General features: G+C 43.4%; 1 protein-coding gene across 1 annotated transcript; it reads right to left on the reverse strand.

Annotated features, from left to right (window-relative positions):
* Positions 1 to 3,321: 3,321 nt before the first annotated feature.
* On the reverse strand, positions 3,322 to 113,189 carry LOC142760435 (galactose-3-O-sulfotransferase 2-like). The gene is made up of 2 exons (XM_075863625.1): positions 113,010 to 113,189; positions 3,322 to 4,158 (listed from the first exon to the last, which is right to left on the reverse strand). The coding sequence occupies exons 1-2, from the start codon at positions 113,187 to 113,189 to the stop codon at positions 3,322 to 3,324; spliced, it is 1,017 nt and encodes a 338-aa protein (XP_075719740.1).
* Positions 113,190 to 131,464: the final 18,275 nt, after the last annotated feature.

A 131,464-nucleotide genomic window follows, 5' to 3' on the forward strand; every position in this document is an offset into this window, starting at 1 on the left:
CAAACGGCCAGCACAGTGGCGCCCACTACATGCCGGGAGGCTGCAGCGCCTTGTGCACCCGCACTTTTCGCACACCCCGAAGGCCAGCCCTGTGTCCATATGCCATAAAAGCGCTTATGGAAAGGGGTTATCTGGGATTAGAAAATAGGTCTGTGTTTTTTTTTCCAGAAACAGCGCCATTCTTGTCAAAAGTATGTGTCTGTTCCTACAGTTATTTATTTATTTATTTTATTTACATAGATGATGGCATTTTAATGTCTAGTTGCAACGGGAATTTTTGCAAAAGTGAGAACCAGGAGTGCAGCCATATTGGTTGTCACTTTGAAATACATTTCATAAAAACTGATAATAGAAATGTCACTTTGTTACTGCTTGAACATGATGACAAAATGTGTATTAAAAGGGAAAAATATAGCGCGGAACCTTAGTGGGTTTGGATTAACAGAGGTAAAAGCAGAACTGCTCACCTGGTCAGGATGTGCTGAAAAGGCACAACTCTGTGAATAAGTGAATAGGCTGAAATGATAAAAGCTGCTGCCTTCACTAAGACCTGATGAAGGCTCCGGTTCGGAGCTGAAACGCGTTGTCAGTTATTTCCCAATAAATTCCGCTATCTTTACCTGGATGTTCTTTGTGATGTTTAGCAGTGTTACAATCGCCCTGTTTTTTTCTTCCTATTGTTTGCACATGATGACAAAATGACGATTGTATGATTCTAATCAGCTAGTCCAAAAGTGACAACCAATATGGCTGCAATTCCTGGTCTGGCTGGCAGGAAACTGACATTGTCTTTAGGTAAACATAAAAAACATACTAAATTCTTAACAAATTTTGGCTACCGCTGTAACCTCTGGTATACTACTTAATGAGCATCTCTACATTTCAGTTTCCTCTCTAATATATTAAGATCTCAGATCATGTCGTTTGTCTTGTACTTGTCTCTGTCTTTGATATTATATTGATATAAATGGAAACCAACTAGGCTTATCACATTTCTCACAGAAAAATACGGCCACGTTTACAAGCTCAAAGGGTGTGTGGTTTTGGTGGCATGGACTGTCAAGTCCCCCTGACCGACTGTCTATTAGATCTATCTGCTTGTCCCCGGTGTGAAGCTGGCCATACACACGAACATTAAAAATCATATGACATATTGTGCATTTGCCACTAATAACTTTTTTTGACCAAATAAAGCAGATTTGCACCAGTTGGAACCTGCTGTTTTTTGTTCCTTAGATGTAAAGATTATCTTTGCATCTATGGTCAACTTGTGTCACAAAGGAGTCAGACAGATCTAATAGACAGTGAATCAGGGGGACTGGAGAGTCAAAGCCGCTGACTGTAGTGTAATAAAATAGCCTGCAGTCCTTATCATGATGTCCTGCTGCTGGCATTGCCTGGGCTGGACTGATCGCATGGCTTAGTCTATATTCTTCTAAGGAGAAGCAGTCCAATGCCACTTGCACAGTAGGTGGAGATGGTAGGTTCTCCATCTCTGATTTTGATATGTTGGCAGGTTGCGGCTGTAAACTTAATACTCGCTGGGCCCCGTTAATATAAGGTCCTTTTATAAGATCTTGTGCACTACGCATTTTTTATTTTACTAAACTTAACTGTGGTTAGAATTTCACAAAAAAAAAACAAGAAAAAAACAATCTTATAAAAAAAAACACAACAGTTATTATATATTGTCAAAATTATTCCCAGTTCACTATTTGTATTTTGCTGAAGTTTTCTAATAGCTCATGCACCAGACCATATCTTGAGGATCCCTCTCACATGGCTCCCAAATACAGTGATAATGCATTTCAATGCGGATGCATTTTACCATATTTTCATGTGGCAGTATATGCAGATTTTCTGTGCAGACTGCATACAAAAATGCATCATGCTCCAAAGGATGCTGCATCTTGAACCATATTATCCCCTGATAGTATTTTTTTTTTAATTGTTACTAGGTAGAAAAGGTGCAAGATACAACACTGAGGCCTGATTCACATCACATTTGTGCCCTACATTTATCATGTACGTCGAGATATCTCAGGTTGATATACCTTTTTTTTGTAGGATGAAAAAAAAGTAGTAGACTACGATATTTCATCCTGAAGGATCCCGCTAATAAAACGCATATGTTTTTTTAAGATGGGAGCCTATGTGTTACAGATGTATGGCACCCATCAGAGTTATACATTAAACATATATCTCGTGTGGATTCCCCGAGGCCTGAGTCCCCGGGAAGAAGCTCTGTCACCACATTATAAGTGCCCTATCTTCTACATAATGTGATCGGTGCTGTAATGTAGATAACAGCAGTGTTTTTTATTTAGAAAAATGCTAAATTTTGACCAAGTTATGACCTATTTTAGCTTTATGCTAATGACTTTCTTAATGCCCAACTGGGCGTTTTTTAGCTTTTGACCAAGTGGGCATTGTAAAGAGAAGTGGATGACGCTGACCAATCAGCGTCATACACTTCTCCCCATTCATGTACTCAGCACATAGTGATCTTGCGCGATCATGGTGTGCCGTCACTTACTCACACATTAACTTTACCGAAGTCTCTTGAGAGTGAATAGACATCGCTTCCAGCCAGGACGCAATGTCTGTTCACAATCCCGACACTTTGGTAATGTTTGCGTGTCACTTACTCACACAGCACATCGAGATCATGCTGTGCTGTCATTAACAGCGTGATTTTGTGAGATCACGCTTGCTGTCATTAAATCCCACACAAACATTATTGAAGTATGGGATTGTGAATAGACATCGCTATCTTGCTGGAAGCAATGTCTATTCACTCTCAAGACACTTCAGTAAAGTTAATGTGTGAGTGACAGAACATCGTGATCTCGCAAGATCACAATGTTTGAATACATGAATGGAGAGAAGTGTATGACGCTGATTGAACAGTGACATCAGGGGCTTCCCCGGGCACAGCGCTTTAAGCAGCGCTGTGCCCGGGGAGTTCAGGAAACGTATCACACTATGCCTATACAGTGGGATACATTGCTACTTTCCGTCGAAGTTATACATCGGGACTCCTCCCGACGTATGCCTTCGACTGAAAAGTTAAAACATAATGTGAGTCCGGCCTACATTTAGAACACTCTTGCCTGCAGTACACCTCCATATTGTCAGCGCATTACATAGTACATGGTCCTGTGCATGAGGCAAGAACTGGGAATGCATCAAATAAGAAAAAAGAGGAGAAATGTTAAGGTATCTACTGTTTCTACACACAGAAATTAAAGCAAATCGTAGCAGATGCTGTATAAGGCAGTAGTATGTTTCCGGTTTATGTTTGCAACATTTTGTTCCAGCTTAGATCAAGGAGCCCTTTGTCCTGATTTTTGTCCTTTTATATGAATCTTCGGGCTGATTATTGTTTTTTTGCTGATTTTGCTTGTTAGACAGTAGTGATGAATACTGAAGTTCTGGGATGACAAGGCGGTGACAGCGCAGCCTCTCAGCCTTTTGAAGTCCTGGCTTCAGGTCATAACTGAGAATTCTAGATATTCCAGCCTGAAATGGTCTCAGGAAATTGTCTTTAATTTTTATTGGGTCAATTTGACCTTGTAGACAGATTTCAGATAGGGTAGACCTCCTCCTCTGGAGTTCCTGCACCTCACTTTGCATTCTGTCTCGCCCAAATTTGTCTACCTTTTCCCATAAGGAATTGTTAAAATAAATATATAGCTGCCAGTAAAGCTGATTCAAAGTTCTGATTTTCTCTTGAGTCTCCTCAGTGAGGACTTTCCGGCTGGTGTAATTTCTGAAGTTTAGTGGAAAAGACAAGACATCATCAAAACCCCAGCAAAGGGCATCATTCAAAAGGATTAATGACTCATCAAAGTACTCTGTGATCAGGACCAAGTTGAACATGGTTTCTATAGCTTTCCGGGCCAGCTTGAAATGTTTGGGACTTTCACGCTCACTTTGTTCAAGGCCAAGATCAAAGGCCATGAGGTTTTTGCCATAACTGTGGTTTATATTTGTTTGTTTATAATATTTGTAAGAATTTTTCAAGTAATCTTCTAAGCTGTAAGCATTGACAAAGACGTCTAAGTTCTTATAATAAGAAAATGATGATTCCATGAGAGACACAGGATTCCTCATTATGGTAAAATAAAATGTGTCATTGGGCATTACTTTTTCTACCTGTAAAGAATTTTAAAAACACATTAGTGAGTCTGAAGTGAGAACTCGGAGAACCCCTTCAAGACATATGGCTTAAATTTTTGTTGGTCAAAACCAAAAATTGTTAAAGAAGGTACTCTGGAAAATTATTGGTTTGCACATATGCTAACTCGCTAGCAATATTGTAGAAATAGCATCTGTTTCTTCCCAGCTCAGTTGCATATATACATTTTGAACCCTTTCATTATGAACAGCTGTGTCATCTGATCTTAGTCTGACCACTAATATAGACCATGCTCTTATATGTAAACAGGTCATCAGTTTCTTCCGTGAGGCTGACTTCTTGTGAACTACAGAATTACATAAGAATCTATTAAATCCCTCCTGGCAGCTCTGAGATACCTCCCCTTCCCACCCAGCCCCACACTCTTTGTTCCTCTGTATGTCCCCCATGCAAATGGTGCTGCTGAAGACATTATTTATGCCCTATTTAAGGGACCAGGAGTGCAATGATATAATAGGTAAGTCCATACAATGGTTAGCTGCACAGTTAAAAAAACAACAACTCCCCTGCTTTACATTAACTGTTATACTATATGTTTCTGCTTTGTGTAGAATTTCCAGTATATTTCTATGAGATGCAGCTTTACACTACTCTCCCCTGTCTCCCGCTTGTAAAAGCTGACAGAGATAAATCTATCACAATCAGGAGGCAGGGAAGGCTGAAGCTGCATCACGTAGAACACACTGACTGCAGAGAGAGTTAAGGGACAGCAGTTCTACAGTATGTCCCTAATCTATCACAAGTAGAAGGCAGAGGAGATAGGCTGAAGCTGCATCTCATAGGATACACGGACTGCAGTGTGGGAACAGTTCTATATTACTAATCTATCACTTGCTGCACTTAGATAGGACACAGAGCAGAGCAAGTGCAGTGTGATGAGACTCCACCCCCACTGCCTCTACAAAGCCAGAGGCATGATGAGAAATGCATGGCAAAAAAAATAACCTAAGTCTAATCAAACATCTATAATAGCTACATTAAATTTGTAAGTTAGAATAAAGCCAACCTGAAGGAATACATTTCTGTATAGAGTTATTGTATATGTTAAATCAACAAATGGTCACAACAGGTGAGGTGTCTATTACAGTGCAAGCCACAGTAAGCCCATTCTGCCTCTCTACCTTAGCATGGCCTGTTTTGCCCTGGCTTCTAATTTCCAGATCACAATGATTTCAATCTTAGTTCATAAGGGTACATTGTAGATGTGCAAGGAAAATGCATGATTCTATATATTAATATAATTAAATTCCTAGTTCTAAGAAATACATATTTGTAACTTAGTTCATATGTCAGGATACACATAAATTCAGAGTGAGCGCACCTCTGTGAGCTTAAAGCGCATGTGATGACACATTATATCATAATTTGGCCATATTTTCATTAAAAAGTCTTCCACAAAGTAAGCCTTGAAATAATTGGGATAAAAGAACTGTGTATAATTATAAGATGAAAAACAAACAAGGATGTGACCCCTGGTAGCTGGCGGGCACAATACATATATACACAAAAGGAGCTGCCTGCAACAGCCAAACCCAATTTCCCAACTACCACTGACAAGGAGAATAATACTCTTTAATAGCTACGTATAGCTGGACTAACCACAATTATGATTAAAATTATCACCAACCTAGATCGGACATACAAGTATGTAACCTGATTGAACAGGCATGTATATGTGTAACATAGAGATGTGTCGTCCCTAACCAGTTAAATTGTTTAACAAATAGTGGTTAGCAATAAGTCCGATCAACGGCAGTGTCTAAAACATTAACAGCCCCCCCGACATGTTTCGCTAACAAGTAGCGTCTTCAGGGGCACACGGGGCTAATGGCGGCGCGGGGTAAATTAGATCCTGATATAGACACACACAATGACGTGTCTGAAGGTGTGTACGGCCGGATGGCCAATGGCATTGAGGGAGACAAGGACGTCTCTCAGCTGTGTTCAACCGACCAATGAACAACAGTGTAAGGTACCTCAATCAGAGACAGGTTGCGACGCATGCGCACAAGGATGAAAAAATGACTTGGTGTATTTAGACCAGCCGGGACCGCGACTTACCTAGTAAGTTGCTTGCGCCTGCGCAGATGTGACAGACAGGGACTTAGTGCCAGAGGCTCGCTCTAACTAGCGATGCCTACTGTCATATATACTAGTGCCAATTGCCAACTATGTCATGCAAGCGGCATTCAATGAGTATGAATCCAGCAATAGTAAGGGCACACAAAGCAACTATATAAGAGGGACCTGCAGTCTATTAAGACATGCACAAAGTAATTAAGCCAGCGTCAATATAGACTGACTAGATCAAATAAGGGGAGGAGGAAGGTTAAGGGGAACTACAGACATCCCTCCTCATATAACCTTAACGTGCTCCCTGACAGGTAATTACCATATCGATGTTTACGTCACGGTCCGGGTTCTTAAACCCGATGCTGTGTCACAATAAAAGAAGGGAAGAGAAAAGTCATCCTTCTCAAATAGAGAATGTCTCCAAAATCCCTATTTTTGGGATATGCCATATTTACAAGAATCAGTACAGGATCAATGAACATATACACACTATGTCAGTGATAGCCAAACGCCTCCATTATGTGGTCGAAATCCTAATAGTTGTCACTACGTAGATCATTCTAACCATTTGATCAGAATGATTCTCACTTTGTTAGATTATTTTATTTTTTTTATATTATTTGTATCATTTGGAAAAGTCCTCCACATCACTGTGAAGACCATTATGGCAAAGAGGTAATGGTGGACTATGAGTATTTCCTATAAATATATACGTAATTCCACAGAGGTCCATAAATATGGACAATAATAACATCGGGAAAAATTCTCGATGCTCAACTGTAGAGCTAAAGAAACGCACTGAAGGTAAAACCCTCATTAAGACCTAAAGGAGACATGGTATTAAGTCGGTGAATCCACCTCGCTTCCTCTTGCAGAAGTTTACGGTCCAAATTGCCCGCTCTGGGTCCCATTTTAACCTGGGCAATGCCCCAAAATTTAAGCAGCTTGGAGTTACCTCCGTGAAATTTTACAATGTGTCTAGAAAGAGCGGTATCCTCATTACAGGTCACCGCACTTATATGTCTAGACACACGTCTTCTCAATTCCTGAATGGTTTTACCCACATATAGCTTAGGACAGGGACACTTGGCAACATAAATCACTCCCTTGCTTTGACAATTCATAAATTGTTCAATTCTATATAGCCTACCATCGACAGGATTATAAAAGTTTTTTACAGTCGGCATTAAGGGGCAAAAGGAACATTTGCCGCAAGAGTGGAAGCCCTTCAGGGGTGACTTGAGCCATGTCGATGTGGTATTAGATTGTTTAGAATAATGGCTATGAACCAAAAATTCCCGTAGGTTCTTACCCCTACGGTAAGTGACACTAGGGTTGGCCATTATGGCATCTTTAAGATCAGGGTCAGCCATGAGAATAGCCCAGTGTCTCTTTAGAATTTGGACAACCTGAGGAGAACAGGCATCAAAGGTGCCAATACATCGAATGACCCCAGATGACTTATCCCTAGCAATTTCGCCAGCACTCGACAATAAATCCCTCCTCTCAGAAGCCCTTGCTCTAGCGTATGCCCTATGCAGCCATTTTTTAGGATAGCCACGTGCTGTAAACTTGTTGAAAAGACCATCGCATTCTGTTTGAAAGGCTAGGTCGCTCGAGCAATTGCGTCTAGCCCTCAAGTATTGGCCAATTGGTATGCCTCTCTTGAGGGCAGAGGGGTGATAGCTCTGCCAATGCAGAAGGCTATTGGTCGCAGTAGCCTTACGGAAAACATCCGTTTGGACACCGCCACCAGGATCCAACGATATCTCGAGATCAAGAAAATTTACAGTATGATCATGAATTTCATATGTAAATTTCATGCCAATATCATTGGCATTGAGCATAGACATGAAGTCACTAAAAGTGTTGACATCCCCATCCCAAAGGATGAGAATGTCATCAATATATCTCCCCCAAAAAGAAATATGTGAGGTGAAGGAGGAGAAATCATCAGAAAAAACTATAGTGTCTTCCCACCACCCTAAGAAAAGGTTCGCATAAGTGGGTGCACAGACCGTACCCATCGCCGTCCCCTTTATTTGGTGATAATATTTATGATCAAAAATAAAATAATTGTGAGTAAGTAAGAAACGTAAAAGTGACAAAACAAATTTATTGTGACTTTGGAATTGAGTGCCTTTAGTGTTTAAAAAGTGTTTTATAGCAGTGAGTCCTAATTCATGCTGAATGTTAGTGTAAAGCGACTCCACGTCTATGCTCGCTATCATTGTGGTTGAAGTAACATTGATCTCATGGATCCTGGTGACGGTGTCCTTGGTGTCCCTAAGGTAAGAGGACAGAGAAGAGACAAATGGTATCAACATTTCATTGACATAGTGGCTAATGCCCTGTGTCAGACTGTCATTACCCGATACTATGGGTCTACCAGGGAGAGGAGAAGTTGCCTTGTGCACCTTTGGCAGCGCATAAAAGGTTGCCAAAGTTGGAGTGGAATTATAAAGGTATTTAAATTCGTCGGTAGTGATAAGGTTCTCATTCTTAGCACCATTAAGGAGAGAGTATAATTCGGCAAGATACTTGACCGTAGGGTTCGAATCTAGAATGACATAGGTGGTATTATCATCAAGTAATCTATGGACCATGCGGACATAGTCAGCATGGCCCATAATTACAATATTACCCCCCTTATCTGAGGGTTTGAGGACTAGATTATCATCTTTACACAAAGTGTCCAATGCCTGTCTCTCATCATTAGTAAGATTACCGAAAATACAAGATTTCTTGGTCTTAAGTTTTTTAAGGTCATTGCACACCATCCTAACAAAAGTATCGATGTGGCTATACTGTGAGAATGGAGGTGTAAGCTTAGATTTAGGACGTAAGGTCGAAAGCGGTCCAACAACATCTGTCACACCGAATTCACTCTCATGGAGCAAACTTTCAAGATCCCTCAAGGTATTGCATTCTGTACGATCCTGAGAGGTTTTCTCAGATAAACTACCTTTGAAGTACTTATGTAGGGCCAATTTACGTGCAAAAAGGTTAATATCCTTAACCCATGTGAATTCATCGTAAGATGGAGTAGGAGTATATGACAGGCCCTTTTTAAGTAAACTTAGTTGGTGAGAGTCAAGCTGACATGAAGATAAATTTATTATTTGCATCTCATCGTCTCTTTCTGCCTGTGTAGTGAATTTCACGACTTCATTCCCCAGTTCAGGCTGGGTGGGCCTAAAAAAGGAAAAGCAGCTGGGGGACCAGTACATGATTTGTTTGCACTGTCCCCTCCATATATGCTTGGATTGGTACGAGAGGAATGAGGGGTAGACAGTATATTCACAGGGTTTATTAAAGATGAAGGAACTGGCATAGATGATGCAAAAGAGGAAATTGAGGTACTGGAGGGACATGTTGTAACACGGTTAGGAACGTTAGTTGTAAATTGTTTGGACACAGTCGGGGTTCTTTTAGAGAAACTTGGTCTGTTATTTTTTATCTTCCGTTTAGTACCAAGTCTTAGACTGTCAGCACTATTTCTAAGTTCCTCTGTGCCCGAAGTGTCTGACTCAGAAAAATCAGTAAAGTCAGTAAACACCGTATTCCGTTTGGGCTTGGAGTATGAGTTGGTTTTATAAGTATAAACCTGTCCAAGGTCAAAGTCTCTCCGATCACGAACGTATTTACGGTGTTTACGTTCCTTTATTTCTCCCTGTAGCTTTTCTATGTTCTTCTGTAACTTAATCTCAGAGATCCCAAATTCAGGGCATGAACTGAAAGCCTGTATGTCCACAATCTCCTTTTCAAGTTGTGCACTGACAGTACTATAGTTTTGTTTTTCAAACTCCAGTAGATACTGGAGCAAACGCATAGAGCTGTCAGTGAGGAGTTCCTCCCAGCCCTTAACAAAGGCTGTGTTATCTCTGTAGGAGTTCGGTGTGATGTTAATCCTCAAACCTCTATATATGATTTTTTGTTGCAAATAGGTTTCTAAACTCGCCACCTCCCAGCAGGATCTAATGTATTTCTGGTAGGTTTTTTGTAGGTCCCTGAATGCTGTTTGAACATCAAATTGTTGTAGGGGGATATTACCCACAGAGAAGACAATTGCCGCGTCTGCAGATAAGGTCTCCAGGTCTGGCTTTCTTGATAAAAAACCTGCCATACCAATTAAATTAGTAGCTAAATGAATAAACGTTCCTACTAGGAACAGGGTCAGACAGTAAGGGTAATTAACCCAGCAGTATTACAAACAAACAAGGATGTGACCCCTGGTAGCTGGCGGGCACAATACATATATACACAAAAGGAGCTGCCTGCAACAGCCAAACCCAATTTCCCAACTACCACTGACAAGGAGAATAATACTCTTTAATAGCTACGTATAGCTGGACTAACCACAATTATGATTAAAATTATCACCAACCTAGATCGGACATACAAGTATGTAACCTGATTGAACAGGCATGTATATGTGTAACATAGAGATGTGTCGTCCCTAACCAGTTAAATTGTTTAACAAATAGTGGTTAGCAATAAGTCCGATCAACGGCAGTGTCTAAAACATTAACAGCCCCCCCGACATGTTTCGCTAACAAGTAGCGTCTTCAGGGGCACACGGGGCTAATGGCGGCGCGGGGTAAATTAGATCCTGATATAGACACACACAATGACGTGTCTGAAGGTGTGTACGGCCGGATGGCCAATGGCATTGAGGGAGACAAGGACGTCTCTCAGCTGTGTTCAACCGACCAATGAACAACAGTGTAAGGTACCTCAATCAGAGACAGGTTGCGACGCATGCGCACAAGGATGAAAAAATGACTTGGTGTATTTAGACCAGCCGGGACCGCGACTTACCTAGTAAGTTGCTTGCGCCTGCGCAGATGTGACAGACAGGGACTTAGTGCCAGAGGCTCGCTCTAACTAGCGATGCCTACTGTCATATATACTAGTGCCAATTGCCAACTATGTCATGCAAGCGGCATTCAATGAGTATGAATCCAGCAATAGTAAGGGCACACAAAGCAACTATATAAGAGGGACCTGCAGTCTATTAAGACATGCACAAAGTAATTAAGCCAGCGTCAATATAGACTGACTAGATCAAATAAGGGGAGGAGGAAGGTTAAGGGGAACTACAGACATCCCTCCTCATATAACCTTAACGTGCTCCCTGACAGGTAATTACCATATCGATGTTTACGTCACGGTCCGGGTTCTTAAACCCGATGCTGTGTCACAATAAAAGAAGGGAAGAGAAAAGTCATCCTTCTCAAATAGAGAATGTCTCCAAAATCCCTATTTTTGGGATATGCCATATTTACAAGAATCAGTACAGGATCAATGAACATATACACACTATGTCAGTGATAGCCAAACGCCTCCATTATGTGGTCGAAATCCTAATAGTTGTCACTACGTAGATCATTCTAACCATTTGATCAGAATGATTCTCACTTTGTTAGATTATTTTATTTTTTTTATATTATTTGTATCATTTGGAAAAGTCCTCCACATCACTGTGAAGACCATTATGGCAAAGAGGTAATGGTGGACTATGAGTATTTCCTATAAATATATACGTAATTCCACAGAGGTCCATAAATATGGACAATAATAACATCGGGAAAAATTCTCGATGCTCAACTGTAGAGCTAAAGAAACGCACTGAAGGTAAAACCCTCATTAAGACCTAAAGGAGACATGGTATTAAGTCGGTGAATCCACCTCGCTTCCTCTTGCAGAAGTTTACGGTCCAAATTGCCCGCTCTGGGTCCCATTTTAACCTGGGCAATGCCCCAAAATTTAAGCAGCTTGGAGTTACCTCCGTGAAATTTTACAATGTGTCTAGAAAGAGCGGTATCCTCATTACAGGTCACCGCACTTATATGTCTAGACGATATCTCGATCTCGAGATATCGTTGGATCCTGGTGGCGGTGTCCAAACGGATGTTTTCCGTAAGGCTACTGCGACCAATAGCCTTCTGCATTGGCAGAGCTATCACCCCTCTGCCCTCAAGAGAGGCATACCAATTGGCCAATACTTGAGGGCTAGACGCAATTGCTCGAGCGACCTAGCCTTTCAAACAGAATGCGATGGTCTTTTCAACAAGTTTACAGCACGTGGCTATCCTAAAAAATGGCTGCATAGGGCATACGCTAGAGCAAGGGCTTCTGAGAGGAGGGATTTATTGTCGAGTGCTGGCGAAATTGCTAGGGATAAGTCATCTGGGGTCATTCGATGTATTGGCACCTTTGATGCCTGTTCTCCTCAGGTTGTCCAAATTCTAAAGAGACACTGGGCTATTCTCATGGCTGACCCTGATCTTAAAGATGCCATAATGGCCAACCCTAGTGTCACTTACCGTAGGGGTAAGAACCTACGGGAATTTTTGGTTCATAGCCATTATTCTAAACAATCTAATACCACATCGACATGGCTCAAGTCACCCCTGAAGGGCTTCCACTCTTGCGGCAAATGTTCCTTTTGCCCCTTAATGCCGACTGTAAAAAACTTTTATAATCCTGTCGATGGTAGGCTATATAGAATTGAACAATTTATGAATTGTCAAAGCAAGGGAGTGATTTATGTTGCCAAGTGTCCCTGTCCTAAGCTATATGTGGGTAAAACCATTCAGGAATTGAGAAGACGTGTGTCTAGACATATAAGTGCGGTGACCTGTAATGAGGATACCGCTCTTTCTAGACACATTGTAAAATTTCACGGAGGTAACTCCAAGCTGCTTAAATTTTGGGGCATTGCCCAGGTTAAAATGGGACCCAGAGCGGGCAATTTGGACCGTAAACTTCTGCAAGAGGAAGCGAGGTGGATTCACCGACTTAATACCATGTCTCCTTTAGGTCTTAATGAGGGTTTTACCTTCAGTGCGTTTCTTTAGCTCTACAGTTGAGCATCGAGAATTTTTCCCGATGTTATTATTGTCCATATTTATGGACCTCTGTGGAATTACGTATATATTTATAGGAAATACTCATAGTCCACCATTACCTCTTTGCCATAATGGTCTTCACAGTGATGTGGAGGACTTTTCCAAATGATACAATTAATATAAAAAAAATAAAATAATCTAACAAAGTGAGAATCATTCTGATCAAATGGTTAGAATGATCTATGTAGTGACAACTATTAGGATTTCGACCACATAATGGAGGCGTTTGGCTATCACTGACATAGTGTGTATATGTTCATTGATCCTGTACTGATTCTTGTAAATATGGCATATCCCAAAAATAGGGATTTTGGAGACATTCTCTATTTGAGAAGGATGACTTTTCTCTTCCCTTCTTTTATTGTGACACAGCATCGGGTTTAAGAACCCGGACCGTGACGTAAACATCGATATGGTAATTACCTGTCAGGGAGCACGTTAAGGTTATATGAGGAGGGATGTCTGTAGTTCCCCTTAACCTTCCTCCTCCCCTTATTTGATCTAGTCAGTCTATATTGACGCTGGCTTAATTACTTTGTGCATGTCTTAATAGACTGCAGGTCCCTCTTATATAGTTGCTTTGTGTGCCCTTACTATTGCTGGATTCATACTCATTGAATGCCGCTTGCATGACATAGTTGGCAATTGGCACTAGTATATATGACAGTAGGCATCGCTAGTTAGAGCGAGCCTCTGGCACTAAGTCCCTGTCTGTCACATCTGCGCAGGCGCAAGCAACTTACTAGGTAAGTCGCGGTCCCGGCTGGTCTAAATACACCAAGTCATTTTTTCATCCTTGTGCGCATGCGTCGCAACCTGTCTCTGATTGAGGTACCTTACACTGTTGTTCATTGGTCGGTTGAACACAGCTGAGAGACGTCCTTGTCTCCCTCAATGCCATTGGCCATCCGGCCGTACACACCTTCAGACACGTCATTGTGTGTGTCTATATCAGGATCTAATTTACCCCGCGCCGCCATTAGCCCCGTGTGCCCCTGAAGACGCTACTTGTTAGCGAAACATGTCGGGGGGGCTGTTAATGTTTTAGACACTGCCGTTGATCGGACTTATTGCTAACCACTATTTGTTAAACAATTTAACTGGTTAGGGACGACACATCTCTATGTTACACATATACATGCCTGTTCAATCAGGTTACATACTTGTATGTCCGATCTAGGTTGGTGATAATTGTAATCATAATTGTGGTTAGTCCAGCTATACGTAGCTATTAAAGAGTATTATTCTCCTTGTCAGTGGTAGTTGGGAAATTGGGTTTGGCTGTTGCAGGCAGCTCCTTTTGTGTATATAATTATAAGATGGTAGCGCAAACGTTAAGTTGCGCAATTCTCCGAACCGGAACAGAATATTCATGATGGTACTACTCGCCGTCTTATGGATTTTTAGGAAGAATATATGTGTGTGAGGCTGGCAAGATTTGGCCTCTATTATTTCCACTTTAGAGGAGCTGTAATGGCTGGGTAGGGAGACAGAGAGGTGAGCCCTAATCTACCCGCCACTCAGTCCCTGCCTACTTGCAACGGCCCGTCCTAAGCGACGGCGTACAAATGGGCGACGGTCCCTACGCTCACTAAGTGCACGACAGACAAACAGACAAGGGTACACAGAAGCTAAGGGAAATGGGGCTGTTGCCCATGGCAACCCCGTGAGCAACAAGTGTAGTGAACGATCCGTGTCAAACCAGGAGTGGACGAGGTACAAAACGCAGAGCAGGAGAATAGTGAACGAGCCGAGTCAAACCAGGAGTGGACGAGGTACAAAACGCAGAGCAGGAGAATAGTCAGTCAAGCCAGGGTCAATATGAAGCAGAAGACAAGTAGTAAGCAGCAGCAGAGCCAGGAAACAGACTGAAAGAATCACAGGCAAAGGAGGAGCAGGAAGTGAGGGTATAAATAGAAAGAGGGAGGGAGCTACCTCCGTCTGGCCAGGCTGTGATAGGCTCTCCCACTCCTCAGCCTCCCAGGCTGATTGGTGGAAGAAGGGGTCACTCTACCAGACTTAGGAGAAGGTGCAGAGTGAGTAACCACGGGCGTCGACACAGAAGCTGTGTCTGGCAGTTCCTTTACAGTAGCCCCCCTTTTATGAGGGGCCACTGGACCCTTTCTAGGTGGACCTGGCTTATAGGGGTACCGAAGATGGAACCTCCTGAGCAATATTGCAGAGTGAACATCCCGGGCGGGTACCCAAGTCCTCTCCTCAGGCCCGTATCCTCTCCAATGGACCAGGTACTGGAGAGAGCCTTGACCCATCCTGCTGTCCACAATTTTGGCCACCTCGAATTCTACCCCTTCAGGGGTGAGAACAGGGACCGGAGGTTTCCTCGAGGTAGCCAAGGACGGGGAGCAGCATTTCAGGAGGGAGGCATGAAAGACGTCGTGAATTCGAAAAGACGGGGGTAACTCCAGTCGGAAGGAGACAGGGTTAAGGACTTCAATGACCTTGTACGGCCCTATATACCTGGGAGCAAATTTTTTGGACGAGACTTTAAGGCGCAAATTTCTTGAAGACAGCCACACCAGATCCCCGACCGCAAACAAGGGGTTAGCAAAATGTCTTCTATCTGCCTGGGTCTTTTGTATGCTCTGGGACACCTCTAGGTTCTTCTGAACCTGGACCCAGACTGTGCACAGTTCCCGATGAACGACATCTACCTCAGGAATGTTGGAACCACCAGGTGAAACAGAGGAGAACCGTGGATTGAACCCAAAATTACAGAAAAAGGGGGAGACCCCTGACGAGTTACTGACCCGGTTATTTAGGGAAAATTCGGCGAGGGAAATGAAGGAGACCCAATCATATTGACAGTCAGAGATAAAACACCTTAAATATTGTTCTAGAGACTGATTAGTCCTCTCGGTTTGGCCATTAGTTTCAGGATGGAAGGCCGAGGAGAAGGACAGATCAATCTCCAACTTTTTACAGAAGGCTTTCCAAAACAATGAAATAAATTGTACCCCTCTGTCAGAAACAATATTGACAGGAACCCCATGGAGACGCAGGATGTGTTTGATAAACAAGGTAGCTAACGTCTTAGCATTGGGTAGTTTCTTGAGGGGCACAAAGTGGCACATCTTACTGAAGCGGTCCACTACCACCCATACCACCGACTTGCCTTGAGATGGAGGCAGATCGGTGATAAAATCCATGGAGATATGGGTCCAAGGTCTCTGGGGAATGGGCAAAGAACATAGTAAGCCCGCTGGTTGGGACCTGGGAGTCTTGGACCTAGCACAAATTTCACAAGCGGCGACGTAGGCCTTAACGTCTTTAGGCAACCCAGGCCAGCAATAGTCTCTGGCAATGAGGTGCTTGGTACCAAGGATGCCTGGATGGCCAGATAGTGCAGAGTCATGATTTTCCCTGAGTACCCTTAGCTGGAATTGCAGGGGAACAAACAGCTTGTTCTCAGGAAGGTTCCCGGGAGCTGAACCTTGATCAGCCGCAATTTCGGAGACTAAGTCAGAATCAACAGAGGAAAAACACAAGCAGGATCTTCCTCCGAAGGAGGGCTGGCCATGAAGCTACGCGACAGTGCATCAGCCTTAATATTTTTAGACCCAGCCCTATAGGTGACCAAAAAGTTGAATCTAGTAAAAAATAACGCCCATCGAGCTTGTCTCGGGTTTAGCCTCCGGGCAAATTCTAGGAAAACCAGATTCTTGTGGTCGGTAAGGACCGTAACCTGGTGCCTAGCCCCCTCCAGGAAGTGGCCCACTCTTCAAATGCCCATTTAATGGCTAAGAGTTCGCGGTTGCCAATGTCGTAGTTACTCTCAGTGGGTGAGAACTTCCTGTAGAAGTAGGCACAGGGACGGAGATGGGTGAGGGACCTGGTACCCTGGGACAAGACAGTACCCACTCCCACCTCGGAGGCGTCAACCTCCACGATAAATGGCTCCATTTGGTTAGGCTGAATCAGCACTGGGGCCGAGATAAAGCACTTCTTAAGGATCTCAAAAGACTGGACTGCCTCTGGAGGCCAATGGAGGAGATCAGCACCTTTGCGAGTGAGATCCGTAAGAGGCTTAGCGATGACCGAGAAGTTAGCAATAAATCTCCTGTAATAATTAGCAAACCCCAGGAAGCACTGTAACGCCTTCAGGGAGGCAGGCTGGACCCATTCCACCACAGCCTGAACCTTGGCAGGGTCCATGCGGAATTCATGAGGAGTGAGGTTTTGACCCAAAAATGGTATCTCCTGCACCCCAAACACACATTTTTCGGTTTTAGCAAACAGTTTGTTTTCCCGAAGGGCCTGGAGCACCTTCCTGACATGCTCAATGTGGGAGGACCAGTCCTTGGAAAACACTAGGATGTCATCAAGGTACACTACAAGAAATACCCCCAGGTAGTCTCTTAAAATCTCATTTATGAAATTCTGGAAGACTGCGGGAGCATTACACAACCCAAAGGGCATGACGAGGTATTCAAAATGACCTTTGGGCGTGTTAAACGCAGTATTCCACTCATCCCCCTCTTTGATGCGGATAAGGTTATAAGCCCCCCGTAGATCAAACTTAGAGAACCATTGGGCCCCCTGAACCTGATTGAAGAGATCTGGAATCAAAGGAAGGGGATACTGGTTCCTTACAGTGACCTTATTCAAGTTTCGGTAATCAATGCAAGGCCTAAGACCACATCCTTCTTCCCTACGAAGAAGAAGTCAGCACCTACCGGCGAAGTAGAGGGGCGAATGTAACCCTTGGCCAGGCATTCCTGGATATACTCTCTCATGGCTTCACATTCGGGACAAGAGAAATTAAATATCCTACCCTTAGGGATCTTAGCTCCTGGCACCCAATCGATTGCGCAATCATATTCTCTATGAGGAGGTAACGCTTCAGAGGCCTTTTTAGAAAAAACATCAGCGAAGTCCTGAATAAACTCAGGTAGAGTGTTCACCTCCTCAGGGAGAGAAATAAAATTAACAGAAAAACATGACGTCATGCATTCATTACCCCATTTGGTAAGATCCCCAGTATTCCAGTTAAACGTGGGATTATGCAACTGCAACCAGGGAAGGCCTAAAACCAAATCGGACGATAAACCCTGCATAACCAGTACAGAGCACTGCTCCAAATGCATGGAGCCAACAAGGGGTTCAAAAACCGGGGTATGCTGTGTAAAATAACCATTAGCAAGAGGAGTGGAGTCAATACCCACTACCGGGACAGGTTTAGGTAAATCAATCAATGGCATAGCTAGAGACATAGCAAATTCCACAGACATAATATTAGCAGAAGACCCTAAATCCACGAAGGCACTGCCGGTAGCAGACCTACCACCAAAAGAGACCTGAAAGGGAAGCAAGATCTTATTAGGTTTCATATTTACGGGAAATACCTGTGCGCCCAAGTGACCTCCCCGATGATCACTTAGGCGTGGAAGTTCTTCTGGCTGCTTATTATTACGCCTAGGACAGTTGTTCACTTGATGCTTGTGCTCCCCACAGTAGAAGCAGAGACCATTCTTCCTGCGGAAGTCACTACGTTGTTGGGGAGACATGGAGGCCCCGAGTTGCATTGGTTCATCCGAGTTTTCCGTGGAAGAACGAAGCAATGGAGCTTCGGGAGCCATCATGGGGGAGCCAGAGGAGAAGGCACAAAAACGTTTAAGTCGTCGTTCCCTGAGACGTCGGTCAAGTCGTACCGCTAAAGCCATAACCTGATCTAGAGAGTCAGAAGAAGGGTAGCTAACTAACAGGTCCTTCAGGGCGTTCGACAGACCCAATCTAAACTGGCACCTCAAGGCAGAGTCATTCCACCGAGAAGCTACACACCACTTCCTAAAGTCCGAACAGTACTCCTCAACGGGTCTCTTACCCTGACGTAAGGTCACCAGCTGACTCTTGGCAAAGGCAGTCTTGTCAGTCTCGTCATATATGAGCCCGAGAACAGAAAAAAAAAGGTCAACAGAGGAAAGTTCAGGGGCGTCGGGAGCCAAGGAGAAGGCCCATTCTTGGGGCCCGTCCTGGAGCCGGGACATAATTATACCTACTCGCTGGCTCTCGGAACCTAAGGAGTGGGGCTTTAGACGGAAATAGAGCCTACAACTCTCCCGAAAGGAGAAAAAAGTCTTCCGGTCCCCTGAGAACCGGTCAGGCAACTTGAGGTGGGGTTCAAGAGGGAGGTGGGGGGCACTACCAGGGTAGCATCTTGCTGGTTGCCGCTCTGAGCCAGGGCTTGGACCTGTGGGAGAGGCCCTGCATTTGCTGAGCCAGGGTCTCAAGGGGGTCCATAGTTGTGACAGGAACCAGGGTAGAAAAGGTATATGGCCAGTGATTATGTAATGGCGGGGTAGGGAGACAGACAAGTGAGCCCTAATCTACCCGCCACTCAGTCCCTGCCTACTTGCAACGGCCCGTCCTAAGCGATGGCGTACAACTGGGCGATGGTCCCTACGCTCACTAAGTGCACGACAGACAAACAGACAAGGGTACACAGAAGCTAAGGGAAATGGGGCTGTTGCCCACGTCAACCCCGTGAGCAACAAGAATAGTGAACGAGCCGAGTCAAACCAGGAGTGTACGAGGTACCAAACGCAGAGCAGGAGAGTAGTCAGTCAAGCCAGGGTCAATATGAAGCAGAAGACAAGTAGTAAGCAGCAGCAGCAGAGCTAGGAAACAGACTGAAAGAATCACAGGCAAAGGAGGAGCAGGAAGTGAGGGTATAAATAGAAGGAGGGCGGGAGCTAGCTCCGTCTGGCCAGGCTGTGATAGGCTCTCCCACTCCTCAGCCTCCCAGGCTGATTGGTGGAAGAAGGGGTCACTCGACCAGACTTAGGAGCAGGTGCAGAGTGAGTAACCACGGGCGTCATCACAGAAGCTGTGTCTGGCAGTTCCTTTACAGGAGCTCTTTTGACCCGTTTTCATTTGTTCACATGACCCCTCCACAAGCTTCTGTTTAACACTGACATTCTTCCTATCAGCCGAGTCAATGTCTGTATATGCATCAGGATTCTTAGGGTACCTGTAAATAAAAGGCATAGGTTTCATGAGGGGTTAGGAACACACTAGATATGTATATCCTACAGTAAAACCACAGAGTTTTAAAACATAAACTTATATATAGATGCTTAATAAAAACAAACTAATTTATTGATCTCCGTGAAAAGCATGGCACATAACCATAATATAATGTCAAATACATAATACCTGCACATTGAACTGTTAGCTAAACTCCCATTTCTACGTTTTTCAATAATTCGCCCAATCTGTAAGTAACGAATAGATGGAGAAATAGCTACATAGTTCAAAAAGTAGCAACTAATCTTGAGGAAAAGTAACTTTATGCCCAAGTGCTCCAACTCGTGTTTCGCCACAGCCTCGTCGCCATCTGACCCCTCTGGTCCAGAGAATCCATAAAGGCAGTAAACTGGGGTAGTGAAACAGTTACTGGTAACATCCATGGATGTCTAGGGCACTGAGGGGTTTAATGGTAACATTCCTGGTGGTCTAGGGCGAGAGAAGAGGTAAATGATAACATCTCTGGTGATCTAAGGCAGTAAAAGGGTTAATGGTAACATCCCTACTTGTTTAGGCATGCCTCGCAACTTTCAAGTATCGCAAAGAGGGACACATTTTTTTCCTTTTAATCCATTCCTCTAACCCTGCCCAATCCCCACCCTTAGACTCCTGGTTCAGCATGCACACAGTATCATGCTCCAATAGTGCCACCTCACAGTATAATGCCCCATAGAACCCCACACACAGTATAATGCCCCTATAGCTGCCCCCACACCGTATAATGCCCCCATAGATGCCCCCATACAATATAAAGCCAACACTGATGGCCCACAAAGTATAATGCCCACAAAAATTACCCCATACAGTATAATGTCCCATAGCTGCCCCATACAGTATCATGCTCCCATAGCTGCACCCATACAGTATAATGCCCCCATAGCTGCCCCATACAGTATAATGCCCACACAGATGCCCCATATAGTAATATATAATGCCAACACAGATGCCCCCATACAGTATAATGCCCCATAGCTGCCCCATACACTATAATGCCCACACAGATGCCCCCATAAAGTATAATGCCCACACAAATTCCCCCATACACTATAATGCCCCATAGCTGCCCCCATATAGTATAATGCCCCATAGCTGCCCCCATACAGCATAATGCTCCAATAACAGCCCCCACAGTTGCTCCATATAGTATAAATGGATTTAGATGGATATATGGGTGTAGTGTGATGTAGTCGGCGCATGCGCAGTAGAGTCGATTCGACCTATGAAAATTCAGGGCTGTACTGCACGTGTACGATTCAGAAGCCGAGGCGAGGGCGTGCTTAGGAGAATACGCGGCCAGGCGTGGTCACGGCTTCTACACTGCCTGGCCCTGTCAATCAAAGAAAGAAGAGTGGGACGGACTTGGGTCAGAAGGTAGAACTGTTTGGCACAATGGTGAAGCCCTCGTTGCTGAAAAAAGCTAATTTGCATATGAAGAATAAAGTTATAATCGCTGCAACAGAGCCACGCGTCTGAAAAATGAAAACAGCGTTATATTCAGGTGAGGTTACACTATATTACTGTGCTGCTGATTTGATAGGCCAATTTCTGGTCACAGACTCCCTTTAAAGTGGACATGAATTATGCTAGGTATGTACAACCAGGCGTTATTTGCTAGCCTACTACATATTCTCCATCAGCTATGCGCCTTGTTAGGTGATATGGTGCACGCCACTTTGCAAATTCCAATTGTCCCCCGGTATGTGGTGAAGGAGAGCCTCACGTTATTTGAGGACCGCCATAAATGGACTGCTCCATACCATAGGAACCCTAAAGCCTCATGCACACGACCGTGTTCGGTCTGAATTTATCGGCATGTTGGTCGCATTTCCCGAACCGAAAACAGTTCAGAGAGCTGGGCTCCTAGCATCATAAATATGTATGATGTGAGTCAATGCCTCCCCGCGAAATATACCCTGGTGTTCTAGCGCCACCACTTCGGATCTCCCCGCCGCTGTTTATTGACATAACTACAGAGATGACGTGCTTGCCAATCACTGGTTTCAGTGGATTTACGGCACATCATAGCTGCAGCAATGTTAATAAACAGTGGCGGGGAGGACCGGTGCGGTGGTGCTGGAACGCAGGTGGATCTGTGAGGTGAGTAATGCTTCTAGATTGCATCACTTCTTCCTTGACCACTTTTTTGAATAAGTCACAAAACCCCTTTAGGCCAGGATCACACACACACAGTTTTGATAAAGTTTTGTGGCAGTTTTTTTCTCATTTTTTTTTAGCCAAAGCCAGAAGTCGATCCAAAGGGAAGGAAAGGTATAAAGAAAAGACCGATGTATTTTTTTTGCTTCTGCATTCATTTCTGTATTGGGCTTAAAAAACTGAGACAAAAACTGCACCAAAACTGTGTGTGTGATCCTGGCCTTAAGATTTTTAAGTAATTTGTAACTGTAAGGGCATGGCCAGACGTGGCGGAATTGGTCTGGAATTCCGCAGTGGCCAGTCCACTGCGGAAATCCGCAGCGGACATTTTCTTCATTGGTTTCCACACCTTTTTAGTTGGGTTCGTGCACACGTGGCGGAAAACTCAGCTGCGGACCATAGGCTGCGGTGCGGAATTTGGTGTCCGCAGCATACACTGGCTGTTGCAGACGTGTAGAGGACTTGTTGCGGACTTATTGCAGAATTTCTCCATTGACTTCAATGGAGTTTCAAAATTCTGCAATGAAATCCGCAGATGTTATGTGTGTTGCATTGCGTATTGGTTTTACAAACAGGATATTTCTTCGTTCTGGCTGGACCTATGTGTTTCGAGGTCTATAGCCAAACTGAGGCCTCATGCACACTAATGTATTTTTTTCCTTCCATAAATACTGGCATAAATACGGGTCCTTGGTCACATGTATTCGACCCATATTGCACCAGTATTTACGGACCCGTGCCTGTAAATACGGGTCCGGTGTCACCAGTATTCCACCCGTATTTACGGGCACGTTTTCGCTGCAAAATTTCACTGCACTAATCGGCAGCCCCTTCTCTCTATCAGTGCAGGATAAAGAGAAGGGGCAGCCCTTTTCATAGTAAAAGTAAAAGAAATTCATACTTACCCGGCCGTTGTCTTGGTGACGCGTCCCTCTTTCAACATCCACCCCGACCTCCCTGGATGACGTGGCAGTCCATGTGACCGCTGGAGTCTGTGATTGGCCTGTGAGTGGCCTGTGATTGGCTGCAGCGGTCACATGGGCTAAAACATCATCCCGGGAGGTCGGACAGGGGGAAGAACCAGGGAGCTCTGGGTAATTATGAACTTCTATTTTTTTTACATGTTGATCTATATTGTGATCGGTAGTCACTGTCCAGGGTGCTGAAAGCGTTACTGCCGATCGTTTAACTCTTTCAGCACCCTGGACAGTGACTATCACCTGACGTTGCCTAGCAACGCTCCCGTAATTACGGGTGCACACACGTAGTCACCCATAATTACGGGAGCCTCATAGACTTCTATTGGCCTGCCCGTGCCGTAATTACGGCCAGTGATTACGGGCGTTTTACGTTCATGTGCATGGGGCCTTAGATGAAATGTTTTAAAAGACAGCAGGAAGTACTCTTCACCTGAATACGCAACGGCTAATCCGCATCAATTTACTGCACATTTTATGCTAAGCCGCAAAAGAATCTGCAACGCAATGTCTGCAGAAATACGCCACGTCTGGCCATGCCCTAACTGGGAGTTGCAAAGTTTGCTCTCCATGCGTTATCTCTAATTGTATCCTATTTGTTTCTTTTTTGAAAATGAAATAAAAAAACTACAAACAAATAAATAGTAAGACCTAAGGCACGGGTCAGGCAGCAGGGGTCTGAAAATCTGAAATTAAAGTTTTGTCTGATTTTAAACAACTTTTAAGTCGATTTTTATTTAAAATATATATACAGTGAAGGAAATAAGTATTTGATCCCTTGCTGATTTTGTAAGTTTGCCCACTGTCAAAGTCATGAACAGCCTAGAATTTTTAGGCTAGGTTAATTTTACGAGTGAGAGATAGATTATATATAAAAAAAAAAAAGAAAATCACATAGTCAAAATTATATATATTTATTTGCATTGTGCACAGAGAAATAAGTATTTGATCCCCTATCAACCATTAAGAGTTCAGCCTCCTCCAGACCAGTTACACGCTCCAAATCAACTTGGTGCCTGCAGTAAAGACAGCTGTGTTAAATGGTCACCTGTATAAAAGACTCCTGTCCACAGACTCAATTAATCAGTCTGACTCTAACCTCTACAACATGGGCAAGACCAAAGAGCTTTCTAAGGATGTCAGGGACAAGATCATAGACCTGCACAAGGCTGAAATGGGCTACAAAACCATAAGTAAGACGCTGGGTGAGAAGGAGACAACTGTTGGTGCAATAGTAAGAAAATGGAAGACATACAAAATGACTGTCAATCGACATAGATCTGGGGCTCCATGCAAAATCTCACCTCGTGGGGTATCCTTGATCCTGAGGAAGGTGAGAGCTCAGCTGAAAACTACACGGGGGGAACTTGTTAATGATCTCAAGGCAGCTGGGACCACACTCACCAAGAAAACCATTGGTAACACATTACGCCGTAATGGATTAAAATCCTGCAGTGCCCGCAAGGTCCCCCTGCTCAAGAAGGCACATGTACAGGCCCGTCTGAAGTTTGCAAATGAACATCTGGATGATTCTGAGAGTGATTGGGAGAAGGTGCTGTGGTCAGATGAGACTAAAATTGAGCTCTTTGGCATTAACTCAACTCGCCGTGTTTGGAGAAAGAGAAATGCTGCCTATGACCCAAAGAACACCATCCCCACTGTCAAGCATGGAGGTGGAAACATTATGTTTTGGGGGTGTTTCTCTGCTAAGGGCACAGGACTACCTACTTCACCGTATCAATGGGAGAATGGATGGAGCTATGTACCGTCAAATCCTGAGTGACAACCTCCTTCCCTCCACCAGGACATTAAAAATGGCTCGTGGCTGGGTCTTCCAGCACGACAATGACCCGAAACATACAGCCAAGGCAACAAAGGAGTGGCTCAAAAAGAAGAACATTAAGGTCATGGAGTGGCCTAGCCAGTCTCCAGACCTTAATCCCATCGAAAACTTATGGAGGGAGCTGAAGATCCGAGTTGCCAAGCGACAGCCTCGAAATCTTAATGATTTACAGATGATCTGCAAAGAGGAGTGGGCCAAAATTCCATCTAACATGTGTGCAAACCTCATCATCAACTACAAAAAATGTCTGACTGCTGTGCTTGCCAACAAGGGTTTTGCCACCAAGTATTAAGTCTTGTTTGCCAAAGGGATCAAATACTTATTTCTCTGCGCACAATGCAAATAAATATATATAATTTTGACTATGTGATTTTCTGTTTTTTTTCTTTTATATAATCTATCTCTCACTGGTAAAATTAACCTAGCCTAAAAATTCTAGACTGTTCATTTCTTTGACAGTGGGCAAACTTACAAAATCAGCAAGGGATCAAATACTTATTTCCTTCACTGTATATATATATATATATATATATATATATATATATATATATATATATATATATATATTTTTTTTTTTAATATAAGGCTTCTATGTATCCTGTATATGTAGAAGCTGTTTCGTTCTGTCTAAGCTGATTCCTTCAGGTCAGCTGTACTGACGGCTCAGCTAAAAGTTGGTCCTCCGTGTCTCTGACATGCAGGATCCAGCTAATAATAATTATATCTAAGTACATGAAAAAAATCTATTTCAAAGTTGTTTAAAATCAGATAAAACAATGATTTATTTAAAAAACTAATTTCACTTCAAAGGTGTACATAGCCTTCAAAGCAAATGCATTAACAAGTTACTGCCACCCCCTTTCCCTCAATGGGAAACTATAACTTCCAGCATGCTTTGACAGCTGTAGACCTTGGGATCTGCTGGGAGTTCTACTTTTTCCCTAGATTGCATTCAACAAGGAACTTCTTACCATTTTAAAGTGATATTCCCATCTTGTATCTTGTAAGTGATGGCATATTGCTAGGATATGCCATCACTCAAAGGGGTTCTCTACTTTGGACAATCCCAACTTTTTAGAAGGGTTCCTTGACATAAGCTGATCACAAAGTGTCCAACTGCTCATCTCCCCCCAGCGATCAACTGTAAGCTGTGGGGGCATTTGGCACTAAGTGTTCAATTTCCCTGCAGCGCCATCACATGGGAAATTAAGCATTACACAGTGTCTATTCATATCAATGGGTTGTCTGTATAATGGAGGACAGGACAGGTTCACCAAAGTGAGAGATAATCTTTGTAACCACTTTTCACTATGTCCAATAGATGAGAATCCTGAACAGAGGATCCACCAACTGTTAACTCAGAACTCCCTAAGGGCATGTTCACACGTGGCGGAGTTTTTCCAATGCAAATGTTGGTGCAGATTTGGGGCAATTACGCACGAATCTGCACCAACATTTGCATATTTGACCGGTAATTCAGACGTTGCAGAAAAGACAGCGGACTTGCCACAGATTTCAGTTTTTGCATTGCAAAGGCTGAAATCCGCAGTGAAAGGGCATAAACATACGTGGCGGAATTGCTCTGGAATTCCGCTGCGGACAGTCAGCTGCGGAAATCCTCAGCATACACGTTTCTCCATTGCTTTCCACACCTTTTTCGTTACGTTCGTTTACACGTTGCGGACAATTCCGCTGCGGAGCATAGGCTGCGGTGCGGAATTTGGTGTCTGCAGCATACACTGGTTGTTTCGGACGTGTAGCGGACTTGTTGCGGACTCATTGCGGAATTTCTCCATTGACTTCAATGGAGAGTCAAAATTTCGCAATGAAGTCCGCAGATGTTATGTGTGCTGCGTAGCGTATTTGTTTTACGAACATGATCTTTCTTCATTCTGGCTGGACCTATGTATTTCTAGGTCTACAGCCAGACTGAAGCCCCATGCACACTATGTAAAAACGCCCGTAATCACGGGCCGTTATTACGGCACGGGCAGGCCCATAGAAGTCAATGGGGCTCCCATAATTACGGGTGACTACGTGTGTGCACCCGTAATTACGGGAGCGTTGCTAGGCGACGTCAGTAAATAGTCACTGTCCAGGGTGCTGAAAGAGTTAAATGATCGGCAGTAACGGTTTCAGCACCCTGGACAGTGACTACCGATCACAAGATACATCAACCTGTAAAAAAAATAGAAGTTCATACTTACCGAGAACTCCCTGCATCTTCCTCCAGTCCGGCCTCCCGGAATGACGCTTCAGTCCAAGTGACGGCTGCAGCCAATCACAGGCTGCAGCGGTCACATGGACTGCCGCGTCATCCAGGGAGGTCGGGCTGGATGTCGAAAGAGGAACGTGTCACCAAGACAACGGCCGGGTAAGTATGAATTTCTTTTACTTTTACTAGGGAAAGGGCTGTCCCTTCTCTCTATCCTGCACTGATAGAGAGAAGGGAAGCCCTCTTCCCCTCATTACGCAACGGCTAGTCCACATCAATTTAATGCCCATTTCATGCAAAGCCGCAACAGAATCTGCAACGCATGTGCGGCATTGATGCGGACAGTGTATGCAGAACTCTGCCACGTCTAGTCATGCCCTAATTCCGTTTCTTCTCCGCAACAGTCAGTGCATGCTGCGGAGGGAAAATTCTGCAGCACAGCCTATGGTCCGCAGTGGAGTTTTCCGCAATGTCTGAACTAACTTGCCTAAAAATGTATTGAAACAAATGTAAAAAACGGCCGCTGGAGAATTCCACTGCGGACTGTCCAAAGCGGAATTCCGCAGCAATTCCGCCACGTGTGACCATGCCCTAATAGGGTGTCTGAAAATGGGTTTTTTCTAAACTGGACAACCCCTTTAATGATCGGTGAGCATCCAACCACTGACTAATAAAGATTTCGATTTTAATTCTCAGACGTTGAGATGTTTATAGATTGTTTTCAAAAGATTGTATGCCCGTCAGAGAGTACAAAAAGTGGCAACTTTATTAAGAGACATGCGCCTTATAATAATTTAGGCCCAACTCCCACCCACCACCCCCTCCATTTTGACTGCCATAAAATATGGCAATATTAGTAAATGTGCGCCATTGACTCCATTATTCTATATCACATGTAACCTTATTATTGCTGGTACCTGCCAACAAGGTGGTGACCTGTAGCGCAGTACACTTTGTTACATCATAAGATGACATCAACATTGTGACATCACAGGATTCCATAAAACTAATGCTGCTCTGTGCAACTGGAGCTCACATCAGGAGATGAAGATGAGAAGAGAGGGCAGAATACAGAATGCACGTAAGTCCATCACTTTCCTGAAGTCATGACATACAACATACGACATCTACAGAATAAATAATTAGATAGCAATAGAATTTATCATTATCTTTCTAATATTTATTTATTAATTGCCTCAAATCCATTACATGTAGCATGACACAGTAGAATAGAATATATATGTATAGTACAGTAGGGAGAATTTCTGCCTATAATCCCCCCCCCCCTCTATTCACTCATTGAATAAATTGCTGTATGTGGTTACGTGGTATATAATACACATTCTAATATTATAGTCTCTGCATGATCAGGACATAGATAAAGTATATTATATATTATACCGTCTGTATGAAAACTAGTGCAGACAAACAGTCGTGTTGCCCATAGCAACCAATCATAATCCAGGATTTTATATTATAGGTCGCTATGGGCAACACACACTTTTTTCATCCTCACTTGTTATTAGGGAGATTTACCAGAAGTAGTGCAATGGAAAAGTGGACATGTGACCTACAGGAACCAATCAAGTTGCTGATTTAAAATGACAAAAGGCCACTGAAAAATAATAGCTGATTGGCTGAGATGACAGACCCACCACTTTTCTCTGGCTTTACATTCTCCACAGCAGTGAATATGTATATTTCATCATCATACTTATTAATAAGATTATCATTATTATTATTATTATTATTATTATTATAACATACCGGGCATAGTATAGACACAAAGTGGGACGAGTTAACCACATCAACCAATCAGAGTTCAGCTTTCAGGTTCTACATTGCACTGGAGAAGTAAGACATGGAATCTGATTGGTTGCTATGGGTAACACAGCCATTATGTGTCAGACAATTCTAATGTGGCTGTGACATCACAATATGTCGGGGGGGGGGGGGGGGGGGGGGTCTTATCATGCAGTGTAAAGCTGGGCTGTGTTGTTTACAGGTCACCTCAGGAGATGACAGGAAAGCCTTGGATCATCACATTTTCATATTTGGAGAAGAAGCCAAACCAGAATACATAAAGTGCAACTGCTCTGTCCATGGAACGCAGCCGCCCGTGTGCAATGAGCAGGAGCTCACAGTTTATCAACATTAGGTAGAATTAACACCACACATGGAAAAAATATTACAACTGCACAATAAATGTAACATAAATATTGTAAGATAATATTAAACATGATATAACACAAATAATAATACAATTTCATGTACATTAATACCAAGTATTAACCTGTAATAATAGTCACAATAACGCGGCACAATAGTATGCTAACAACATACAATAATATATACAGTAATACCATACAATATATACATTAATACCAAACAATAATATATAAAGTAATAGTATACGATAATATATACAGTAATACCATACAATATATACATTAATACTAAACAATAATATATAAAGTAATAGTATACGATAATATATACAGTAATACTAAACAATAGTATATAGTAATACCACACAATAATATATACAGTAATACCATACAATATATACATTAATAATAAACAATAATATATAGTAATACCAAACAATAATATATAAAGTAATAGTATACAATAATTTATACAGTAAGACCATACAATACTATATATACAGTGATACCAAACAATATATACATTAATACTAAACAATAATATGTACAGTAATATTAAATAATAATATATACAGTAATACCACACAATAATATATACATTAATACCATAAAATAGTATATACAGTAATACTATAAAATAATATACACAGTAATACCATACAATAATATATACAGTAATACCAAACAATAGTACATAGTAATACCACACAATAATATATACAGTAATACTATAAAATAATATATACAGTAATACCACACAATAATATATACATTAATACCATAAAATAATATATACAGTAATACCACACAATAATATATACAGTAATACCATACAATAATAAATACATTAATACCAAACAATAGTATATTTGGCAATACCACAAAACAATATTAACAATGATATGAAAATAATACTCATATTCTTCCATAATATCACACCATGCATTAAAGGTTATATGGTCGTGAGTTACGTAAATAGCGCAGCTCGCTGAGCTACGCTGTTTCAGTAAGTCCCATAGAACTGAATGGTAGTTACGGAAACAGCATAGCTCGCATGCTACGTTGCTTCCATAACTGTTTCCGTAACTACCATTCAGTTCTATGGGACTTACGGAAACAGCGTAGCTCAGCGAGCTACACTGTTTACGTAACTCACGACCATATAACCTTTTTCATGGTCGGCATTCACCTCATTCAGCCGCAACACAGAGCGACTGAACGGTGTTTAGGGGGCCCTGTTCTGGAGATAGGTGCGGGTCCCAGAGGTGGGACTCGCATCTATCTGACATTTATGACATATCCTGCGGATATGTCATAAATGTCTCTCATGGGAAAACCCTTTTAATACAAGCTACACAATAATACAAAACAAATATTTAATGATATAAGCGCTAATGCGTCGGAGGAGGTATAAGTCGGGAGTATTTCCCGACATATACTCTACCTCTGCCAGATGCCAATGCATACAATTGTGAAGGCATACAGTGGCTTTCCTAGCCCATAGGCTCCCATGTTAAAAAAAATTAAGATCGTGGGGTACAACTTTTTTTTACAGAATACCTCTGTATGGAACAGAACAGCAGATTGTCCTATTCCATACAACAGAAAAAAGGTATACCGACATATACCAGTGCGATCGAGGCAAAATGGACACTCTTATGGATATGCCTATTGATATGCTTGACAAATATGCCAGAAGCTTTGCCAGCAGCCTGATACAACTAATAACACTTAAAAACACAAATACCTCATGAAATAAAGACAATAAAACCCTCACAATAATAAATTATCTCATAATATTGTGAACACTAAGAACTTGCATTAATATACACTGTAATACCTCAGAATACAATAATTATATTAAAATATTTCATAATTTCATGAACACTGCTAGCAGAGGTTAATATAATCATTAATATTGCACAACATAAGAACATTAAGGCTATGTTCACACAGCCTTTTTTGTCTGGCAGAAAAAATCTGCCTCAAAATTTTAAAAGGGTTGTCCTTTATCGGACAACTGATGACCTATCCTCCGAATAGGTCATTAATATATGATCTATGGGGTTCCGACACTCGGATCCCGCACCGATCAGCCGCTCCAGCTGCCGGAGACAGATGGCTCCAAGCATGGAATAGCGGCCGAGCTGCAGTACTGCAGCTTTGCTCCTATTTAAGTGAATAGAAGCAGAGCTGCAGTTCTGCAGCACGTCCGCTATGCAATGTACGGAGCCAACTGCTTCTGGCTCCATACATTGGATGCTGTGCAATGATATCCAGAGCCCGCAGGCAAGCCGGAAAAGCTGACCGGTGCGGGGTCCAGGTGTCGGACCCCCACATATGATATACTGATGACCTAACTGGTGGATAGGTCATCAATTGTCCGGTACTGGACAACACCTTTAAGCTTTTTTTTACGTAGATTGCAGAAACCGGGGTAAAAAGCCACGGAAAAACATGAGAGGTCAGAGGGGGAAACCGCTCAATTAAAGAGCATGCAGCTTTTCTCTTCTGCGAGCGGCCAAGAGCCGCACGGGGAAAAACGCCTCTGCTTCACATTGAAATCATTGGGGGCAATTTGGGGCGTTTCTCAGAAATTTTGTTTGCCTCTGCCACAGGAACATGCAGTTAGGCATCTTTTAGGTCCACTGTGACAATGCACATTCTACAAGGAACACTACAGAATGGATGGTCTCGCTCTGAAACATACCTTGGATTGGATTGGAAAATAAACTCCTGTGTCAAGCTCTGTTTGCAAAGGGACTAAAGTTAAAGCAAACTTGTCTCTGGACCAGATGGCGAAGTCTATAGAGTAGACGTATTGTATTATATCTAGCATCTACTTAGCCAAGATTTGAGCTCGCCACTGATGGAAGTTGAACTCAGCCTGTACCTTGACCATCTGTGCCTGCTGCCTGCCCATACCTTTTGCCTTGTTACCCATGATGAACTATTGTCGCCTGCACTGACCATTAGCTACGTGACTCGTTTTGTACCTTGCTACGTGACTCGTTTTGTACCTTGCAGCCTAACCTTCCCCTATACCTGACCCCGTTATCTGTCTCTACACCTGTTGGCCGTCACCAAGGGAGACTACTCTGGGGGTAACAACCTGGGGATCCCCTGCAGCGAAGTCCAGATCCCTTGTATAGGCGTTAAAGGCTGAAGACCAGGGATTCCCTTAGACTTTGGTCCCCGGTTTAGCCCCAAGCCAAATCCCTTGGTGACAAGGTGCGTTAACACCACCCTCTGCTGACCCCATGACAGATACTCCCTCGAGCTCCTGCGACAGCCAACTCAAAAGGGGGCAATAACCACTTTAGCCTGAGCTGCCCAAGAAGAAAAATACCACTTAAAAGCCAGGTTCCTATTTCCAATCCAGAGCGTTCTTCAAACTGGCGCCATCTTCCAAAGGGACCACGGTGCTTTTAGAGAGCTTAGCTATGGCTACATCCACTTTAGGCAGAGAGCTCTACTCCTCCAGCTGATCTAGTTGTAGTAGATATAGGAGTTTAAACCGCCTGTAAATAAACTGTGTTTTCAGTAGTCTTCCATTCTGAGACCATGCTCTGTTTAGAGGCATGTTCCACCTTCAATGTTTTAGGCCTGCCTCAGGAGTCCCGGTCATCATAGGCCAGAGAAGCATCTTTATCCTCTAACTTACCCGCTTTGATAAGATTATGGATTTTATCCAGTAGGAAAAGAGAGGCTTTAGAGTCGTCTTTCTTATTTGAAGAAGAGAAGACTTCATCCACCATCCCAAGGTCATGCCATGCACCGTGGACATCACTGAGCTGCTCCTCCTTCAGCTATGCCTACTAGACTTAGACCACTGGACGGAGGCAAACGTTTGGACCAAAACATCTTTTCTCAAGCTAGCAGAGAGGAGGCAATAAACAACCGTAGAGAGCAATTCTACTTCAAATATAGAGTTCTTACTCTTCCATGGGTGATTAGACAAAATCTTTAACACAGTCCATGACTTCCTAGGGTGCGGACGAGGAATGACCTGACTCCCATCTGAGACAGTGCATGCAAAGCCTGCACTCATAGCTTTCAGACAGGGTCACATCACATTTATGACAGCAGAAATTTTTTCTTTTAGAAAAGCTGAGACATCTGAGGACAGAAAACAACAATGGGGATTGCAGTGCCTGCCTAGTAAGATGCAGACGGCATCATACCAGTATACCCTGTAAGAAATAACAGCAGCTACATGCTCAGCATCCAACATACGAGCAAGAGCGTACAATGAGAGACTAGTTTCCATATAAAGCAGAGGCCCAGCCTCCCCTGGGGCTGTCCCTGGTCTGACAGCGACCTATATAAAATATGGCTGAAGTATGCCACATAATGAAAACCAAAGCGAGTATAATATGTAGAGTTGCCAGAGCAATTAATCCCTGCAGCGGTGCGACCTGCCCGCCGGATAGAGGAGGAACCCTGAAGCAGAAACTGGAGAACACCGGACTCTGAACAGCAACACTGCCCACCAAAAATGGTGCCTGAAGAGTCAGGACGCCAATGAGGCGGAGCGCAACCAGCACATGCGCCAGAAAAAACGAGCGCAAGAGGGGCGAGGCTTCCTCCGATCAGAGCGAGAAATAAGGCAAATAAAAAAGAAATACAGTAACTGGCAGCAGGGAAATGTAATCCCATATGTGCTGCAGAGGGGACGTTCAGGAAATAAACACTAATTCCTCTCAACATTATAAACTCTAATAACTCACTATAATATAAACACTGTTACCTCAATATAATATAATCACTAATAACTCACTATAATATAAACACTAATACCTCACTATAATATAATCACTAATACCTCACTACAATATAATCACTAATACCTCACTATAATATAATCACTAATACCTCACTATAATATAATCACTAATACCTCACTATAATATAATCACTAGTACCTCACTATAATATAATCACTAATACCTCACTATAATATAATCACTAATACCTCACTATAATATAATCACTAATACCTCACTATAATATAATCACTAATACCTCACTATAATATAATCACTAATACCTCACTATAATATAATCACTAATACCTCACTATAATATAATCACTAATACCTCACTATAATATAATCACTAATACCTCACTATAATATAATCACTAATACCTCACTATAATATGATCACTAATACCTCACTATAATATAATCACTAATACCTCACTATAATATAATCACTAATACCTCAATATAATATAATCACTAATACCTCAATATAATATAATCACTAATACCTCACTATAATATAATCACTAATACCTCACTATAATATAATCACTAATACCTCACTATAATATAAACACTGTTACCTCACTATAATATAATCACTAATACCTCACTATAATATAACCACTATTACCTCACTATAATATAATTACTAATACCTCACTATAATATAATCACTAATACCTCACTATAATATTTTTTTTTGTATAATATAATTTTTTATTGCTGTCGAATTATATAAAATGTTACAATAACTTTATATTAAACAAAATATTATGTAGTACAGACACTATCCCAAAGTCAATGCTGGAAAATTAACAATCTCCCCCTAAAACCCTGGAAAATATCACGTGGGGAGGGGAGAGAGAGACATTGAAAGAAAAAGAAAAAAGAGGAACAAACAAACAAAAAACAAAATAAAAAAACATGGCTCCTCAAACAGCTACTAACACATTTTAAACCAGCCCTAAGGTCTTTTTCTGCTTGGGGGATAGTTCCACTATTCATCTCTTACACATCTTATAAAAAAAATTCCCCTTCCTCTTAAGGCCACGGCCAGACGTGGCGGAATTGCTGTGGAATTCCGCTTTGGACAGTCTGCAGTGAAATTCTCCAGCGGCCGTTTTTTACAGTTGTTTCAATACATTTTTAGGCAAGTTATTTCAGACAGTGTGGAAAACTCCACTGCGGACCATAGGCTGCGGTGCGGAATTTTCCCTCCGCAGCATGCACTGACTGTTTGCGGAGAAGAGGCGGAATTTCACTGCTTATTTCAGCCATTGCAATGCAAAAACTGAAATCTGTGGCAAGTCCGCTGTGTTTTCTGCAACGTCTGAATTACCTGTCAAATATGCAAATGTTGGTGCAGATTCGTTGCGTAAATGCCCCAATTCTGCACCAACATTTGCAGCGGAAAAAGTCTGCCGCGTCTGGCCGTGCCCTAATACCTAACTATAATATAAACACAAATTTATCACTATCATATTCAAACTCATATCTCTCAAGAATATTAAGCTTTGACACCTCACTATAATACAAATAATAAGGCCCAGTTCACACAGCGTTTTTTGGTGCTGATTTTGACTGGGAAACCGTGGTTTAGCGGTTTTTGTTTGCTTGCGGAAAAAAAACATCAGGCCCTATATTAGAGCTGATTTTGCTGCTAAACTTCCATTGAAATCAATGGGAGGGGGAAAAAAAGACACTGTTAGTTTGGAGAGGTTTTTGACCAAATACCACCACGGTTATTGTAGTTGCAAAATAAAATAAAAAGCCGTGCATTTTAAAATTCAAAAGAAAAGTTTGAGGCAGATTTTTTTCTGCCTGTCAACTCAACTCTGTGTGGACTAGGCCTCATGCTTCACAATAATATAAACGCTAATACCTCCCCAAAACCACTGTAAGGGCATGACCACACATGGCGGAATTCCTCCGCAACTGTCCGCATCAATGCCGCACCTAATCCGGGTTGCGGATTACGGCTGCGGATCTGCACAAAATGTGCAGAAAATTGATGCGGACTAGCTGCTGCGGACTGCGGGAAAAGTGCTTCCCTTCTCCCTATCAGTGCAGGATAGAGAGAAGGGACAGCACTTTCCCTAGTGAAAGTAAAAGAAATTCATACTTACCGCCCGTTGTCTTTATGACGCGTCCCTCCTTCGGCATCCAGCCCGACCTCCCTGGATGACGCGCCAGTCCATGTGACCGCTGCAGCCTGTGCTTGGCCTGTGATTGGCTGCAGCCGTCACTTACACTGAAACGTCATCCTGGGAGGCCGGACTGGAGACAGAAACAGGGAGTTCTCGGTAAGTACGAACTTCATTTTTTTTTACAGATACATGTATATTGGGATCGGTAGTCACTGTCCCGGGTGCAGAAACAGTTACTGCCGATCGCTTAACTCTTTCAGCACCCTGGACAGTGACTATTTACTGACGTCTCCTAGCAACGCTCCCGTCATTACGGGAGCCCCATTGACTTCCTCAGTCTGGCTGTAGACCTAGAAATACATAGGTCCAGCCAGAATGAAGAAATGTCAAGTAAAAAAAGCAAGACGCATCCGCAGCACACATGACATGTGCATGACAGCTGCGGACTTCATTGCGGAACTTTGAATCTCCATTGAAGTCAATGGAGAAATTCCGCCATGAGTCCGCCACTGCTCCGCAACAGACAGAGCATGCTGCGGACACCAAATTCCGCTCCGCAGCCTATGCTCCGCAGCGGAATTGTACGCATCGTGTAAACGAACACTGCTAAATTAAAGTGAAAGTCAATGTAGAAACGGCTCCGCTGCGGATTAACGCTGCGGAGTGTCCGCAGCGGAATTTAAGTGCAATTCCGCCATGTGTGAACCCGCCCTAAATGAGGTATGCAGAGCACAGGTACACAGGACAGATCATTCCCAGCTACTCACTGCCCGAGTAACTAGCATAGGATGGTACAGAACAGACGATCAGTAAGGGCACATTCAGACGTGGCGGAATTGCTGTTGAATTCCGCTGTGGACAGTCCGCAGTGTAATTCTGCAGCAGCCGTTTTTTACATTTGTTTCTATACATTTTTAGAAAACTTAGTTTAGACGTTGTGGAAAATAACAGTGCGGAATGTAGGCTGCGGTGCAGAATTTTCCCTCCGCAGCATGCTCATGACGTTGCGGAGAAGCAGCGGAATTTCACTGCGGATTTCAGCCTTTGCAATGCAAAAACTGAAATCTGTGGCAAGTCCGCTGTGATATCTGCAACGTCTGAATTGCCTGTCAAATATGCAAATGTTTGTGCAAATTCGTTGCGTAATTGCCCCAAATCTGCACCAACTTTTGCAGCGGAAAAATTCTGCCACGTCTGAACATGGCCTAACACAAGATGTACTAGGATTAGCGGCTTTGATCCAGGGTTTTTAACTGATCGCCATTTTCTGGGGTCAAGAAGGAATTTTTCCCCTGTGATAATAATTGGCCACATTTGTCCAGGGTTTTTGCCTTCTTCTGGATCAACAGGTTTAGGTATAGGGTTGTCATTCACATTAATAAAATATACAAATAAAATATATAAAATAAATATTACAATTCTCTTGTGTCTTTATTTTTCAGCATGTGGTGGAGTTCAATATCCTTTTAGGCTAAGTCCATACATTTGTTACATGCGGATTTTGCAGCGGATTTGTCGTGGTTTTAATTTTTCGCATTGCAAAGGGTGAAATCTGTGGTGAAAATCCACTGCAACAGAATATACATGGTGCAGACTTTAAAATCAGAAATGTGCACTGATTTTCACACTGAATGCTTTCGACTACATGTGGATGGGGTTTTGAAAACCTCCATGTATTGTACTGTAAAGTTCCATGGATTAGGGGTGCGAAATCTGTATCGCAAATCCACAGCAATTATGCCACATCTGAAAATTCTAATCATGTTTATTTCTATCTGCCTCTGGAACATTGATCAGGGGATTAACTCTATGAGGTCCATATACCCTAATAGGATATTACCCAATATGAAAAGTTGTTGTGATGAGATACCATTTTAATGGGACGTTCTTGTCATGCATGGATCTCTCTCTTTTGTAGCAGCACAGTCCTATGGCTAACAAACAGGGCTTCGGAACCCTGGGACTCCCCTCTGTTACCTATGTCTTGATAGGGCATATGTAAAGAGAAGGTAAATAAAAGACAAGATAACTGTTAATATGTTCACACATGGTCAGTGGTGTATATAGAAGAGAGGGGGTCCATAGCAAAGACCAAAATGGTCCCCCATTATAGTGCCAGGTTTTGACACTCCAAAAGAAAAGCCAGGTGCCAGGTATGTTTCCTCTTCCACGCCCTTTCAGTAATTATTGAGCTTATTCCCCACTCTCTCGATTGCCAGCAAAGGTAATGGGACAAACTAACACTAGACCCTCCTCTCTCCCAGGGTCTCACAGCAGCTGCATGGTCTATGGTGCGTACAGTGTATATTCATTAACCCCTTAACTCACAATGACGCAACTGTACGTCATGGTTTGTACTGCCGTAAGGCACCATGACGTACGGTTACGTCATGGATTTATTCTGTCACCATGTCAAAAGACATGGTGACAGAATAGTGATATAAGCTGTCACAGACAGCCAATAGTCACTATGATGCGGTGGGGGACCAATCCTGGCGCTGCGCAGCCCGTGATCGCTGTGATTGGTCATTAGTGACTGACCAATCACAGCATTGCCAATTTGTTAGCCGATCGGCTGTTGGCAAAAGGAGGCCTAACAATGGCCTCCTGTCTGCCAAGTATGGAGGACTGTTAGGCTCCGCCCAGAGGCAGGGCTTCAAAAGCTTCCGGCCGCAAACGGAAGATGACGGCAGGCTCAGAAACTGAGCCTGTGCCATCAGCCGCGGGTGTCAACTGTATTTTACAGCTGACACCCTGCTGTAACGGCAGGGATCAGAGCTAGCTGTGATCCCTGTCGTTAACCCCTTAGATGCCGTGATCAAAAGTGATCGCGGCATCTTAGTGGTTTCTAGCCAATTGGCATGGCCACGATGTGATCGCGTGGGTGCCGATCATTGTTATGGTGGCCTACAGGTCTGCCATGTATGAAAGCTCATTAGGCCCCGCACAAAGGAGGAGCCTAAGCCTGCTGTCAGTGAATAACTGACAGCTCTAATGCATTGAACTACGTGAGTAGTGCAATGTATTAGAGTAAAGATGAGAGGTGCAGGCCTCGAAGTCCCCTAGTAGGACAAAAAAAGTTCAAAAAAAGTTATAAAAATGTTGTACAAAAGTCTTAAAATAAAAGTTATAGCCTTTTTCCTACAATAAATAATTTATTATAGGAAATAAATGAAAACGTTACAGAAAGTACACATATTTAATATCCCTGTGTCCGTAATGACCCAAACGATAAAACTATAATGTTATTTATCCCGCAGTGAACACCACAAAAATAAAAAACAATGCCAGAATCACTATTTTTTGGTCACCCCCCCCCCCCAAAACATAGAAAGTGATAAAAAAAAGTTGCATGTAACCCAAAATAGTACCAATAAAAACTAAATCCCGTCCCACAAAAAACAAGCCCTTGCACAGCCTTGTTGACACAAAAATTAAAACGTTATGGCTCTCAGATAATGGTGACGCAAAAAATAAATAATTTTAACCCTTTTCAGGACCAAGCTCATTTTGGCCTTCAGGACCTACAGCATTTTTTCAAATCTGACATGAGTCATTTTATGTGGTGATAACTTTGGAATTCTTTTACCTATCCAAGTGATTCTGAGATTGTTTCCTCGTGACATATTGTACTGTATGTTAGTGGAAAAATTTGGTCAATAAATTCATTGCTTATTTATGCAAACTACCAACATTTTAAGAAAGTTTGCAAAAATTATGATTTTTCTCATTTTAAATGTATCTGCTTGTAAAATAGATATTAACCCCTTCGCGCTCAGCGACGTACTATTCCGTCGCGCTAACCAATACGTTCACACTCAGCGATGGAATAGTACGTCGCGGGAATTACGGCCATTTCGGCCGTCCTCTCGACACAGGAACTGTGACAGCTGCTGTCTCGTACAGCAGCTGCCGCAGCTCCTACAGCAAGGACCGATCGCTGTGTCCCCACTGATTAACCCCTTAAAAGCCGCGTTCAATACCGAACACGGCTTTTTAGGGGTTAAGCTACAATCGCCGGCCTGCTACACGATAGCGGCCGGCGATGGTGACTATGGCAACCGGACACCAAACAATGGCGTCCGGCTATGCCATCGACGGAAGCCTAGTGGGTCCTGACGAATTCAGGACCCACTGTGCTTGCTGTCAGTGAGTAGCTGACAGTTCTAATACACTGCACTACGCATGTAGTGCAGTGTATTAGAATAGCGATCTGGGCCTCCTGCCCTCAAGTCCCCTAGTGGGACAAAGTAATAAAGTAAAAAAAAAGTAAAAAAAAGATGTGTAAAAATAAGAAAATAAAAGTTTTAAAAGTAATAAAAGTAAAAATCCCCCTTTTTCCCTTATCAGTCCTTTATTATTAATAAAAATATATAAACAAACAAATAAACTATACATAATTGGTATCGCCGCGTCCGTAACGGCCTGAACTACAAAATTATTTTGTTATTTATCCCGCGCGGTGAACGCCGTAAAAGAAAATAATAATAAACCGTACCAGAATAACAATTGTTTGGTCACTTCACCTCCCAAAAAATGGAATAAAAAGAGATCAAAAAGTCGCATGTACCTTAAAATGGTACTGATCGAAACTACAGTTTGTTACGCAAAAAATAAGTCCCCGCACGGCTTTATTGATGGAAAAATAAAAAAGTTATGGCTCTTAGAATAAAGTAACAGAAAAAGTGAATGATTTTTTACAAAAAGTATTTCATCGTGCAAACGCCATAAGACACAAAAAAACGATAAACTTCTGGCATCGCCGTAATCGTATCGCCCCGCAGAATAAAGTGAATATGTCATTTATAGCGCACGGTGAACGCTGTAAAAAAAATAGAATGAAAAAACAATAGTACAATTGCGGTTTTTTAGTCACCACGCCACTTAAAAATAGAATAAAAACGGATCAAAAAGTCGCATGCACCCCATGAAAACTACAATGAATTCCTCAAGTTGTCTAGTTTCCAAAATTGGGTCACTTTTGGGGGGTTCCCACTGTTTTGGCACCACAAGACCTTTTCAAACCGGACATGGTGCCTAATAAAAAGGATGCCTCAAAATCCACTAGGTGCTCCTTTGCTTCGGAGGCCGGTGCTTCAGTCCATTACCGCACATGTTGGATATTTCTCAAAACCGGAGAATCTGGGCAATAAATATTGAGTTGCGTTCCTCTGGTAAAACCTTTTGTGTTATAAAAAAAAATGGTATAAAAAGTATTTTCTGACAACAAAAAAAATGGAAATTTCACCTCTACTTTGCTCTTAATTCCGGTGAAACACCTAAAGGGTTCATAAACTTTCTAAATGCTGTTGTGAATACTTTTGGGGGTCTAGTTTCTAAAATGGGGTGTTTCATAGGGGTTTCTAATATATGGGCCCCTCAAAGCAACTTCAGAACTGAACTGGAACCTAAAAAAAAATAAAAATGAGGCAATACTTTGCTTCTTACACTATGCTGATAATGAGCCGTGCCCACCCCGAGATGACCCCAGTTTTGACCGTTTGTATAAATGGAGAACCCTATTAGACCGTTTCAGTGCCCGGTTTTCCCAAGCATTCACCCCCGAGACGTGTATATCTATTGATGAGTCCTTGGTACATTTTAAAGGGATGCTTCAATTCCGCCAGTACCTACCGAGTAAGAGGGCAAGGTATGGCGCGAAGATGTATAAGCTGTGCGAGTGCATCAGGTTATACCTACAAATTTAGGATGTATGAAGGGAAGGACACCAGTATTCAGCCCCCAGAATGCCCCCCCCCCTTACTGGGAGTTAATGCAAAAATTGTGTGGGATTTGGTGCACCCACTGCTTGATCAGAATTACCACCTCTACCTGGATAATTTTTATACCAGCGTCCCGCTCTTCAACTGCCTCTCTTCCAGAAGTACTGTGGCATGCGGCACTGCTAGAAGAAATCTGAGAGGCCTCCCTAAGACTCTGCTTGGGCAAAGACTCAGAAGGGGTGAGAGCAGGGCACAATCTAGCAGCAACATATTGTGTGTCACGTACAAGACAAGATAGATGCCACACCAGTACCCATGTACCTGTACGAGGTACCAGTGCAATGACCCCCAAACCAGACTGCATCCTGGACTACAATAGGTACATGGGAGGGGTGGACTTGTCAGATCAAGTCCTAAAGCCCTACAGCGCCATGCGGTGTGGTATAAGAAGTTGGCCGGGCACATCATACAGATGGCATTGTAGAATGTGTACGTGCTACGTCGATGTACAGGCCAGAGGGGAACTTTCCTGAAATTTCAAGAGGTGGTTATCAAGAAACTAATTTTTAGGGACCAGGAAGGGGGGGCACCCAGTACTTCTGGAAGCGGGGCCACATGCATCACACCAGGGCAACACTTTCCAGGAGAATTTCCCCAAACTTGCAAGAAGGGAAAAAGTCAAAAGAGGTGCAAAGTCTGTTATAAGAGGGAGATAAGGGAGGACACAATATATCAATGTGACACGTTTCCTGAAAAACTAAGGCTCAGTATGAAAGAATGTTTTAAAATTTATCATACATCCATTGATTTTTAATCTATGCCAGTTTTACTTAGCCTGATGCACTCCGCACAGCTTATCCCCCCTCGTCTTTCCCTTCTGGGCCCTGCTGTGTGCCCAGGCAGCTGTTAACAGCCACATGGAGGGTATTGCCGTACCCGTGAGAACCCACATTACAGTTTTTGGGGTGTATGTCTCCGGTCAAAATGCTCACTACACCTCTAGATGAATGCCTTAAGGGGTGTCGTTTTAAAACGGGTCAATCCCCAGTAGGCCAAATGGAGGTCCTTTCCTTTTGAGCCCTCCCATGGGCCCAAACGTCAGTTTATCACCACAAATGGGGTATTGCCGCACTCAGGACAAATTGGGCAACAAAATGGGGTATTTTGTTCCCTGTGAAAATAAGCCATTTTGATCAGAAATTACATCTTATTGGAAAAAATGAATTTTTTTTAATTTCACAGCCCAATTTAAATAGGTGCTGTGAAAAAACTGTGGGGTCAAAATGGTAACAACAACCATAAATCAATTCCCTGAGGGGTGTAGTTTCCAAAATGGGGTCACTTCTAGTGGGTTTCCATTGCTTTGATACCTCTGGGGCTCTGCAAATGCGACATGGCACCCGAGAACCAATCCAGCAAAATCTGGACTCCAAAGAACAAATAGCGCTCCTTTCCTTCTGAGCCCTCCCATGGTCGCAGACTGCAGTTTATCACTACAAATGGGATATTGCTGCACTCAGGACAAATTGGGCAACAAAATGGAGTATTTTGTTCCCTGTGAAAATAAGACATTTTGATCAGAAATTACATCTTATTGGAAAAAATGTCATTTTTTTCATTTCACAGCCCAATTTAAATAGGTGCTGTGAAAAAACTGTGGGGTAAAAATGGTAACAACAACCATAAATCAATTCCCTGAGGGGTGTAGTTTCCAAAATGGGGTCACTTCTAGTGGGTTTCCATTGCTTTGATACCTCTGGGGCTCTGCAAATGCGACATGGCACCCGAGAACCAATCCAGCAAAATCTAGACTCCAAAGAACAAATAGCGCTCCTTTCCTTCTGAGCCCTCCCATGGTCGCAGAATGCAGTTTATTACCACAAATGGGATATTGCTGCACTCAGGACAAATTGGGCAACAAAATGGGGTATTTTGTTCCCTGTGAAAATAAGACATTTTGATCAGAAATTACATCTTATTGGAAAAAATGTCATTTTTTTCATTTCACAGCCCAATTCAAATAGGTGATGTGAAAAAACTGTGCCGTCAAAATGGTAACAACAACCATAAATCAATTCCCTGAGGGGTGTCGTTTCCAAAATGGGGTCACTTCTAGTGGGTTTCCATTGCTTTGATACCTCTGGGGCTCTGCAAATGCGACATGGCACCCGAGAACCAATACAGCAAAATCTGGACTCCAAAGAACAAATAGCGCTCCTTTCCTTCTGAGCCCTCCCATGGTCGCAGACTGCAGTTTATCACCACAAATGGGATATTGCTGCACTCAGGACAAATTGGGCAACAAAATGGGGTATTTTGTTCCCTGTGAAAATAAGACATTTTGATCAGAAATTACATCTTATTGGAAAAAATGACATTTTTTTCATTTCACAGCCCAATTCAAATAGGTGATGTGAAAAAACTGTGGGGTCAAAATGGTAACAACAACCATAAATCGATTCCCTGAGGGGTGTAGTTTCCAAAATGGGGTCACTTCTAGTGGGTTTCCATTGCTTTGATACTTCTGGGGCTCTGCAAATGCGACATGGCACCCGAAAACCAATCCAGCAAAATCTGGACTCCAAAGAACAAATAGCGCTCCTTTCCTTCTGAGCCCTCCCATGGGCCCAAAGGGCAGTATATCACCACAAATGGGGTATTGCTGCACTCAGGACAAATTGGGCAACAAAATGGAGTACTTTATTTCTTGTGAAAATAAGACATTTTGAGGTAAAACTACATATTATTGGAAAAAAAATATTTTTTTTTAAATTCCCAGCCCAAATTAAATAAGTTCTGTGAAGAAACTATGGGGTATAAACGGCCACATTACCCATAAATGAATTCCTTGAGGGGTGTAGTTTCCAAAATGGGGTCATTTCTGGTGGGTTTCCATTGCTTTGATACCTCTGGGGCTCTGCAAATGCAACATGGCACCGAAAAACCAATCCAGCAAAATCTGCACTCCAAAGAACACACAGCGCTCCTTCCATTCTGAGGCCTCCCATGGGCCCAAACGGCAGTTTATCGCCACAAATGGGGTATTGCTGCACTCAGGACAAATTGGGCAACAAAATGGAGTACTTTATTTCTTGTGAACATAAGAAATTTTGAGCTAAAACTACATATTATTGGAAAAAAATTATTATTTTTTTAATTCCCAGCCCAATTCAAATAAGTGCTGTGAAGAAACTATGGGGTATAAACGGTCACATTACCCATAAATGAATTCCTTGAGGGGTGTCATTTCCAAAATGGGGTCATTTCTGGTGGGTTTTCATTGCTTTGATACCTCTGAGGCTCTGCAAATGCGACATGGCACGAAAAACCAATCCAGCAAAATCTGCACTCCGAAGAACACACAGCGCTCCTTTCATTCTGAGGCCTCCCATGGGCCCAAACGGCAGTTTATCGCCACAAATGGGGTATTGCTGCATTCAGGATAAATTCGGCAACAAAATGGGGTATTTTGTTCCCTGTGAAAATAATAAATGTTGATGAAAAATTACATTTTATTGGAAAAAATTTCATTTTTTAAATTTCACAGCCCAATTCAAATACGTGCGGTCTAAAAACTGTGCAGTCAAAATTATAACAACAACCATAAATGAATTCCTTGAGGGGTGCAGTTTCCGAAATGGGGTCACTTTCGGGGGATTCCTCCTGTTTTGGCACCTCAACACCTCTTCAAACCTGGCATGCTGCCTAAAATATATTCTACTAAAAAAGAGGCCTCAAAATCCACTAGGTGCTTCTTTGCTTCTGGGGCTTGTGTTTTAGTCCACGGGTGCACTAAAGACACATGTGGGACATTTCTAAAAACGTCAGAATCTGTACAATACATATCTAGTAGTGTTTCTCTGGTAATCTCTTCTGTGTTACAGAAAAAAAATTAATACAATTGAAATTCAGAAATAAAAATTAAATTTGCAAATTTCACCTCCACTTTGCTTTAATTCCTGTGACATGCCTAAAGGGTTAAATAAACTTTCTAAATGCTGTTTTGAATACTTTGAGAGGTCTAGTTTTCAAAATGGGGTGTTTTATGGTGGTTTCTAATACATAGGCCCCTCAAAGCTACTTCACAACTGAACAGGTACCTTAAAAAAAAGGCTTTTGACATTTTCTTAAAAATATGAGAAATTGCTGTTTGTGTTCTAAGTCTTGTAACGTCCAAGAAAAATAAAAGAATGTTCAAAAAACGATGCCAATCTAAAGTAGACATATGGGAAATTTGAACTAGTGACTATTGTGGGTGGTATAACCGTCTGTTTTACAAACAGATGCGTTTAAATTCAGAAAAATGCTATTTTTTATGAATTTTCTCTAAATTTTGCAACTTTTCACCAATAAACACTGAATATATCGTCCAAATTTCACCACGAACATAAAGCCCAATGTGCCACGAGAAAACAATCTCAGAATCGCATGGATAGGTTTAAGCATTCCGACGTTATTACCACATAATTTGAAATATGTCAGATTTGAAAAATGGGCTCTGAGCCTTAAGGCCCAAACTAGGTTGCGTCCTTAAGGGGTTAATACCACACAAAATAATTACTATTTCACATATTTCATATGTCTACTTTATGTTTGCATCATTTTTTGAACATTCTTTTATTTTTATTGGACGTTACAAGGCTTAGAACCTTAGCAACAATTTCCACATTTTCAGGAACATTTGAAAAGATTATTTTTCAAGGACTATTTCAGCTCTGAAAAACTGCACCCCCTCAAAGTATTTAAAACAGCATTCAAAAAGTTTCTTAACCTTTGAGGCGTTTCACAGGAAGTAAAGCAAGGTAGAGGGGAAATTTACAAATCAATTATTTTCTTTGCCTAAATTAATTTGTAATACAATTTTTTCTGTAACACAGAAGGTTTTACCAGAGAAATGTAACTCAATATTTATTGCCCAGATTCTGCAGTTTTTTGGAAATACCCCACATGTGGCTATAGTTTGCTAATGGACTGAAACACAGGCCTCAGAAGCACATGAGAACGTAGAGGATTTTGGGGCCTTCCTTTTTTAGAATACATTTTAGGCACCATGTCAGGTTTGAAGAGGTCTTGTGGTGCCAAAACAGTGGAAACTCCCCAAAAGGAACACGGTTTTGGAAACCATACACCTTAAGGAATTTATCTAGGGGTATAGTTAGCATCTTGACCCCACAGGTCTTTTGCTATATTTATTGGAATTAGCCTGTGAAAATGAAAATCTAGAAATGTTTCATTTTTACAAGGAATAAAGAATAAAAAGCACCCGAAAACTTGTAAAGCTATTTCTACCGATTATGGCGATACCCCATATGTGGTAATAAACTGCTGTTTGGACCCACGGCAGGGCTCAGAAATGGCTCATCCTTCCCCTCTTCCTCTTCCACTTTGTTCCCCCTCCCTTCTTTCTCCCCTCTCCTCTCCCTTCCCCCTCCATTTTTCCTCCCTCTCCCCTCCCCCCGTGCGGTTTCTCATCGCAGTTACTATTGCCGCTACACTATATAATACAGAATGGCCCATGTGGCTAATATTGTTTTCCTGTTCCTCCCCGTGTGTCTTTTTGTTTCCCCCGACCCCAAGGTTTCTGTTACCTTCCTTTTCCTTTTTATTGCCTCCTATTCTATCCGTGGGTCCTCTCCTGTACAAGCACCTCCCCTTTGGTATGCACAGCAGGTCATGGTTGTTGTGACCTTAATTTGTTATGTCTCTATTATACAGTATATTCTTCATCCTTCAGCTGTGGATTGGTCTCTCTTTGGAGCGACTCGCTTTGTTCATTCCTTCTACGTTCTCCACAATTGGTGTCGGACACTGTCCAGCTGCCGGATAGCTGCTGGACAGTCTCTGTACTTACGGTTTTTACGTTATATATATATATATATATATATATATATATATATACATATATATATATATATATATATATATGTATATATATATATATATATATATATATATATGTAGGACTGATTTAGGCCCTTCTCTCCTTTTCCTTTTTCTTTTCTCCTATTTCCTTCGCCTCCCTCACTTCTATCCCCCCCTTTTTTCTCTCTCTCCCCTCTCCTTTCTTCCCTTTCCTCCTCCCCCATGTTAGGTAGATGGATCTGCTCAAGGTGGTGTCGCTGAATGTCCAGGGCCTTAATCTTCCTGAGAAATGGTCCTCCCTGCTACACCTTCTGTGGAAGAAGCAAACTTCTGTAGCCTTCTTACAAGAAACTCGTTTTCGACAAGATCAGATTCCGAGACTCTCAGACAGGAGACATGTTTTGTGGAAGAGCACGGAACACCCCTCTCTCCGTCTCAGGTTTCTCAAGATTCAGGAACTTAAGCGCATGGAGGACCTCACTTCTCACTGGATTAATCGACGTGACATTTTCTCTAAAACATGGTACCATTGGATTGTCTATCAAGACATTCCAGAATATAGGACCATCATGACTACCTGAGGCAGAGATGTCATGCCTCCTGAGGTGTGAAGCGGACCATGTGCCTACAGTAACCCCTCCCGCTCTACTTCCCGGCCCCCCATTTTTTTTTTCTGTTCGCTCCTTTTCTTTGTCTTCTCGAGCTCTCTCTCTCTGTCTATTTTCTTCTTTCTCCCTCTCTTCGATGTTGACATGCCGAATTCTGTCAGTTGTATTGACGCAATGTTGTGGACCTGCGTGTCTACTATTTGGCATATGTTATTATTCTGTTTTTCGCCCTCCCCCTTTTTCTTCTATTTGTTCCCTTGATTGACATGTGTTTGGACCCACGGCAGAGCTCAGAAGAAAAGGAACGCTGTTTGGCTTTTGGAGCTCAAATTTAGCTGGAATAGTTTTCGCGTGCCATGTCGCATTCGCAAAGCCCCTGAGGTAAAACAGTGGAAACACCCCAAAACTGACCCCATTTGGGAAACTACACCTCTTAAGGAATCTTTCTAGGGGTATAGTGAGCATTTAGACCCCACAGATTCTTTGCAGAATTTGTTAGAATTAGGCCGTGAAAATTAATATCAACTTTTTTACACTAAAATAATGATTGTTTTCATTTTCACAAAGAATAAAGGAAAAAAACACCCAAACGTTTGTAAAGCAATTTCTCCAAAGCACGCCCCACATGTGGTCATAAATGGTTTTTCATTAGAAATTAATTAACTCTTTCAGGACTGATTAATTTTTTGGTTTTTCATTTTTGTTTTTCCCTCCCAGCTTTCCGGGAGCCATAAAGTTTTTATTTTTCTGTGAGTAGAGTGGTGTGAGGGCTTATTTTTTGTGGGAGGAGTTGTAGTTTCTAGTGACACCATTTAAAGTACCATTTAATGTACTGGGAAACGTAAAATAAAGTTCTTTGCAGGCTGAAATTTGAAAAAGCTGCGATTCCTCCACTGTTTGTTTTTTTTCGCTTTTACGACTTTCACTGTGCAGTAAAACCGACAACTTAAATTTTTTTCTGAGACTTAATACGATTAAGGTGATACCAAATTTATACAGTCTTTTTTTATATCTTACTACTTTTACAAAGTAAAAACTATTTGTTAAAAACAAAAATGTTTTGTTTCACCATTTTCCGAATGACATCATGTTTTTTGGTCGATTGAGCGGTGTGAGGGCTTATTTTTTGCAGGACGAGCTGTAGTTTTTATTGGTACCATTTTTTGGTACATACAAATTTTTGATCACTATTTTTTAATATTTTTTTAAAAAGCTAAGATAACCAAAAAACAGCGATTTTGGTGTTTTAAATGCTTTCTTTTTTTGCTGTGTTCACCGTGCGGGTTAAATAATGGTATATTGTAATAGTTTGAACTTTTACGGATGCAGCAATACCAATGTTGTCAGTTTTTTATTTTTGACATTACTTTAGAGGAAAAATGGGGAAGGATTTTTTGTTGGACTTTAAATATATAATATATTTTTTTCACTAATAATAACTTTATTTACTTTTTTTTTACACATTGTATTAGTCCCCCTAGGTACTAATGAATAGCAGTATAATGTCATTTTTACAGGCTCCTGTAACAGCGCGATCAATGCGCAGCGGATGGTGCAAAGTGAAAATTTAAATTTTCTGCTGATTTGCCATTTTAATGCACAATATGTTGTGCCCAGTTTGTGCCACTGAAGACAAATACCTCATACAATGTTGAGCGGGTTCTCCCAGTTATAAAATCTCATATATGTGGACGTAAACTGGTGTTTGGGCATGCTGTGGGATTCAGAACAGAGGGAGCGGCATTTGGCTTTCGGAGCACAGATTTTGCTTGGTAGTTGTTCTGTTTGGGGTTTTGCTGGTATTTCAGTTTATAATGTAGGGGCATATGTAAGCTGTGCGGAGAACATCAGGGCATAATAAGAGGGTATAATAATGCAGTAAATAAAAAATAATTCATAGGCATGTGTCCGGTGTCGCACTGATAAATGATGCCCAAATTTAGCCGCTTTTTGAACGCTCTGCACAATTTCTGTCGCTATATTCTGAGAGCCAGAACTTTTTTATTTTTTCTCCACCGGAGCTGTGTGAGGGCTTATTTGTTGCGGGACAATCTGTAGTTTTCATTCGTACCATTTTAGGGTACATGCGATTTTTTTTATCACTTTTTATTCCATTTATTGGCAAGCAAGGTGACCAAAAACAAGCAATTCTGACAATGTTTTTTTGTCCTTTTTTAAAAAAAAAATTTTTTACATTTAACACCATGCGCTATAAATGACATTTTACTTTATTCTGCGGGTTGATACGATTATGGCAATACCATATGTAAATAGTTATTTTTTAAGTTTTGCAGAGTTTGCGCAATAAAATCACTTTTCTATAAAATAATTTATTTTTTGTGTCACCATTTTCTGAGAGCCATAACTTTTTTATTTTTCAGTAAAAAAAGCTGTGTAAGGGCTTGTTTTTTGCAGAACGGGTTGTAGTTTTTATTGGTACTATTTTGGAGTACATGCGACTTTTTGATCACTTTTATTATTTTGGGAGTGGTGGTGACCCAAAAAATAGTGATTCTAGCATTCGTTTTTTACTTATTTATTTTGCGGTGTACACTGTGTGGGAAAAATAATATAATAGTTTTATAGTTAGAGTCGTTATGAACGAGGTGATACCAAATATGTCCACTTATTTTGACACCTTTATAAAACATTTATTTTACCTTTTTTTTTTTTTGTTTTTACTTGTTTTACTTGAAGACCTGCAGCACTGATAACTGCTATAATACATTACACTATCTAGGTAGTGTAACGTATTATAAACTGTCAGTGTGACGCTGAGAGTCACACTGATAGGAAGCCTATCAGGACCAGCCTCTTGCTGGTCCTGATCGGCTCCCGTGCATGGCCGACCCGGAGGCCATTGTATGGTCTCTGGTTTTGCCATGACAATCAACGGCAGCACCGGTTCGCGGGGAGGTTTGTTGCAGCAAGCGCAGAAGTGAATTTACAGTGGGCGGTCGGGAAGCAAAAGTAATTTTATTGTGCAAACGCTGCAAAACATAATAAAACAATATACATTTGGTATCGCCATAATCATATCGACCCACAGAATAAAGTAAAAATTTCATTTATAGCGCACGGTGAACACTAAAAAAAAAGAATAAAAGACATTGTTAGAATTGCTTGTTTTTGGTCACCTTGCTTTCCAAAAATTGAATAAAAGGTGATCATAAAATCGCATCTACCCCAAAATGGTAACAATGAAAACTATAGATTGTCCTGCAACAAATAAGCCCCCACACACCTCCATTGGCAAAAAATAAATAAAGTTCTGTCTCTCAGAATATGACGACGCAAAATGTGCAGACCGCTCCAAAACCGGATAAGATTGGGCACCATTTATCAGTGCAACATCGGCCACACATCTGCAGATTATTATTTATTTACCGCATTATTATACCCTCTTATTATGCCCTGATGTACTCCACACAGATTATATATACCCTAATGTACTCCGCACAGCTATCGTATAATGTGGGGTATTGCCCCACATTACTAACTGAAATGCCAGCATAACCTCAAACAAAACTACTACTAAGCAAAATCTGCGCTCTAATATCCAAATAGCGCTCCCTCCCTTCTGAACCCTACAGCATGCCCAAACAGCGGTTTACATCCACATATATGGCATCACCATACCCGCGAGAACCCACTTAACCTGTTGCCGACACAGGACGAGAATGCTCGTCCTGAGCGGTGGGTACTTCGCACATTAGGACGAGCATTCTCGTCCTGTGTGACAGCTGTCTCTGCGCGTCATCTAGAGCGGGGCAACGGCTGTAATACACAGCCACGGCCCCGCTCTAACAGCGAAAGAGAAGTGAAACATCTTCTGTCCGCTGTTAACCCTTTGAATGCCGCAATGAAAGCTGATCGCGGCGTTCAATGAGAGGGGACTGCACTTTGATTGCGTCACAGAAAATAACTGTGATGTGATCAAAGCCCATAACTTGTATGGCCAGACAGCCAAGGGTCCATTGAGGGACCTCAGGGCTGTCTGAACATATTTCCTGTTGTTAGGGCATACTGAGGTATGCCCTAACAACTGCCTGTAACAACCTGTACAAAAAAGTATAACATTATTTATGATGATCGGTGTATGGTATAAAAAAAAATATATAAAAACTGCAGCGGAACTGCTTTTTTTCCAGAATTTTCGCCAAAATAAAAATGTATATAAATTAAACGATAATGTATTTGTACCAAAACGTGGTACCTACATAAAGTACAACTCGTCCTGCAAAAAACAAAGTCTCATACAACTACGTCGTACAAAAAATACAAAAGTTATGAGCGTCGGGATGCAAAGAGGGAAATATAAAAAATTGTTCTGTCCTCAAGGCTAAAATTGGCCGTGTCCTTAAAGGGTTAATAGTTTATGAGATATTAGTCTTGAGTGGCACAAACTGGGAACAACATATTGTGCACTAAAATGGGATATCAGTGAAAAATTGCAATTTTCCCATTGCACCATCCGCTGCACATTAATTTCTTATGTAAAAACACATGTGGGGTCAAAATGCTCACTACACCCCTTAAAATGCTCTAAGAGGTGTCGTTTTCAAAATAGGGGGTCACTACTTGGGGGTTTGTTTTACTATTTGACCTCAGAGCCCTGCAATTGTGTTCCAATGCTGTGAAAATCACCAAAATAGGCCTCAAATGCACATGTGGCTCTTCACTTCTGAGCCCTTTCACATGTCCAGGCAAATGATAAATGCATTGAGGGGTGTAGTTTCCAAAATGTGGTCACTTCTTGGGGGCTTCCACTGTAATCTGGTACCTCAGGGGTTTAGCAAACGTGACATGGCACCCAGTGGCGTAACTACCGCGGTAGCAGCAGTAGCGGCTGCTACAGGGCCCGGGGCTTGAGGGGGCCCGGTGGCGCCGCTAGCAGCCGTTATGGCTACTACAGCGGTAGCGTCGCTACTGTGGGGCCCGCGACGCCGAGCCTTACACAGGCCCTCTCATGCCTGTAGGTGTCGCTAGCACCGGAGGGGGCCCCAGTGCTAGCGGCAGCCAAATACATGTATTAGCACTGAATGGCCGGGCATGTTCCGTGCCTGACCATCCAGTGCCTTACAATGACACTGATTGGCTAGCGGCGCGATGACATCATCGCGACGCTTCCATGCTTGGAAGGTGCTGATTGGCGGGGCAAGTATTCTGCCCCGCCAATCAGCGTCATTGGAGGACGCTCGTTCAGCTCCTGCAGACATGCTCAGAAGAGAGCATGTCTGCATCGCCAGTAAACAGCGTGGGAACCGTAGAATGTGAGTATGTCAAGTTTTTGTTTTGTTATGGCATTATCTATAGTGGGGGGTGGGGGGGTGGTCTATCTACAGGGGGGGGGGGTCATCTTTATGTGGGCTATTATATATAGGGGGTCTATATGTGGGGCAGTAGCTACAGGGGGGTCTATATGTGGGGCAGTAGCTACAGGGGGGGTCTATATGTGGGGGTGTGGGCCATTATATACAGGGGGCTCTATATGTGGGCCATTATATACAGGGGGGTCTATATGTGGGGGTGTGGGCCACTATATACAGGGGGCTCTATATGTGGGCCATTATATACAGGGGGCTCTATATGTGGGCCACTATATACAGGTGGGGGTCTATATGTGGGCCACTATATACAGGGGGTCTATATGTGGGACACTATATACAGGGGTGGGTTACCTGTGGGGCACTAGCAACAGGGTGGCTATATGTAGTGCACAGTCTACAGGGTTGAGCTATATGTGGGACACTATATACAGGGGGAGCTATATGTGAGACACTATATACAGAGGTGGGCTATACGTGGAGCACTAACTATAGGGGAAGCTATATGTAGGGCAGCACGGTGGCTCAGTGGTTAGCACTATTGCCTTGCAGCTCTGGAGTCCATATGTGGGCACTATCTATAGGGGCTTCTATGTAGGTCACTATCTACAGGGGGCACGTTGTGTGTTTGTGACAGTTATATTTAGATGTGTTGAGAATTTTAACTTTGTTTATAGGTGCAGAAATGTTTTAAAAGTGAGAAGCTGAAGACATCTAAACGGAAAACTGCAGAAATGGGTCATGGCCGGGAGAAATCCATCATAGATGTCTGAACCGGAGGGAGAAGAAAAGAACTTTCTGAGCTTGGTGGTTTAAGTGGCTTGTGAACTAAGTGGAGTTCTAAAACCGGAGTTGAAAAGAGGAGTTGAAGCCCCAGTAAGTACTCTTCTTTTTCTTTGACAATTGTTCGCTGTTTTGGTGTAACTTGGATAATGGATAGCAAGATTGGAGGTTTTCTTCAGTGCACAGTTTGTCATATGTATACACGACTGGAGCCGGAGTTCCAGGGTGAATATCTCTGTGGCAGATGTGAGCATGTTGTTCACCTGGAAGCTCGTATTAGAGATCTGGAGGAGCAGAATGCAACACTGAGGAGGATAGACAATTTTGAGCGGAGCTTGCTGCTCACAGAGCATGCAGTTAGTGGGTTAGAACTGGAGGGTGAAGACATGGGTGAGCAGGATCAGGTAAGTAGCTGGGTTAATGTAGTTAGGGGCAGTAGAAAGGGGTCAAAGACAAGGAAGGCCGATCCGGTTTCTGGCATTCCAAGCAAAATTGCCAGGTTGGGTGATGATGCGAGGGTGTCAGTCTCAGAAAAGGCAGCCCTAGTGGATACTGATCTCCCTAACAGCCGGGAGAACAGCCCAGCTAGTAGTCGGCGGGATGGTAATGCAGGCAAGCCAAGACAATTGATAGTTGTAGGGGATTCTATAATCAGGAAGACGGATAGAATAATTTGTCGCCAAGACCACCTCAACCGAATGGTTTGCTGTCTCCCTGGTGCCAGGGTTCGGCATGTGGTGGAACGGGTGGACAAATTGCTGGGAGGGGCTGGTGATGATCCAGCTGTCGTGGTCCATGTCGGTACCAACGACAGAATAAATGGTAGGTGGAGGATCCTTAAGAATAATTTTAAAGAACTAGGCTACAAGCTGAAGGGAAGGACCTCCAAGGTTGTATTCTCAGGAATACTGCCTGTGCCATGCGCATCACAAGAAAGACAGCGGGAGCTTAGGGAGTTAAATGCATGGCTGAAGTCTTGGTGTAGAGGAGAAGGATTTGGGTTCCTAGAGCACTGGGCTGACTTTTCATTGGGGTACAAACTGTATTCTGCAGATGATTTGCACCTAAATGGAAGGGGGTCCGCTGTGCTGGGGGAGAGAATTCTAGCTGGGGTGGCGGAGTATTTAAACTAGGGCTGAGGAGGGAGGTCAATGTAGAAAAAAAAGGGGTAGCCAGGTTAGAGAGGGGTCAGACTATATTGGTGGGGGGAGAAAGAGCTTAATAAAATCTGTAAAAATGTAATAAAATTAGCAAAAATACAAAATGAAAGGCAGGTGGCCAAGGATAGTAAAACAAATCCTAAAAAATTCTTCAAGCATATAAATGCAAAAAAGCCAAGGTCTGAACATGTAGGACCCCTAGATAATGGTAATGGGGAGTTGATCACAGGGGATCAAGAGAAGGCAGAGTTACTAAATGGGTTCTTTAGCTCTGTATATACAACAGAAGAAAGAGCAGCTGATGTAGCCGGTGCCAGTGCTGTTAATATATCAGTTGATATACTGAATTGGATGAATGTAGAGATGGTCCAAGCTAAATTAAATAAAATAAATGTGCACAAGGCTCCGGGACCAGATGGGTTACACCCTAGAATTCTTAAAGAGCTTAGTTCAGTTATTTCTGTCCCCCTTTTCATAATATTCAGAGAATCTCTAGTGACTGGTATAGTGCCAAGGGACTGGCGCAGGGCAAATGTGGTGCCTATTTTCAAAAAGGGCTCTAGGTCTTCCCCGGGTAATTATAGACCAGTAAGCTTAACATCCATCGTGGGGAAAATGTTTGAGGGGCTATTGAGGGACTATATACAGGATTATGTGACAATAAATAGCATTATAAGTGACAGCCAGCACGGTTTTACTAAGGACAGAAGTTGTCAAACTAACCTAATCTGTTTTTATGAAGAGGTGAGCAGAAGTCTAGACAGAGGGGCCGCTGTGGATTTAGTGTTTTTGGACTTTGCAAAGGCATTTGACACTGTCCCCCATAGACGCCTAATGGGTAAATTAAGGACTATAGGTTTAGAAAATATAGTTTGTAATTGGATTGAGAATTGGCTCAAGGACCGTATCCAGAGGGTTGTGGTCAATGATTCCTTCTCTGAATGGTCCCCGGTTATAAGTGGTGTACCCCAGGGTTCAGTGCTGGGACCACTATTATTCAACTTATTTATTAATGATATAGAGGAAGGGATTAATAGCACTATTTCTATTTTTGCAGATGACACCAAGCTATGTAATATAGTTCAGACTATGGAAGATGTTCATGAATTACAGGCAGATTTAAACAAACTAAGTGTTTGGGCGTCCACTTGGCAAATGAAGTTTAATGTAGATAAATGTAAAGTTATGCATCTTGGTACCAACAACCTGCATGCATCATATGTCCTAGGGGGCGCTACACTGGCGGATTCACTTGTTGAGAAGGATCTGGGTGTACTTGTAAATCATAAACTCAATAACAGCATGCAGTGTCAATCAGCTGCTTCAAAGGCCAGCAGGATATTGTCGTGTATTAAAAGAGGCATGGACTCGCGGGACAGGGATGTAATAATGCCACTTTACAAAGCATTAGTGAGGCCTCATCTAGAATATGCAGTTCAGTTCTGGGCTCCAGTTCATAGAAAGGATGCCCTGGAGTTGGAAAAAATACAAAGAAGAGCAACGAAGCTAATAAGGGGCATGGAGAATTTAAGTTATGAGGAAAGATTGAAAGAATTAAACCTATTTAGCCTTGAAAAAAGAAGACTAAGGGGGGACATGATTAACTTATATAAATATATTAATGGCACATACAAAAAATATGGTGAAATCCTGTTCCTTGTAAAACCCCCTCAAAAAACAAGGGGGCACTCCCTCCGTCTGGAGAAAAAAAGGTTCAAGCTGCAGAGGCGACAAGGCTTCTTTACAGTGAGAACTGTGAATTTATGGAATAGCCTACCGCAGGAGCTGGTCACAGCAGGGACAGTAGATGGCTTTAAAAAAGGGTTAGATAATTTCCTAGAACAAAAAAATATTAGCTCCTATGTGTAGAAATTTTTCCTTCCCTTTTCCCTTCCCTTGGTTGAACTTGATGGACATGTGTCTTTTTTCAGCCGTACTAACTATGTAACTATGTAACTATGTAACTAGAATCTGAGACGTCACCGGTGAGTCACTTAATGTAAATGTTTATTCTGCCTCTAATCAGTAATGTAGTCACTGTATGATCTGCAGCGAGATGATGGTGATAGGATTTTTTTTGTGAAACCGCATCTCCCAGCATATCCTTACCATTGTTCCGGCCATGCTGGGAGCTGTAGTTTTACGCCGTACAAACCTATACGCAGTGGCGTAACTACCGCTATAGCAGCCGTAGCAACTTCTACAGGGCCTGCAGCATGAGGGGGCCCGTGCCACCCGCCGGCACGGCCCCCTCCCATGGCCGCAGGCTCCGCTAGCAGCCGCTATGGCTGCTACAGCGCGACGCCACTGAAGTGGTTGTTCCTACATAAGACATGTATCCCCTATCCACAGGATAGGGGATACATGTGTGATCGCTGGCAGGGATGAGGAGAACGGGGGACCGAAAGTCCCCCCTAAGTTCTCCATGACAAACCTCGGACTTCCGGGGTCTGTGTCGGCAGCTCCGTAGAAATTAATGGAGCGCCGGTCGCGCTTGTGCGCATGCGTGACCAGCGCTCCTTTCATTTTTATTGAACTGCGCAGATGCCGGAAGTCCGAGGTTAGTCATGGAGAACTTCGGGGGACTTTCGGTCCCCCGTTCTCCTTATCGCTGCCAGCGATCACACATGTATCCCCTATCCTGTGGATAGGGGATGCATGTCTTTTGTAGGACAAACTATAGGCCGTTTTTTTTGGGGGGGGGGGCTATATGGCATTATCTACAGAGGGGTTCTGTATGGCGTTATCTACAGGGGGGGCTGTATGGCGTTCTCTACAGGGGGGACTGTATGGCGTTCTCTACAGGGGGGACTGTATGGCGTTCTCTACAGGGGGGACTGTATGGCGTTCTCTACAGGGGGGACTGTATGGCGTTATCTGCAGGGGGCTGTGTATGGTGCTATCTATAGGGGGGCGCTGTGTGGTGGAATCTATAGGGAGGCACTATCTACAAGGGGGCAGTTGTGTGATACCCAGCAGAGGGGGGGCCCCAGTCAAAAGTTTGCTATGGGGCCCAGTCTTTCCTAGTTACGCCCCTGATGGCACCCAAAAACCAATCCAGCAAAATCTACATGCCAAATTGCGCTCCTGCCTTTATGAGCCCTGCCATGAATCTAAACAGCAGTTTATGACCACATGTGGGGTATTGCCGAACTCGGTTGAAAATGCCTTACAATTGTTGGGGTGCTTTTGCTCCTTTATCATTAGTTAAAAAATTAATTCTACAATTTATTGAAAAAAAATAATTTGATTTTCATTTTTACGGCTTAATTCCAATAAATCCTGCAAAAGACTTGTGGGGTCTAAATGCTCACTATACCCCTAGATAGATTCCTTGAGGGATGTAGTTTCCCAAATGTGTCACTTTTGGGGGGTTTCTACTGTTTTGGCCCCTCAGGGGCTTTGCAAATGCAAATGTAACATGGCACACAAAAAACAATCCATCAAAATTAATAGACACAATATTTAAGTTAGTGGCTCAGTTTGTGGGCATGGAAGCTGCCAGTTTCTTGACCAGACACTACTGGGGACTGGAGCTGACAGAATTCCACATGATTCAAATGATGATGTTGGATGATTGCAGTTCCTCCTTGCAAACCACCGTGGCTCAGGGAACTTTTGTTGAAGCATTGAGCGCCTTCTGCTATCATATAGTGCTACTTCGCTTCCAAAGCACAAGATTGATCTACAGGGTGCCTATAATTGCCCTGACTGTCACTTTATTGGCATATGCAGGTAAGCACCAATATACTTATTATTCATTTACTTTGCTTACTACTGTGTCCTTTGGTTCTGTTCACATTTGCATTGAAGCCACACCGCTCTGCCAAGTTTCCATCATTTTGTCAGGAAGATTAGTGTTGCTATTCTGATAGAATTTGCAACGGAGGTTCCAAACCGAACCCCCGATGTGAATGTGAACAGAAGTGATTTAATGTTGAACATAAAATAAGCAAATCTAATCAGAAGATTTTTCACATTTACGTTGGTCGCTATATTACATATTTTGGAATATCAGACGCAGATTTGAAGAAAGCATAAAGGCTCTATTACACAGGCCGATGATCAAGCAAACGAACGTTCATATGAATGCTCGATCCCGATTATTGCCCTGTGTAATCAGGGCAACGATCAGCCGATAAACAAGCAAACGCTCATCGGCTGATCTGCTCTTTTATGCAACATTCAAAACTATTGTTGTCGGCAGCACATCTCCCTGTACATAAGCAATCATTGCTCCGTGTGAAAGTCGCAAACGGGCGCCGATAAATGAGCTGTCCCGTTGATCGGTACTCATTTAAATGGCCCACGTCGGAACGTGTAATAGGACCCTATTATTTAACATCAGGCTATTGGGTATTTGGGTGTTGGGTCTTACAACAGAGACGGGGGATCTATTAAGATTTCTATTGTCTGCGTTTAGACTTGTTTGATTAGTTTGATAGACGCTTAACAAATGATTGGGTAAAAAAAAAAAATATATGTAGATAATGTGTTCTCCCAGTGCCTGGAAGGGTTCATTATTGCATATGGTTTAGGGCAAATTAACGAAGGTTGCTGAATGCAAAGCTGCCATGAAACATGACTTCATTCCATTCAGTACAATGGTCAGAACCCCTCTCACTTTTCCAAACTTTCTAAGAAATTGGTTTTAGTGTGAATATTATACAGGTATTAGATCTGCTGTAAAGGATCTGCCAGACACAGCTTCTGTGTCGACGCCCGTGGTTAATCAGTCTGCATCTGCTCCTAGGTCTGATAGAGTGACTCGATCTGCTACCACTCAGGCTGGTAGGCCGAGGAGTGGGAGAACCTATCACAGCCTGGCCAGACGGTTCTAGCTCCCGCCCTCGGTCTATGTATACCTACATTTGCTTCTTGTCTTTGCCTGTGATTCTCTCTTGCTTCCTGGCTCTGCTGTTCCAGCTATTACTATTGACCTCAGCTTCATATTGATCCTGACTTTACTGACTATGCTCCTGCTCTGCGTTTGGTACCTCGTACACTCCTGTTTTGACTCGGCTCGTTCACTACTCTTGTTGCTCACGGTGTTGCTGTGGGCAACTGCCCCATTTTCCTTAGCTTCTGTGTACCCTTATCTGTTTGTCTGTCATGCACATATTGAGCGTAGGGACAGTCACCCAGTTGTACGCCGTCGCCTAGGACGGGTCACGCAAGTAGGAAGGGACTGAGTGGCGGGTAGATTAGGGCTCACCTGTCTGTCTCCTTACCCCGTCATTATAAAATCACAGGCCCATATACCTTTTCTACCCTGGTTCCTACTACTATGGACCCCTTGAGACCCTGGCTCAGCAAATGCAGGGTCTCTCCCTACAGGTCCAAGCCCTGGCTAAAAGGTGCGACCAGCGTGATGCTAACCAGCTAGTGCCCTCCACCTCACCTCTTGAACCCCATCTCAAGTTTCCTGACTGGTTCTCAGGGGACCGGAAGACTTTTTTTCTCCTTTCGGGAGAGTTGTAAACTCTATTTCCATCTAAGGCCCAACTCCTCAGGTTCTGAGAGCCAGCGAGTTGGTATAATTGTCTCCCGGCTCCAGGATGGCCCACAAGAATGGGCTTTCTCCTTGGCTCCTGATGCCACTGAACTTTCCTCTGTTGACCTTTTTTTTTCCCGCTCTCGGGCTCATCTATGACGAGACTGACAAGACTGCCTTTGCCGAGAGTCAGCTGGTGACCTTACGTCGGGGTAAGAGACCCGTTGAAGAGTACTGATCTGACTTTAGGAAGTGGTGAGTAGATTCTCGCTGTAATGATCCTGCCTTGAGGTGCCAGTTTAGATTGGGTCTGTCGAACGCCCTGAAAGACCTGTTAGTTCGCTATCCCTCTTCTGACTCTCTAGATCAGGTTATGGCTTTAGCGGTACGTCTTGACCGACGTCTCAGGGAACGACGACTTGAAAGTTTTTGTGCCTTCTCCTCTGGCTCCCCCATGATGGCTCCCGAGGTTCCGTTGCTTCGTTCTTCCACGGAAAACTCGGATGAACCAATGCAACTCGGGGCCTCCGTGTCTCCCCAACAACGTAGAGAGCTCCACAGGAAGAATGGTCTCTGCTTCTACTGTGGGGATGACAAGCATCAAGTGAACAACTGTCCTAGGCATAAGAATAAGCAGCCGGAAAACTTCTGCGCCTATGTGACCATCGGGCAGGTCGCTTGGGTTCACAGGTATTTCTCGTAAATATGAAACCTAATAAGATCTTGCTTCCCTTTCATGTCTCTTTTGAGGGTAGGTCTGCCACCGGCAGTGCCTTCGTAGATTCAGGGTCTCCTGCTAATATTATGTCTGTGGAATTTGCTATGTCTCTATCTATGCCATTAATTGATTTGCCTAAACCTGTCCCGGTAGTGGGTATAGACTCCACTCCACTTGCTAATGGTTATTTTACGCAGCATACCCCTGTTTTTGAACTCATTGTTGGCACCCTTCATTTGGAGCAGTGTTCTGTACTGGTGATGCAGGGTTTATCGTCCGATTTGGTTTAAGGCATTCCCTGGTTACAGATGCATAATCCCATGTTTAACTGGAGTACTGGGGATTTTACTAAATGGGGTAATGAATGCATGACGTCCTGTTTTTCTGCTAATTTTATTTCTCTCCCTGAGGAGGTGAACACTCTACCTGAGTTTATTCAGGACTTCGCTGATGTTTTTTCTAAAAAGGCCTCTGAAGTGTTACCTCCTCATAAAGAATACGATTGCACAATCAATTTGGTACCAGGAGCTAAGCTCCCTAAGGGTAGGATATTTAATCTCTCTTGTCCCGAACGTGAGGCCATGAGAGAATATATCCAGGAAAGCCTGGCCAAGGGCTACATTCGCCCCTCTACTTCTCCGGTAGGTGCTGGCTTCTTCTTCGTAGGGTAGAAGGATGGTGGTCTTAGGCCGTGCATCGATTACCGAAATTTGAATAAGGTCACTGTAAGGAACCAGTATCCCCTTCCTTTGATTCCTAATCTCTTCAATCAGGTTCAGGGGGCCCAATGGTTCTCTAAGTTTGATCTTCGGGGGGCTTATAACCTTATCTGAGTCAGAGAAGGGGATGAGTGGAAGACTGCGTTTAACACGCCCGAAGGACATTTTGATTACCTCGTCATGCCCTTTGGGTTGTGTAATGCTCCCGCAGTCTTCCAGAATTTCATAAATGAAATTTTAAGAGACTACTTGGGGGTATTTCTTGTAGTGTACCTTGATGACATACTTGTGTTTTCCAAGGACTAGTCCTCCCACATTGAGCATGTCAGGAAGGTGCTCCAGGCCCTTCGGGAAAACAAACTCTTTGCTAAATCCGAAAAATGTGTGTTTGGGGTGCAGGAGATACCATTTTTGGGTTAAATCCTCACTCCTAATGAATTCCGCATGGACCCTGCCAAGGTTCAGGCTGTGGCTGAATGGGTCCAACCTGCCTCCCTGAAGGCGTTACAGTGCTTCCTGGGGTTTGCTAATTATTACAGGAGATTTATTGCTAACTTCTCGGTCATCGCTAAGCCTCTTATGGATCTTACTCGCAAAGGTGCTGATCTCCTCCACTGGCCTCCGGAGGCCATCCAGGCTTTTGAGAACCTTAAAGGACCAGTGTCACGAAAAAAAATTTTTTTAGATCAATTTGATTTTAGTATTGTATTAAACATTTTTTTATTTATTTGTGTGTTTGTGTTTTACTTTTTTTATTTTTTCACTTTTTCTTCCCTATGCGGGCTGCCATTTTTTTTCCCATCTCTGTATGTGTCGATTAACGACACATACAGACATGGAATACGGCACATACAGTCCCATAGTGGATGCGAATGGGGCCCGTTCCATCCACTATGCTGTACGCCGTCTGTGTGGGAACGGCGCATGCGCCGCTCCCACACAGTCTAAGTTGAACTGTGCGACGTCCGGCGCCATTTTCCTGTGGACCGGAAGTCGCGGCCGGACAGTAAGATTACTACTTCCGGTCGCGGCTTCCGGACTTGTGCACTTGGAGCGGAGGTAGCAGACAGAGCGGACGGACCGGAGGGAGCAGCGGCGGCAGGAGCAGGTAAGTTATTTCTATGTATGTTCGTGTTTTAGTGTGTGTTTATTACTGTATGTTAACCTACTACACTGTGTCGACACACAGTGTAGGAGGTTTGACCGTTCAATCCCCTCGTTTCTCCCGGCACTAGCCAGGATAAAGGAGGGGGGAATTTGAGAGCTCACTAGAGCAAGTGAGTTTTCTCAAATTTTGCAGCATAAAGCAATGTGGTTGCTTTACCACATGCAATGCTGCAATTTTGGGAATTGCTCCATCTAGTGACCAGCGCTGGGAAATATTATAAATTAGAATCTAATTTATAATATTTCCTGACTCGTGAAAAAAATGTAAAAAATTAGAACAATGTTTAATCACCTATACACTAATTGTTTAACTAAAAAAAAATACATTTTTTTCTAGCGTCGCTAGACTTTATCTCTGCCCCAGTGCTGATTCAGCCTAATCAAACCTTGTTTGTCAAATGCATCCTGCGTCTCCATGGGGTTCCTGTCAATATTGTTTCTGACAGAGGGGTACAATTTGTTTCATTGTTTTGGAGAACTTTCTGTAAAAAGTTGGAAATTGATCTGTCCTTCTCCTCGGCCTTCCGTCCTGAAACTAATGGCCAAACTGAGAGATCTAATCAGTCTCTAGAACAATATTTAAGGTGTTTTATCTCCGACTGTCAATATGATTGGGTCTCCTTCATACCCCTTGCCGAATTTTCCCTTAATAACCGGGTCAGTAACTTGTCAGGGGTCTCCCCCTTTTTTTGTAATTTTGGGTTTAATCCACGGTTCTCCTCCGTTTCAACTGGTGGTTCCAACAATCCCGAGGTAGATGTAGTTCATCGGGAACTGTGCACAGTCTGGGCCTAGGTTCAGAAGAACCTAGAGGTGTCCCAGAGCATACAAAAGACAGGCAGATAAAAGACGTTCTGCTAACCCCTTGTTTGTGGTCGGGGATCTGGTGTGGCTGTCTTCCAAAAATTTGCGTCTTAAAGTTCCATCCAAAAAATTTGCTCCCCGGTATATAGGGCCGTATAAGGTCATTGAGGTCCTTAACCCTGTCTCCTTCCGGCTGGAGTTACCCCCGTATTTTCAAATACACAACGTGTTTCATGCCTCCCTCCTGAAACGCTACTCCTCGTCCTCTGCTACCTCGAGGAAACCTCCGGTCCCTGTTCTCACCACTAAAGGGGTAGAATTCGAGGTGGCCAAGATTGTGGACAGTACGATGGTCAAAGGCTCCCTCCAGTACCTCGTCCATTGGAGAGAATACGGGCCTGAGGAGAGGACTTGGGTACCCGCCCGGGATGTTCACACTGAGGTATTGCTCAGGAGGTTCCATCTTCGGTTCCCCAATAAGCCAGGTCCACCTTGGAAGGGTCCTGTGGCCCCTCATAAAATGGGGGGGAACTGTAAAGGATCTGCCAGACACAGCTTCTGTGTCGACGCCCGTGGTTAATCAGTCTGCATCTGCTCCTAGGTCTGATAGAGTGACTCGATCTGCTACCACTCAGGCTGGTAGGCTGAGGAGTGGGAGAACCTATCACAGCCTGGTCAGACGGAGCTAGCTCCCGCCCTCGGTCTATTTATACCTTCATTTCCTGCTCTTCCTTTGCCTGTGATTCTGTCTTGTTTCCTGGCTCTGCTGTTCCTGCTAGTACTATTGACCTCTGCTTCAAGTTGATCCTGGCTTTACTGACTATGATCCTGCTCTGCGTTTGGTACCTCGTACACTCCGGGTTTGACTCGGCTCGTTGACTACTCTTGTTGCTCACGGTGTTGCCGTGGGCAACTGCTCCATTTCCCTCAGCTTCTGTGTACCCTTGTCTGTTTGTCTGTCGTGCACTTATTTAGCGTAGGGACCGTCGCCCAGTTGTACGCCGTCGCCTAGGACGGGCCATGCAAGCAGGCAGGGACTGAGTGGCGGGTAGATTAGGGCTCACCTGTTTGTCTCCCCACCCCGTCATTACAGTACCTGTAAATAAAAGGCATAGGTTTCATGAGGGGTTAGGAACACACTAGATATGTATATCCTACAGCAAAACCACAGCGTTTTAAAACATAAACTTATATAGATGCTTAATAAAAACAAACTAATTTATTGATCTTCGTGAAAAGCATGGCACATAAGCATAATATATAGTCAAATACATAATACATGCACATTGAACTGTTAGCTAAACTCCCATTTCTACGTTTTTCAATAATCCGCTCTATCTGTAAGTAACTAATAGATGGAGAAATAGCTATATAGTTCAAAAAGTAGCAACTTATCTTGAGGAAAAGTAACTTTATGCCAAAGTGCTCCAACTCGTGTTTTGCCACAGCCTCGTCGCCATCTGACCCCTCTGGTCCAGAGAATCCATAAAGGCAGTAAACTGGGGTAGTGAAACAGTTACTGGTAACATCCATGGAGGTCTAGGGCACTGAAGGGTTTAATGGTAACATTCCTGGTGGTCTAGGGCGAGAGAAGAGGTAAATTATAACATCTCTGGTGATCTAAGGCAGTAAAAGGGTTAAAGGTAACATCCCTACTGGGTTAGGCATGCCTCGCAACTTTCAAGTATGGCAAAGAGGGACACATTTTTTTCCTTTTAATCCATTCCTCTAACCCTGCCCAATCCCCACCCTTAGACTCCTGGTTCAGCACACACACAGTATCAGGCTCCAATAGTGCCACCTCACAGTATAATGCCCCCATAGAACCCCACCCACAGTATAATGCCCCTATAGCTGCCCCCACACCGTATAATGCTCCCATAGATGCCCCCATACAATATAAAGCCAACATTGATGGCACACAAAGTATAATGTCCAGACAAATTACCCCATACAGTTTAATGTCCCATAGCTGCCCCATACAGTATAATGCCCCCATAGCTGCCCCATATAGTATAATGCCCACATAGATGCCCCATATAGTACTATATAATGCCAACACAGATGCCCCTATACAGTATAATGCCCCCATAGCTGCCCCATACACTATAATGCCCACACAGATGCCCCCATACAGTATAATGCCCACACAAATTCCCCCATACAGTATAATGCCAACACAAATTCCCTCATACACTATAATGCCCCATAGCTGCCCCCATATAGTATAATGCCCCATAGCTGCCCCCATACAGCATAATGCTCCAATAACAGCCCCCACAGTTGCTCCATAATATATAAATGGATAGTGATGGATATATGGGTGTAGTGGGACGTAGTCGGCGCATGCGCAGTAGAGTCGATTCGACCTATGAAAATTCAGGGCTGTACTGCACGTGCACGATTCAGAAGCCAAGGCGCGGGCGTGCTTAGCAGAATACGCGGCCAGGCGTGGTCACGGCTTCTACACTGCCTGACCCTGTCAATCAAAAAAAGAAGGGTGGGACGGACTGGGGACAGAAGTTGGAACTGTTTGGCACAATGGTGAAGCCCTCGTTGCTGAAAAAAGCTAATTTACATATGAAGAATAAAGTTATAATCGCTGCAACAGAGCCACACGTCTGAAAAATTAAAACAGCGTTATATTCAGGTGAGGCTACACTATATTACTGTGCTGCTGATTTGATAGGCCAATTTCTGGTCACAGACTCCCTTTAAAGTGGACATGAATTGTGCTAGGTATGTACAACCGGGCGTTATTTGCTAGCCTACTACATATTCTCCATCAGTTATGTGCCTTGCATCATAAATATGTATGATGTGAGTCACTGCCTCCCCGCGAAATATACCCTGGTGCTCTAGCGCCACCACTTCGGATCTCCCCGCCGCTGTTTATTGACATAACTACAGAGAGGACGTGCTTGCCAATCACTGGTTTCAGTGGGTTTACGGCACATCATAGCTGCAGCAATGTTAATAAACAGTGGCGGGGAGGACCGGTGCGGTGGTGCTGGAACGCCGGTGCATCTGTGAGGTGAGTAATGCTTCTAGATTGCATCATTTCTTCCTTGACCACTTTTTTGAATAAGTCACAAAACCCCTTTAGGCCAGGATCACACACACACAGTTTTGATGAAGACGTTTTTGTGGCGGTTTTTTTCAGTTTTTTTAGCCAAAGCCGAAAGTGGATCCAAAAGGAAGGAAAGGTATAAAGAAAAGACTGATATATTTTTTTGCTTTTGCATCCACTTCTGTATTTGGCTTAAAAAAACTGAGACAAAAACTGCACCTTAAGATTTTGAAATAATTTGTAACTGTAAGGGCATGGGCAGACGTGGCGGAATTGCTATGGAATTCCGCTGCAGCCAGTTCGCTGCGGAAATCCGCAGCGGACATTTTCTTCATTGGTTTCCACACCTTTTTAGTGAGGTTCGTGCACACGTGGCGGGAAACTCAGATGTGGACCATAGGCTGTGGTGCGGAATTTGGTGTCCGCAGCATACACTGTCTGTTGCGGACGTGTAGCGGACCTGTTGCGGAATTATTGCGGAATTTCTCCATTGACTTCAATGGAGTTTCAAAATTCCGCAATGAAATCCGCTCATGTTATGTGTGTTGCATTGCATATTGGTTTTACAAAGAGGATATTTCTTCATTCTGGCTGGACCTATGTGTTTCGAGGTCTATAGCCAGACTGAGGGCTCATGCACACAAACGTATTTTTTTCCTCCCGTAAATACTGGCGTTAATACGGGTCCTTGGTCACATGTATTCGACTTGTATTGCACCAGTATTTACGGAACCGTGCCTGTAAATACGGGTCCGGTGTCACCAGTATTCCACCCGTATTTACGGGCACGTTTTCGCTGCAAAATTGCACTGCACTAATCGGCAGCCCCTTCTCTCTATTAGTGCAGGATAAAGAGAAGGGTCAGCCCTTTTCGTAGTAAAAGTAAAAGAAATTCATACTTACCCGGCCGTTGTCTTGGTGACGCGTCCCTCTTTCAACATCCAGCCCGACCTCCCTGGATGATTCGGCAGTCCATGTGACCGCTGCAGCCTGTGATTGGCCTGTGATTGGCCTGTGATTTGCTGCAGCGGTCACATGGGCTAAAACGTCATCCCGGGAGGTTGGACTGGAGGAAGAAGCAGGGAGTTCTGGGTAAGTATGAACTTCTATTTTTTTTACACGTTGATCTATATTGTGATCGGTAGTGACTGTCCAGGATGCTGAAAGAGTTACTGCCGATCGTTTAACTCTTTCAGCACCCTGGACAGTGACTATCCCCTGACGTCGCCTAGCAACGCTCCCGTAATTACGGGTGCACACACGTAGTCACCCGTAATTACGGGAGCCTCATAGACTTCTATGTGCCTGCCCATGCCGTAATGATGGCCTGTGATTACGGGAGTTTTTACGTTCGTGTGGATGGGGCCTTAGATGAAATGTTTTAAAAAACAGCAGGAAGTACTCTTCACCTGAATACGCAACGGCTAATCCGCATCAATTTACTGCACATTTTATGCTAAGCCACAACAGAATCTGCAATGCAGATTATGTGCGGCATTGATGCGGACAATGTCTGCAGAAATACGCCACAACTGGCCATGCCCTAACTGGGAGTTGCAAAGTTTGCTTTCCATGCATTATCTCTAATTGTATCCTATTTGTTTCTTTTTTGAAAATGAAATAAAAAACTACAAACAAATAAATAGTAAGACCTAAGGCACGGGTCAGGCAGCAGGGGTCTGAAAATCTGAAATTAAAGTTTTGTCTGATTTTAAACAACTTTTAAGTAGATTTTTATTTAAAATATATATATATATATATATATATATATATATATATATATATATATATATATATATATATTTTAATATAAGTCTTCTATGTATCCTGTATAGTAGAAGCTGTTTCGTTCTGTCTAAGCTGATTCCATCAGGTCACCTGTACTGACGGCTCGGCTGAAAGCTGGTCCTCTGTGTCTCTGACATGCAGGATCCAGCTAATAATAATTATATCTAAGTACATGAAAAAAATCTATTTAAAAGTTGTTTAAGATCAGATAAAACAATGATTTATTTAAAAAACTAATTTCACTTCAAAGGTGTACATAGCCTTCAAAGCAAATGCATTAACAAGTTACTGCCACCCCCTTTCCCTCAATGGGAAACTATAACTTCCAGCATGCTTTGACAGCTGTAGACCTTGGGATCTGCTGGGAGTTCTACTTTTTCCCTAGATTGCATTCAACAAGGAACTTCTTACCTTTTTAAAGTGATATTCCCATCTTGTATCTTGTAAGTGATGGCATATTGCTAGGATATGCTATCACTCAAAGGCAGGGGCGTAACTAGGAAAGACTGGGCCCCATAGCAAACTTTTAGACTGGGGCCCCCCTCTCCTGTAGATAGTGCCTTTTTTACAGCCCCCCTGTAGATAACGCCATACAGTCCCCCCTGTAGATAACGCCATACAGCGCCCCACCTGTAGATAACTCCATACAGTCCCCACTGTAGATAACGCCATACAGTCCCCCCTGTAGATAACTCCATACAGCCCCCTCTGTAGATAACGCCATACAGTCACCCTGTAGATAACGCCATACAGCGCCCCCCTGTAGATAACGCCATACAGTCCCCCCTGTAGATAACGCCATACAGTCCCCCTGTAGATAACGCTATACAGCGCCCCCTCTGTAGATAACGCCATACAGCCCCCTCTGTAGATAACGCCATACAGCCCCCCCTGTAGACTGTATGGCGTTATCTACAGGGGGGGGCTGTGTGGCGTTATCTACAGGGGGGACTGTATGGCGTTATCTACAGAGGGGGACTGTATGGCGTTATCTACAGAGGGGGACTGTGTGGCGTTATCTACAGGGGGGACTGTGTGGCGTTATCTACAGGGGGGACTGTGTGGCGTTATCTACAGGGAGGACTGTGTGGCGTTATCTACAGGGGGACTGTGTGGCGTTATCTACAGGGGGACTGTGTGGCGTTATCTACAGAGGGGACTGTGTGGCGTTATCTACAGGGGGGACTGTGTGGCGTTATCTACAGGGGCGGCTGTGTGGCGTTATCTACAGGGGGGACTGTATGGCGTTATCTACAGGGGAACTGTATGGCGTTATCTACAGGGGGACTGTATGGCGTTATCTACGCCATACAGCCCCCCCTGCTGGGAACGCCATACAGCCCCCCCTGCAGGGAACGCCATACAGCCCCCCCTGCAGGGAAAGCCATACAGCGCCCCCCCTGAAGGGAAAGCCATACAGCGCCCCCCCCTGCAGGGAATGCCATACAGCGCCCCCCCTGCAAAGAACGCCATACAGCGCCCCCCCTGCAGGGGATGCCATACAGCGCCCCCCCTCTAGGGAACGCCATACAGCCCCGCCCCAAAAAATTTGACCTATAGTGTGTCCTACAAATAACATGCATCCCCTATCCACAGGATAGGGGATACATGTGTGATCGCTATCATTGATAGGGAGAACGGGGGACTGAAAGTCCCCTGAAGTTCTCCATGACTAACCTGTGACTTCCGGCGTCTGTGTCGGCAGCTCAAGAAAAATGAAAGGAGAGCTGGTCACACATGCGCACAAGCGCGACCGGCGCTCTATTCATTTCTACAGAGCTGCCGACACAGACCCCGGAAGTCCGAGGTTTGTGATGGAGAACTTAGGGGGGACTTTCAGTCCCCCGTTCTCCCTATCGCTCCCAGCGATCACACATGTATCCCCTATCCTGTGGATAGGGTATACATGTCTTTTGTTTAATGGCAGAGCGGGGAGATATCTCCCTGCTCTGCCGTAGTGTTCAGAGGCGTCCCGCTGTAGCAGCCATAGCGGCTGCTAGCGGAGCCTGCGGCCATGGTGGGGGCCCGTGCCGGTGGGCGACACGGGCCCCCTCATGCCGCGGGCCCCGTAGCAGTCGCTACGGCTGCTACGGCGGTAGTTACGCCACTGCTCAAAGGGGTTCTCTACTTTGGACAGTCCCAACTTGTTAGAAGGGTTCCTTGACGTAAGCTGAAAACAAAGTGTCCAGCTGCTCACCTTCCCCCCAGTGTTCAACTGTAAGCTGTGGGGGCATTTGGCACTAAGTGTTCAATTTCCCTGCAGCGCCATCACATGGGAAATTAAGCATTACACAGTGTCTATTCATATCAATGGGTTGTCTGTATAATGGAGGACAGGACAGGTTCACCAAAGTGAGAGATAATCTTTGTAACCACTTTTCACTATGTCCAATAGATGAGAATCCTGAACAGAGGATCCACCAACTGTTAACTCAGAACTCCCTAAGGGCATGTTCACATGTGGCGGAGTTTCTACGCTGCAAATGTTGGTGCAGATTTGGGGCAATTACACAACGAATCTGCACCAACATTTGCATATTTGACAGGTAATTCAGACGTTGCAGATATCACAGCGGACTTGCCACAAATTTCAGTTTTTGCATTGCAAAGGCTGAAATCCGCAGTGAAATTCCGCTTCTTCTCCGCAACAGTCAGTGCATGCTGCGGAGGGAGAATTCTGCACCGCAGCCTATGGTCCGCAGCAAAGTTTTCTGCAATGTCTGAACTAACTTGCCTAAAAATGTATTGAAACAAATGTAAAAAACGGCCGCTGGTGAATTCCACTGTGGATTGTGTACAGCGGAATTTCACCGCAATTCCGCCACGTGTGACCATGCCCTAATAGGGTGTCTGAAAATGGGTTTTCTAAACTGGACAACCCCTTTAATGATCGGTGAGCATCCAACCACTGACTAATAAAGATTTTTTTTTTACTTCTCAGACATTGAGTTGTTTATAGATTGTTTTCAAAAGATTGTATGCCCGTCAGAGAGTACAAAAAGTGCCAAATTTATTAAGAGACATGCACCCTATAATAATTTAAGCCCAACTCCCACCCACCACCCCCTCCATTTTGACTGCCATAAAATATGCCAATGTTAGTAAATGTGTGCCATTGACTCCATTATTCTATATCCCATGTAACCTTATTATTGCTGGTACCTGCCAACAAGGTGGTGACCTGTAGCGCAGTACACTTTGTTACATCATAAGATGACATCAACATTGTGACATCACAGGATTCCATAAAACTAATGCTGCTCTGTGTAACCGGAGCTCACATCAGGAGATGAAGATGAGAAGAGAGGGCAGAATACAGAATGCACGTAAGTCCATCACTTTCCTGAAGTCATGACATACAACATACGACATCTACAGAATAAATAATTAGATAGCAATAGAATTTATCATTATCTTTCTAATATTTATTTATTAATTGCCTCAAATCCATTACATGTAGCATGACACAGTAGAATAGGAGATATATGTATAGTACAGTAGGGAGAATTTCTGCCTATAATCCCCCCCCCCCCTCTATTCACTCATTGAATAAATTGCTGTATGTGGTTACGTGGTATATAATACACATTCTAATATTATAGTCTCTGTATGATCAGGACATAGATAAAGTATATTATATATTATACGGGGTGTAGGAAAACTAGTGCAGACAAACAGTGGTGTTGCCCATAGCAACCAATCATAATCCAGGATTTTATATTATAGGTCGCTATGGGCAACAAACGCTTTTTTCATCCTCTCTTGTTATTAGAGAGATTTACCAGAAGTAGTGCAATGGAAAAGTGGACATGTGACCTACAGGAACCAATCAAGTTGCTGATTTAAAATGACAAAAGGCCACTGAAAAATAAAAGCTGATTGGCTGAGATGACAGACCCACCACTTTTCTCTGGCTTTACATTCTCCACAGCAGAGCAGTGAATATGTATATTTCATCATCATACTTATTAACCCCTTAGCGCACCAGGACGTACCGGTACGTCCTGCATTGAAGTGCTTTAAGGCACAGGGACGTACCGGTGCGTCCTGGCTAAAAACTGTCACCCTGTCAAAGGACAAGGTGACAGAACTGTGCCGTCAACTGTTTATGACAGTTGATCGGCACAGTAAGACGGCAGGGGACCATTCACAGCGGTCTCCTGCCGGCGATCGCTGTGATTGGTCAGTCAAAGCAGACTGACCAATCACAGCTCTATGACGTGTGTATGTGATGACGCTGGCTCAGAAGCTGAGCCAGCGTTATCACCGCCGGGAATCAGCTGCCCGACGCCCCTCTGCAACGGCCAGGACCGCAGCTAGGCTCCGATCCGGCCGATTAACCCCTTCGATGCATCGATAAACGTGATCGATGCATCGAAGTGGCTTGTAGCCCTGTCGGCAACCACGATGGTTGCCACGGGCGCGGGTGTCAGCTGTTTGTCACAGCTGACATCGTGCACTAACGGCCAGGACCGGAGCAAGGCTCCGATCCGGCCGATTAACCCCTTAGATGCAGCTATCGCTGCATCTAAGTGATTAGATCGTACCCTATGGTTGCTAATAACAACCATCGGCACCCGCGAGTGTTCTGATGGTTGCTATGGCAACCATAGCCTAACAATCGCTTCCTAGTACGGAAGGCTATTAGGCCCCGCCGGGAGGCGAAGCCTAATAGGCTTGCTGTCAGTGAATAGCTGACAGCTCTAATACACTGCACTATGTAGGTAGTGCAGTGTATTAGAATAGCGATCAGGGCTTCATGCCTTCAAGTTCCCTAGTGGGACAAAAGTAAAAGTTAAAACAAGTTAATAAAAATGTTGTAAAAAAGTAAAAAAAAAATAAGTTTCATGTTAAAAAACACTATAACAGCCTTTTTTCCTATAATAAGTCTTTTATTATAGGAAAAACCAAAAAACATAAATAAAAGTACACATATGTGGTATCCCCGCGTCCGTAACGACCCAAACTATAAAAATATCACGCTATTTTACCCGTACGGTGAACACCGTAAAAAAATTAAATAAAAAACTATTCCAGAATCGCTTTTTGTTAGTCACTACCCCTTGCAAAACAGAATAAAAAAAGGGATCTAAAAATTGCATGTACCCCAAAATTATACCATTAAAAAACGCAGCCCGTCCCGCAAAAAACAAGCCCTCCCGCAGCTTTTTTGACGGAAAAATAAAAATGTTATGGCTCTCAGAATCTGGTGACACCAAAAATAAATTATTTGAAACAAAAGTGATTTTATCGTGCAGACGCTGCAAAACTTAAGAAAAACTATATATATATGGTATCGCCGTAATCATACCGACCCGCAGAATAACGTAAAATTGTCATTCATAGCGCATGGCGAACGCCGTAAAAAAAATAATAATAAAAATCATCAGAATTGCAGGTTTTTGGTCACCTTGCTTGCCAAAAAAATTTAATACAAAGTGATCAAAAAATCGCATGTACCCCAAAATGGTGCCAATGAGATCTACAGATTGTCCCGCAACAAATAAGCCCTCACCCAGCTCCAGTGAAAAAAAATAAAGACGTTTTGGCTCTCAGAATATGGCGATGCAAAATGTGCAGAGTGTCCAAAAGCGGATAATATCGGGCGCCATTTATCAGTGCAACACCGGCCACGTCTGCGGATTATTATTTATTTACTGCATTATTATACTCTCTTATTATACCCCTGATGTTCTCCACACAGCTTACATATGCCCCCACATCATAAACTGAAATACCAGCAATACCCCAAACAAAACAACTAGCGAGCAAAATCCACGCTCCAAAAGCCAAATGGTGCGCCCTGCAGCGTGCCCAAGCAGCAGTGTACGTCCACATATATGGCATCGCCATACCCGGGAGAACCCGCTTAACAGTTTGAGGTATTTGTCTTCAGTGGCACGAACTGGGCACAAAATATTGTGCACTAAAATGGCACATACCTGTGGAAATTTGCAATTTTCACTTTGCACCATCCACTGAGCATTCATTTCTAATAGAAAAAAAAAAAACCTGTGTGGTCAAAATGCTCACTACACCCGTTAATAAAATGCCTTCAGGGGTGCAGTTTCCAAAATGGGGGTCACTACTTGGGGGTTTGTTTTACTATTTGACCCCAGAGCCCTGCCGTTGTGGGCTAATGCTGCGAAAATCACCAAAATTGGTCTCACATGCGCCTTTCACTCCTAAGCCGTCATATGTCCAGGCAAATGATAAATGCCTTGAGGGGTGTAGTTTACCAAATTGGGTCACTTTTGCCGGGTTTGCAGTATTTTGGCCCCTCAGTGGCTTTTCAAATGTGACATGGGGCCGCAAACCATTCCAGCAAAACTTGAGCTCCAAAAGTCAAATGGCGCTCCGTCCTTTCTAACTTCCGCCATGTGTCCAAACAGCAGTTTATTACCACATATGGGGTATTGCTGTGCTCAGAAGAGTTTGCTTTACAAATATTGGGGTGTGTTTTCTCCTTTATCTGTTGTAAAAATGAAAAAATCTGAGCTAAAACGACATTTTATTAGAAAAAATTTAGATTTTCAATTTCACGGCATAATTCCCATAGATTCAGCAAAAACCGTGTAGGGTCCAAATGCTAACTATACCCCAAGAAAAATTCCTTGAGGGGTGTAGTTTCCAAAATGGGGTCACTTTTGGGGAGTTTCCACTGTTATGGTCCCTTCAGGGCTTTGCAAACACGGCATGGCACCGAAAACCATTCCAGCAAAATCTGCGCTCCAAAATCCAAATGGCCCTCCTTCCCTTCTGAGCCCCGCTGTGGGTCCAAACAGCAGTTTATTACCACATATGGGGTATTGCCGTAATCGGGAGACATTGCTTTACAAATGTTGGGGTGCTTTTTCTCCTTTATTCCTTGTAAAATCTAAAACATTGTATGTTTTTCCAGAAAAAAAGTAGATTTTCATTTTCACAGACCAGTTCCAATAAATTTAGCAAAAAATCTGTGGGCTAAAAATGCTAAATATACCTCTTGAAAAAATCCTTGAGGGGTGTAGTTTCCAAAATGGGGTCACTTTTGGGGAGTTTCCACTGTTATGGTCCCTCCAGGGCTTTGCAAACACGACATGGCACCGAAAACCATTCCAGCAAAATCTGCGCTCCAAAATCCAAATGGCCCTAGTTCCCTTCTGAGCCCTGCCGTGGGTCCAAACAGCACTTTATTACCACATATGGGGTATTGCCGTAATCGGGAGACATTGCTTTACAAATGTTGGGGTGCTTTTTCTCCTTTATTCCTTGTAAAAACGAAAACATCGTATGTTTTTTCAGAAAAAAAGTAGATTTTCATTTTCACAGACAAGTTCCAATAAATTTAGCAAAAAACCTGTGGGCTAAAAATGCTAACTATACCCCTAGAAAAATTCCTTCAGGGGTGTAGTTTCCAAAATCGGGTCACTTTTGGGGGGTTTCCGTTGTTTTGGCACCACAAGACCTCTTCAAACCTGACATGGTGCCTAAAATATATTCTAATAAAATAGAGGCCCCAAAATCCACCAGGTGCTCCTTTGCTTCTGAGGCCGGTGTTTCGGTCCTTTACCGCACTAGGACCACATGTGGGATATTTCTAAAAATTGCAGAATCTGGGCAATAAATATTGAGTTACATTTCTCGGGTAAAACCTTCTGTGTTACAGAAAAAACTGTATTACAAATGAATTTAGTAAAAAAAAATTGAAATTTGTAAATTTCACCTCTACTTTGCTTTATTTCTTGTGAAATGCCTAAAGGGTTCTAATAATTTCTGAATGCTGTTTTGAGTACTTTAAGGGGTGCAGTTTTTAAAATGGGGTGTTTTATAGGGGGTTTCTAATATATAAGGCCCTCAAAGCCACTTCAGAACTGAACTGGTCCCTGAAAAAATAGCCTTTTGAAATTTTCTTGAAAATATGATAAATTGCTGCTAAAGTTCTAAGCCTTGTAACGTCCTAGAAAAATAAAAGCACGTTCAAAAAACAATGCAAACATAAAGTAGACATATAGGAAATGTTAACTAGTAACTATTTTGTGTGGTATAACTATCTGTTTTACAAGCAGATACATTACAATTTAGAAAAATGCAGATTTTTGCAAATTTTCTCTAAATTTTGGTGTTTTTTACAAATAAATATTGAATTTAACGACAAAATTTTTTCAGTATCATAAAGTCCAATGTGTCACGAGAAAACAATCTCAGAATCGCTTGGCTAGGTAAAAGCATTCCGGAGTTATTACAACATAAAGTAACACATGTCAGATTTGAAAAAATAGGCTGTGTCCTTAAGGCCAAAACAGGCTGTGTCCTTAAGGGGTTAATATTATTATTATTATTATTATTATTATTATTATAACATACCGGGGCATAGTATAGACACAAAGGGGGACGAGTTAACCACATCAACCAATCAGAGTTGAGCTTTCAGGTTCTACATTGCACAGGAGAAATAAGACATGGAATCTGATTGGTTGCTATGGGTAACACATCCATTATGTGTCAGACAATTCTAATGTGGCTGTGACATCACAATATGTCTGGGGGGGGGGGGTCTTATCATGCAGTGTAAAGCTGGGCTGTGTTGTTTACAGGTCACCTCAGGAGATGACAGGAAAGCCTTGGATCATCACATTTTCATATTTGGAGAAGAAGCCAAACCAGAATACATAAAGCACAACAGCTCTGTCCATGGAACGCAGCCGCCCGTGTGCAATGAGCAGGAGCTCACAGTTTATCAACACTAGGTAGAATTAACACCACACATGGAAAAAATATTACAACTGCACAATAAATGTAACATAAATATTGTAAGATAATATTAAACATGATATAACACAAATAATAATACAATTTCATGTACATTAATACCAAGTATTAACCTGTAATAATAGTCACAATAACGCGGCACAATAGTATGCTAACAACATACAATAATATATACAGTAATACCATACAATATATACATTAATACCAAACAATAATATATAAAGTAATAGCATACGATAATATATACAGTAATACCATACAATATATACATTAATACTAAACAATAATATATAAAGTAATAGCACACAATAATATATACAGTAATACTAAACATTAATATATACAGTAATACTAAACAACAATATATACAGTAATACTAAACAACAATATATAGTAATACCACACAATAATATATACAGTAATACTAAACAATATCTACATTAATCCTAAACAATAGTATATAGTAATACCATACAATCATATATACACTAATACCATACAATAATATATACATTAATACTAAACAATATGTACAGTAATACTAAATAATAATATATATACAGTAATACAATAAAATAGTATATACAGTAATACCAAACAATAGTACATAGTAATACCACACAATAATATATACAGTAATACCACACCTTAATATATACAGTAATACCACACAATAATATATACAGTAATACCACACAATAATATATACAGTAATACTATAAAATAATATACACAGTAATACCACACAATAATATATACATTAATACTAAACAATATGTACAGTAATACTAAATAATAATATATATACAGTAATACAATAAAATAGTATATACAGTAATACCAAACAATAGTACATAGTAATACCACACAATAATATATACAGTAATACCACACCTTAATATATACAGTAATACCACACAATAATATATACAGTAATACCACACAATAATATATACAGTAATACTATAAAATAATATACACAGTAATACCACACAATAATATATACATTAATACCAAACAATAGTATATTTGGCAATACCACAAAACAATATTAACAATGATATGAAAATAATACTCATATTCTTCCATAATATCACACCATGCATTAAAGGTTATATGGTCGTGAGTTACGTAAACTGTGCAGCTCGCTGAGCTACGCTGTTTCAGTAAGTCCCATAGAACTGAATGGTAGTTACGGAAACAGCATAGCTCGCATGCTACGTTGCTTCCATAACTGTTTCCGTAACTACCATTCAGTTCTATGGGACTTACGGAAACAGCGTAGCTCAGCGAGCTACGTTATTTACGTAACTCACGACCATATAACCTTTTTCATGGTCGGAATTCACCTCATTCAGCCACAACACAGAGCGACTGAACGGGGTTTAGGGAGCCCCTTTCAGGAGATAGGTGCGGATCCCAGAGGTGGGACTTGCATCTATCTGACCTTTATGACATATCCTGCGGATATGTCATAAATGTCTCTCATGGGAAAACCCTTTTAATATAAGCTACACAATAATACAAAACAAATACTTAATGATATAGGCGCTAATGCGTCGGAGGAGGTATAAGTCGGGAGTATTTCCCGACATATTCTCTACCTCTGCCAGATGCCAATGCATACAATTGTGAAGGCATACAGTGGCATTCCTAGCCCATAGGCTCCCATGTAAAAAAATTAAGATCGTGGGGTACAACTTTTTTTTACTGAATACCTCTGTATGGAACAGAACAGCAGATTGTCCTATTCCATACAACAGAGAAAAAAGGTATACCGACATATACCAGTGCGATCGAGGCAAAATGGACACTCTTATGGATATGCCTATTGATATGCTTGACAAATATGCCAGAAGCTTTGCCAGCAGCCTGATACAACTAATAACACTTAAAAACACAAATACCTCATGAAATAAAGACAATAAAACCCTCACAATAATAAAATATCTCATAATATTGTGAACACAAAGAACTTGCATTAATATACACTGTAATACCTCAGAATACAATAATTATATAAAAATATTTCATAATTTCATGAACACTGCTAGCCGAGGTTAATATAATCATTAATATTGCACAAAATAAGAACATTAAGGCTATGTTCACACAGCCTTTTTTGTCTGGCAGAAAAATATCTGCCTCAAAATTTTAAAAGGGTTGTCCTCTATCGGACAACTGATGACCTATCCGCCGAATAGGTCATTTGTATATGATCTATGGGGGTCCGACACTCGGATCCCGCACTGATCAGCCAATTTTTTTTCCGGAGATCGCAGAAACCGGGGTAAAAAGCCACGGAAAAACCTGAGAGGTCAGAGGTGGAAACCGCTCAATTAAAGAGCATGCAGCTTTTCTCTTCTGCAAGAGGCCAAGAGCCGCACGGGGAAAAACGCCTCTGCTTCACATTGAAATCATTGGGGGCAATTTGGGGAGTTTCTCAGAAATTTTGATTGCCTCTGCCACAGGAACATGCAGTTAGGCATCTTTTAGGTCCACTGTGACAATGCACATTCTACAAGGAACACTACAGAATGGATGGTCTCGCTCTGAAACATACCTTGGATTGGATTGGAAAATACACTCCTGTGCCAAGCTCTGTTTGCAAAGGGACTAAAGTTAAAGCAAACTTGTCTCTGGACCAGATGGCGAAGTCTATAGAGTAGACGTGTTGTATTATATCTAGCACCTACTTAGCCTAGATTTGATCTCGCCACTAATGTAACTTGAACTCAGCCTGTACCTTGACCATCCGTGCCTGCTGCCTGCCCATACCTTTTGTCTTGTTACCTACCCATGATGAACTATTGTCGCCTGCACTGACCATTAACTACATGACTCGTTTTGTACCTTGCTACGTGACTCGTTTTGTACCTTGCAGTCAGACCTTCCCCTATACCTGACCCCGTTATCTGTCTCTACACCTGTTACGTTGGCCGTCACCAAGGGAGACTACTCTGGGGGTAACAACCTGGGGATCCCCTGCAGCGAAGTCCAGATCACTGTATAGGACTTAAAGGCTGAAGACCAGGGATTCCCTTAGACTTTGCTCCCCGGTTTAGCCCCAAGTCAAATCCATTGGTGACAAGGTGCATTAACACCACCCTCTGCTGACCCCATGGCAGATACTCCCTCGAGCTCCTGCGACAGCCAACTCAAAAGGGGGCAATAACCACTTTAGCCTGAGCTGCCCAAAAAGAAAAAGAGAGCTTAAAAGCCAGGTTCCTGTTTCCAATCCAGAGCGTTCTTCAAACTGGTGCCATCTTCCAAAGGGACCACGGGGCTTTTAGAGAGCTTAGCCATGGCTACATCCACTTTAGGCAGAGAGCTCTACTCTTCTAGCTGATCTTCTTGTAGTAGATATAGGAGGTTTAAACCGCCTGTAAATAAACTGTGTTTTTCAGGAGTCTTCCATTCTGAGACCATGCTCTGTTTAGAGGCATGTTCCACCTTCAATGTTTTAGGCCTGCCTCATGAGTCCCGGTCATCATAGGACAGAGAAGGATCTTTATCCTCTAACTTGCCCGCTTTGATAAGATTATGGATTGTATCCACCAGGAAAGAGAGGCTTTAGAGTCGTCTTTCTTATTTGAAGAAGAGAAGACTTGATCCACCATCCCAAGGTCATGCCATGCACCGTGGACATCACTGAGCTGCTCCTCCTTCTGCTATGCCTACTAGACTCAGACCACTGGACGTTTGGGCCAAAACATCTTTTCTCAAGCTAGCAGAGAGGAGGCAATAAACAACCGTAGAGAGCAATTCTACTTCAAATATAGAGTTCTTACTCTTCCATGGGTGATTAGACGAAATCTTTAACACAGTCCATGACTTCCTAGGGTGCGGACGATGAATGACCTGACTCCCATCTGAGACAGTGCATGCAAAGCCTGCAGTCATAGCTTTCAGGCAGGGTCACATCACATTTATGACATCAGAAATGTTTCCTTTTAGAAGAGCTGAGACATCTGAGGACAGAAAACAACAATGGAGATTGCAGTGCCTGCCTAGTAAGATGCAGACGGCATCATGCCAGTATACCATGTAAGAAATAACAGCAGCTACATGCTCAGCATCCAACATACGAGCAAGAGCGTACAATGACAGGCTAGTTTCCATATAAAGCAGAGGCCCAGCCTCCCCTGGGGCTGTCCCTGGTCTGACAGCGACCTATATAAAATATGGCTGAAGTATGCCACATAATGAAAACCAAAGCGAGTATAATATGTAGAGTTGCCAGAGCAATTACCCTGCAGCGGTGCGACCTGCCCGCCGGATAGAGGAGGAATCCTGAAGCAGAAACTGGAGAACCGGACTCTGAACAGCAACACTGGCCACAAAAAATGGTGCCTGAAGAGTCAGGACGCCAATGAGGCAGAGCGCAACCAGCACATGTGCCAGAAAAACCGAGCGCAAGAGGGGTGACGCTTCCTCCGATCAGAGCGAGAAATAAGGCAAATAAAAAAGAAACACAGTAACTGGCAGCAGGGAAATGTAATCCCATATGTGCTGCAGAGGGGACGTTCAGGAGATAAACACTAATTCCTCTCAATATTATAAACTCTAATAACTCACTATAATATAAACACTGTTACCTCAATATAATATAATCACTAATACCTCACTATAATATAATCACTAATACCTCACTATAATATAATCACTAATACCTCACTATAATATAATCACTAATACCTCACTATAATATAATCACTAATACCTCACTATAATATAATCACTAATACCTCACTATAATATAATCACTAATACCTCACTATAATATAATCACTAATACCTCACTATAATATAATCACTAATACCTCACTATAATATAATCACTAATACCTCACTATAATATAATCACTAATACCTCACTATAATATAACCACTAATACCTCACTATAATATAATCACTAATACCTCACTATAATATAATCACTAATACCTCACTATAATATAATCACTAATACCTCACTATAATATAATCACTAATACCTCACTATAATATAATCACTAATACCTCACTATAATATAAACACTGTTACCTCACTATAATATAATCACTAATACCTCACTATAATATAATCACTAATACCTCACTATAATATAATCACTAATACCTCACTATAATATTTTTTTTTATAATATAATTTTTTATTGCTGTCGAATTATATAAAAGAAAACTAAGAAAATGTTACATTAACATTATATTAAACAAAATATTATGTAGTAAAGACACTATCCCAAAGTCAATGCTGGAAAATCAACAATCTCCCCCTAAAACCCTGGAAAATATCACGTGGGGAGGGGAGAGAGAGACATTGAAAGAAAAAGAAAAAAGAGGAACAAACAAACAAAAAACAAAATGAAAAAACATGGCTCCTCAAACAGCTACTAACACATTTTAAACCAGCCCTAAGGTCTTTTTCTGCTTGGGGGATAGTTCCACTATTCATCTGTTCCAGATCTTATATAAAAAAAATTCCCCTTCCTCTTAAGGGCACGGCCAGACGTGGCGGAATTGCTGTGGAATTCCGCTTTGGACAGTCCGCAGTGAAATTCTCCAGCGGACGTTTTTTACAGTTGTTTCAATACATTTTGAGGCAAGTTATTTAAGACATTGCGGAAAACTCCGCTGCGGACCATAGGCTGTGGTGCGGAATTTTCCCTCCGCAGCATCCACTGACTGTTGCGGAGAAGAAGCGGAATTTCACTGCTTATTTCAGCCATTGCAATGCAAAAACTGAAATCTGTGGCAAGTCCGCTGTGTTTTCTGCAACGTCTGAATTACCTGTCAAATATGCAAATGTTGGTGCAGATTCGTTGCGTAAATGCCCCAAATCTGCACCAACATTTGCAGCGTAAAAACTCTGCCGCGTCTGGCCGTGCCCTAATACCTAACTATAATATAAACACAAATTTATCACTATCATATTCAAACTCATATCTCTCAAGAATATTAAGCTTTGACACCTCACTATAATACAAATAATTAGGCCCAGTTCACACAGCGTTTTTTGGTGCCGATTTTGACTGGGAAACCGTGGTTTAGCGGTTTTTGTTTGGTTGCGGAAAAAAAACATCAGGCCCTATATTAGAGCTAAACTTCCATTGAAATCAATGGGAGGGGGAAAAAAAAGACGCTGTTAGTTTGGAGAGGTTTTTGACCAAATACCACCACGGTTATTTTAGTTGCAAAATAAAATAAAAAACCGTGCATTTTAAAATTCAAAAGAAAAGTTTGAGGCAGATTATTTTCTGCCTGTCAACTCAACTCTGTGTGAACTAGGCCTCATGCTTCACAATAATATAAACGCTAATACCTCCCCAAAACCACTGTAAATGACGTATGCAGAGCACAGGTACACAGGACAGATCATTCCCAGCTACTCACTGCCCGAGTAACTAGCATAGGATGGTACAGAACAGACGATCAGTAAGGGCACATTCAGACGTGGCGGAATTGCTGTTGAATTCCGCTGTGGACAGTCCGCAGTGTAATTCTGCTGCAGCCGTTTTTTACATTTGTTTCTATACATTTTTAGTAAACTTAGTTTAGACGTTGCGGAAAATAACAGTGCGGAATGTAGGCTGCGGTGCAGAATTTTCCCTCCGCAGCATGCTCATTATGTTGCGGAGAAGCAGCGGAATTTCACTGCGGATTTCAGCCTTTGCAATGCAAAAACTGAAATCTGTGGCAAGTCCGCTGTGATATCTGCAACTTCTGAATTGCTTGTCAAATATGCAAATGTTGGTGCAGATTCGTTGCGTAATTGTCCCAAATCTGCACCAACATTTGCAGCGGAAAAATTCTGACACGTCTGAACATGGCCTAACACAAGATGTACTAGGATTAGCGCCTTTGATCCAGGGTTTTTAACTGATCGCCATTTTCTGGGGTCAAGAAGGAATTTTTCCCCTGTGATACTAATTGGCCACATTTGTCCAGGGTTTTTGCCTTCTTCTGGATCAACAGGTTTAGGTATAGGGTTGTCATTCACATTAATAAAATATACAAATAAAATATATCAAATAAATATTTTTAAATATTACAATTCTCTTGTGTCTTTATTTCTCAGCATGTGGTGGAGTTCAATATCCTTTTAGGCTAAGTCCATACATTTGTTACATGCGGATTTTGCAGCGGATTTGTCGTGGTTTTAATTTTTCGCATTGCAAAGGGTGAAATCTGTGGTGAAAATCCACTGCAACAGAATATACATGGTGCAGACTCTAAAATCAGAAGTGTGCACTGATTTTCACACAGAATTTTTTCGACTACATGTGGATGGGGTTTTGAAAACCTCCATGTATTGTACTGTAAAGTTCCATGGATTAGGGGTGCGAAATCTGTATCGCAAATCCACAGCAATTATGCCACATCTGAAAATTCTAATCATGTTTATTTCTATCTGCCTCTGGAACATTGATCAGGGGATTAACTCTATGAGGTCCATATACCCTAATAGGATATTACCCAATATGGAAAGTTGTTGTGATGAGATACCATTTTAATGGGACGTTCTTGTCATGCATGGATCTCTCTCTTTTGTAGCAGCACAGTCCTATGGCTAACAAACAGGGCTTCGGAACCCTGGGACTCCCCTCTGTTACCTATGTCTTGATAGGGCATATGTAAAGAGAAGGTAAATAAAAGACAAGATAACTGTTAATATGTTCACACATGGTCAGTGGTGTATATAGAAGGCAGGGGGTCCACAGCAAAGACCAATATGGTCCCCCATTATAGTGCCAGGTTTTGACACTCCAAAAGAAAAGAAAAGCCAGGTGCCAGGTATGTTTCCTCTTCCACGCCCTTTCAGCAATTATTGAGCTTATTCCCCACTCTCTCGATTGCCAGCAAAGGTAATGGGACAAACTAACACTGGACCCTCCTCTCTCCCAGGGTCTCACAGCAGCAGCATGGTCTATGGTGTGTACAGTGCATATTCATTAACCCCTTAACCCACCATGACGCAACTGTACGTCATGGTTTGTACTGCCGTAAGGCACCATGAGGTACGGGTTATGTCATGGATTTATTCTGTCGCTATGTCAAAAGACATGGTGACAGAACAGTGATATAAGCTGTCACAGACAGCCAATAGTCACTATGATGCGGTGGGGGACCAATCCTGGCGCGGCGCAGCCCGTGATCGCTGTGATTGGTCATTAGTGACTGACCAATCACAGCATTGCCAATTTGTTAGCCGATCGGCTGTTGGCAAAAGGATGCCTAACAATGGCCTCCTGTCTGCCAAGTATGGAGGACTGTTAGACTCCGCCCAGAGGCAGGGCTTCAAAAGCTTCCGGCCGCAAACGGAAGATGGCGGCGGGCTCAGAAACTGAGCCTGCGCCATCAGCTGTGGGTGTCAACTGTATTTTACAGCTGACACCCTGCTGTAATGGCAGGGATCAGAGCTAGCTGTGATCCCTGTCGTTAACCCCTTAGATTCCGTGATCAAAAGTGATCGCGGCATCTTAGTGGTTTCTAGCCAATAGGCATGGCCACAATGTGATCGCGTGGGTGCCGATCATTGTTGTGGTGGCCTACAGGTCTGCCATGTATGAAAGCTTATTAGACCCCGCACAGAGGAGGAGCCTAAGCCTGCTGTCAGTGAATAACTGACAGCTCTAATGCATTGAACTACGTGGGTAGTGCAATGTATTAGTGTAAAGATGAGAGGTGCAGGCCTCCAAGTCCCCTAGTTGGACAAAAAAAGTTCAAAAAAAGTTATAAAACTGTTGTACAAAAGTCTAAAAATAAAAGTTACAGCCTTTTTCCTATAATAAGTAATTTATTATAGGAAATAAATGAAAACGTTACAGAAAGTACACATATTTGGTATTCCCGTGTCCGTAATGACCCAAACTATAAAACTATAATGTTATTTATCCCGCAGTGAACACCACAAAAATAAAAATAAAAAACAATGCCAGAATCACTATTTTTTGGTCACCCCCCCCCCCAAAAAAAGTTGCATGTAACCCAAAATAGTACCAATAAAAACTAAATCCCTTCCCGCAAAAAACAAGCCCTTGCACAGCCTTGTTGACGCAAAAATTAAAACGTTATGGCTCTCAGAATATGGTGACACAAAAAATAAATAATTTTAACCCTTTTCGGGACCAAGCTCATTTTGGGCTTCATGACCTGCCCCATTTTTTCAAATCTGACATGTGTCATTTTATGTGGTAATAACTTTGGAATGCTTTTACCTATCCAAGCGATTCTGAGAATGTTTTCTCGTGACATATTGTACTTTATGTTAGTGGAAAAAGATGGTCAATAAATTCATTGCTTATTTATGCAAAACACCAACATTTTAAGAAGGCTTGCAAAAATTATGATTTTTCTCATTTTTAATGTATCTGCTTGTAAAATAGATATTAATACCACACAAAATAATTACTATTTCACATATTCCATATCTCTACTTTTTTTGAACATTCTTTTATTTTTATAGGACGTTACAAGGCTTAGAACTTTAGAAGCAATTTCCACATTTTCAAGAACATTTCAATAGATTATTTTTCAAGGACTATTTCAGCTCTGAAAAACTGCACCCCTCAAAGTATTTAAAACAGCATTCAAAAAGTTTCTTAACCTTTGAGGCGTTTCACAGGAAGTAAAGCCAGGTAGAGGGGAAATTCACAAATGTATTTTTTTTTTGCTGAAATTCATTTGTAATACAATTTTTTCTGTAACACAGAAGGTTTTACCAGAGAAACGCAACTCAATATTTATTGCCCAGATTCTGCCGTTTTTAGAAATACCCCACATGTGGCTATAGTTTGCTAATGGACTGAAACACAGGCCTCAGAAGCAAAGGAGAACGTAGAGAATTTTGGGGCCTTCTTTTTTTAGAATACATTTTAGGCACCATGTCAGGTTTGAAGAGGTCTTGTGGTGCCAAAACAGTGGAAACTCCCCAAAAGTGACACGGTTTTGGAAACTACACACCTTAAGGAATTTATCTAGGGGTATAGTTAGCATCTTGAACCAACAGGTCTTTTGCTATATTTATTGGAATTAGTCTGTGAAAATGAAAATCTAGAAATGTTTCATTTTTACAAGGAATAAAGAATAAAAAGCACCCGAAAACTTGTAAAGCTATTTCTCCCGATTATGGCGATACCCCATATGTGGTAATAAACTGCTGTTTGGACCCACGGCAGGGCTCAGAAATGGCTCCTCCTTCCCCTCTTCCTCCTCCACTTTGTCCCCCCTCCTCCCTCTTTTTTTCCCCCCTCTCCTCTCCCTTCCCCCCTCCATTTTTCCTCCCTCACCCCTCCCCCCGTGCGGTTTCTCCTTGCAGTTACTATTGCCGCTACACTAGATAATCCAGAATGGCCCATGGGGCTAATATTGTTTTCCTGTTCCTCCCAGTGTGTCTTTTAGTTTCCGCCGACCCCAAGGTTTCTGTTACCTTCCTTTTCCTTTTTATTGCCTCCTATTCTATTCGTGGGTCCCCTCCTGTACAAACACCTCCCCTTTGGCATGCACAGTTGGTCATGGTTGTTGTGACCTTAATTTTGTTACGTCCATGGCCGGGGATCGCCGTTCTAACTCACCCCCTGACGATCCCGGCCATGGACACCTCTCTGCTCGGCGTCCTCCTCCCTCTGGCAGGCGCCGGCACTGTCTTCCGGGTCCTCGCGCCGTTCCCCGCAGGGCGCGCGCGCCCGCGCGTGCACGGCCTTAAGGGGCCAGTACGCGTCCAGCTGCCAGTAATCAGCTAAAAGCCAAGTCGTGTCTTCCGCCGCATCCGCAGCGTCACCTGCTGTGAAAGCAAAGTCGTGCCTTCCCGCTGCATCCGCGGCGTCACCTGCTGTAAAAGCCAAGTAGTGTCTTCCGCCGCATCCGCGGCGTCACCTGCTGTGAAAGCCAAGTCGTGCCTTCACGCTGCATCCGCGGCGTCACCTGCTGTGAAAGCCAAGTCGTGATCCTGCCACTGTCTACTATTGCGTCAGGTACCCGTTTTGAACTATAGACATTGTTTTGTACCTAGTTGGCCAGCTGCTACCCCGCCACGCGGTTCGGCCCAGTGGGTCGACACCCCGCGCCGTGACAAATTTGTTATCTCTCTATTATACAGTATATTTTTCTTCCTTCAGCTGATTGGTCTCTCTTTGGAGCGACTCGCTTTGTTCATTCCTTCTACGTTCTCCACAATTGGTGTCGGACACTGTCCAGCTGCCGGATAGCTGCTGGACAGTCTCTGTACGTACGGTTTTTCCGTTATATATATTTATATATATATATATATATATATATATATATATATATATATATATATATATATACAGTGAAGGAAATAAGTATTTGATCCCTTGCTGATTTTGTAAGTTTGCCCACTGTCAAAGACATGAACAGTCTAGAATTTTTAGGCTAGGTTAATTTTACCAGTGAGAGATAGATTATATAAAAAAACAAACAGAAAATCACATTGTCAAAATTACATATATTTATTTGCATTTTGCACAGAGAAATAAGTATTTGATCCCTTTGGCAAACGAGACTTAATACTTGGTGGCAAAACTCCTCTTTGCTGATCATCTGTAAATCATTAAGATTTCGAGGCTGTCGCTTGGCAACTCTGATTTTCAGCTCCTTCCATAAGTTTTCGATGGGATTAAGGTCTGGAGACTAGCTAGGCCACTCCATGACCTTAATGTGCTTCTTTTTGACCCACTCCTTTGTTGCCTTGGCTTTATGTTTTGGGTCATTGTCGTGCTGGACGAACCAGCCACGAGCCATTTTTAATGTCCTGGTGGAGGGAAGGAGGTTGTCACTCAGGATTTGACGGTACATGGATCCATCCATTCTCCCATTGATGCAGTGAAGTAGTCCTGTGCCCTTAGCAGAGAAACACCCCCAAAACATAATGTTTCCACCTCCATGCTTGACAGTGAGGACGGTGTTATTTGGGTCATAGGCAGCATTTCTCTTCCTCCAAACATGGCGAGTTGAGTTAATGCCAAAGAGCTCAATTTTAGTCTCATCTGACCACAGCACCTTCGCCCAATTACTCTCAGAATCATCCAGATGTTAATTTGCAAACTTCAGACGGGCCTGTACATGTGCCTTCTTGAGCAGGGGGACCTTGCGGGCACTGCAGGATTTTAATCCATTACGGGGGAATGTGTTACCAATGGTTTTCTTGGTGACTGTGGTCCCAGCTGCCTTGAGATCATTAACAAGTTCCCCCCGTGTAGTTTTCGGCTGAGCTCTCACCTTCCTCAGGATCAAGGATACCCCACGAGGTGAGATTTTGCATGGAGCTCAGATCGATGTCGATTGACAGTCATTTTGTATGTCTTCCATTTTCTTACTATTGCACCAACAGTTGTCTCCTTCTCACCCAGCGTCAACCTTATGGTTTTGTAGCCCATTCCAGCCTTGTGCAGGTCTATGATCTTGTCCCTGACATCCTTAGAAAGCTCTTTGGTCTTGCCCATGTTGTAGAGGTTAGAGTCAGACTGATTAATTGAGTCTGTGGACAGGAGTCTTTTATACAGGTGACCATTTAAGACAGCTGTCTTTAATGCAGGCACCAAGTTGATTTGGAGCATGTAACTGGTCTGGAGGAGGCTGAACTCTTAATGGTTGGTAGGGGATCAAATACTTATTTCTCTGTGCACAATGCAAATAAATATATATAATTTTGACTATGTGATTTTCTTTTTTTTTTTTAATATAATCTATCTCTCACTGGTAAAATTAACCTAGCCTAAGAATTGTAGACTGTTCATGTCTTTGACAGTGGGCAAACTTACAAAATCAGCAAGGGATCAAATACTTATTTCCTTCACTGTATATAGGACTGATTTAGGTCCTTCTTTCCTTTTCCTTTTCTCCTATTTCTTTCACTTCCTCACTTCTATCCCCCCCTTTTTTTCTCTCTCTCCCCCTCTCCTTTCTTGCCTTTCCTCCTCTCCCATGTTAGGTAGATGGATCTGCTCACGGTGGTGTCGCTGAATGTCCAGGGTCTTAATCTTCCTGAGAAATGGTCCTCCCTGCTACACCTTCTGTGGAACCCCCCTCTCTCCGTCTCTGGTTTCTCAAGATTGAGGAACTTAAGCGCATGGAGGACTTCACTTCTCACTTGATTAATCGACATGACATTTTCTCTAAAACATGGTACCATTGGATTGTCTATCAAGACACCCCAGAATATAGGACCCTCATGACTACCTGAGGCAGAGATGTCATGCCTCCTGAGGTGTGAAGTGGACCATGTGCCTACAGTAACCCCTCCCGCTTTACTTCCCGCCCCCCCCCCGTTTTTTTTCTTTTCGCTTCTTTTCTTTGTCTTCTCGAGCTCTCTCTGTTTATTTTCTTCTTTCTCCCCCTCTCTTCGATGTTGACATGCCGAATTCTGTCAGTTGTATTGATGCAATGTTGTGGACCTGCGTGTCTACTATTTGGCATATGTTATTATTTTGTTTTTAGCCCTCCCCCTTTTTCTTCTTTTTGTTCCCTTGATTGACATGTTTTTGAATTGAAAAATTGTAAAATAAATAATTTACAAAAAAAAAAAAGAAAGGAAGGAGCGCCATTTGGATTTTGGAGCGCAGATTTTACTGGATTGGTTTTCAGTGCCATATCGTGTTCGCAATGCCCTGGAGAGACCAAAACAGTGGAAACCCCCCCACAAGTGACTCTATTTTGGAATCTACACCCCTCAACGAATTTTTGTAGGGGTATAGTTAGCATTTTGAGCCCACAGGTTTTTTTTGCTGAAGTTAGTGGAATTAGACCATGAAAATTAAAATCTACTTTTTTCTGAAAAAACATAGACATGTTTAATTTTTACAATGAAAAAAGGAGAAAAAGAACCCCAAAATTTGTAAAGCTATTTCTCCTGACTACGGCGATATGCCATATGTGGTAATAAAGTGCGGTTTGGACCCACGGCAGAGCTCAGAAGGGAAGGAGCGCTGTTTGGCTTTTGGAGCTCAAATTTAGGTGGAATAGTTTTCGGGTGCCATGTCGCATTCGCAAAGCCCCTGAGGTAAAACAGTGGAAACACCCCAAAACTCACCGTATTTGGGAATCTACACCTCTTAAGGAATCTTTCTAGGGGTATAGTGAGCATTTAGACCCCACAGATTCTTTGCAGAATTTATTAGAATTAGGCCGTGAAAATTAATATCAACATTTTTTTACATTAAAATGTTTATTGTTTTCATTTTCACAAAGGATAAAGGAAAAAAACACCCAAACGTTTGTAAAGCAATTTCTCCAAAGTACAGCTATACCCCACATGTGGTCATAAATGGTTTTTCATTAGAAATTCATTAACTCTTTCAGGACTGATTAATTTTTTGCTTTTTCATTTTTGTTTTTCCCTCCCAGCTTTCCGGGAGCCATAAAGTTTTTATTTTTCTATGAGTAGAGTGGTGTGAGGGCTTATTTTTTTGTGGGAGGAGTTGTAGTTTCTAGTGACACCATTTAAAGTACCATTTAATGTACTGGGAAACGTAAAATAAAATTCTTTGCAGGCTGAAATTGGAAAAAGCTGCGATTCCTCCACTGTTTGTTTTTTTTGTTTTTACGGCTTTCACTGTGCAGTAAAACCGACAACTTAAATTTTTTTCTGAGACTTAATACGATTAAGGTGATACCAAATTTATACAGTCTTTTGTTTATATTTTACTACTTTTACAAAGTAAAAACTATTTGTTAAAAACAAGAATGTTTTGTTTCACCACTTTCCGAATGCCATAATGTTTTTTGGTCGATTGAGCGGTGTGAGGGCTTATTTTTTGCAGGACGAGCTGTAGCTTTTATTGGTACCATTTTTTGGTACATACAAATTTGTTATCACTTATTTATTTTATTTTTTTCTTAAAAGCTAATATAACCAAAAAACAGCGATTTTGGTGTTTTAAATGCTTTTTGCTGTGTTCACCGTGCTGGTTAAATAATGGTATATTGTAATAGTTTGAACTTTTACGGATGCAGCAATACCAATGTTGTCAGTTTTTAATTTTTTACATTACTTTAGAGGAAAAATGGGTAAGGATTTTTTTTGGACTTTAAATATATTATATATTTTTTTCACTAATAATAAAAAATAATTCATAGACATGTGTCCGGTGTCGCACTGATAAATGGTGCCCAAACTTAGCCGCTTTTTGAACACTGCACAATTTCTGTCGCTATATTCTGAGAGCCAGAACTTTTTTATTTTTTCTCCACCGGAGCTGTGTGAGGGCTTACTTGTTGCAGGACAATCTGTAGTTTTCATTCGTACCATTTTAAGGTACATGCGATTTTTTTTATCACTTTTTATTCCATTTATTGGCAAGCAAGGTGACCAAAAACAAGCAATTCTGACAATGTTTTTTTGTTCTTTTTTTATAGCATTTTTTTACATTTAACACCGTGCGCTATAAATTACATTTTACTTTATTCCGCAGGTCGATACGATTATGGCAATACCATATGTAAATAGTTTTTTTTATGTTTTGCAGTTTGCGCAATAAAATCACTTTTCTATAAAATAATTTCTTTTTGTGTTACCATATTCTGAGAGCCATAACTTTTTTATTTTTTCAGTAAAAAAAGCTGTGTAAGGGATTGTTTTTTGCGGAACGCGTTTTAGTTTTTATTGCTACTATTTTGGGGTACATGCGACTTTTTGATCACTTTTTATTATTTCGGGAGTGGTGGTGACCCAAAAAATAGTGATTCTAGCATTAGTTTTCTACTTATTTATTTTGCGGTGTTCACTGTGTGGGAAAAATAATATAATAGTTTTATCGTTTGAGTCGTTATGAACGAGGTGATACCAAATATGTGTACTTATTATTACACTTTTCTAAAACATTTATTTTACCTTTTTTTTTTTTTTTTTTTTTTTTAGTTTTTTCTTGCTTTTCTTGGAGACCTGCAGCACTGATAACTGCTATTATACATTACCCTACCTAGGTAGTGTAACGTATTATAAACTGTCAGTGTGACGCTGAGGCTGGGTTCACACAACCTATTTTCAGACGTAAACGAGGCGTTTTACGCCTCGATTTACGTCTAAAAATACAGCTCCAATACGTCGGCAAACATCTGCCCATTCATTTGAATGGGTTTGCCGACGTACTATGCCGATGACCTGTCATTTATGCGTCGCTGTCAAACGACGACGCGTAAAAAAGACTGCTCGTCAAAAGAAGTGCAGGACACTTCTTGAAACGTAATTTGAGCCGTTTTTCATTGATTCCAATGAAGAACAGCTCCAAATTACGGCCGTAATTGACGCCTCGCAAAACGAGAGTACATGCAATTATGTCTGAAATTACGGAGCTGTTTTCTCCTGAAAACAGCTCCGTAATTTCAGACGTAAATGCAGTTATCGTGTGCACATACCCTGAGAGTCACAGGCTCCCGTGTATGGCCGATCCGGAGGCCATTGTATGGCCACTGGTTTTGCCATGACAATCAACGGCAGCACCAGTTCGCGGGAAGGTTTGTTGCAACAAGCGCCGAAGTGAATTTACAGTGGGCGGTCGGGAAGCAAAAGTAATTTTATTGTGCAAACTCTGCAAAACATAATAAAACAATATACATTTGGTATCGCCATAATCATATCGAGCCACAGAATAAAGTAAAAATTTCATTTATAGCGCACGGTGAACACTAAAAAAAAAAGAATAAAAAACATTGTCAGAATTGCTGGTTTTTGGTCACCTTGCTTTCCAAAAATTTTATGAAAAGTGATCATAAAATCGCATGTACCCCAAAATGTTAGCAATGAAAACTACAGATTGTCCCGCAACAAATAAGCCCCCACACAGCTCCGTTGGCAAAAAAAATAATAGAGTTCTGTCTCTCAGAATATGACGACGCAAAATGTGCAGAGCGTTCCAAAACCGGATAAGATTGGGCACCATTTATCAGTGTGACACCGGCTACACATCTGCAGATTATTATTTATTGTTAAACATTCAATTTTTATTGAAAATTTTACCGCCAATAGACAACATTTGACACAGTATGCAATAACATATATCCTGTACACCAACATTGTCATTTACATTGCTTCATCTTGTTCTTTTAACTTTTCTAGAAACTGTAAACAGGGGGGGGGGGGGAAGAAATCAGGGGACTTGGGGAGGTGAGGGAAAAATTGCAGATATCTGTGTCACTTCCAGTGCTACTTTATGGTACAATATCCAGGGATTCCAGAAGGCCATATATGATTCGATTCTATTCTGCTTAAGATAAAAAATACGTTCGTATACGCAATGTGTTGACACTCTCGACACCACCTCTTCACATGTGGGGGGAGTTGGAGACTTCCAGGACCTGGCTATCAGCAATTTAGCGGTAAGCAGAACGTGGCACACTAGGCGTCGAGAAACCGGTGGGATCTTTCTTATCCCTAAAGACAGTATGGCCAGCCCCGGATCTTGGGGAATGGGAAACTCCATCACTTCTGATAATAACCTAAAAATTTTGGACCAATAGTTTGTCAGGTGCGGACATCCCCAGAATATATGATATAACGACCCTTCGTGTCCGCAACTACGCCAACATAAGCTAGAAGTATGAGGGTATATCCTCGCTAATTTGGACGGCGTGAAGTACCATCTCAATAGAACCTTATGGAAGACTTCCAAGCGATTCATACATACTGAAGATTTCAGAGTCCAATTGATTGCCACTTCCCATTGCTGCATAGTGAAGGACTTACCCAAGTCCCTCTCCCAATTTAGAAAGTGTGCTCGCCTGGAAGTCTTCACATCCCCATTCAAGGTATCGTATGTTCTAGCCGTAAGGTTCCCCCCTCCCCAACCCGACCCAGAGAGCAGAGCTTTAATCGACGGGGAAAACTGAAGATCTGTCATAGGTGAAGCTTTCCAGTAAGACTTGATCTGAGTGTATTTATACATATCCCTATCTGGAACCTGGAATTGCTTCTGTATATCCCCAAAGGATTTAATATTCGCTCCGGAAAGTAAATCTGAAATGTAGTGGATACCCGCCCGAGGCCAATGATTGATTCCCAGATTGGGAATTAGTACCTCCAGCACCCCTAGCGGGATCTGTATTCCACTGCTCCCAGGTAGTCTAGAGGGCCTCGCTATAAAGTGGAGCCAACTTTGTACAGCCGCTCTAACTGTAGGCACATTGGGAAGGGGGAGCTCAGGTCTCAAGGCATATGCCAATAGAACATGCGAAAGAGGTCGGTCCCCTATTAAATAGCTTTCAATTGTGGGCCAGCTAACCCCGGTGGGGGCACTAAACCATTTTTCTGATTGTTTAATTATTAATGCCCTGTGGTAGGCTATTAAATTAGGCACCCCCAGCCCTCCTCTGTGTTTCTTTTTCATCAAGAGGGATGCTGCAATTCGAGGTTTCTTTCCTCCCCACAGGAAATTTTGGAGTTGCTTCTGGAATTTCGGCATAGGGATTGGTAGCGTTCGCAGGTAATATAATATTTTGGGCAATATGAACATCTTGTAACACACATTACGGCCTAGCCATGAGGGTTCATGTGAAGCTATTTGATCCAATTCTTTCTGTATAGAAGCCAGGAGTGGGACAAAATTGATTTTGGGAAGTCGGGACAACGGGTATCCAATTTGGATTCCCAGATAGGGAATGGAGGACTCTTCCCATTGGTATGGGAACTCAGTTGTTATGGACTTTTTCAGGCTTGGGGAAATAAATAACCCCAGAATTTGAGATTTAGATGCATTCACTTTATAGTAAGATACCAATCCAAACTTAGCAATAATTTGTGAGATTTCTCTCAGAGAAGACAAAGGATCAGTAATAGTCAGAATAATATCATCCGCGAATAAGCCAATTTTATGTTGGCGAAGTCCCACTGGAATGCCTCGGATTTGGAGGTTAGATCTTATAGACTCTGCCAGTGGTTCCATAACCAGTGTAAACAACAAGGGGGATAATGGGCATCCCTGCCTAGTGCCATTGGTAATATGGAAGGGGGTGGACAGGAACCCATTCGAAAGGACTTTAGCCGTAGGTTTGGTATATAGCGCTTGTATAGCTTTAAATATGTTCCCTGCAAATCCAAACTTTGTCAAGGTCGAAAATGCAAACCCCCAGTGTATTCTATCGAACGCCTTCTCTGCGTCCAGGGTAAGGAGGAGAGAAGACGTCCGAGATTGTCCCACCCTAGTTATGAGATTAATTATCCTTCTAGTCCCGTCAGGAGCTTGTCTCCCTTTTGTGAACCCAACTTGATCCGAATGTACTAGCGTGGGCAGGATGTCTATTAATCTGGTGGCTAAGAGTTTAGCATATAGCTTAGTATCACAGTTAAGAAGGGAGATGGGTCTAAAGTTGGCCGGTGTTGTAGGAGACTTCCCTGGTTTCGGGATCGTCACTATCGTGGCTTCTAACATTTCCTGGGGCATACTTCCCTCTGTCATTGCTTTATTGAAAACTTCGGTTAGATGAGGAGTCAGAATATGCCCAAAAGTTCTGTAGTATTCGTTAGAAAACCCGTCTGGGCCAGGGGATTTATTGGCTTTAGATAAATGTATTACTTTGGATACCTCTATAGGAGATATAGGGGCATTTAAACTTCATAGTTGTTCTTGAGACAAGGAAGGTAGTTGAACCGAGTCTAAAAAAGCTTGGATATTCTTATCTAGTGGTTGTTTAATGTGGGGATCTGACCTCAAATTATATAATTTAGAGTAATAGTCGCTAAATTGATCCGCTATTGTTTGGGGGTTGATAATTTTTGATCCGTCTACCAATGAATCTAGATGCGTAGTTTTAGTTTTGAGTTGACGCTGTTTCATTCTTCTCGCCATTTGTTTACTAGTTTTATTATAGGAAGTATAATAATTCAAATTTAGGGCTGCAGTTTTTTTGTCAAATTCGTCTATGAGGAGAGCTTTCAAATTTCGTCTAAGAGTCATGAGTTTGTCATGTAGGGCGGATGTCTTATTTTGTTGGAGTTCCATTTCCACAGAGCGCATTTCCTCCAGCAGAGATGTCAAAGCTGCTGCTTTCAATTTTTTATATCTTGCCCCTTGTTGTATCAAGAACCCCCTCATAACCGCTTTATGTGCATTCCATAGTGTGAATGGACTTAGGTCTGGGGCTCCGTTTAAGAAGAAGTATTCCCGCAATTGGGAGGAAATGCTCTCTCTGTACTTAGGAAGATTAATAAGAAAATTGTTTATCCGCCATGAATATCTAGGTGAGGGAGCAGAACTTAAAGAGAGAAGGAGATATGTGGGAGCGTGATCTGACCATGTTATTTGTCCTATCTCAGAAGTTTTAATTTCTGATACAGAAGATCTATCCACTAAAAATAGGTCTATTCTGGAGAAAGACCGATGTCTTGTGGAATAGAAGGTGAATTCTCTAGAAGAGGAGTTCATACAACGAAACGTGTCGTATAAATCCTCTTTGAGTAACCATGGTGAAAGAGTCAGGGGAGAGCTTCTAGCCTGATTAGTTGAGTCCCATTCAGCATTCGGGATTAGGTTGAAATCTCCAGAAATTATAAGCTTCCCTTTCATTACCTTCCTTATTTTACGCATAGTTTTGTTGAGGAAGCGTATTTGGGACGAGTTTGGTGCATATATGCTAGCAATGGTGACTTGGCAATTGTTGAGCATACCCACCAAAATTAAAGATCTCCCCCGTTCATCAATAACCGAGGATTGCAGTTGAAAGGACACTGTATCTTTAAAGGTTATCAGCACTCCCGCCTTTTTTTTGTCAGCATTGGATGTATATGTAATCGGAAATCTATGGTGGGTGAATTTGGGACTATGGTCCTTGGCAAAATGCGTTTCTTGTAAGCATACAATGTCGGTATTAGAAGCTAAAACATCTCTCCATACTGAAGCTCTCTTAAAGGGAGAGTTAAGCCCTCTGGCATTCAATGACATAAATTTAACTGCCATAATCTGTACATATACATTCCTCTCTATAAATCCAAAACAGAATTAGATATTTGCCGTTACATACCCACATCATGTTGGACACAAATAACAGTATTCTTGTATAAGCAATTTCAAGGGAAAAGGACAGGGAAAGGAAGGTGAAACTGAAAAACTGTAAAAAGAATAACATTATTTAGTGAGAAAGGTGACTCCGCCAGACAACTTGGCTGCGAGTCACCTAAGACCAATGGGGGAAAGAGTCTCTTGGACACCATCTCGATCTCCATTCTAGCCCAAATACTCCGGAAAGACATCAGGTTCGAGAATTCTCAAACCATTCCTGCGGAAGTCTCTTTGGGGACCTCCTAGCAGGGACCGCAGCAGGTGATATAGGTGTAAGTCCCCATTTGTGAAGTAGGGCTGATCCTCCTTCTATATCCACCATGGTGTGCAGGACGCCATTCTTGTACACCAGTAATTTGGTAGGAAATCCCCATCTGTATCCCACGTCGTTCTTCCTCAGGGCCAGCGTAATAGGTAGAAATTTCCTCCTCGCTTGTAATGTCATTTGGGACAAATCCGCGTAAACATGAATCTTCTCATAGGGAGTAGGTAGAGCAGGCAGTCGTCTGGTGGCGGACATCAGAGAATCTTTAGTGTGGAAAAAGTGGATCCTTGCTATCACATCTCTCAGCAGATCATTAGGAATAGATTTAGGTTTCGGGAGCCTATGAGCTCTATCAATAATGAGATCCTCTGGTTTGGAGGAAGGTATCACTTCTTTTATAAGTTGCTGCAAATATGCAGTGAGGTCGTTAGGTTGAACAGACTCAGGAATTCCTCTAAATTTAACATTATTTCTCCTATTGCGATCTTCCAAGTCTGCCAATTTGTGTTTCAGACTTTGCATTTCTTCTTCAAGGGATACGTGAGCATCTACCACCTCATTATGAGCATTAGTGAGTTCACTCATTTTAACCTCCACGTGATCTACCCTTTCTCCCAGGCCGTCAATGGCGTTAGAGAGCTTTGTGGAGAATCTTAAAAGATCACTCTGAAAGGACCCCCTCAGGGCTAATATCACATTTTTAATAAAGGCCTCTGAAGCAGCTTGGTTAGAGGAAGGGATATCTTCTATAGCTCCAGGTTGTGCAAATAAATCTTCTGTACCCAGGCTGTGGGCTGCTATGAGACCTGCAGGGCTGGGGAGGGGAGATCCCCCTGAGGCACGAGGGGCGGACGCCATTTTAGGTATGGGAATGGCTGATGTTACAGCAAAGCGTCTCTTCCCTATATCAGCTATGGCTGGCGATTCTTCTTCTCCTTCCCCCCGGGGCATGCACTCACCCTCCTGTGATGTCCTGGAGACCTCTTCCTCCCCTTCTCCCTCAGGCGAGGAGGGACAGACAAGCGGGATACCAGCAGAGGAAGTCGCGTCGCCGCCATTTTTGTTCTCCCTTGCGGAGAAGAAGTCCGTGAGGCGCTTGGGTCCCGTTTTTAAAGATTTCGTCCGGGTCATCATGATGCTTCCTTTCCGAGGATAGCAATCTGGCATTCCGGTAATGGTCCGGTAAGTATTCCTTGTTGCTATGGTCGTCGCTTGGAGATCTCAGCGCGGAGCTCAAGGAGATGCGACCGCTCTGTTCGGCATCCAAGCCACGCCCCCCAGATTATTATTTATTTACCGCATTATTATATCCTCTCATTATGCCCTGATGTGCTTGTGACAGATTATATATACCCTGATGTACTCAGCAAAGCTAACATGTAATGTGGGGTATTGCCCCACATAACTGAAATGCCAGCATAACCTAAAACAGAACAACTACTAAGCAAAATCAGTGCTCCAATATCCAAATAGCGCTCCCTCCCTTCTGAACCCTACAGCATGCCCAAACAGCGGTTTACGTCCACATATATGGCATCACCATACCCACGAGAACCCGCTTAACCTGTTGCCGACACAGGACGAGAATGCTCATCCTGAGCGGTGGGTACTTCGCGCATTAGGATGAGTATTCTCGTCCTGTGTGACAGCTGTCTCTGCGTGCCATCTAGAGCGGGGCCACGGCTGTAATACACAGCCACGGCCCCGCTCTAACAGCGGAGAGAAGAGAAACATCTTCTGTCTGCTGTTAACCCTTTGAATACCGCAATGAAAGCTGATCGCGGCGTTCAAGGAGAGGGGATTGCACATTGATTGTGTCACAGAAAATAACTATGACGCGATCAAAGCCCATAACTTGTATGGCCAGACAGCCAAGGGTCCATTGAAGGACCCCAGGGTTGCCTGAACATATTTCCTGTTGTTAGGGCATACTGAGGTATGCCCTAACAACTGCCTGTGTACAATCCATACACAGGCTAATGTACTAGCATATAGATCTATGCCAGTACATTACAGTTAAAAAAATCTAAATCAAAATGAAAAATCCCTTTATGGGATTAAAAAAAAAAGTTAAATGAGTGTAAGAAAAGTTTGTGATAACTAAATAAATAAATAAAAAGTAAAAAAAATACACAGAAACACATTTTTTTTATAATAATTAAACTTTTTTAAATATAAGTCCCAAAACATGAAATAATATAGACATATTTGGTATCGCCACGACCGTTACAACCTGTACAAAAAAGTATAACATTATTTATGATGATCGGTGTATGGTGTAAAAAAAAATATATAAAAACTGCAGCGGAACTGCTTTTTTTCTGCATTTTTGCCAAGATAAAAATTTATATAAATTAAACGATAATGTATTTGTACCAAAACATGGTTACCTACATAAAGTACAACTTGTCCCGCAAAAAACAAAGTCTCATACAACTACGTCGTACAAAAAATACAAAAGTTATGAGCGTCGGGATGCAAAGAGGGAAATATAAAAAAATTGTTCTGTCCTCAAGGCCAAAATTGGCCGTGTCCTTAAGGGGTAAATAGTTTATAAGATATTTGTCTTGAGTGGCACAAAATGGGAACAACATATTGAGCACTAAAATTGCAATTTTCACTTTGCACCATCCGCTGCACATTAATTTCTTATGTAAAAACACATGTGGGGTCAAAATGCTCACTACACCTCTTAAAATGCTCTAAGAGGTGTCGTTTTCAAAATAGGGGGCCACTACTTGGGGATTTGTTTTACTATTTGACCTCAGAGCCCTGTAATTGTGGGCCAAAGCTGTGAAAATCACCAAAATAGGCCTCAAATACACATGTGGCTCTTCACTTCTGAGCCCTTTCACATGTCCAGGCAAATGATAAATGCCTTGAGGGGTGTAGTTTCCAAAATGTGGTCACTTCTTGGGGGCTGTCACTGTAATCTGGTACCTCAGGGGTTTTGCAAATGTGACATGGCACCCAAAAACCAATCCAGCAAAATCTACATGCCAAATTGCGCTCCTGCCTTTATGAGCCCTGCCATGAATCTAAACAGCAGTTTATGACCACATGTGGGGTATTGCCGAACTCGGTTTAAAATGCCTTACAATTGTTGGGGTGCTTTTGCTCCTTTATCATTAGTTAAAAAATTAATTCTACAATTCATTGAAAAAAAAATTAGATTTTCATTTTTACGGCTTAATTCCAATAAATCCTGCAAAAGACTTGTGGGGTCTAAATGCCCACTATACCCCTAGATAGATTCCTTGAGGGATGTAGTTTCCCAAATGTGTCACTTTTGGGGGATTTCTACTGTTTTGGCCCCTCAGGGGCTTTGCAAATGCAAATGCAACATGGCACACAAAAACCAATCCATCAAAATTAATAGACACAATATTTAAGTTAGTGGCTCAGTTTGTGGGCATGGAAGCTGCCAGTTTCTTGACCAGACACTACTGGAGACTGGAGCTGACAGAATTCAACGCAATCCAAATGATGATGTTGGATGATTGAAGTTCCTCCTTGCAAACCACCGTGGCATAGGGAACTTTTGTTGAAGCATTGAGCGCCTTCTGCTATCATATAGTGCTACTTCACTTCCAAAGCACAAGATTGCTCTACAGGGTGCCTATAATTGCCCTGACTGTCAATTTAATGGCATATGCAGGTAAGCACCAATATACTTATTATTCATTTACTTTGCTTACTACTGTGTCCTTTGGCTCTGTTCACATTGGCATTGAAGCCACACCGCTCTGCCAGATTTGGTGCCTGATGGACACCATTGACAAATAATGGGGTTCCTTTGTGGGGTCCATCATTTTGACAGGAAGATTAGTGTTGCTATTCTGATAGAATTTGCAACGGAGGTTCCAAACTGAACCTCCGATGTGAATGTGAACAGAAGTGATTTAATGTTGAACATAAAAGAAGCAAATCTAATCAGAAGATTTTTCACATTTGCGTTGGTCGCTATATTACGTATTTTGGAATATCAGACGCAGATTTGAAGAAAGCCTAAAGGCTCTATTACACAGGCCGATGATCAGGCAAACGAACATTCATATGAATGCTCGATCCCGATTAATGCCCTGTGTAATCAGGGCAACGATCAGCCGATAAACAAGTAAACGCTCATCGGCTGATCTGCTCTTTTATGCAACATTCAAAACCATTGTTGTCGGCAGCACATCTCCCTGTACATAAGCAATCATTGCTCCGTGTGAAAGCCGCAAACGGGCGCCGATAAATGAGCTGTCCCGTTGATCGGCGCTCATTTGCATGGCCCACGTCGGAACGTGTAATAGGACCCTATTGTTTAACATCAGGCTATTGGGTATTTGGGTGTTGGGTCCTACAACAGAGACGGGGGATCTATTAAGATTTCTATTGTCTGCGTTTAGCCTTGTTTGATTAGTTTGATAGTCGCTTAACAAATGATTGGGTAAAAAAAAAAATATATGTAGATAATGTGTTCTCCCAGTGCCTGGAAGGGTTCATTCTTGCATATGGTTTAGGGGAAATTAATGAAGGTTGCTGTATGCAAAGATGCCATGAAAAATGCCTTCATTCCATGCAGTACAATGGTCAGAACCCCTCTCACTTTTCCAAACTTTCTAAGAAATTGGTTTTAGTGTGAATATTATACAGGTATTAGATCTGCACTAAGTGTTTAAATGTACATAGAATTTCATCTTATTTAATCTTATTAGTGTCACGGCGTGGGGTGTGGACCCACTGGGCCGCACCGCGTAGCGGGGTAGCAGCTGGCCAACAAGATACAAAGCAATGTCTATAGTTCGAAACGGGTACCTGAGGCAATGTAGACAGTAGCAGAGGCACGACTTGACTTTCACAGCAGGTGACACCATGGGTGCAGCGGAAGGCACGACTTGACTGGATCAGCAAGTGGCACCGTGGATGCAGCGGAAGACACGACTTGACTTTCACAGTAGATACGATAGCACGGGATACAGCGTACAGGCAGCAGGAACGGGTAACACTGGGAACTGGAAAACACTGGGAGACCATTTGCAAGACAAACTTAGGTATACAACAACGCTCAGATGAGGAACAAGTGGGCAGAGCCCCTTTCTGTAGTCCAGCAGCCATTTGGGCTAATTATTGATGGGTGACAGCTGGACGCGTACTGGCCCTTTAAGGCCGTGCACGGGCGCGAGCGCTCTGCGGGAAACAGTCCGAGGACCCGGAAGTAAGTGCCGGCGTCTCCCTGGAGCGAGCAGACGCCGCATAGACAGATCTCTATGGCTGGGGCCGTCAGAGGGTAAGTCTGAACGATGGCCCTCGGCCATAGACGTTACAATTAGGTTCAATGTTTTCTACAAATTTCAGAATAAATCTTAATAGGGGTAGAAGCTGCAGTATTCTGATACATAGCCTCGAATACCCTGACCACTTGAATGACCAAGACAAAAGGTATAGTTACAATGCCCTCCCCCTCCCCTATATAGTGCTGTCAGTAGTTTTGAAGCCTCAAAACTGCTGACAGATTCCCTTTAAGTGGTCAAAAAATTTACCCACAAAATGTCTACAGCTTTATTCTTATTGTTTTGTTGTTCCATTTCTCAGGTGGCCCATACACTGCTTCTTACTTCAACCCTGTTCTGGCTTATACTTTGACATTCAACTGTCCTGGGAAGACATTGCGGGAATACTCGATTGTTTATTTTGCCGGCGCTTTAATTGGTGAGTAGAGGATTTTAGAGAAATTTAATAGCAATTACTATTTTATAAATGGTGCATGAATACACGCAAAGTTAGAGAAAAACGTAGCAGTAGTAGTAGTGTATTATGACTGACACAATATTGAACCTCTTTTTTTAAGCCCATTTGAGTTTGTCCATGTGGTTGCTAGTTTCGGGCCACTTAGTGATTGGCTAGAAGTACGGATGTACAATACAACAATCATGTAACAGCAGTAGTACCATTGTCATTCTCCTACCCTTAAAGTTGTGATACACTATATTGGACAAATAAAACGCATAACTACGTGCGTGCTATTGTTTATTTTTTGGATTTAGTGGATCTAGAACAAATTCCTGTGCGGACTATACATCCAGTTTTGGGTATATTGACTACAAGGTGCTGTTCTTTTCTCCATTTGGATTTCTCCTGTTCTGGTTCATTGCTCTAGCTATAGATGCTGAAAAAAAGCTGAGTGCAACCAGTCTGTAGCAGGCACATAATGCTTGGGATCCTGTCACAGGTAGAAGACAACAGCAAGGAAATGACTTGTTAATCCACTAGATCACTAGGAATGCTATTTCTATAGTAGATTACATGAAGTATATAACCTATTAAATCACTAGACTACCATGGATTTTTTTTTTATTAACCCACTGGGCACCCAGGAATATTCTTCACTAAAACACTAGACGACCATGGATATGATCCATTACACCACCAGACATTGAAAATAGAATAACCCACTTGACCTCCATTTTACCGCTGCAGCCAGTTTTTGTTTGTTTTCCTGTAAAAAACAAAAATCATTGCAAGCAGGCTCACCACGCTTCTCCTGTTGGTGTTGTAGTTCTTCAGACTCTGGACTGCACTGAAATAAGCTTGTGGGCTTCCAAGGGTAATCCGTATAGGTAAAAGAAAAAGTATTATCTATCACCTCCTTGTATAAAGTAGAATCCTTTATTAGCAACTCATTAAAAGGTATAGAGGAAGCAAAGCTATGGCCTTCTGACACTTACGCGTTTCGTACATGACTGTTCTTTGTCATAGCTATAACTGCCTTTTAATGAGTTGCTAATAAAGGAGGAGCTGGATAATACTTTTTCCTACCTGACTTCCAAGAGCCATACCTTTTTTTTCCCTAGACATAGCCGCATGAGGACTTGTTTTTTACAGGACGAATTTTTTTTTTTAATGGCACTATTTATTGTACCATATAATGCATTGAGAAACTTTTTAAAAATATTTTGAGTGGAATATAAATGTTTTTTTTTGAGGTTTTGATTTTACGGCATTAACTGCTTGCTAAAAATGACATGTTAAATTTATTCTGGCTAGCAATAAAACAATCTATTTTTTTTAATATGTTTTACTACTTCTACAAAATGAAAATAATTTGTTTTTGGATTTTTTTTTTTTTTAAATGTCACTATATTGCTTAATCAGTTTTTTAACCTGCTTTTTTGACAACCAATTTAATTGGTAGTCAAATTAAATTAAAGTGTCTCTGAAGTCAGCAGTATGAGCACCAAAAATATATACCAGGAACAGTGATTTACATACAGTGGCGGATTAAGTGTACCATGGGTTGACACAACTTGGGCACCCTCCTTCCCCCTCACATTCATTATAATAGCTCCATACACTGTGTCTCACACACACACACACACACACACACACACACAATGGCGGATTATAATATGGGCGTTTCGGGCGGTCGCCCGGGGCCCGAGGCTGCCAGAGGGCCCGAGGCTGCCAGGGAGCCCATCGCGGCCCGAACCGCACACAAACGTCAAAAACTATGGAGCGCTGCCGCGCTGCCCGCTTCCAACTGAATCTGCATCCGCAGGACGCAGATTCAGTTGGGTTGAATGCTGGAGCCTCGCTCCAGCATTCACTCTGCCGTGAGCGGCTCGGTGCAGGCAGGCACGATGTAGTGACGTCATCGCGCCTGTCTGCACAGAGTCACTCACAGCACAGTGCAGAGGAGGAGAAGCATCGCATCCCCCACCGTCGTGGGAACCGGGATAGGTAAGCAATTATGTTTTCTTTTTTTATTAGGTACGCACATATGGGGCATTATACTGTGTCAGCTATGGGGCATTATGCTGTGTCAGCTATGGGGCATTATACTGTGTCAGCTATGGGGCATTATGCTGTGTCAGCTATGGGGCATTATACTGTGTCAGCTATGGGGCATTATACTGTGTCAGCTATGGGGCATTATACTGTGTCAGCTATGGGGCATTATACTGTGTAGCAGCTATGGGGCATTATACTGTGTCAGCTATGGGGCATTATGCTGTGTCAGCTATGGGGCATTATACTGTGTCAGCTATGGGGCATTATACTGTGTCAGCTATGGGGGTATTATACTGTGTCAGCTATGGGGCATTATACTGTGTCAGCTATGGGGCATTATACTGTGTCAGCTATGGGGCATTATACTGTGTCAGCTATTGGGCATTATACTGTGTAGCAGCTATGGGGCATTATACTGTGTCAGCTATGGGGCATTATACTGTGTCAGCTATGGGGCATTATACTGTGTCAGCTATGGGGCATTATACTGTGTCAGCTATGGGGCATTATACTGTGTCAGCTATGGGGCATTATACTGTGTCAGCTATGGGGCATTATACTGTGTCAGCTATGGGGCATTATACTGTGTCAGCTATGGGGCATTATACTGTGTCAGCTATGGGGCATTATACTGTGTCAGCTATGGGGCATTATACTGTGTCAGCTATGGGGCATTATACTGTGTCAGCTATGGAGGCATTATACTGTGTCAGCTATGGGGCATTATACTGTGTCAGCTATGGGGCATTATACTGTGTCAGCTATGGGGCATTATACTGTGTCACCTCTATGGGGCATTATACTGTGTCAGCTATGGGGATATTATACTGTGTCGCAGCTATGGAGGCATTATACTGTGTCGCAGCTATGGGGGCATTATACTGTGTCGCAGCTATGGGGGCATTATACTGTGTCGCAGCTATGGGGGCATTATACTGTGTCACATCTATGGGGCATTATACTGTGGGGGCAGCTATGGGTGGCAATATACTGTGGGGCAGCTACGGGGGACATTATACTGAGCAATTACAAGAGCTGCATGTCCAAGGTGGGAGACGCTGTGTAGCACTATATACAAGGAGGGATTGTTGTATAGCACTATATAGAAGGGAGCGCTGTGTATCACTATATCTAAGGGGGATTGCTGTGTAGCACTATATACAAGAGGGGGAGGGCTATGTGACGCTATTTACAGAGGGGGAGGACTGTGTAGCGCTATTTACAGGGGGCTGTGTGTGGTGCTATCTACAGTGTTTGGCACAATTATATTCAGGGGCGCAGTCTATGGTGCTATAATATTTAGGGGCACAGTGTTTGTACTATTTTATTCAGGGGCGCAGTGTTTGGTGCTATTATATTTAGGGGCACAGTGTGTGGCACCATGATAATATTATCATTGTTTATAGGTGTGGAAATGTTGGAAAAGTGAGGAGCCAAAGACATCTGAGTGGCAAATTCTGCAGAAATGGGTCATGGCCGGGAAAAGTCGTCATGAAGTCTGGACTGGATGGAGAAGAGGAAAAAAACTATGTCGTCACCTGTGAGTCACTAGATTTATAGAGAATCTGTCACCTCTCCTGACATGTTTATTATAGGAAATCCTTGTATTTCACAAAAAGTCTTTCTGCAGTCCAGGACTGATAGACAATTCCCCTTGTCAGGAGGATGTGTCCCTGCACAGTGTGATACTGTCAGTATGTGGGGACACAGCCCTGTGACAAGGGGAATCGCAACACTGTTAATGCTTGCCCCAAAAAGTAGTGTTAAAAATAGTTACAGTGCGGCAGGGCGGCGGTGAGGAAGGGGGGCCCAAGTTTGGGTAACAGCCCAGGGCCCATGGTCTACTTAATCCGCCACTGCACACACACACACACACACACACACACACACACACACACACACACACACACACACACAGTGCCCCATAAAGCCCCCTGTAGATAGTGCCCCCTAAAGAATTATAAAAACACATTACTGAGTCTGAAGTGAGAACTGGGAGAACCCCTTTAAGACATATGGCTTAAATTTCTGTTGGTCAAAACCAATAATTGTTACAGAAGGTACATATGCTAACTCGCTAGCAATATTGTAGAAATATCATCTGTTGCTTCCCAGGTGAGTTGCATCTATACATTTTGAACCCTTTCATTATGAACAGCTGTGTCATCTGATCTCAGTCTGACCACTAATATAGACCATGCTCTTATATGTAAACAGGTCATCAGTTTCTCCCGTGAGGCTGACTTCTTGTGAATTACAGAATTACATAAGAATTTATCAAATCCCTCCTGGCAGCTCTGAGATGCCTCCCCTTCCCACCCAGCCCCACCCTCTTTGTTCCCCTGTATGTCCCCCATGCAAATGGTGCTGCTGAAGACATTATTTATGCCCTATTTAAGACATATGGCTTAAATTTCTGTTGGTCAAAACCAATAATTGTTAAAGAAGGTACATATGCTAACTCGCTAGCAATATTGTAGAAATATCATCTGTTGCTTCCCAGCTCAGTTGCATGTATAAATTTTGAACCCTTTCATTATGAACAGCTGTGTCATCTGATCTCAGTCTGACCACTAATATAGACCATGCTCTTATATGTAAACAGGTCATCAGTTTCTCCCGTGAGGCTGACTTCTTGTGAATTACAGAATTACATAAGAATTTATCAAATCCCTCCTGGCAGCTCTGAGATACCTCCCCTTCCCACCCAGCCCCACCCTCTTTGTTCCCCTGTATGTCCCCCATGCAAATGGTGCTGCTGAAGACATTATTTATGTCCTATTTAAGGGACCAGGAGTGCAATGATATAAAAGTTAAGTCCATACAATGATTAGCTGCACAGTTAAAAAACAACAACTCCCCTGACTTACACTAACTGTTATACTATATGTTTCTGCTTTGTGTAGAATTTCCAGTATATTTCTTTGAGATGCAGCTTTACACTACTCTCCCCTGTCTCCCGCTTGTAAGAGCTGACAGAGATAAATCTATCACAATCAGGAGGCAGGGAAGACTGAAGCTGCATCACGTAGAACACACTGACTGCAGAGAGAGTTAGGGGACAGCAGTTCTACAGTATGTCACTAATGAATCACAAGTAGAAGGCAGAGGAGATAGGCTGAAGCTGCATCACATAGGATACACGGACTGCAGTGTGGGAACAGTTCTATATTACTAATCTATCACTTGCTTCACTTAGATAGGACACAGAGCAGAGCAAGTGCAGTGTGATGAGACTCCACCCCCACTGCCTCTACAAAGCCAGAGGCATGATGAGAAATGCATGGCAAAAAAAAGAACCTAAGTCTAATCAAACATCTATAATAGCTACATTAAATTTGTAAGTTAGAATAAAGCCAACCTGAAGGAATAAATTTGTGTATAGAGTTATTGTACATGTTAAATCAACAAATGGTCACAACAGTTGAGGTGTCTATTACAGTGCAAGCCACAGTAAGCCCATTCTGCCTCTCTACCTTAGCATGGCCTGTTTTGCCCTGGCTTCTAATTTCCAGATCACAATGACTTCCATCTTAGTTCATAAGGGTACATTGTAGATGTGCAAGGAAAATGCATGAAACCATATATTAATATAATTAAATTCCTAGTTCTAAGAAACACATATTTGTAGCTTAGTTCATAGGTCAGGATAACCATAAATTCAGAGTGAGCGCACCTCTGTGAGCTTGAAGCGCATGTGATGACACATTATATCATAGTTTGGCCATATTTTCATTAAAAAGTCTTCCACAAAGTAAGCCTTGAAATAATTGGGAAATTGTTTTGACCCCATTTTACCTAGGGGTACGTGGCTGGATAGACAAATACCAGGCACTTTTAGATGTGGTAGCTGTAAAGCTTGTGACTTCATTCTCAAAGGGAATAGCTTTACCAGTGTTGCAACACAGGAAAAGTACAACATTCGGGATTTTGTCAATTGCAAAACAGCGGGGGTGGTTTACCTTATTACATGCCCATGCCCCCTAAATTATGTGGGCAAAACGGCACGACAATTTCGGCGCCGGATAAGGGAGCATGTCGGAGATATTATCCATGCTAGGGACACCCCAATATCTAAGCATGTGCATGCTAAACACCAAGGCCATGCAGCATGTTTAAAGTTTCAAGCAATTGAACTCATTAGACCCCCAAAAAGAGGAGGTGACTGGGACAATTTAATTCTATGCAAAGAAGCCCAATGGATCCATAGACTGGCATGCATACAACCAGCGGGTTTAAACGAGCAGACTAATTATACGTGTTTTATCTAATATGTAATACCATTCCTCTTTAGGCGGCCAATATTCACCCTGGGTTGCCTTTTGGGTGGGTGGTTTTATTTTGCATAGTGTACTATGTTTGATATGGCCATATTGGCCAGCCAACATATAAAGAGATCTTTTGTCAGAATTTCCAAATGGGAGGGACTCCGTAATCTTGTCCACCTAATATGTGTTTATAAACTAAAGAGTTGCTTTTTGAGGTAGTCCACTTGCGGTGGGTAACTGTCCCGCAAGACATACTTACAAATAAATTATCGTTTTGCTCTTACCTTCCTCTTACTTGGCAGTCCGGGCGATACGTCCTTGGCTTCTACTGTGCCTGCGCGTTCGGCTTGATGCGGTCGATGATGACCCCTGGCTGTCAGCTGACGGCGGGGGGTCACATGGGCAGGTGTCACGAATCGAGAGGGTGCTGTGATTGGTCAGTTCATGTAGCGCCGCCAAATACGAGGGGTGGAGTTTTGGTGCTTATAGTAACCCAGCGCCTGCAATGAAGTATGCCGTTGACATCGATACGAGCATCTTCCCGTGACGCACAGCAGAATATCTGCTGTTGAATATTATTATCGCTGGTGATGAGGCCAGAGTGACCAAGATACGGACCCCTGAGGATGAGTATCTGAAATGCGTAGGGTCGTTCATTGTACATGGAATGTCTGCATAGGGGACAATAGCATTGTGTTACACCCAGCGCTAGGAGATCCGGTGTTTGTTTACGGACACTGGTGCATTTTGGGGATTGTACTATTGTTGTGCCCAGGATAAATGCTGGTTCCAGTAAAACATTGTTACAAACACTGAGATATATTTATCATAATGACTCAGTGTTTCTTGTTTAATACGTTTTTAAATTTTCACGGTGGGGCTTACTTCACAGTGGTGTGTTACCCCTGTTTTTAAAACGAGTTACTATTAAAAGGTATATTTTACTCAGTTGTCACTTCAGTGAACCGTCTATTACAGTGCAAGCCACAGTAAGCCCATTCTGCCTCTCTACCTTAGCATGGCCTGTTTTGCCCTGGCTTCTAATTTCCAGATCACAATGACTTCCATCTTAGTTCATAAGGGTACATTGTAGATGTGCAAGGAAAATGCATGAAACCATATATTAATATAATTAAATTCCTAGTTCTAAGAAACACATATTTGTAGCTTAGTTCATAGGTCAGGATAACCATAAATTCAGAGTGAGCGCACCTCTGTGAGCTTGAAGCGCATGTGATGACACATTATATCATAGTTTGGCCATATTTTCATTAAAAAGTCTTCCACAAAGTAAGCCTTGAAATAATTGGGATAAAAGAACTGTGTATAATTGGAAGATGGTAGCGCAAACGTTAAGTTGCGCGATTCTCCGAACCGGAACAGAATATTCATGATGGTACTACTCGCCGTCTTATGGATTTTTAGGAAGAATATATGTGTGTGAGGCTGGCAAGATTTGGCCTCTATTATTTCCACTTTAGAGGAGCTCTTTTGACCCGTTTTCATTTGTTCACATGACCCCTCCACAAGCTTCCTGTATATGCATCAGGATTCTTAGGGTACCTGTAAATAAAAGGCATAGGTTTCATGAGGGGTCAGGAACACACTAGATATGTATATCCTACAGCAAAACCACAGTTTTGAAACATAAACTTATATAGATGCTTAATAAAAACAAACTAATTTATTGATCTTCGTGAAAAGCATGGCACATAATCATAATATAATGTCAAATACATAATACATGCACATTGAACTGTTAGCTAAACTGCCATTTCTACGTTTTTCAATAATCCGCTCAATCTGTAAGTAACGAATAGCAGGAGAAATAGCTACATAGTTCAAAAAGTAGCAACTAATCTTGAGGAAAAGTAACTTTATGCCCAAGTGCTCCAACTCGTGTTTCGCCACAGCCTCGTCGCCATCTGACCCCTCTTGTCCCGAGAATCCATAAAGGCAGTAAACTGGGGTAGTGAAACAGTTACTGGTAACATCCATGGAGGTCTAGGGCACTGAAGGGTTTAATGTTAACATTCCTGGTGGTCTAGGGCGAGAGAAGAGGTAAATGATAACATCTCTGGTGATCTAAGGCAGTAAAAGTGTTAAAGGTAACATCCCTACTGGTTTAGGCATGCCTCGCAACTTTCAAGTATCACAAAGAGGGACACATTTTTTTCCTTTTAATCCATTCCTCTAACCCTGCCCAATCCCCACCCTTAGAATCCTGGTTCATCACACACACACTGTATCATGCTCCAATAGTGCCACCTCACAGTATAATGCCCCCATAGAACCCCACCCACAGTATAATGCCCCTATAGCTGCCCCCACACCGTATAATGCCCCCATAGATGCCCCCATACAATATAAAGCCAACATTGATGGCCCACAAAGTATAATGCCCACACAAATTACCCCATACAGTATAATGTCCCATAGCTGCCCCATACAGTATCATGCCCCTAGCTGCCCCCATACAGTATATTGCCCCCATAGCTGCCCCATACAGTATAATGCCCACATAGCTGCCCCATACAGTATAATGCCCACATAGATAATGCCCATACACTATAATGCCCCATAGCTGCCCCCATATAGTATAATGCCCCATAGCTGCCCCCATACAGCATAATGCTCCAATAACAGCCCCCACAGTTGCTCCATAAAATATAAATGGATAGTGATGGATATATGGGTGTAGTGTGACGTAGTCGGCGCATGTGCAGTAGAGTCGATTCGACCTATGAAAATTCAGGGCTGTACTGCACGTGCACGATTCAGAAGCCAAGGGGCAGGCGTGCTTAGCAGAATACGCGGCCAGGCGTGGTCACGGCTTCTACACTGCCTGACCCTGTCCATCAAAAAAAGAAGGGTGGGACGGACTGGGGACAGAAGGTGAAACTGTTTGGCACAATGGTGAAGCCCTCGTTGCTGAAAAAAGCAAATTTACATATGAAGAATAAAGTTATAATCGCTGCAACAGAGCCACGCGTCAGAAAAATGAAAACAGCGTTATATTGAGGCTACACTATATTACTGTGCTGCTGATTTGATAAGCCAATTTCTGGTAACAGACTCCCTTTAAAGTGGACATGAATTATGCTAGGTATGTACAACCGGGCGTTATTTGCTAGCCTACTACATATTGTGGTGCACGCCACTTTGCAAATTCCAATTGTCCCCCGGTATGTGGTGAAGGAGAGCCTCACGCTATTTGAGGGCCGCCATAAATGGACTGCTCCATACCATAAGAACGCTAAAGCCTCATGCACACGACCACTGGCGTAGCTATAGGGGTCGCAGCGGTCGCAATTGCGACCGGGCCCCGAAGCCAGGGGGGCCCACGGCCCCCCGCACCACATCAATAAAAAGTTACTATTGTAACTAGGGCCGCGGGCTATAGTAACTATACTTTACTTACCTTCCTGGTTCCGGATGGCAGCGGAGGTCCTGACGTCAGGCGCTGTGCGCAGCGCATGACGTCACAGCGCTATGCGCCGCGCACAGCATCGAGACGACAGAACTCCCGCCGCGGCCGAAGAGGAAGGTAAGATTAGCCCTGACTGGCGGGGACCGACTCTCGGGACCCGCCAATCAGCTGTTTTGAAGGGGACGCAGCACTCGTACGAGAGCTGCTCCCCTTCATTCCGGTCACTTCATTCCGGTCACACTGTGAATCGGTGTCGGCGATGCACAGTGTGAGCGAGTAGGGAAATGAAGGGGAAGCAGCTCACGTACGAGTGCTGCGGCCCCTTCAAAACAGCTGATTTGCGGGTCCCGGGCGACACATCAGCTACTGATGGCCTATCCTGTGGATAGGCCATCAATGTTTAGGGACTGCACAACTCCTAAGCCTAGGATGTAGCAGGCTTAGGGGGCCCATGAGACAGGATCACAGATTGTGTGATCCTGTCTGCTGGGCCCTGTATCTAAGCCAATCACATGGTAAGCTTAGATACATGGCCCATGTGTGATCCTGTCTGCTGGGCCCTGTATCTAAGCCAATCACATGGTAGGCTTAGATACATGGCCCATGTGTGATCCTGTCTGGTGGGCCCTGTATATAAGCCTACCACACTGTAGGCTTAGATACATGGCCCATGCGTGATCCTGTCTGCTGGGCCCTGTATCTAAGCCTACCACACTGTAGGCTTAGATACATGGCCCATGCGTGATCCTGTCTGATGGGCCCTGTATCTAAGCCAATCACATGGTAGACTTAGATACATGGCCCATGTGTGGTCCTGTCTGCTGGGCCCTGTATCTAAGCCTACCACACTGTAGGTTTAGATACAGGGCCCCAGCACACAGTAATCTTATACTGTATAAGATTACTGTCTGCTGGACCCTGTATCTAAGCCTACGTTGTGGTAGGCTTAGATACAGGGTCCCACAGACAGTATCACACATGGGCCCTGTATCTAAGCCTAATACACGTGTTACTAATCATTTTTTGTGTTTTCTTACAGGTTCGGTCGTTGGACTACGTCGGATTCCAGGACTACTTCGATGACGGCTTTTTTTTTTATTATCAATAAAATGGTTAATGAGGGTTGTGTGTGTTTTTTTTTTATTTCAATAAAATATTTTTTCTATGTCTTTGTGTTTTTTTTTAAACTATATTACTACCGCCTTAGTAATGGCCGCCGGCTGATTGACGATGTCCATTGCTAAGGCGGGGCTTAGTGTTAGCCGGTGCAGCGGCTAACACTAACCCCCTTTATTACTCCGGTACCCACCGCCACCAGGGGTGCTGGGAAGAGCCGGGTACCATCCATTACCTGACCATCTGTAGTGATGGTTGGCCACTGGGGTGGCCGCAGGCTGGTATTATCAGGAGGGGAAAGGCCAAAAACAGTAGCCCTTCCTACCCTGGTGATGCTAGGCTGCTGCTGCTTTATTGTATCTGGCTGGTTATGAAAAATGGGGGGGACCCCACGTCATTTAAAGAAAAAAAAAAATATTTGGAAAGAACGATGTGGGGTCCCCCCCAATTTTCATAACCAGCCAGATGCAACACAGCAGAAGCAGGCAGCATTACAAGGGTGGGAAGGGCCACTGTTTTTGGCCTTCCCCAGCCTAATACTACCAGCCTGCGGGGTAATAATGGGGGTTAGTGTTGGCCTCTGCACCTGCTAACATTAAGCCCCGCCTTAGTAATGGAGGTTGTCAATCAGCCGGCGGCCATTACTAAGGCGGTGATAATAAAGTTTAAAACGATACAAGCACATAGAAAAAATATTTTATTGAAATAAAAAAACACAACCCTCATTAACCATTTTATTGAGAATAAAAAAAAACGCCGTCATAGAAGTCCTCGTATCCGAAGTCCAACAACCGAACCTGTAAAAAAACACAAACACGCAAAAATAATCAGTAACACATAAAGAAGCAAAATTATTATTCTTACCTGTCCTGGGTCCAGCGCTGGAGCCGCAATGTCAGCGAGCTGGGCCCTGTATCTAATCCAATCATGTGTGATACTGTCTGCTGAGCTGTGTATCTAATCCAATCATGTGTGATACTGTCTGCTGAGCTGTGTATCTAATCCAATCATGTGTGATACTGTCTGCTGGGCCCTGTATCTAATCGTATCTTGTGTGATACTGTCTGCTGAGCTGTGTATCTAATCCTATCATGTGTGATACTGTCTGCTGAGCCACTGTATCTAATCCTATCATGTGTGATACTGCCTTCTGAGCCACTGTATCTAATCCTATCATGTGTGGTACTGTCTGCTGAGCCACTGTATCTAATCCTATCATGTGTGATACTGTCTGCTGAGCTGTGTATCTAATCCTATCATGTGTGATACTGTCTGCTCAGCCACTGTATCTAATCCTATCATGTGTGATACTGTCTGCTGGGCCACTGTATCTAATCCTATCATGTGTGATACTGTCTGCTGAGCTATGTATCTAATCCTATCATGTATGATACTGTCTGCTGATCTGTGTATCTAATCCTATCATGTGTGATACTGTCTGCTGGGCCCTATATCTAATCCTATCATGTGTGATACTGTCTGCTGGGCCACTGTATCTAATCCTATCATGTGTGATACTGCCTTCTGAGCCACTGTATCTAATCCTATCCATAGTTTATAGGGTAGTAGTGCTATAGATATGCTATGCTGTCTCATATACACACATTTTTTTGGGCGGACACATATGTATTGGGGCTATTTTCCCTGACATTTTAAGCCCTGAGGGTATGCTCACACGGCAGCGTCCGTTACGGCTGAGATTACGGAGCTGTTTTCAGGAGAAAACAGCACCGTAATTTCAGCCGTAATGGCATGTGCAGGCGTCTTTCGCTGCGTCCATTACGGACGTAATTGGAGCTGTTTTTCTATGGAGTCCATGGAAAACGGCTCCATTTACGTCTGAAGAAGTGACAGGCACTTCTTTGACGCGGGCGTCTTTTTTACGCACCGCCTTTTGACAGCGGCGCGTAAAAAAAATGACCGTCGGCACAGAACATCGTAAGACCCATTTAAATGAATGGGCAGATGTTTGCCAACGCTTTTTAGCCGCATTTTCGGACGTAATTCAATGCTAAAACGCCCGAATTACGTCCGTAAATAGGGTGTGTGAACCCAGCCTTAGTGACGCCCCCGGCTGCTAGTGCTGCATTGTTGGGTCACTTAGGAGACCCAGCGATGCAGCTGAAAGCAGCGGACCGTCGGCCATGAGAAGTTTGCGGGGGGGGGGGGGGCCAGTAAGAATTCTTGCATCGGGGCCCATGAGCCTTTAGCTACGCCCTGCACACGACCGTGTTCGGTCTGAATATAACGGTATGTTAGTCGGATTTCCCGGACCGAAAACAGTTCAGGGAGCTGGGATCCTAGCATCATAAATATGTATGATGTGAGTCACTGCCTCCCTGCGAAATATACCCTGGTGTTCTAGCGCCACCACCTCGGATCTCCCCGCCGCTGTTTATTGACATAACTACAGAGATGACGTGCTTGCCAATCACTGATTTCAGTGGGTTTACGGCACATCATTGCTGTTAATAAACAGTGGCGGGGATGACAGGTGCGGTGGTGCTGGAACGCCGGTGGATCTGTGAGGTGAGTAATGCTTCTAGATTGCATCACTTCTTCCTTGACCACTTTTTTGAATAAGTCACAAAACCCCTTTAGGCCAGGATCACACACACACAGTTTTGATTAAGCTTTTGTGGCAGTTTTTTTCTCAGTTTTTTTTAGCCGAAGCCAGAAGAGGATCCAAAAGGAAAGAAAGGTATAAAGAAAAGACTGATGTATTTTTTTGCTTTTGCATCCACTTCTGTGTTTGGCTTAAAAAACTGAGACAAAAACTGCACCAAAACTGTGTGTGTGATCCTGGCCTTAAGATTTTGAAATAATTTGTAACTGTAAGGGCATGGCCAGACGTGGCGGAATTGCTCTGGAATTCCGCTGTGGCCAATCTGCTGCGGAAATCCGCAGCGGACATTTTCTTACTTGGTTTCCACACACTTTTAGTTACGTTCGTGCACACGTGGCGGAAAACTCCACTGCGGACCATAGGCTGCGATGCGGAATTTGGTGTCTGCAGCATACACTGGGTGTTGCGGACATGTAGCGGAATTGTTGCGGACTTATTGCGGAATTTCTCCATTGACTTCAAAGGAGTTTCAAAATTCCTCAATGAAATCCACAGATGTTATGTGTGTTGCGTTGCGTATTGGTGTTACAAACAGGATATTTCTTCATTCTGGCTGGACCTATGTGTTTCGAGGTCTATAGCCAGACTGAGGCCTCATGCACACGAACATATTTTTTTCCTCCCGTAAATACTGGCGTAAATACAGGTCCTTGGTCACATGTATTCGACCCGTATTGCACCAGTATTTACGGACCCGTGCCCGTAAATACGGGTCCGGTGTCACCAGTATTCCACCCGTATTTACGGGCACGTTTTCACTGCAAAATTGCACTTCACTAATCGGCAGACCCTTCTCTCTATCAGTGCAGGATACAAAGAAGGGGCAGCCCTTTCCATAGTAAAAGTAAAAGAAATTCATACTTACCCGGCCGTTGTCTTGGTGACGCGTCCCTCTTTCAACATCCAGGCCGACCTCCCTGGATGACGCGGCAGTCCATGTGACCGCTGCAGCCTGTGATTGGCCCGTGATTGGCTGCAGCGGTCACATGGGCTGAAACGTCATCCCGGGAGGCCGAAGTGGAGGAAGAAGCAGGGAGTTCTGGGTAAGTATGAACTTCTATTTTTTTTACATGTTGATCTATATTGTGATCGGTAGTCACTGTCCAGGGTGCTGAAAGAGTTACTGCTGATCGTTTAACTTTTTCAGCACCCTGGAGAGTGACTATCCCCTGACGTCACTTAGCAGCGCTACCGTAATTACGGGTGTACACACGTAATTACGGGAGCCTCATACACTTCTATGGGCTGCCCGTGCCGTTATTACGGCCCGTGATTATGGGCGTTTTTACGTTCGTGTGCATGGGGCCTTAGATGAAATGTTTTAAAAGACAGCAGGAAGTACTCTTCACCTGAATACGCAACGGCTAATCCGCATCAATTTACTGCACATTTTATGCTAAGCCGCAATAGAATCTGCAACGCAGATTATGTGCGGCATTGATGCGGACAATGTCTGCAGAAATACGCAACGTCTGGCCATGCCCTAACTGGGAGTTGCAAAGTTTGCTCTCCATGCGTTATCTCTAATTGTATCCTATTTGTTTCTTTTTTGAAAATGAAATAAAAAATGACAAACAAATAAATAGTAAGACTGTTAAGGATCTGCCAGGCACAGCTTCTGTATCTACGCCCATAGGTAATCAGTCTGCACCTGCTTCTATGCCAGTGAGACTGACTCCATCTTCCACCACTCAGGATGGCAGGCTTAGGAGTGGGAGAGCCTATCACAGCCTGGCCAGACGGAGCTAGCTCCCGCCCTCTGTCTATTTATACCTGCCTTTCCTGTTCCTCCTTGCTTGTGATTCTTTTTGTTTGGTTTCCTGGCCCTGCTGCAGCTTCTTTGACTATTTGACCCTGCTTCATATTGACCCTGGCTTGCTGACTACTCTCCTGCTCTGCGTTTGGTAACTCGTGCACTCCTGGTTTGACTCGGCTTGTTCACTACTCTCCTGCTCTGCGTTTGGTGCTTCGTACACTCCTGGTTTGACTCGGCTCGTTCACCACTCTTGTTGCTCACGGTGTTGCCGTGGGCAACTGCCCCTTTTCCCTTGCTTCTGTGTACCCTTATCTGTTTGTCTGTCGTGCACTTATTGAGCGTAGGGACCGTCGCCCAGTTGTACCCCGTCGCCTAGGGTGGGTCGTTGCAAGTAGGCAGGGACTGAGTGGCGGGTAGATTAGGGCTCACTTGTCTGTTTCCTTACCCCCATCATTACATAATCACAAGCCCTTATACCTAGTCTACCCTGGTCCCTCACACTACTATGGACCCCCTTGAGACCCTGGCTCAGTAAATGCAGGGTCTCTCCTTACAGGTCCAGGCCCTGGCTCAGACGGTCAACCAGCCTGACGCTACCATGGTAGTGCCCCTCACCTCACCTCTTGAACCCCACCTCAAGTTGCCTGACCGGTTCTCAGGGGACCGGAAGACTTTTCTCTCCTTTCGGGAGAGTTGTAAGCTCTATTTTTGCTTAAAGCCCCAGTCCTCAGGTTCTGAGAGTCAGCGGGTGGGTATAATTATGTCCCGGCTCCAGGAAGGGCCCCAAGAATGGGCCTTCTCCTTGGCTCCTGACGCCCCTGAACTTTCCTCCGCTGATCTTTTCTTTTCTGCTCTCTGACTCATTTATGACGAGACTGACAGGACTGCCTTTGCCGAGAGTCAGCTGGTGACCTTACGTCAGGGTAAGAGACCTGTTGAGGAGCATTACTCTGACTTTAGGAAGTGGTGCGTAGCTTCTTGGTGGAATAACCCTGCCTTAAGGTGCCAGTTTAGGTTGGGTCTGTCGAACGCCCTGAAAGACCTGCTAGTTAGCTATCCCTCTTCTGACTCCCTAGACCAGGTTATGGCTTTAGCGGTACGACTTGACCGACGTCTCAGGGAACGACAACGTGAAAGTTTTTGTGTTTTCTCCTCTTACTCCCCCATGATGCCTCCCGAGGTCCCGTTGCTTCGCTCTTCCACGGAAGACTCGGAGGTACCTATGCAACTCGGGGCCTCCGTGTCCCCCCAACAACGTAGAGAGTTCTGCAGGAAGAATGGTCTCTGCTTCTATTGTGGGGATGACAAGCATCAAGTGAACAACTGTCCTAGGCATAAGAATAAGCAGCCGGAAAACTTCCGCGCCTAAGTGATCATCGGGGAGGTCACTTGGGCACACAGGTATTTCCCGTAAATATGAAACGTAATAAAATCTTGCTTCCCTTTCAGGTCTCTTTTGGTGGTAGGTCTGCTACCGGCAGTGCCTTCGTGGATTCAGGGTCTTCTGGTAATATCATATCCGTGGAAATTGCTATGTCTCTAGCTATGCCTTTTATTGATTTTCCTAAACCTGTCCTGGTAGTGGGTATTGACTCCACTCCTCTTGCTAATGGTTACTGTTGATGCAAGGATTATCGTCCGATTTGGTTTTAGCCCTTCCCTGGTTGCAGTTGCATAATCCCACGTTTGACTGGAATACTGGGGATCTTACCAAATGGGGTAATGAATGCTTGACGTCATGTTTTTCTGTTAATTCTATTTCTCCCCCTGAGGAGGTGAACACGCTACCTGAGTTTGTTCAGGACTTTGCTGATGTTTTCCCTAAGGAGGCCTCCGAAGTGTTACCTCCTCATAGAGAATACGATTGCGCTATCGATTTGGTACCAGGAGCTAAGCTCCCTAAGGGTAGGATATTTAATCTCTCTTGTCCCGAATGTGAAGCCATGAGAGAGTATATCCAGGAATGCCTGGCCAAGGGTTACATTCACCCCTCTACTTCTCCGGTAGGTGCTGGCTTCTTCTTCGTAGGGAAGAAAGATTGTGGTCTTAGGCCATGCATTGACTACCGTAACTTGAATAAGGTCACTGTAAGGAACCAGTATCCCCTTCCTTTGATTCCTGATCTCTTTAATCAGGTTCAGGGGGCCCAATGGTTCTCTAAGTTTGATCTACGGGGGGCGTATAACCTTATCCGCATCAAAGAGGGGGATGAGTGGAAGACTGCGTTTAACACGCCCGAAGGTCATTTCGAATACCTCGTCATGCCCTTTGGGTTGTGTAATGCCCCCGCGGTCTTCCAGAATATCATAAATGAGATTTTAAGAGACTACCTGGGGGTATTTCTTGTAGTGTACCTTGATGACATACTTGTGTTTTCCAAGGACTGGTCCTCCCACATATGAGCATGTCAGGAAGGTCCTCCAGGTCCTTCGGGAAAACAAACTGTTTGTGAAGACCGAAAAATGTGTGTTTGGGGTGCAGGAGATACCATTTTTGGGTCAAATCCTCACTCCTCATGAATTCCGCATGGACCCCGCCAAGGTCCAGGCTGTGGCGGAATGGGTCCAACCTGCCTCCCTGAAGGCGTTACAGTGCTTCTTGGGGTTCACTAATTATTACAGGAGATTTATTGCTAACTTCTCGGTCATCGCTAAGCCTCTTACGGATCTCACTCGCAAGGGTGCTGATCTCCTCCGCTGGCCTCCTGAGGCTGTCCAGGCTTTTGAGGTCCTTAAGAAGTGCTTTATCTCGGCCCCGGTGTTGGTTCAGCCCAACCAAATGCAGCCATTTATCGTGGAGGTTGACGCGTACGAGGTGGGAGTGGGGGCTGTCTTGTCCCAGGGTACCAAGTCCCTCACCCATCTCCGTCCCTGTGCCTACTTCTCCAGGAAGTTTTCGCCCACTGAGAGTAACTATGATATTGGCAACCGCAAACTCCTAGCCATTAAATAGGCATTTGAAGAGTGGCGCCACTTCCTGGAGGGGGCTAGGCACCAGGTAACTGTCCTTACCGACCACAAGAATCTGGTTTTCCTAGAATCTGCCCGGAGGCTAAGCCCGAGACAAGCTCGATGGGCGTTATTTTTTACCAGATTCAACTTTTTGGTTACCTGTAGGGCTGGGTCTAAAAATATTAAGGCCGATGCACTGTCACGTAGCTTCATGGCCAGTCCTCCTTCGGAGGAAGATCCTGCTTGTATTTTGCCTCCAGGTGTTATCATTTCCTCTATTGATTCTGATTTAGTTTCTGAAATTGCTGCTGATCAAGGTTCAGCTCCCGGGAACCTTCCTGAGAACAAGCTGTTTGTTCCCCTGCAATACCGGCTAAGGGTACTTAGGGAAAATCATGACTCCGCACTATCTGGTCATCCAAGCATCCTGGGTACCAAGCACCTCATTGGCAGAAACTATTGGTGGCCTGGGTTGCCTAAAGACGTTAAGGCCTACTTCGCCGCTTGTGAGGTTTGTGCTAGGTCCAAGACTCCCAGGTCCCGACCAGCGGGCTTACTACGTTCTTTGCCCATTCCCCAGAGACCTTGGACCCATATCTCCATGGATTTTATCACCGATTTGCCTCCATCTCAAGGCAAGTCGGTGGTGTGGGTTGTAGTAGACCGCTTCAGTAAGATGTGCCACTTTGTGCCCCTCAAAAAACTACCCAATGCTAAGACGTTAGCTACCTTGTTTGTCAAACACATCCTGCGTCTCCATGGGGTCCCTGTCAATATTGTTTCTGACAGAGGGGTACAATTTGTTTCATTGTTTTGGAGAGCCTTCTGTAAAAAGTTGGAGATTGATCTGTCCTTCTCCTCTGCCTTCCATCCTGAAACTAATGGCCAAACTGAGAGGACTAATCAGTCTCTAGAACAATATTTAACGTGTTTTTTCTCCGACTGTCAATATGATTGGGTATCATTCATTCCCCTTGCCGAATTTTCCCTTAATAACCGGGTCAGTAACTCGTCAGGGGTCTCCTCCTTTTTCTGTAATTTTGGGTTTAATCCACGGTTCTCCTCCGTTTCACCTGGTAGTTCCAACAATCCCGAGGTAGATGTCGTTCATCAGGAACTGTGCACAGTCTGGGCCCAGGTTCAGAAGAACGTAGAGGCGTCCCAGAGCATACAAAAAACTCAGGCAGATAGAAGACGTTCTGCTAATCCCTTGTTTATGGTCGGGGATCTGGTGTGGCTATCGTCAAAGAACTTGAATCTTAAAGTCCCGTCCAAGAAGTTTGCTCCCCGGTTTATAGGGCCGTACAAGGTCATTGAAGTCCTCAATCCTGTCTCCTTCTGACTGGAGTTGCCCCCATCTTTTCGAGTACACGACGTGTTTCATGCCTCCCTCCTTAAACGCTGCTCCCCGTCCTTGGCTCCCTCGAGGAAACCTCCTGTCCCCGTTCTCACCCCTGAGGGGGTAGAATTCGAGGTGGCCAAGATTGTGGACAGCAAGATGGTCCAAGGCTCCCTCCAGTACCTGGTCCATTGGAGAGGATACGTGCCTGAGGAGAGGACTTGGGTACCCGCCCGGGATGTTCACGCTGGGGTATTGGTTAGGAGGTTCCACCTTCGTTTCCCAAATAAACCAGGTCCATCTAGAAAGGGTCCGGTAGCCCCTCATAAAAGGGGGGGTACTGTTAAGGATCTGCCAGGCACAGCTTCTGTATCTACGCCCATAGGTAATCAGCCTGCACCTGCTTCTATGCCTGTGAGACTGATTCCATCTTCCACCACTCAGGATGGCAGGCTTAGGAGTGGGAGAGCCTATCACAGCCTGGCCAGACGGAGCTAGCTCCCGCCCTCTGTCTACTTATACCTGCCTTTCCTGTTCCTCCTTGCTTGTGATGCTTCTTGTTTGGTTTCCTGGCCCTGCTGCAGCTTCTTTGACTATTTGACCCTGCTTCATATTGACCCTGGCTTGCTGACTACTCTCCTGCTCTGCGTTTGGTACCTTGTGCACTCCGGGTTTTGACTCGGCTTGTTCACTACTCTCCTGCTCTGCGTTTGGTACTTCGTACACTCCTGGTTTGACTCGGCTCGTTCACCACTCTTGTTGCTCACGGTGTTGCCGTGGGCAACTGCCCCTTTTCCCTTGCTTCTGTGTACCCTTGTCTGTTTGTCTGTCGTGCAATTATTGAGCGTAGGGACCGTCGCCCAGTTGTACCCCGTCGCCTAGAGCGGGTCGTTGCAAGTAGGCAGGGACTGAGTGGCGGGTAGATTAGGGCTCACTTGTCTGTTTCCTTACCCCCATCATTACAAAGACCTAAGGCACGGGTCAGGCAACAGGGGACTGAAAATCTGAAATTAAAGTATTGTCTGATTTTAAACAACTTTTAAGTAGATTTTGCATTTAAAATATATATATATATATATATATATATATATATATATATATATATATTTTAATATAAGGCTTCTATGTATCCTGCATAAGTAGAAGGTGTTTAGTTCTGTCTAAGCTGATTCCATCAGGTCAGCTATACTGACGGCTCGGCTGAAAGCTGGTCCTCCGTGTCTCTGACATGCAGGATCCAGCTAATAATAATTATATCTAAGTACATGAAAAAAATCTATTTAAAAGTTGTTTAAAATCAGATAAAACAATGATTTATTTAAAAAAACAAATTTCACTCCAAAGGTGTACATAGCCTTTCAAAGCAAATGCATTAACAATTTACTGCCACTCCTTTCCCTCAATGGGAAACTATAACTTCCAGCATGCTTTGACAGCTGTAGACCTCGGGATCTGCTGGGAGTTGTACTTTTTCCCTAGATTGCATTCAACAAGGAACTTTGTAAAGGATCTGCCAGGCACAGCTTCGGGGTTAACTCCCATAGGTAATCAGTCTACACCTGAATCTACGTCTCTGAGACTGACTCCATCTTCCACCACTCAGGATGGCAGGCTTAGGAGTGGGAGAGCCTATCGCAGCCTGGCCAGACGGAGCTAGCTCCCGCCCTCTGTCTATTTATACCTGCCTTTCCTGTTCCTCCTTGCTTGTGATTCTTTCCGTGTGGTTTCCTGGCCCAGCTACAGCTCCTAACTATTTGATCCTGCTCCATACTGACCCTGGCTTACCGACTACTCTCCTGCTCTGCGTTTGGTACCTCGTGCTCTCCTGGTTTGACTTGGCTCGTTCACCACTCTTGTTGCTCACGGTGTTGCCGTGGGCATCTGCCCCTTTCCCTTTGCTTTGTATTCCCTTGTATGTTTGTCTCGTGCACTTACTGAGCGTAGGGACCGCCGCCCAGTTGTACCCCGTCGCCTAGGGCGGGTCGTTGCAAGTAGGCAGGGACAGAGTGGCGGGTAGATTAGGGCTCACTTGTTCGTTTCCCTACCCCCGTCGTTACATAATCACAAGCCCATACCTAGTCTACCCTGGTCCCTGACACCACTATGGACCCCCTTGAGACCCTGGCTCAGCAAATGCAGGGTCTCTCCCTACAGATCCAGGCCCTGGCTCAGAAGGTCAACCAGCCTGATGCTACCTTAGTAGTTCCCCTCACCTCACCTCCTGAACCCTACCTCAAGTTGCCCGACCGGTTCTCAGGGGACCGGAGGGCTTTTCTCTCCTTTCGGGAGAGTTGTAGGCTTTACTTTCGCTTAAAGCCTCATTCCTCAGGTTCTGAGAACCAGCGGGTGGGTATAATTATGTCCCGGCTCCAGGAAGGGCCCCAAGAGTGGGCCTTCTCCTTGTCTCCTGACGCCCCTGAACTTTCCTCCGTTGATCGTTTCTTTTCTGCTCTCGGACTCATTTATGATGAAACTGACAGGACTGCCTTTGCCGAGAGTCAGCTGGTGACCTTACGTCAGGGTAAGAGACCTGTTGAGGAGTATTGTTCTGACTTTAGGAAGTGGTGCGTAGCTTCTCGGTGGAATGACCCTGCCTTAAGGTGCCAGTTTAGGTTGGGTCTGTCGCATGCCCTGAAAGACCTGCTAGTTAGCTACCCCTCTTCTGACTCCCTAGACCAGGTTATGGCTTTAGCGGTACGACTTGACCGGCGTCTCAGGGAACGACAACGTGAACGTTTATGTGTTTTCTCCTCCGACTCCCCCATGATGCCTCCCGAGGTTCCGTTGCTTCGTTCCTACCCGGAAGACTCAGAGGTACCTATGCAACTCGGGGCCTTCGTGTCCCCCCAACAACGTAGAGATTTCCGCAGGAAGAATGGTCTCTGCTTCTACTGTGGGGATGACAAGCATCAAGTGAACAACTGTCCTAAGCATAAGAATGCAGCCGGAGAACTTCCGTGCCTAAGTGATCATCGGGGAGGTCACTTGGGCGCACAGGTATTTCCCGTAAATATGAAACGTAATAAGATCTTGCTTCCCTTTCAGGTCTCTTTTGGTGGTAGGTCTGCTACCGGCAGTGCCTTCGTGGATTCATTGTCCTCTGCCAATATCATGTCTGTGGAATTTGCTATGTCTCTTGCTATGCCTTTGATTGATTTGCCTAAACCTGTCCCGGTAGTGGGTATCGACTCCACTCCTCTTTCTAATGATTATTTTACACAGCATACCCCTGTTTTTGAACTCCTTGTTGGCTCCATGCATTTGGAGCAGTGCTCTGTACTGTTGATGCAGGGATTATCATCCGATTTGGTTTTAGGCCTTCCCTGGTTGCAGTTGCATAATCCCACGTTTGACTGGAATACTGGGGAGCTTACCAAATGGGGTAATGAATGTTTGACGTCATGTTTTTCTGTTAATTCTATTTCTCCCCCTGAGGAGGTGAACACGCTACCTGAGTTTGTTCAGGACTTCGTTGATGTTTTCTCTAAGGAGGCCTCCGAAGTGTTACCTCCTCATAGAGAATACGATTGCGCTATCGAATTGGTACCAGGAGCTAAGCTTCCTAAGGGTAGGACATTTAATCTTTCTTGTCCCGAACGTGAAGCCATGAGAGAGTATATCCAGTCATGCCTGGCCAAGGGTTACATTCGCCCCTCTACTTCTCCGGTAGGTGCTCGCTTCTTGGATTTATTGCTAACTTCTCGGTCATCGCTAAGCCTCTTACGGACCTCACTCGCAAAGGTGCTGATCTCCTCCACTAGCCTCCTGAGGCTGTCCAGGCTTTTGAGGTCCTTAAGAAGTACTTTATCTCGGCCCCAGTGCTGGTTCAGCCCAACCAAATGGAGCCATTTATCGTGGAAGTTGACGCATCCGAAGTGGGAGTGGGGGCTGTCTTGTCCCAGGGTACCAGGTTCCTCACCCATCTCCGCCCCTGTGCCTACTTCTCCAGGAAGTTTTCGCCCACTGAGGGTAACTATGATATTGGAAACCGCGAACTCTTAGCCATTAAATGGGCATTTGAAGAGTGGCGCCACTTCCTGGAGGGGCTAGGCACCAGGTAATGGTCCTTACCGACCACAAGAATCTGGTTTTCCTAGAATCTGCCCAGAGGCTAAACCCGAGACAAGCTCGATGGGCGCTATTTTTTACCAGATTCAACTTTTTGGTTACCTATAAGGCTGGGTCTAAAAATATTAAGGCCGATGCACTGTCGCGTAGCTTCATGGCCAGCCCTCCTTTGGAGGAAGATCCTGCTTGTATTTTGCCTCCCGGTATAATCATTTCTTATATTGATTCTGATTTAGTCTCTGAAATTGCGGCTGATCAAGGTTCAGCTCCCGGGAACCTTCCTGAGGACAAGCTGTTTGTTCATCTGCAATACCGGCTAAGGGTACATAGGGAAAATCATGACTCCGCACTATCTGGTCATCCAGGCATCCTGGGTACCAAACACCTCATTGCCAGAAACTAATGGTGGCCTGGGTTGCCTAAAGACGTTAAGGCCTACGTCGCCGCTTGTGAGGTTTGTGCTAGGTCCTAGACTCCCAGGTCCCGACCAGCGGGCTTACTACGTTCGTTGCCCATTCCCCAGAGACCTTGGACACATATCTCCATGGATTTTATCACCGATTTGCCTCCATCCCAAGGCAAGTCGGTTGTGTGTGGTAGTAGACCGCTTCAGTAAGATGTGCCACTTTGTGCCACTCAAGAAACTACCCAACGCCAAGACGTTAGCTACCTTGTTTGTCAAACACATCCTGCGTCTCCATGGGGTCCCTGTCAATATTGTTTCGGACAGAGGGGTACAATTTGTTTCTTTGTTTTGGAGAGCCTTCTGTAAGAAGTTGGAGATTGATCTGTCCTTCTCCTCGGCCTTCCATCCTGAAACCAATGGCCAAACTGAGAGGACTAATCAATCTCTAGAACAATATTTAAGGTGTTTTATCTCTGACTGTCAATATGATTGGGTCTCATTCATTCCCCTCGCTGAATTTTCCCTTAATAACCGGATCAGTAACTCGTCAGGGGTCTCACCCTTTTTCTGTAATTTTGGGTTTAATCCACGGTTCTCCTTCGTTTCACCTGCTAGTTCCAACAATCCCGAGGTAGAGGTTGTTCATCGGGAACTGTGCACAGTCTGGGCCCAGGTTCAGAAGAACCTAGAGGCGTCCCAGAGTGTACAAAAAACTCAGGCTGATAGAAAACGTTCTGCTAACCCCTTGTTTGTGGTCGGGGATCTGGTGTGGTTATCGTCTAGGAACTTGCGTCTTAAGGTCCCATCCAAGAAGTTTGCTCCCCGGTTTATTGGGCCGTATAAGGTCATTGAAGTCCTCAATCCTGTTACCCCAATCCTGTTACCCCAATCTTTTCGTATACACGACGTGTTTCATGCCTCCCTCCTTAAACGCTGCTCCCCGTCCTTGGCTCCCTTGAGGAAACCTCCTGTTCCCGTTCTCACCCCTGAGGGGGTGGAATTCGAGGTGGCCAAGATTGTGGACAGCAAGATGGTCCAAGGCTCCCTCCAGTACCTGGTCCATTGGAGAGGATACGGGCCTGAGGAGAGGACTTGGGTGCCCGCCCGGGATGTTCACGCTGGGGTATTGGTCACGAAGTTCCATCTTCGTTTCCCCAGTAAACCAGGTCCACTTATAAAGGGTCCGGTGGCCCCTCATAAAAGGGGGGGTACTGTAAAGGATCTGCCAGGCACAGATTCGGGGTTAGCTCCCATAGGTAATCAGTCTACACCTGAATCTACGTCTCTGAGACTGTCTCCATCTTCCACCACTCAGGATGGCAGGCTTAGAAGTGGGAGAGCCTATCGCAGCCTGGCCAGACGGAGCTAGCTCCCGCCCTCTGTCTATTTATACCTGCCTTTCCTGTTCCTCCTTGCTTGTGATTCTTTCCGTGTGGTTTCCTGGCCCAGCTACAGCTCCTAACTATTTGATCCTGCTCCATACTGACCCTGGCTTACCGACTACTCTCCTGCTCTGCGTTTGGTACCTCGTGCTCTCCTGGTTTGACTTGGCTCGTTCACCACTCTTGTTGCTCACGGTGTTGCCGTGGGCAACTGCCCCTTTCCCTTTGCTTTGTATTCCCTTGTATGTTTGTCTCGTGCATTTACTGAGCGTAGGGACCGCCGCCCAGTTGTACCCCGTCGCCTAGGGCGGGTCGTTGCAAGTAGGCAGGGACAGAGTGGCGGGTAGATTAGGGCTCACTTGTTCGTTTCCCTACCCCCGTCGTTACAAACTTCTTACCTTTTTAAAGTGATATTCCCATCTTGTATCTTGTAAGTGATGGCATATTGCTAGGATATGCCATCACTCAAAGGGGTTCTCTACTTTGGACAATCCCAACTTGTTAGAAGGGTTCCTTGACATAAGGTGATCACAAAGTGTCCTGCTGCTCACCTCCCTCCAGCGATCAACTGTAAGCTGTGGGGGCATTTGGCA

This window comes from Rhinoderma darwinii, chromosome 4, assembly GCF_050947455.1.
Source record: "Rhinoderma darwinii isolate aRhiDar2 chromosome 4, aRhiDar2.hap1, whole genome shotgun sequence".
Taxonomy (NCBI): domain Eukaryota; kingdom Metazoa; phylum Chordata; class Amphibia; order Anura; family Rhinodermatidae; genus Rhinoderma; species Rhinoderma darwinii.

Bases quoted from the DNA above. Each gene is read 5' to 3' on its own strand.
- LOC142760435 (XM_075863625.1), bottom strand. From the start codon at position 113,189: ATGAATATTCTGTTCCGGTTCGGAGAATCGCGCAACTTAACGTTTGCG. The intron at 4,159-113,009 runs GTGCGCTCACTC...AATTCTTTACAG, and splicing joins TGCGCTTCAAGCTCACAGAG to GTAGAAAAAGTAATGCCCAA.